This window comes from Drosophila kikkawai, chromosome 3R (genome assembly GCF_030179895.1).
Source record: "Drosophila kikkawai strain 14028-0561.14 chromosome 3R, DkikHiC1v2, whole genome shotgun sequence".
NCBI lineage: Eukaryota > Metazoa > Arthropoda > Insecta > Diptera > Drosophilidae > Drosophila > Drosophila kikkawai.
In genome coordinates, this window is record NC_091731.1 from 24,685,502 (window position 1) to 24,801,518 (window position 116,017).

A 116,017-nucleotide genomic window follows, 5' to 3' on the forward strand; every position below is an offset into this window, starting at 1 on the left:
TCAGTTTGCTCTTAAAAAACGGAGCAGCGAAGTCGGTTAGGCTAAGTGAGGCAGTGGCTGCCGCGGAGGCGGAGGCGGAGGCCGAGGACGGAGGGCGGGAAGAAACTGGCCAACTACTATATAAACTGGTTTATCTCCAGTCGCAGTCGCTGGCGCCGTCGACGCCGCTGTCAACGCCATTGTCGCTGGGTTGAGTTGGGACCTGGATGGTTATATAATCGGCAATGGTTACGTTTTGCTTAAGCCAATTAAACGATTTGTTTTCGTTCCTCAAATTCACTTGGCCGGTGCCACACACATTCATCCCTCCTCGGCCAGTGTGAAAAATGTGTTTCGGCCCCGCTGGCCATTTGTCGTTTGCTTTATGTCTCCTTTTTTTTTGCACTGCACCAAATTCTAACACCTCGCTGTCAGCCTGCTGAACACTTCCGCATCCCGGGCTCATTTTTTCACTTCGATGTGCCCACCTGCCACACACACATGCACACGGGTGCAGGAGCTGAAAAATAAAACAGTTTGTTTTTGTTTACTGCTTTTTAGGTGTCACGCTCCGGCAGCCCCCGAAAATAAATTAAATAAATTATTCAATTGAATTTATTTATTACCAACCAATTTGGTCGCTCAACGGACTTTTGCATTTGTGTAATTAACGACAGTTGGTGGAATATCGTTGAATATTGCCCAGATTGCAAAGGGTCCTCTGGCCAGACCAGGTCGGAATGTCGCCCACTCTTCCCCATAATGTCCCGGTCCGTGGCCCTCGGCGGTGTCCGTTTTGTTTGGCTTTTACTTTCGCGGAATGTCAACGACATTGGTGTGGGTTCTTGAACCCATCCAGGCTCCGAGAGGGTCACCCTGGCCAGCAGGCTGCACTCGAAACGATGGCCGAACTTTGTTTGATTTTATATACTGGAAAAATATCAGTATTAGTATAATAATATTTTATAAACCTTACATTAAATTTATTTATTTTCTTAAGTACTTTCTACCAGTGTAAGTTTTCCAGTGCATTGACTGAATTAAAGCAAAAGTAAAGGGCTCCTGAGGGCTTGGCCTTGGCCCTCGTGTATACTTGAGATTATCGCAAGTGTAAACTGATATTTCCAATATGTGAAAGCAATCTGGCAACTTAATCAAATAATTGCTAAAATCCAGCCGTAGCCTGAGGACAACTCTGTCTGTGTATAAATTATAAATTAAATTTAGACGCATAAAAAGGTCCATCCTGATTAACGAAAGAACTTGAAAGGTAGCTGATGCAATTTTAGCCTTAGATTCATGCAGCGAACTCCCGCTTACATAATAAAGGAACCCCAGGACCAGTTTTTGGAGAATAAAAACACCAAGAATGTTACAAAAATATTTGAATTTTTCGAAATGTCGACACACGCCAATTTTATGCGGCCTGCCATTCCCAGTCAACGTTTTTCGCCACGTCTAACGTGAGCTCCATTTTTTGGCGTGGCTTTCGTTTTAACTTTTGCTGCCATAAATTCAACCGAAGAGCAGTTGCCCGACGGCATGTATTTATTTAAAAGTGCTAAAATATTTGCAAAACGCTTCACAATTAAAATACCAGGCAGGGCATAATTGATTTTTCAGTTCGACTGTCGACAAAAAATCGCCAACCACACGAGCTGGCCAGTTCGGTAATGGAAACCAACTACTAAATGTGCAGCTTATAGCAAAAAACCAACGCAAACAAAATCAGAGCTGCGGTGTGTTTTGTGTGTAGGATTTACGCAGATTATAATTAGGTCAGTTCCTGATTGAATTTCCCCGATTCAATCGGAAGACAGGAGCTGGCCTTAAAGCCTGCCCGGGTTCCGCCTCGCTGGCCGGCGAGTAAACATCATAGAATTTTATTATTGTTATCCCAGGGTGTCCTCGAGAGCACAAAACAAGTTCCAGCTCAATTAAAAAAGGGCCAAAAACAACAGAGGAACGAAAACAAATGCCAAAAAGTTGCAAGCAAAAAGCGCACGAGGTCCTGAGTGTTTTTGTGTGCGTTTTTTTTTTCGGGTGCGAGTGTAGAACAACCAAATGTAAATTCAATTGCAGGCCGTGTGCCACAGGATATCCGGCTGGCAGCCATTTTTAGGCATATCGCACGCCTTGACCGGCCAGCAAACTAAACAATAAAATTTCATGGCCTTTGGCCCGAAATGCAGCACAAAGGACAACACTTGCAAGCCAATACGCTCCTTCAATAACCGAAATGGGGGCTTCCCTTATACCAGAGGCAATGTCCATAAATCACAAATTGAGCTGCGGTGTCCACTCACTTTGGTTGGGGTTCCCCTTACAGCCCCGCCCAGTCTGTGGCTCGTATATTATGAGCTCATATTAAAACATTTTACACACAATTTCGCCTGCAGTCGCCTGGTGAGCAATGGCAGGCGCTACTCCAGGCATGAATTATTATGCACCTAGGCGTATACGCAATGTTTAATTTTCAACTCGAGCAGCGCGCTCTCTGCTCACATAAATTCCTAGGGCGGCCGACAAACGACTTGTTCAATTTCTCCTTTCATATATATACGTATATAGAGTGTCTCCACACGTACTAGACACGGAAGGAACTGGGATATACTCGAAAAAAATGGGAGTTACAAGGAAGTACACATGAAGAGTATTTCCAAATACAAATATTTTATAAAATTTATACAGAATGTTAAATAGATAATTGAATTTATCTTTAAGCTTTATAAATTAATAGATTATGAAGCATAAAGTTATCAGCTTTTCCGTTTTTCCCAGTGCTTGCTGCAACAGTGTGATGGCAGCCTTGGAAGCCACGGGCTGCTTTTTGCATCGGCCAGACTACTGCTGATGGCGGGCCACGTACACATGTCGAAAACTAACTGCAGCCAGCGCTGTCCTTGCTGCCCAATGCCCTCGATCCTACCCTAGCCCTTCGGACCTCGTCATCATCAGGAGCTGCAAAAATTTCAGCCATTTGTCCTGCATGCTTGCGGCATAAAAATATGCCAGGGCCAGCATTTTCATGCGGGTCATCTACTTGGAGCCCAGGCTTCCCAGGTTCCCGGCTCCATCTCCATCTCCATCTCCAGCCTCGGCTCCAGCGCCGGTGTTTGAAAGTCAGGCGGCTACGTGTGTGTCTGTGCCCTCCGAGAGTTTTCAGCTTTTTTCGTGGCCAGCTTCTCTGCTGCAACTTTTCGGGGCATGGCAAAAATCACACAGCAACGGGGCAAAAAAAAAAAAAAAGAACTACTCTTAGTTGGCTGGAAAATAACAAAGGGGCGAGCGGGGCGAGCGGGGCGTGGCGTTTAGCAAATGGACTCTGGCTAAAAATGCTGCTGGCACTTTCGCAAAACATTCGAAATACAAATAAAAATCCAAAGCATGCATGGCGGGGGCTTGAACGGACGGAACGGAGGACCGTCACAGAAATCATTTCCAATGCAAAATAAAATTTCATTTTGTTTTACTTTTCAGCAGCGCCCAGTTTGTCCGCCGCCTGTCTCCAAGTTGGACATGTTTGTTTACGCTTCATCATGTCGTCGTTAGTTGTCCGGACTCTGGTCTCCGGACTTTGGTCTCCGGTCCTTGGTCTCGTGGCCAGTCTGTCACTGAGAGAATAACTATTCAAGCGAATAATTGTAGGGTCTGAATGGTGGATCTGAATGCTCTTTTAAAGTCTAATACGAATTCAAAGGCTATTTTCAAATAATTTAATAATTATTTGTTTATTATTAACTTGTTTTATGTTATGATAATAGCGTTTCTTTCTGTGTTCTAGTGCCCTGAACCAATGACACGATGACATTTTAATATGGCCGTAACTTTTGTTTAGCCCGAGACTTCTCATCGTCATCGCAATTTGGCCAGAGATTTCCAGCTGACGTCGCCAGATGATTTGTGCGATATGCACACGGCTAATTCAATTTTATTAAATATTATTCACGCAGCTCGCACTCGCATTCATTTCCATTTCTCCATTTATTATTTCGCCTCTTTTAGGTAAATTGCTGCCTGATTTGTTGTGAATCGAAATCAAAAGGTAATGTAGCGCATAAAATCAGAGTCATACAGACACGAAACACATATCGCTGGCCGTGCCGAACCCCTCACCTTTCGCCTGTCTGCGTCTGTTGCACGTTCAATTTTTCATTACTCATGCCTCAATCAATCACAAAAAATGCGATTGTATTTCGTTTTGATGCGTATTATAAGCGCTGATCTGCTGGGAGCCGGTGTGTGTGTGTGTGTGTGAGTTTTTTCTTTGAGTTTCGAGCGTTTCTTTCACGGTTCGCGTGTTTCAAACGCTGCTCTGAGGAGGCGTTGCTGTGGGACCACGTGTGGTATGCGCATTATATTTTGCATCCACAAAAACCCAGCAGAGTGTGTGTGTGTACGAATAAATTGAAATTTATATTAATTTAAATGGGCAATTAAGCGGCAGATATTTGAAAAGGTTTAGCGCAAAGCTCCCATAATACACACAAAATCGCAACCGACAAACACTCGATTCGATTATATCGCCGGGCTATTAACTGCGAGCCAGCGATTTCTGCCCTGTCATGCCATCGAAAGTCAATGAAAATGCGAAATGTTGCATAAGTAAAATCGGTTTTTATTTTTGGCAGAGGGAATTACAATCGCAAGTACTTTGCTCTTAGCGGGTGTACACATATAAAGTATAAATTCTGAGAACAACCTTTGGGTACTTGGCTTTCATCTGGCAACAATCAGATTTTATCTTCGGCATGTTCATCATGGGAAACTATTTATATGTAGAGGCGCGGGTCTTCAGGAACGGCTGTTTATTTAGGTTTTTTTTTTGCTGATGCTTATCTGTTTATACATGGAGAGAAACTAGGATTTATAATTCTTATTATTTGTTTTGGGTTTCTAGAACTAAATTCTTTCAAAGCAAGAACTAAATTGTTACTTAAATGGGAAAATCACTACTTATATTTCGAAATCTAGAAGTAAGATTTATAATAGGTAAGTTAATTGAATTACAAAACATTTCTCTTCGTGTATCTGTGGGCCTGGCATTATCTAATGGCGGCAGGGAACAGAAGTACTCCTCCAAAGCTTCCTTCCCGGTACGCAGAGTGACGTGTCGATCGTCTTTGGGCTTCTTGGCACTAGCGGCTCCTACACTCCGTGTCAGAAACTGTTGGCCCAGAGGACTGGCAACAACTTCTGGCGTTGCTGTTGTCGCCGCTTTGACAACGCCCTTTGTGATTGGAATACAAAATAAGACCCCGCACAATGGAGCCGCAAAATCTGTGGAAGACTGGCAGAGGCGTTGGCTTGGATTTGGCTCTGGGAAGCGAGTACGCGAACAGCGGGACAGAAGACACAAATCAAACGCATCTGCAGCCGGCAGACAGCTGCTGCGAACTTGGAAAGAAGTCCGCTGTGTATCTAACAACTGTCAATGTATCTTCTCGTCGGCGGGAGTGTGTGACTCTGGCTGCCTGGTAATTACGTGACGTTTTCGGATAAATTGAGATTCGCGGCGTGATTTGCAGGCGGCCATTACTTGGGACTAATGTGCGGCATGCTCTCAGAATTGGAACAAACGCCAAAACGTTTCGATTTTAATGCATTTCTATTAACGGTTTCGGTCTCCGTTCTCTGGTTTTTGGTCTATCCAACACCCGCTCCGCCAGCCGGCGGCTTGCCCAATAAGGCCCAAATGCCGCCAGCTCAGCGGCCACATGGTGACCCAGTTCGTCACTGGAATCGACAAATACTCGTACGAGAGAGACGAATGGCGGCAGGGGAGTGGCAGCAGAGGTTATCAACCCAAAGAGCTGCGTTCAATGCATTGACACGATTTTTGGCTCCGGCCCTGCATAATAACCAACTGCACATTTAACAGTTAACACCCGCGCACTCCCACACACACTGCGCAAAAAAGTAAGGCATTAAAAATACCGCAAGAGCAAATAAAATAGGTTGGGGAAGTTGAACTTCTTAAGGCATATGCAAGTCTCACCCTAATATAATGTTTAAGTTCGATTTTGTGATTAAGCATGTGTAAAACCAGATTATTACAACTTAAAAGTAGAAGGGGAATATACATATTTGCCTAGCCTGCTTTAAACTTTTTAAAATAGATAAAAATTTTCATACGTCAAGTAACAGAATATGCAACTTTATATCCAAGTTGAATATATTGAGTGTTGTCAAGTAGATACCATAAAAAGTTACTTATTTTTCGCCAGAAATTCCCCTTAAAAAGCTGTTGCCACTTGCAAATTTCTCTAATTGGCTTAAAAGAAATCTTCCATAAGACCTTGCCGCAGGCTGTCTGTTTCTTAAAAATAAAAATAAATACAATGTGCGGATTAAAAAATGTTTAGCTCTCCTTGCCGTGTAGGCACTGTAGACACCGAGTGGACTGGGTAACCCTTGCCAAATAGGCGTGCAGCGGGATGCCAAATGCGACGCTTCCTGCCATCCTGCGGCCGTTGTGCCATTCTGAAATCATTTGCGGATGCCATTGCCCCGGCAATGCCTGTGCTTTGTTTATTATATTGTCACTATGCTAATTTTGTTTGGCAGCCCCGGCTGATTGGAGAGTGCGAGTGCGAGTGCGAGTGCATGTGGAATGGATAGTGAACGGCAGCGGAATACATACTATGTATACAGATGTATTGGCCGACGTCGTCGCCGTGACGTTAATGTCGATGTCATGTACCTGCATTTGACATTTTGCACATGGCTTTCCTTGTGATTACAGCCACTGCTCTTGTTGTGCGCCCGTTTGCCTTTCAATAAAAGTGGTTGAATAATCGGCGGCAGTGGCAGAAAGCATCACAAGCAGGAGAAGTAGCAGTAGCAGCGGCATGATACGCGCATTGAAAGGTTCATTTCAATTCGTGTGATTTCATTTCACTTGATTTCGGTTCATTTCGGTTCAGTACAACTGAGCTGAGAGCTCAGAGCTCAGAGCCCAGAGCCCAGAGCTCACAGCTCAGAAGAAAGCGTATTGCGAATTTTGCCCGCTTTTGACTTGATTTGCGTGATGTGCATGCGGAGCAGCGGCGGCGACAGGTTTGATTATATAATCCCGCAAATGTTATGGTATTTTAAGCACTAAATAAATAACAGGCGTGCTTGCACTTAGCCATGCTTCGAAATGCCTTCCAAAAGTTCAGGCCCCGCCAACGAAAGGGAAGGGCGAAAGGCGAAGGCAAACAAGGCTCGGCCAGAAGGCGGCATCTTGAGTCAATCGTGAGAAGAAAGAATTCGCTGGAATGCAGATACACTTGTATCTGATATAGTACAGCTCCAAGTACTGATTGGTTTTGCTCTGCAAATGAAAATTACTACGACTACATCTTGCCTGCCAGAGTAAATGTCATCTGAAAGCATTTTATTCACTCGACAGGGCGTGGTTGTATCAGGAATTCGAAGTTTTTGAACAAGATTTTAGTTAGCTATGTAAAAGCTTTTCGAATTAACACCTCTAATATTTTATTTAGAAATTGATTAAAGACAATGTCAATAACCCATGCGTGTCACAAACATGTAAGGTAAAAGAGAAAATTAGAACCCGAGCCAAGAACTCCCCGAACTCGAAATCAAAATTACAATTTTCAACTAACCGAATCGGGAAAATAGGCAAAACGTGCTAGGCATAAGTGAAAAATTTTTTGGCCGCAGCCCCACTAAATGCTGCCATGACCATATTTAAGAAGCCGGGCCGGGCCAGCAAAAGTCATAGGAAACTTTGTTGTCTGTCGTTCCCGATGTTGCTGTTGCCGCTCTGCCAGTGTGTTGCCTGATGTTGCCAATAGTCAATAAACTAAAACCGGTAGCACGGAAGGCCGGTTGTGAGTTCGAGACTGGCCAACTCACTGGATCCCGATGGCTCCGGCATTAGCAATCGCAATGTGTGGAAAAAGGTCAGCGGGCCAAAGCGCCGATTGCCTGGCTGGTTGGCTGGGATGGGATTTCGATTGGGTTTGAGATTGGCTACGGGTTCGGCTTTTGACTTCCAGTTCCAGTATGACAGTAAAGACTATGCTGGACTATATGGCTGCAATTTTCGGTGCATGTAGGAGAGTGTGCAATGACAGTTTTTCCACTAAGCCATAAGTTCAATGCACCGACAGAGAGAGCCATCATACACTTGGAAAATAAGCAGGAAAAGAGATGGTTTATTCTGAAATGTGGTTAGTCTTTAAACCTCTCATATTTTTATAAAAATATCTCCCAAAAAAAGAGTAATTTTACCTTAAAAATAATACGGTTTTTGTAGTCCCTTTTAAAGGCAATAAATTACCTAAGAAATTGAATAATCATAGGTTTTTCTCTCCGTGCCACTGTGTCTGCGCTGCTGCTGTCGCTGCTCCAACTGTCAATTAATGGCAAATGTCAGGGGCTGGCTTTGAAGCATTAATCATAATTAGTTATGCCACACGCCGGCAACAACAACGATGGCCATTGATATGTAAACTGTAAACTGTAAACAATTAGAGCTGATTTGAAAAATGTTAACTGGAGTCGAGAGCCGTGTTGTGTGTCGGGTTCAAGTGGCAGCTGGCTTTTGGGCTATTTGGGATTTTGACTCTTTGGCTCTTTGGCGCGGTCTGTCGAAAGTCGTGCTCGGCAATTAGCCGCATTTAGGCTTAGGGATTGCCTTTGCCTACGTAACGCAAATGAGTTAACAGACGGCTTGGTGCACATAACCGGCTCCCTGGGATCTCGGCCGGGAGATCTGGAGCGATTCACTTGACGGGGACGGGGAGACAATGGCCACAAAGGTGATCTGTGCGTCAAGTCAAGTTCGTGGGCGGAGTTTCGCTTTCGGTTCGGTTTCGTTTGCTAAGCCCTTTGGGGAGTTATCTAATCCAATTAGGAGCCGACGCAGTGTGAACAGGCTTACGTAAACGGTGCTTAAAGGGAGTTTCGGGTGGTTTCAGGTGGGCTGTGGGTCTGGCTTGACACACAAAACCATTGTTTTCGATTAAGTTTTGAGCGGCAACTGACAAAAATTCGTTATAAATTGCACTGCAGTGGACAGTGGCAGCAGGATCAGCAGCAGAAAGCAGAAAACTGAAACAGCTGCACAGCAAACATTTTAAACAATTATAAAACTTGTTTTACGCTCGACAAAACTACAAACAGCGAAGTGCAGCCAGCGATTTGCCATCAAATGCGGCGTAGCTGTCAAGTGCAGATTTCCCCTTTTCCATTTCAGTTCCTGCTCTCATTTTTCGAAATCCATTTCACTCGGACAATTGTTTTGTCATCGGAAGCTCTTGTGCATTAGTTACTGTATTCACTTTATTCATATTTCCATTTGGTTTATCTAGTGTGGGTAAAAGCCAGTTATGCTGGCTTCCATTCTCAGTACTTACTGTCAGTGGACTTTCGTCTGTTAATATTTATTAATACTAATCTTTGATCTCTAAAAATGAATAATGCAATTAGTGTGTCGTCCCTAGAAACGGAGGATGTGGAGAAACTGTTGGCTGTGATCGGGGATGAGGTGGGTGTCCTTATATTAGTGATTGAAGCTTGAGTTAATGTCCCGAAGGACACTTGCGTGGGCTTCATGCTGGCCGGAATAGGGGAAGTCGACGAGAATCGGGAGGCCAACTTCATGGTGGTTGATAAGCGTAATTTTAATCAGGAATTAGTTTAATTTAGAGTGTTAACACAACTTTTGCTAGGCACAACCCCTGCCCAAATCGAAGCCTCTTTCAAGAAGTTCCTGGCTCGCCCCGACATCGCCATCATTCTGATCAGTCAGGAGAACGCGGACTTGATTCGGCCCATTGTCGATGCCCATCTATTGGCCGTACCCTCTGTGATTGAGATTCCCTCGAAGCAGCATCCCTACGATGCCTCCAAGGACTCGATTCTGAAGCGGGCCCGCGTGAGTATCATGTTGCAGGGGACTCTGTCCAGTCTGTACTTAGACCACGGACCCACAGGGCATTATGAGTCCGCCCAAGAGGCGCAACTAGCTAACTCAACTTTCGCAATCAGTTCTGGGAACGCTGTGAGGGGCTAATGAAGGATTTGCATACATAGTTCTTGCATGCATACCAAATGCCGATGCTACAAAGTCGATTGAAGAGAAAATAAAGTTCACACACATCGATACACACCCAATAAAATGAGAAAATAAAGCTTATATGGGTGCGGGAAACTTTTCAGCTTTTGCGTTTTGAGGAAATTGCCAAAAAAAAAAAGAAGAGTAAAAATAGTGCAGCAGAGAGAAAGAACACAAAACAAAACAAAACACAAAAAATGCGTTGCGATTGCAACAAAATTGAAAACAGCAACCGCACAACAACAACAACAACAACAACAGCAGAGTTGGCAACAAAAGAAAGAAAAGGCCATAACGAAAGTAACAACAAAGTGAACGAAAACGATACAAATAAGCACTGAAATGCCAATACATGGCAGAAATGCAAGAAGCACCCCGACTAAAGCGATATAAAACAAAAACAGCGAACCGAAAAAGGCACAACACAACAGACCAAACAAAATAAAAACTCTCAAAAAGACAGCACAATTTACGTTGTCTGGATGGATATGCTCCGAGCTGCGGGTAAGTTCGGGGAAAGCAGGGAAAAGTCGGGGAAAAACGACTTCTTATGGGCTGCAACAAAAGCATGCGAAAACAATATTCGAGCAAAGTATTTTACGCCAACTTTTCGCAGCGAGAAGTTAGCGCCGAGAATGCATTCAGAAACTTCTGCTCCGGTGACAAGTTGGCTGGAACCGGAGCGGAGGTTGAATGGAGCCGTGTAGCCCTGGTGGCTCTCCAAAAAGGCAGCCTACAAGCAGGCAATGCGCCGCAAGTCCAACAATCGAAAAGCGCCCCAAGCTGAGCCATAAAATGTTTAAGACAATTGTTACCAAGCTGTTCAAAAATCTATTTATCTTAAGCTTAGAATATCCTACACAAACTACTGCTTGCATTAAATTATTTCAAAATTTTCAGAATGATTTTCAGCCATTTTCAAATACTGATAATTACGCTACCTTTCCACAGTTTAGCCGCTTTGCCAACATCAAAGCATTGTGAATTAATGAGCCGTGATTTTGGTGAACACCGTTCTGGCTGGCTATCAAGTATCTGCCATTGTTGAACACGAATTATTTAGACTATTCCATTGTCAGGATTTGTGGGCCTAATTAGCTGAACACGCCAGTCACCGCGGCGTATGCGTTATATTTCTGTTAATGCTGCTGCAATTCAGCTGTCACCTGCCAAAAAGCATTTAGCTGCAGGCACTCCCACTTTCCCTGGGCCTTTTTGCAGATGAAATCCATACTATCGGGAAACTACAAAAGGTAAATGGTACAGAAGCCTGACTACCTATATCTAGGTAGGTACCTGTCACACCTCTTGCACTCAAGCCTAATTAATAGAAGTTGATTTACATTTTCGTCAGCAGAATGAAATCAATTGGCAGCGGAGTAATGCAGCTGCGACGAGACCCCTTAAGGCTCGAGGAAGAACTTTTGACACACAGCGGCAAGTTTTGCGCCTTTTTGTCAGTTTACGGAGAAGAAAGAAAGCTAAATAAATAAGCGACTAACTGACTGACTGCAGACAGCGGAGAAACGGAGCAACTGCAGCAAAACTTTTGCGCCGAGCAATGGGCAACATAAATAAATGAAATTATTCAAAAGTAGTTTGGAATTCTCGTGACAGCGCATAAAAACAAACAGCTGAATGCAATTTGGCTCATTCTAAGCCATGCGAGAGGCAAAAGTGAGAATAAAACAGCATCAGCAGCAGTCTCAGCTCCAGTTCCAGCTCCGGCTTCACCGCCAGACGATGACGGAGATAGTCAGATTCAGCATCGGACAGATGGGGAGCCAACGGGGAGTTCCTCAGTCAGTGAAAATGAAATGCATAGACCCAAAAACGCATCGAGCAGCAGCAGACCGAAGCCTCGGACCCACAGAGACTGGCGTAATTATAATTGGAACTGGGAACTCTGAGCCCTGAGAACACTGAGAACTGAGCACTGAGAGCAGCACTGAACCCTGAGATCCAAGAACCGAGCTGACTGACAACTGACGGAGAATGAAGGACGGAGAACGGCAAGGAGACTCTCGGCTGAGTGCGGAAACTGATGCTACATTTTTGGCAATTCAATTTCGGAAATGAAATCGAGACACATGGACACAGAGCCTCCGACAAACGGGGCTCCTTCATCTGTTTGCCAAATTGAGCAAAAGATGCCGGATCCGGAATTAACAAATGGAATTGTTGCTCGGCAAATTAACAGACAACTGAGGGTACTCGACAAGCCCACCAACTTCCCCCGGCAATCGCAAAATTATTGCGTTCGAGAACTTGTTAGTTCAATCAGCATATCAGTATATCACGAGCAGCTTTTCCTTTCCTTTCCCCCTCCATCTATGTGCATATATACTGGTAGGGAGGGGACCACGCCCACACAGACAGCACTTGACATCCGCAGTGGAAGCGACGTGCTCGAAAACAAAGTTAATTAAATGATCTGATCTCCATTATTCCCAAAGAGCTAATCTCAATTACAAAATTGAAATGAGCAGAGCGACACTTGGAGAAAAGGAGCAGGGCTTTGTAATATTAGATTCTATAATACAATCCTACTAAGAAACATATCTTTTATTAAAAAACAAAGTCTAGCTTAAAATAAAACAACATATTGCTAATATTTTCCTTTTCTCACAGTGTACAATAAAGGAGAGCAATAAACCGAAGCCACAGAAACCGATGAAACTTGGCCAAAATGTAACTCGAATGTCAAAGAAAGCTGGGAGAGTAAACCGGACAATCGAACGGAGCCGATTAAAGTGCAGCAGCTCTGGTCGGAGCCGTAGCCGGAGATTAGCTGCAGGGAATCGGTCACTATATGCTGCTGGCTAACTGGATTAGTTGGCTAGTAGCAATCGACACCGCACAAAGCGTTTCATTAACCATTGCAAATTGGCAGCAATTCATTGAGAGGCATTCAAATCCTGTGCGTCGCCGTGTGTGTGTGCACTGCCAATTTGCTTCTAGCACGTAGCAGATGGATATTATGTACATACACACATATACATATGTCTGTGAGTGGTGTGTGTGCAGCCGAACTCAATTCTCCGAATCACTGAGCTAAACAAAATCATTGAAATTACCATTGTCTGGGCACCGAGTGGATAAGCACACACGGCACGGGCAGAGGCAGCGCCATTGATATATGGCATATTCCCGAATTGTTAGAGCACATATGGAGGCACAGCCTTTGGTCACTTTGCGGGTCTGGGTCTGCCTTCAAGGCACCGAGACGGTACGTGTGATTGGCCCTGCCCCTTGGCCTTTGGTCGAGATTGGATTACTTGATTTGCCAGCCAAGTGTCTAATTAATTACTTTGCATTTAAATTAACTCCCGTTTTAATACGACGAAGCCAGCATCAATGGCAGAGTCCCAGGTTGAAGTCCGTGCAATTCACTGAGAAAAGTAAAAGGAGTTTACAGTGTACAAGTAAGATAAAGTATAAAGTTAAGTCCTGGCTAAATGCATGTAATTACTTAAACAAATTGAGATTTAAGGGGTTATACTTATAGTATTTTTTAATCGATTTAACCTGAAACTATATACTGAAGTTAGGAGAAACCATTTAAGCTTGACATACCAATTACCAATTACGTATTTCCTTTTTCCGAGTGTGCGCCTGCTTGATTGGAGGCGTGGCAGCTGCATGTTGCGGGGCGGCCATCACTTTGGCTAATTTGTATTCAAAACACAGAAAGCAGTGTCAGTGTTTCAATTGATTGAATGAGTCTGCCGGCCGGCCCCCCAAACCGAATTCTAGAGACTGGAGACATTAGACAACGGACAGGATGTCGATGTCGGGAGATTAGCAGCCGGGCCAGAGTTCACCTGACTCGCTTTGACTCGGCCTAATTGGAAGTGACAAATGAAAGCTCGCCTTTGCCCTGCAGTGTTTGCACTTCGTCCCGGACTTTAACAGGTTGGCGAGGACTCGGAGTGTCCTTATTTTAAAGCAGGAATTCGCTATTAATTTTCCATTGTAATCGCAACGGAAGCCGCACTCAGGCGCTCCACTAATTTGCCGAGCATTGCAACTTCGCCGCTGCCATTTCTAACTGGCGAAACGAGTCCTTTGTTGTTTTCCAGCCATAAAATGACTGTGGAAATGGCTGCAATAAACCACAGGACTATTTTGGATCCACTTCATATGCATAACAAATGAATAACTTTCGTATTATCCCAGAAAATGTAAAGAAAAAATTGCACGTAAACACAGATAAACAATTGAAATGCGATGAAAAAATAATAATGGCAAATGAAAACAAGGGGTCCATGGTGCTGGGTGCATGGTGCACAAAGGATAAAGGATGGGAAGTATGGTTTATTCAAATAACAATTGCCAAATACTTATTTAACCAAAATAAAAGGCGGCATAGCAACTTTCTGGCTTTCTGCTTTTGGGCTTTGTCGGTGTCGGTGTCGGTGTCGGCGTTCGCCGCAAAATGTGCAAAAATTTGTATAAAAATGCCCGGGTAAAGTGTGCCACACACATATACCGAATACACCCACACAAGCGCAAGTGCAACAATAAAATACCAGCGAGCCGCTAAACTTAAGGGTGTTGGCTTTTCTGTGTGTGGGCCGGGTTCTCACCATCATTTTGGGGTAATGCAAAATTACGTTATAACGGCATAAATTTAAATAAATGCCGGTCTCAGGATTTTTATGCATTTTTACCGCATAACAAATACTTTTGTTGCCCCCAGCCACCAACATTCTGCTCTAATGTGGCTTCGCCACGCCCTCCGCCCCCATACATACTTTCCAAACACAAACAGTTGGGGTCAAAATAATAGCATTGGAAATGTTGTATATCTATTAATATATTCTAATAACCTTTTGACGGATTTTAAAGCTCCATCATAGTTTTTAATAAAAATAGAGAAAACGTAGCTTAGAGAGAACTACAAGACCTTGTAGGAGAACATCTTTTGTTACGATAATAATATTGAAGAATTTGGCTTAAAATATTTAAAGAATAAACAAATCTCAAGATCCCAGCACTATTACCTTCGGCCCAACTGTAGAATCTAACAATTCGTAGGCGGCAGTAACTGCGGCTGCTGCAGTCAGCTAGTGAAATTTCCTTCCGTTTGGGCCAGGACGCGAAACGCTTTCATTGGCATGCCAGCAGCTCCCGCTCTTTGTGTGTGTGCGTGTGCAGGCGGTGTGTGTGCGGTGGTGAGTCCCTGGGCTGTTATTTGTATGCCCCTAAAATTATGCAAAGTAATCCTGTCTCGCCAGCTCGCGAAATCCGCGCCGATATTTGCAATTGTTAACGTAATAAGCGGTTTTAAGTGCGAGCTGCACCTGTCCTGCCACCAGCTGAGCCTGATCCTGAGCCCGAGTCTCTTCCCTTGCCTTGCCTTGCCCGCCTGCCGCTGACTCTTCATCGTTTCGCGTCTGGCCCGTGTTGCCAGAGCAAATATTTGGCCACCTTAAGCGGCGCTCGGCTGCAAAAAGCTGCCCAATTAAACGGGCAACTGCAATTCGTGGCAGTGTAGCTTTTTCGGTGTTGCTTTCTGTCCCCCTTACTCGCTCACTCCTCCTAGCCGGCACCCGCTCACTCCGGCACCCGGATGTGGCTGCGCCATGCTTTTCGGTTTACGTAGTAAATTAACTTCCGTTTTATTTGTAAGATTTCCTTTCGCTCTGCTCGTCGTTCGTTTGCCTTTTTTGCTGGCTGTCCTTGCCTCACCACGCCCTGCCCCCCGCCGGCCCCCTTGCCGCGCCGCAACGTATCCTTTCCAGGTTCCGTGTGCTTTTGTTCCACTATTTGGGTTATGCTCGGTCTGGCTGCTCGGTCTGCTTTTGTATATTTTTAAGCGCTTTTTCATTCAATTTACAAAATTGAAGTGGGAATTGAGAAATAAATTCCGTTTTCGTTTCGGGCTCCTGGCTCCCGGCTCCTGGCTCCTGGCTCCTGGCTCTTGGCTCCTGGCTTCCAACTTTCAGCTCCCAGTTGCACTTTGCGTGCAGCGGATGTGACCGAAAGCCCCAGACCTCCAGCCGAAATTAGGTGAAATGCAAACGTTTAACTTAATGAACTAATTGAGGCGGCGACTGAAGGTCGGCAGCCCACCGGAAACGAGGGCATTTAAATGCTGCATAAAGCGCATTTCCGGCCCTGTCTGCATATCTTGGCCCTTGCATCTGCCGGCTGCAAAAAGATAAATTGCCGCAGTCGCAGTAAATCTCATGCAAATTTTTCTCTGCTCCCCCCTGACATTTATGCATGAGCCGGCGGCAGAGGGTGTCAGTGGGGAACATCAGCGGAAGGCCATAAGGACCTGACCAGGTACTAAGCTTGCTACTCGCGTCGTCCTGGCAATGTGATTGGCTTATCTAAGACGAGACTCTGAATCCGAGACTCTGAGTCCGGCAACAGCAACAATCTTCTTTGCCATTCAACCGGACAATCGTGAAGTCCACTCATTTGGCCAGTCATCTGTGTATTTATATGCACTAGGAAAAATTGTTCAAAATATTTGAGAATGCGTTATCGTATTTCCACAATTAGTTGAAGTTCATTATTTTCGAGAGACAGAATTGTCGATAACTCATTAGATTTTCTTAGTTACATTTCAAGAGAAGCCCAAGTTCCCAAAGAATTATTGTTAATTCCAAAAGACATGACTTTTGAATAATAAATCCCATTTTTGCCAAGTGTGACTTGTTGGCAGCTCAAGTTCCCCGAGCTACCGTTCCACTTATCACAAGTGCTGGATGTTTGTTCTTTTTGTGCTCCGAGTATTTTCAATTTGTATTAAAAGGTTTTCGTAGGCGAAGGAGCTTTACATATGCGTTAAAGCTAAAGCACACAAAAAAGAAAAGCAAAAAAATAGACGAAAAAACTGGCAAAAACGAATCTGCTCCTCGTTCTCGACATCATCGTCCAATTTGTGTTGATAATTTCACGGTTTGTTGACAACTCAGGTGGACAAAACGCTGGCTGTGTGTCCCTTTGGAAATGTTTTCGAGTTTTCCCCATTTCACCGGCTTCTGCCCCCCGATGCCCCTGCATTGTCATGGCATTTACATGCACTGCTGATTGCCACTAAGCCAAAACTATAGAGGAGTAGGGAGATGAGGGGGGCCCAGGTGAGGAGAGGAGAGGAGACCAGAGACTTCACTTTGATTCAAACATTTGAGTTTTGTATCAAATGATTGCCCTGTCAATTGGTTTATGGTTCAGTGTGCTGGCAAATGTATTTAGGCGGCTTTTACCAGGCAATATCCAGCATCGATTGGATTCGTATGAGTATGAAAAGAGCTTAGATTTTAGCTCAGGTGGGAGACCGGACCCCAGAGATTACTGCCCAGGGCGCAGTCTCCCAGGGCAGACCCTGGGAATTACCCAATTTATGGAGTGTGATTTTTAGGCAAACGGTACGAAGTCGAACCCCATCGAATTACACTTGTCTGCATATCTCATTACAAACCAATTGAGTGCTTCATCGTAATTTATTTCATTTAAATCGTTTGTTTGACACGAGCTCAGAGAGTTAAAAAACGAAGAACGAAAGGGGAAGAGCCCCATAGCCAGCCCGCAAAAAATCGTGAATTTAACAATACATTTTTCAGCTGCCAATGGAATGGACACACATACGCACCGTTGCCGACGGCCAGGAGCTAGTCCTGGCAGATCGGATCGGACTGGGGCATTTAAATGCTGGAAAGCGAAATACGAAAAACACAGACCTGCATTCAACGTCAACTTCAACGCTGACGGGCCGTTGATCTGTTTGCCACTAGCCACCACAGTGCTAGGGGCATATGGGGCGTATGCGTGATATGGAAATGCAACTGAAGTAAAAAAGGCAAAATCTTGTTAAGTCTGAAATTTGTTTTGTTGCATGTAATTATTATTTCCAGATTATAAATCCATTAATATGTTGTATCCATTGAACTATAAATGAAGTCTTGAAGATTTGGCTTTGACCAATTGCTGAGTACCTTTTGGTCGGCAGTCACCTTTGAGACTTTACTTGCCCACACGATGCGTTCTCCGCTGGCCTGCTCTGGCGTGTATTGACTTCATTTTAAATTGGCGGTTAAATCTGTTTGAAATTGTCACGCAATCACATCAACGCACTTACAACCGGACAGGCAGACATCAGCAGAGACACGGATGCAGACACTCACGCAGACAGACAACTGGCAGGCAGTGGGCTCTGCATACATGCCGGGCCGGGATGCTACAGATATACATACATAGCTATGGCTACAGCAGTAGGCCGCAGTCTGTAGTCTGTAGTCTGCAGGACGCAGGAGCCAGGATGCAGTCTCAGGCTGGAAATGTTTTTAGTGATTTCACTTGTGCGTTCATTTTGCATTGCATACTTTCGCGCGCACTCTCGACGGCGGTGGCAGTGGCGGTGGCGGCGGCGACGCAATCAACGCAACGAGGCATTAATTTGTTGTACGCCGGGTGACATAATTGGGTGACAGTGCGGCAGAATAAAAAATAAATAAGAAAACAAAAACGGGAACGAAAAACGAAAAACACTGGGCTGCTGCTGGCCTGCACTTCTATTCCCCCTGCTTTCTCGATGGCAGGTGTCAGCCCGGGAACGCTCTGCTTTCTTTTTTTCGGTGCCGAGTGGCATTCAAGTTTATTAGCCTATGAAAAATTTGTCGGATTTGCGCTTTCCTTTGAGCTCGCATTCAAATTTTAATTAATGCAGCTTTCCTCCAGCCTTCTCCCCTTTTTCGTTCTCTCCTTTGGCTGCCTGCAGCTGTGTGCAACTGTTGAAAGTTCTGGGGTGGAAATTCGATTTTCACATGCTCTGACCCCAACGAGATTCTTATGTACGGACGCCCTTGGTCTGCGGTTTTCGAATTTTGTTTCGTTTCGCCACGAAAAACGGATAAAGGGGAAAAATGAAAATGGACAAACTGTAGACGCAGGGCTTTTTTCACTTCATCTTTTTTAATTTTCACCCTCCACGTTTTCCTTCCTTCCGGAAATGAGCAAAGTTGGCTCGTACACTTTGGCAAGGTAATTACGGTCTCCCAGCATCAACGTCTGATTTATCTCATTTGTGAAGCAGCAAGTGCAGATGCAAATGCAAATGTGCCAATGTGTGTTGCACTAATTTGAACAATTTACGGAGCCTTAGAGACGATCCCCGCCCTGGAGTCATTGAAACTCAATTTAAAATTTTATTGCACGTCACCGGAAGGCGTCTCCATTGCACACAATTAATTCAATGCTGCAAAGGCGCTCTGTAGTGGCTCAAACAATTTTTTCTTAAGCCGCACTTAATGAAAAGTATAGCCATTCAATAAGGATTAAGTGAGAAGGCTTTTCAAATCAACTGAGGCGCTCAAAAGTGAGCAAAGGAATGCATAAATTCTCATTAAGACTTGCAGCTGGGCAGCAAGCTTTCAATTGCACTGAAAATAAACGAATAAATGAATACCTGAATACTTGATTTTAAATTTAAAGCTGGACTTACTAGTTACTACTTAAGGAGATGGTAAAAAAGAGTTTCCAGGTGTTCCATGTAGTCCATGTACAATTGCATTATTCCTGTAAATACACAAACACTTTACCCAATGTGTGTGAGTGAATATCCCCATTTGTTTATTATTGCAGTTGCAAATTCAACAAAAGAACGACTGGGCCGTTCGGAGGTACTTAGCGTCGAAACAATAGCCAATAAACTGCATCGCCAACTAATTGAAAATGTTGTAAAACAAAATTCTGGGCCCACACAACGTTGGCCAATAAATGGCTATTCAAATGCATTTCCCACCAACAACTGCATTTTATGCACTCGCCGTTTCAGAGCTTGGGTGAGAGGTCGATTTCGGGACGTGAGAGTGAGTGCATGCCTTTAAGTGCCATAAAGAGCACAAAAATAAAGCTGAAAAAAATGGTAGAGCATCAAACAATGAATGCGTGCAATCACAAAAGCAACATTGAGGAGAAAATTAAAAATTAATAACTTGCCTCTGCATTTTATTTACACATAATAAATAAATTATTGAAATTCCGCAATTACACAAGATAAAGCAAATACGACAGGCAAGGCAAGAAGAAACGCACTTTTCGTGCCCAGTAAATGTAGGGAAAATATATACTAAAGTATTTGCAAAATTAAGAAATATATCAAACATAAAAGTCAACTGCATTTCTTATGAAAAGCTTTAACAATGGATATACCTTCTCATTCTTTAACATACTATTTAGCTTTATCGTGCAAGTCCAGCATACCCTAATTGCAGGCTGAAAAATGTAACCAGCAAAATTTCGGTCGTTGGTTAAACGGAAACAGGCAGAATATTTTAATTGTTGCCACGTTCATTGATTTAACGCGGTGCGCACGGAAAATGACAAAAAGCGGTGGGCAGAATTCTTTTTATTAATTTCCATGGCATTGCAATGCTAAGCAGCGGCAGCAGCGCTGGCGGAAACGGAAGTGGCGAACGCCATTCGTGATGACCGCTCGGCCCATCCGGACACGTGTACGGACGGACAACCCTTATCGCAGGCTCTTCCCCCGAAAGGGCCGGCTCTTGTAATTGTTTAACCACACACTTGCGCTTTCGCCATGCAACAGCGACAGGACAGCAACAGCAATAAAAACAGGCGTGGCCGATACTACATAACATTGTAATGATGATAACAATAATTACAACAATTACAACGGCCAGCAACAACTGCCCGGATGCCAGCGCAACAATTGAAAATTCAATTAAAAGTCTTTATTAAAATAAAATGCAACATGAACTGGCCACGGCAACGGCAAAGGCCCTTGTCTGGAACTCCTGCCGCACGGTCCGCGGTCCACCTGCCCGTTCTTCCCCCCTTTTGAATCTGTGGTCGCGCCTTTTGTATCTGTCGGTCGCCACCTGCTGGGTCCGCAATCCAATCCCAATCCCAATCCCAATCCCCTTCGATTTAAGCGGCCCCAGCTGCAGCTTTTTGTACCCAGTCCGGCTGGGAGTCCAAGGGGTATATAGAGCTTACCTGCGTATTTGAAATGCCCTTTGTTTAAATAGCAAATTAATTTTAATCCTTATATGGTACAGTTTACCTTGTCATTTTGATATTTACAGAGTCACTTATGTTATTTTAATTACAATAGCTCAGTTATTATTAATTGTTATTAATACTATTAATGTCGTCATTTTAGATCTCATTAAGTAGGACCAGGACTATTTAATCAGGGTATTTAATGGTCTATCCGCTTGTTCCTTCTGGTTTTCGATTCTGTATTCTGTATTGCTGCAAAGTTAATTTGGGGTTTTCCCTCGCTGCCGGCTTCGTTGTTTGTTGTTGAGGCATTGTTGTTGTTGTTGTTGCTTTTGTCTCGGTCTGGTTGCAAGTAATTTTAATTAATTTAAATGCGAATTAAAGCGGTTCAAGCGATTAAAAATTCAAAAATTGCCCCGCCATTGGAAACACAATTAAATTTGAAAAACCATTTTTTCGGTCCTTCAGCAACAGTTTCGTCCCACCTCTATTGTTGTCTGTGTAAATAATACGAAAATGCAAATTAATCGAGCAATCTTAATCTTTGATAATAAAACAATATAATTTTACAATTTCAAACAAATAGTTCACTTAATTGTTACTGGAGAGTATTGAAATGTAAGTAAAGATCCCTGAAAACGCTTCCTATTCGGCTCGGCTCCTCTGGCGATCGTAAACCCCAGACACTCTCCATCATCTTTGCTTTATCTCTTAGCTGTGGCTTAGCACATATGCCGGGCAAGCACCGGCACTGTGACAAACTTGTTAAACCCAACTTGCCGGGTATATCGAGACAATGCATTTAATGGATTTGCACACTGGCTGCGCCAAATCTTCGGCTAAGTCGTTGTTATTGCGTTCGGAAGATAAATGAGGCGCCTTTGCCGTAAACGTGGCCGTAACTCCGGTTGGACGGACCCGTACTTCCGTTGCCCGGCCAGAGCGCCAAGGTAAACAAACATCACGGATTAACGGCGGACGCTGGTCAGTGGGCCACAGCGTGGCTGGGGAGGCTGCAAACGGCAAGATGTAAGCTACGGGCTTGGGCGTGGAACGTGATGCTCTGTTGGGGGATGTGTGTGTGTGTGTGTGCACTGAACTACACACTGCACTGTACACCTTGCACTTGGCTGAGCGCCCAAAGTTGTTTACACATTTCGGAGCAGGACATAAGAGGCATGACAAAACACACGAGGCAAACAAAGCACGCCGAAAAGCAGAAAACTAAAGCTGTAAATAGTGGACCAGCAGCTCCGAGCCGGAGTTGCATTTCTTTTTTCCAGCGAAGCAGCAGAAAACTTCAAAGACGATGGTGCACTGAAGAAAAGAGGGACGTCTTTAAAATACAGGAAACGTAGTTCTAATTTAAAAACAATCTTCAAAAGTATATAACCGTGAAAAGTATCAGTCGTAACTCATTTTGAGCTGACGCTAACGCTCAGGTCTCTTTCTCAAATTGTCTCTGATTTTTCTCCTAGTGCCTTTGTCCTGCATTAGCAGCTGGAACTGAGCAAAGTAACTAAAGTTGACTAAAAGCAGTTTATCGCGAGGCGGACTAAGGAAAGGGTCAAGGGGGTGTGGCATTGGTATGACGGCGTACGTGCAAGCTGCACGTGTATTTGGCACTTGGCCACGGCTGCAGTTTCGGTTACGGTTACTTTTGCTTTGTCTCAGGCTCAGCTCCTTGTTCTTTTCCACTGGCGACTTTAAGACTGGCTAAGCAAGCTTTTGCGGTTGCCGAGAGTGTATCCTGGCTGCAGCAGGAGCAGCAGGGCCCTAGAACAGCTCCGTGGCTGCAGAGCGGCAGGAGCCGTGCCAGGTGTCAAGTGGTCGAGGTGGCAGCCAACTCGTTTTCCACTTCCACTTCAGCATTTCCACCGTTTCCACTGCCGTGGCAGAGTGGCAGAACAAAGGCCACGGCTGGCATAATGAGCTGCCGTAGTAGCGTTTTGGCTGCTCGCGTTGCCCTGGCAATTTGCATTTCCAGTGAATTGAAATGCCTATGCAAGGGGATCGCTGTCGGATTGCCTCTGGATTTCTGCGTAGCCATTAGACAGCTCCTGGCAGCGTTTCCGCCTCGCTGCCGTAGGACTTTAGACAAGTTTTCACGGCTGGCTAGAGGCCCGGGCGCGAGGCCCGAGTGAGAGCTGCAAGGTTCCAGGTTCGAGTCTCGGTGTTGGCGGCTTCTATCGGCCAGACAAATGCCAAACGCCTTGCGAAGGGGTAATAGAAATGTTCTTTTCGTTGTTTTATGCCTATTTACGCTTCCAACAGGACATCCGGCAAAACAGGGCCGCAGCTTAAGCGACTTTTGCCCGAGATACACGGAAAAAGTAGCAGAAATCCAAGTACATCAACATTTTAAAGCTAATTATATCTTAAAGAACAAATATACTCTTAACAATTTATATTTACCAACACTACATTCTGAAGAAGGTACCTTAAATGATGTCGATGGCTCTACGATTCGTAATATTTTTTCTATGATCCTTGTAATTGTTAGGGGTACCAGGAAAGTATATTTAAATACAGGGACTAAGTGGTATATAATTAAGCCAATGATTCGGGGAATACGACTTTGTTGCAGTGTAAACAGCTTTAGCTTTGACTTGTGCCGTCGCTTGATATTTCTCACACGTTCCAATTACATAGGACTACGGCTCTACGGCGGTATCCCGGAAAATAATAGCGTGCAAAAGAGCTACTTCATCGTTCAGCGGAAGTGATTGAAGGTGTGCCAGTGTGTGTGAGTCTAAGGGTATGCGGCTCTGACCCCGGAGACCTCGTGTGTACATGTGTCCGGGTATTTTCGCATACAATAAGAGGAAGCCAAGCCCGACGACCCAGGGACTGGCCCTGCTACAGGCGAACTTTGAGTGCAGGTCGTATACATTAGCAGCGACGGCAGGGGCGGAAGGCTTGCGAGAAGCTTTGATTTCTTGGGCAATAGCGGAGCAAAGTGCTAAACTATGTTGCCCGGCCTTTGAGTGCTACGATGGCACCTTTTGACCTTTTTTTACCCAGAACCCCCCCCCCCCTCCTCTTCTACGCACCACTAAGTCCGGGATCTCCGCATGTGGGGAGTGGGAGTGTGGCGGGAGCGCTGGGGCACGACAAACGTTTTCAATTAGCAGCTCATGCATTTTTAAAATGTTAATGAAATATGCAAAGGCATTTTAAATACGGAACTCGCATGCAGGAAGGCACAGAAATCCGGACAAAAGTGAAAGTCAAAGGAGCCGGCTAGAGGCGAAGCCGCAGGACGGCAGAGAGCCCGCAAAACTCCAGGAAGCGGCTTCGATTGCCAACGACTTCCGCTTGTGTATGTGTACTATATGTGGCTACCCCAGAAACGATCGAGCCAAGATTTTATAGTTTAAATTATTTTAAGTGAACTTACTTTACTTTATTAATTTTAAATTTAACAAACCTATCCTTTATGGCTTGAACTGGTAATACATTGAGGTTGGCTTCGTCAACTCCCGCCAAAATGCTCTCCGAAAGTGAAATCCGGAATGGTCATGGTAATTAGGGCTCCACCCCAGTGGCAACTGCAACTCCGCCTGACAGCAATTACAAATGTAATAAATGTAGCGCCAAAGTGCAAGGGCCCCACCGCTCCCTCGCCCGAGAAGAGGGACTTCAGAAGTCAACGAACTACAAGCAAAAGCCAGCCGCACAGACATTTGCACCTCGCCTAGTGGCAAGTTGCGAGTTGCCAGTTGCCAGTTGCTAGTTGCTAGTTGCTGGGATGTTGTAGATGTTGCTGCTGCTGCAGAGGTTGCAGCGCACCCACCATATGCGGGTGCACGAACGGGTGTGTTGTGTATGTGTGCGCCGAGTCGCACAATTTCATTTACATATTTGCACGAATTCCTGGCCCAGACGACGACTCGACTTTTTCCCTGTGTGTAGCACTTCTGTTTGGCTTGGTGGGCTGCGGTCTGTTTTGTTGTACTTCCCTTGGTTTTCTCTGTTGTGGCTATCCTGCACACTACAGCCGCACACACTCCGGCCTTCATTTCATTCAAATTTTAATTTTAATTGTCGAAAAAATGCCATGAAGCCTTTTCAGAACTTGGCCAACTTCGGTTGGCCCATTCGGTTCGCTGGCTTTCAAAGCCTCAGCTTCTGGCCCAAAAAAGACAAGTATATATATACCATTCGATTATGAGTTTCCAGAATGGAATTCAATTAAGGTACAAGACTAGTTTGTGGTTGACTACATCTATTTGTGGCGATGAAAGGAAGTTTGTATTTAAATTAAATTTAGGCACCCCTTGGAGGTTACTATATTTTAGATGGATGTTTGCAACGCATAGAACCATCACAAACAAGCTTTCCGAATTGAAATTGATTTATTTTTGACTTATTTGTGATCGATTTCCAAATCGATCCTTTAGATCCCACTACACAATTCAAGGGTATACATATTCTTTTATTAGTAAATTTGTAAGTTAAATTCACTTCACTGCAATCTCTTAGCTTTCATTTAATTTAATAATCCTATTTTGTGTTTAGCTTGATTTTCCTAATTGCTTTTATTAGCCTATTTAATTTTTTTATGGTAAGTAACCTCATAACTTCCATAACTATATAGATAAACTTGACTCTCAATAATTCATAGCATCATTTGTACAGTCCTTGGGGATACTCTTCAGCATTCAAGCATAACTAATTGCCTTGTGGGAACCGCAATCAGTTGAAAACCTAATTTTACAAGTTACATTTCCAGGAACAACTTTGCTTTGGCCATAATTAGTGTAGTTTCTGTTTTAAGTGAATTTACTTGGCACACGTACCACTTGACGTATGCGTAACGTAGCCAGCTTCGTAGCCACTTTAATCATCCTTAAACAGAGTTTCTCACACAGTCACACCCGCATGCACATACACACATAGGATCGGCGGCAGCCGCAACAAAGTAAAGCCGAAATGTAACTAACTGACAGGCAGACAATCGGACGGACAGACAATGTGCAAAAAATAATGAATATTACATTCAAATTTTACGAGTGCCACTTAGGCACGCGCCTCGCCCCTCTCTCCGGCACTTTCCGGCGCCGCTATCCCGCATTTTCCCCTCCCTCCGCTGCTTGGGAGTGGGCCGGCAGCATCACACATGCTCCTGTGTTGCAAAAGTCAGGCCACTCGCATAATGCCTCTTCTAGCCATGTTTATGCCACTTTATGCAAAAATAATTGCACAATTAGTTTGAAGCTGGTTGCCGTTGCTGTTGCCTTCTGAGAATGACCTCTGCCACCCGCTTGCATGCACAGCGGGAAAAGCCCTCAGTTTGGAAGTTTCTTATATGTAGAGTCATTGTTTAAGCTCCCAAAAGAGGAATCGGGGAAGAGAGTCACAGCTCAAGGGAATAACTTCTAAGGGCTATTAGTGATACAGTAGTATGGCGATTTTATTGTCTTCTTAAATAAAAAGTTTTAAAATTGATTGGTGATTTTTACCTTTATAAGCCATACATAAAGACTTTTCTATTTGAAATTTTATTAAATTTTGAAAACAGTTTTTTACCCTTTTGTTTGTCTCTGTGCATCGGCGCTCTCGTTCCTTCTGCGAGGTACAATGTAAAATTGGTTCAAGCATTGCTGGCAACGCGCTTGGGGCAACAACACATCACCTGCCCGGAAAAGCTTGCCCCGCTTTTCCAGCCAGCTCCTCGCCGCGTGGCGACCCGCTTTCTCTTTCGCTCCTTGTGCGCTTTGCCTGCTCATTAGTAAGAGTTTTGAATGCTATTACAGCGTCATCTACTCAACTCCTGCCGCCTGCTGCCCCCCGCCTGCCTCATCCTTGCCCCACCTGTCTGTTTGCACACATGTGCATAAGTGCAACGCAAACAGACACAGACACAGCCACAGCGACACCAATACTCAGGTAGAGGCAGACACACATCGACAAGGGGCCGCTGGCACTTTTTGCTTTTTGCTCACACGTACGTACACTGAGTTTTTTATCCTTGCCACGCCCCTTAACATCAGCCCCTGGTCAGAAAGGGAGAGATAGAGAGCAGAAGCAGGAACACGGACAAAAGGCGTAACTAGCCCGCAGAAGTTGGCAAGACAATGCGCTTAGAATTGGTAAGATTAGTTTGGGCATTCCTCAGCACCGCCCTCTCCCCCGGCCACGCCCATTGCTCAGCTAATCTCTTTGACATTTCCAGATTTACCAGGGCCCGAGGTGCTCAGCTGTAAGCCCGAAACTCGTACATCTCGTGCTCAGTGCAACATAACAAAGTTTTTAAGTCGACGCTTTCGGGCTGACATTTAATTAGCACACAAAACATGCATTTATGTAGCTTAAACATTCCCAGCGATTGCACTCCACACGCTAAAAAATCTAGAAATATAACTCATTTATTATGAGTCGAAATCTTTAAGGAAACTTTCTGAACATTATAAACTATTTGATTTGTGATATAAAGATCAAGTACATTGCAAATAACTACTTAGAAAGCACATATCCATTTAATATTTACTTTCTACTAAAAAGTAAATAAGCCTTTGAGGAATAAAAATAAACTTTGACAACTGGATAAACAAACTCAATAGGCTCTTATATTAAACAATTGGGTTTTTAAGCCAAAGAAAAATAATACATTTCCAATTTCAATTATTTTCCGGATGCCTGGGCAATTGTAATCAGAGGACACAAAGGTGCTGTCATGCAGGATGTTTGCAACTCCTAATCAGTTGATTGACATTAATCAACACCCACAAGAAAATCGTTGGCCACTCTTGTCGAACTGAATCAATAATCATATTAATGGCAAAACGCAACTTCTAGGCAACCCAAACTGCCGCAGCTGCAACCATTGTCTATGTAGTTTGGCACTTGAAATGCCTGCGATTCGATCTACTCCAGGATTCAGCTCCGGTGAAAGGAGTTTGCAGAGCGTGGCTACAATCTATTTCTCAACCAGCTGCTAGCATACCTTCGAGTGACATCAGGAGACTTGCAGATTCTGCCTCTGTTTGTGGCTGCTTGTAATTACTTTAAATTGATATAAACACTTTCGGAATGAAATCGATCTAAGCTCCTTGTTAACAGATTAACATGGGGCACCCACACACTCGGGTTGCCTGGCAATCTTGTCTGCAGTTTACAATTATTATTTATATCCTCACAATGTAGCCCTGTGTATACAAATATCCCTGGATGTGTGCTGGTGTTTGTGTGCGGTTTGATAAGCTCTCACTGAATGTGTGTGCCTGTGTGGGAGTGCGTGTTTGTGTGGCACACAAGTAATCCTTGAAACATGTTTTTGATTTGCAATTTAATCAAGATAATCAAGTTTTATGTGTTTTCCGAAAATTGAAAGTGTGCCTAGTGACTTGCCACATTGTTTGCCTTGCCTTCGGAGCGAAACAAAGCCGGGCAAAATTGCTGTAATCTTTAAATCGGCCATTAAAGGTTTTTATTAACTGTAATTTAATAACGCAGTCGTGAAAGCGATTCCCCCATATTGATGGGCCACCTAATAAGCCCAAATTTTATGGCCTTTTAGGGCAATTAGTACGGATCAAAAAGTTTGTCAATTTTCACACACGCCTAGCAGGCAGCCGCTGATAACACGAGCGCATATGGTCCTCTACTTGGCCTATATGCAGAGCGTCTATACATACACAGTGTCTATTGGGTTGGGCAAGCAATTTACAAGACTGCCTTTTGCATAGAAATGTAAAACTTTTTCATATTTTTCCACTTGACAAAGTCTTTATGCATCTTGCGTAATAGTTTTATGGCCGTGAGGGAAGCGCAAAAGTTTTATTTTCGGGGAGGAGTACGGGTATCCCTACCGAGCACTTCCAATAACCATTCAATCCGCCTTTCCTCAGTTTTTCTTCTCTCCTCCGGCTCCTCCGCTGCCGCAATTGCAGTTGATGGCTTTGATTTTATTCGTGGATGCACTTTTCTTGTTGGCTGCCCAGATTCTGTCCAGCTCGCATCCATTGTCCTGTCCCTTTATGCGCACTGCTGTTGTGTGCTTTTATTATTAATATTTCTCCTCCTCGCCACGATTCTTCGTTCTCCGTTCCCCTCTCTGCTCTCCGTCCTCCGTTCTGCGTTATTATTTATTGCTGCTGAAAAATGTTTATCCGCCCCAGCTCGCCGGCAAACTTGACTGCAACTTGTTGGGAAGACAAATTTTTCTTCTCCTCGAGTATTGCATTGTGGGGTTTCCCCTCCTCTTCGCCTCTTCCGACGTCCAAGGAGTTGTGTTGGTCAGGTCATTATGTGGGCTGACGTTGATGGAATTCAGAGTGCCAGCGCTGCACTTAGCGGGCAAGCGGCGAAGCTCTTAGTCCTTGGGATAACGCGGCGTATGCGTAATGCGTATACGTGATGCCCATTCCAAGTGGCAAGTGGGAGCCGGAAGCCCAACAAAAGCGTATGTAAATAGAAAAATTTATCAAACAAGATTGAAATCGTCGTATTCCCCCAAGCACTGAACAAAAGGTTCGGTCCCAAGTCTATTAATGCCACGCCCTCCACCGCCCAGATGCAATCTGCCATTCGCCCATTGGCAGCTAATTTCGTTTAATGCGCCGCCCACACACAGGAAGCGGAAAACGGCCCTCAGCTGACCAGCACTGAAGTACAGTCGAGTCAGTCCTCCAGTTTCGGGGCCAAGATTATTTCGGGCCTAGCAAATCTCTGGGCACACATCATCAGGAGTGCGGAGTGTGTGCTCTGGGGGACGGCACACACACTTTTTGCATAAATCAAACAAGCAAATCGACATGTAAACAACAATTTTTGCAAATTCAATTGAATTTCGAACTTGTGGAAATGAAACGGAGACCATAACCCAAGGAGACCCAGGACCGGGATCCGCTGGGACTCGAATCCCAGCAATTTTGCCAATCGCACGATACACGTGCAAACAACAACAACAACAACAGCAGAATCAGAGTCCTGAATCCGAATCAGAATCGGAATCGGAATACAACAACCACAATAGCAACAAAGGCACGCACACTCAATTATTTGCTAAAAGCTTATGTAAACGCCTCCGTGTCAGGGGATTTTATTAACTGCTTCTTTTTCGGCCTGGCCTATTGAGCCGGGCGGACAGGCTAAGCCGAAATTTAAAACTAACACAGTCAGGCACACACTGGGACAGTGGGAAATTTGCACACAGATCGCTTGACTTGGAGCAAAGCGCCCTAGATAAGAATCGTAGAAAACATCTAGGTGGAAAATGTATTTTCCAAATGCCCTTTCACAAAAAAAAAAAATCAAAAAAAATAGACAACAATGGGAGGCGAACAGGAAAATTGACCCAGCTAATGGGCATCCACAAACCCTCCGCCATGCAGAGTGAAGCACAATTTCAACTTAACATCAACTGGTTTGTATTGTTATGTATTTTTGGTAATCACAAACTGTTCCTATGGTTTTGATGCTAAAAGGCTTAGAAGACGTCTAATTTTCTGGGCTCTCGGCTATATTTCCACAGCTAAGTCCACCTGCAGAGTCTTCTATTTTAGTGCCCAGTTAATGCTCTTCTTCGTGAGGGTATGCCACCGACACACACACACAAAGGAATTGAAAAATGCTCAGGAATGAATCAAAGTGAAAAGAAATACAGAGCAACAGACATGAGGGACTCAGCTCCCGATGTGTGTGCTGCGTCCGCCTAACGAGCGAATCGTGTTCAATAAATATTTACCAGTCAGTCGGAGCGGCCCTGAACCATCGGAGGAGTACGGAATCTATCCCAAAATGCGGGCAGAGGAGTGGGAAAAGGAGCGCCACAGAGGAGTCTCTGCTGAGACGGTCTATGCGGGTGGGTTCCCAAAATGGGGACTAGAGTACGGTCAGACACTCGGAAAAAGAGAGTTGCCTCCAAATGAAGTGTGAAAATCTCTGGCTTGTGCTGATTTTCAAATTTAACCGGAACTTAAGTGACTCTTACTTGACTTTCTACAAGGTTTATAAGATGTTTGGAGCTTAATTTTCCTAATGTATAAGCACGCTTACTGGTAACAAGCTGCCTTCCTTCCAATTTTTCTACCAGTGTAGTTAGTCTAGCGAATCCGTGGCGAATCCCGAGCCGTCCATCAGCTGCTTGCTTAGCTAATACCGCGATGGCAGCGCCTTTGCATCTGTGCATCTATCCGGATTCGCGTCTATGAAATATTCATTCATTTGCAGCTCACTCTGGAGAATTGGTTCATGATGTTCTCTGCTGGTACTTCAGCTCCTTCCGACTGCGTCTCCTACTCCGTATCCGCCTCCTACTCCGCCTCCGACTCTGGCTCGAACTCATGCCTCAATTTATGAGCGCCCAGTGTGTGCTTTAATAGTTCGCAGCTGAATTAATTGGCTGCTGCGTCAGTGGCGCAAGATGAGGCGGCGATAGATGCGGCGCATATATTTACCATATATCTCGCACTTGCCATTAAAATAATTTAATCAAAATGTTGTTTAAGCCAACGCAGTTCGGAGATTTCGATAAGAGCGGATGGCTGTCTGAGAGATATATCTTTATGGAGCACATGTGCTCTGCCTGCCCCGGGATGTGCAAGTGTGCGAGTGTGAGCAGGGAGCATAAATTTTAATCAATTCTATGCTTACTTTTGCTATCTCTTGGCCACACTTTGCCTTTTTATTTTATTTACTGCTCTAGATACGCTGCTCCCGAACTGTTATGCACTTTTCTTTTCGTTTTTTTAGGGAAACTATAGGAAGTGAATACTCACTTTGTGACGGATTTCCCTACATTTAAATAGAAAATTCTTGTTAACCTTTTCTAATACTTGTAGAGACCGGATGTGGAATCTTTAGTTTTTGGGTCTATTGTCCTTATATTTTTTTATTAAGTTAGAATGTCCTTTTTCAAGTAAGTGTATTCCATCTTCACTCTACCCAAAGCCCTTATTATGTACTTTTTTACTGGCAGCAACTGCAGAAACCAGCTGATTGTAACGAAGGCAGATTAAAACTTATGCACACTCTCAGCTAGGGGCGCGGAGCTACTCCCTTTCAGGGCCCGAATCCGTATCTGGATCCAAGGACTGAGACTTAGACTGGACCGTAATGTGAGCTATGCTAGTTTTATGGCAGACAGCCGGCAAATGGGTTACGGCAAACACCCGACGCCCGACACCCGAGCCCAGTGACAATAAAAAATGTAACTAACCGTCGCTGGTCGCCTCGGTCGAGGCATTGTAAATGCTTTATGAGCCTTTGGAGTGCCATAATTTTCACTTAATAATCCGTTGAGTAGCTGCCCGTGATTTGTAGCCATCCCGATTCGAACAGAACGGACCAGGGTAGAGCGGAATATAGAGCAACGAAGCGGAGCGGCCCGGAGCGGAACAAGAGTGTAATGAGCTGCGGGAGCGGTGGCCAAAACAATTTGAAAGTTTTTGCCAAAAACATATTGTGTGGCTAATTTTATTTGTCGCCAATTGGGAGCGATGCCGCCGTCCGCCTGACACACTAATTTATAGTGAGCCAGAGCTCCGCAGCACCTGCGCCCGCCACAGTGTATCGCTTTTAGATACTCCTATTTCTGGGCCACAGCCAGCTCGGAATATGGCAAAATATGGCAAAATAATAATGCGCGATGCCCCCGCCCGGGCCAGGGCCAGGCACAAAAAATATTTAATGGCCAAATTGCACATGAAATTGCGCGCATAAACTAATTACCGCGGATAAAGTTTAACAAAGGCGGAGGCAACCAGGAGCGGGTGCTGTTTGGTAGGTGGTTTACATGCACTCAAAGAAAATATATGGTTAATATAGTAAATTTATAGTGTAACTAAAATATGTAATAGACATGGGAATAAATTTAAAATTAAGTTAATTGGGCTCCCAAATGTATGACATATATTACGGTGTTTTATAATTATTTATATGTAAATAATTATATTTTTAAACGATAATAAAAGAGGTTCTTAAAGGAAATACAAAGTTAATATTATTTTTAATTATATTTAAAAAATTCCATTACTCTTTTTAATGTATAAAAATCGTTTCCTGTTGCGAAGAAATTGGTGGAGCTTCCAGCTGACTCGATTTTTTCAAGTGTCTTATTCGGTCCTGACTTCAGCCGGAGCGACCAGCTGCCACTCTGCGGCACACCGGATCCTGACTCCGGAGCAGAGTCCTGCAACTCGACTGCCATCCCGCTGCTTCTGGGCCACCAGTCGGCACTCACATGGCGTCGCTCCCGTTTGTCAGCATTACCGGTATTTACAATATATATATATTTTAATATTTTCGGGGTCCCCGCGCTCCCAGGCAGGCCGACTCCAATCCCTGAATATTGGTATGTTACTGTGCCAAATTGTTTATGAAAAATTGCGTATGACGACGCCGTCGTTGGCCCATAAATCAAGCCGCCTTGGCCGAGGATTTGGGCCGGGAACTCGACGGGTCGCATGGTGGTTCGGTGCCTCAATGGCCCGGCCCCGCTCGGTAATTACAATGTAGCCGCCTGTGAATTTAACGATCTGGGGGTCATCGGGCGGCGGAAACACAATAGTCCACAACAGCCAGGCGCCACTCCCCCGAAGGAAAAGGGTTTCCTTTGGTCAGTTCGGTTGGTCAGTGGATTGCGGGCTCTGTGCGTTCGGGGGCGGCATGTTAACAAAAGTGTGAGCCAAGTGGAAAATAACATTAAAAAGGGCCATAACAATAACTAACAAAGACACCAAAAGCAAATGGCAACGCCGAATGGCTGGCTAACTGGCAGAAAGGCAAGAGAGCAGCCGCTCCTTGCCGCATTCCCTGCTCGACAGGAGCAGGCCGACAAAAATTAAATGGCGCGAGAAAATTGCATGGCCGGTGTGGTGCAAAGAGAGAAAAGCCGGTTTACATAATTGCCCCGAGCCAGCGGCGACACTGAGAGAAATGGCTTAGTTTTAGGGCGTTAGAGGAACACTGTGTCAAGCAAGAGGAGCTTTATTAAACAATATAGAACAGGTCAAGTTGTGAGGTAAAAAATCATTTTAAATTCCAATAATATATTGAAGATTTACAGATTTTCGGGAGTAAAAGGAATCTTTTCCAGTGCAGATCCAGCAGAATAGATGCATGAGACGGGCTGGATCCCAGAAGCGGGCGAGGAGTTCGGGTAGAAAGCAATCATTGCTCGCAAGCAGGCGAGAGTGTGTACCAGTACTGAGTCTGTGGCCATGTATGCCCTTGCCCCTCCATAACATTTAACTATTTCCTGAAATATATACTCTTTGTCTTGCCCAGCTTTGCGGTGGCATAGTTTCGGCTTGCTTTAGTTGGGCAGTAAGTCACAGCTCCAGACTCCAGAAAACCGAAGAGCAATGGTCCGGGCAATGCTGTAATAAAAGGTTGATCATAACAGAGTAATGTGTTAACCCTTTGAAGCGAACTGGCATCACAAAGCCGAAAAGTATGCAGCACAATCAACAAATATCTAAATTAATTTTAAGCCCCGCTAAGCATTCAAGGGGCGGGCAACATTTAATTGAACGCTAAATCGGTTTAAGCTTTGCATACTTTGCGGTTCCATTGCAAATTAATGAAAAATTAAAGCGCTAAACTAGCTAAATTGCATTCAAAATATATGCTTTGCGCTCTCGGCTGTTTATTTGCCGGCAAATATTAGTTTGCTCATGATAAAATGTTTCATTATTCGACCAAATCTGTTCTGTAGAGAAATTAATTACCGGTATTGTCATACAAGAGCCTACGACGATTTAAAACCACCCGAAAGAAAACACAGAGGCTTGCATTTATTAACTATTTACTACTTAGACCTAGAGTATCTCAATTAATCTTTATGGATAGACTTATATTAAGTTCACTTACACTTACAACTGGGATTTTATTTAAGTAATTCATTCAGTTTTCAGTGCTCCGATAAAAATTAATGACCCAAAGCGATTACAAACTTTTGTTACTTTTCCTTGAAATATCAACCCCATACTCCCATTCTCCAGAAAGAAACGCAGAGACCACGTACTGTTTTGCTATTTACTACTTAGACCTAGAGTAATGCGATTGTTAGTTGGTGTGACTAATATTAACTGGGCTTACAACTACGGTGATCTACGGCGGAGCGGAAATGCAGACACAATTGGCAGCTAGCAGCTTGCAGCTCAGCAGCTGTGGCACTTGACCAGGCCCACCTCGTCGCAGTTCATGCATTTGAGCGCCACGAACTCGGCGGTGAAGTGGTTGCGGTGCACGGACTTCTTGGAGCCGTTGCAGGAGGGGCAGGGCAGCAGGCGGTAGCCGCCGCAGGTCTGGCAGGTGAAGGTGCTGGCCATGGACTTGTAGGGCTTGAGCAGCTGCCTCAGCTCGCCGGACTCATTCAGGCGCTCCACAGTCTCGGCGTCGCCGATGTGCTGGCCCTCGACGTACAGCTGGGGGACTCGCACCTGGCCCGCCTGCATCCGCTGGCGCATCTCCGCCTGGTACTCCACGCTCATGAAGACGTCCCGCTCCTCGAACTTGACCAGCAGGGTGCGCAGTATCTGCTTGACATTGGCGCACTTCGTGTACGTGTCCCGGATGATGCCCATGCTGGTGGTGTACAGTACCACCTTGCCCAGGTCTTTCTCCTTGAAGTTCTGCGGATGGGATGAGGAGAAGAGCGGAGATTAGTTTGAGTTCTGGTTTGGCGGCGGAAAGCAGGCCACCGAAAACTGGAAACTGGAAATCGGCGCAGCATTCGCCACAGAGCGCGGATTTCGAAGTTTGTCATGGTCAGGCAAGAATGGCAATGCCAAATTGGGTCTCCACCAGCTGAGGATGAAGGCCACCGCAGACAAAGGCTAGGCGGAAGCCACTCGACAGGCGTATCGCGGAATCGGTCGAGATTTCAGCTGTCAAACCACTATCTAATGGACCTTTATGCGCTTTATAATACAAAAGATCGATGCATGCGAATTTATTTATTTATATATCAGGTTTTATAATGCTTGTGTCTTTGTTACTTGTCCAATGTTAAAAGAAATCGGTGTGGGTTTTGTTTAACTAAATTCAACAACATAATTATTAAGGATTCGTTGCAATGCCCTTAGATATCTATTCATCCTATTAATCCTCTCCAAATTTATTTTGCATATTAAAGAAATTTTCTCCAGGTGCAGTTGTTGAAAATTGACATTGAAAGCATTTGAGCTAGAATCGGGTCTCAGCCAAAAAGCCACAAGTGAAATTGGGATTCGGGTGCCGAAAACTGGTTGGAAACTTCAACTTGATCTGCGGCTGGTTTGTGGAAAACCTCAGCCCCTCGTTGCTGCCAGAGCTGCGGGTTCATTAGCTTGGAGTCACGTAACCGGGCAACTCTGCATGTCACTCAAAATCCTATTAATCAATACAATTAAGCAATAATAGGAAAACTGCTAGGCAATCGACAACGCAAGCAGCTAAAGACAGATACAGAGACATGGAGAGACAGCGACGACGGGCGGCACAATGGAACCTGGAATGTTTTCCCGACAATTTATGATGTCTTATTTTGTAAGCCCGAACCTGTTTCGTTTGACAATTAACATTTCCGTTAGTTGGCCAACTTTGGTGGCGTCTGCTTTGGCTAATGAACCAAGCCGAGACGACGCGAGTCGCTCCGATCCGATCCGATCCCAATCCCGATCCCGATACCAATACCAATTCCCCCACCTGCTAATGCCCACATACACCACAGGTATCAATGAACCGTGGAGATGGACTTACAGCACAGGGCAAAGCCGATGCAATATAATAAAATAATTTCATTTAAATATTTTTATTTAAAATTGAATGATTTCAATAGTTACTTTTGGTGAAGATCACAAAAGTAACACAAAATATATTGTAAAAACAAACCAAGAAGGCTTACATAAAGGAATCTCATACTTGGAATTGCGTATGTATTACCCATAAGAGAATAACTAGTTTTCGAAATAAATAATCTGAAAGAAGATTTCTTTATTCGATATTACTATCCTGTATACTGGATCGAAGAATCTCGAAACCGGTGCGATGAGAATTTGCATTGCGTTGGCAGGACAAAAAATTAATAAGCTGGAGAAGCCCGAGGGGTTATGGGAATGGGAAGTGAAGGAAAATGCAGACAGCATCAGGCATTCCGGGAGAGATGCAGCTGCATGTGCCGTTGTCAACGATAAACGATATAGACAAAAGCGAGAGAAATATTTCACGACAAGCTGAAGCTGTAGAAAAAGTTCAAAGCCACGCAGCACGAACCAAAGCGACAATAAACAAGCTGGCTGGCAAGCAAACAGACAACAAACGAGCTGCGGTCAAATGGAAAGTCAGCTCGGCTCCAAGCCAGCTCTAAGTGAACGTTGCCGTTGCCGAGCTGTTTTTCCAATTCAACTCTGTGGATTGCCTTTAGCGAAAAGAAAAGCCCGATCTCGAGTCCGCTGAGTGGCAAGTCATCTGTCAGTGGTTCAATGTCAGCGACGGCTGGCGATTAGCATTGCCGAAAACCCAGCACACTGGCAATTAACAATTGCCACACGTGATTTGCACGCTTGACCTTTGGCTCGTCAACTCGGCGGAGGTGCAACTTGGCAGCAGCAGAAGCAGTCGCAGCAGCAGTAACAGCAGCAGAAATATCGGCGGCGCAGCAGCAATGCTACCAATAAGCGGACAAAAGAGAAAGCAGGTCACTTGTATGGCCAAGAGCCAGCGGTGGAGTGATTGGCAATCGAAGAGTTGGGCAACAGCCACATCGAGATGGAGGCTAATGCCGCAGAGCACAGCGTTGCTCCGCATCGCATCGCACCGCCGCTGTAGCTGTGGCTGAGACTGAGGCTTCTCGAAGGTGACAAAATGAGTTGTGAATGTTGTGTTTTCAGCACCTCCAATTTGTTGGCCGGCCATCGAAGATTCGGCGGTGAGCGGTCTAATTATGGCTCCCAGCAATGCGGCGAGCATTGAGCTTGGATCAAAAGAGCTGGAAAAAGGCCAAAGCAAAGGCAGACCGACAGACCCGCCGCCTTTTCACTTTCGATTTTTACTGCTCTGCATACTGGGGCTGCACCATAATTAACAGCATCTCACTTTCCTCATTGTGGCCAGAGTGCCCCGTACCCCTAATTTGCATGCGAGCCGCTATAAGGCCATAAAACATTTCTATTCAGTTAGCATCCACTTAAGTTATGCTGATCCGCTGGCTGTTGTGTTCCTGGTCTGCTATCATTCCATCAATTCATCAAGTTCGGCTCTGTGGCTCGGAAAGTGAAATGCAAAAGCAAAAGCAAAGCCCGGACTCGACGGCAGTCAGAGACTAACTCGGAGAAACAATTAAAGTGATCTGAAATCTGCTCATTAAATTAGGCAAAGGGAAATTTCTGAGCGGCAGCGAAATGGGAGCGCGGGGCAGCTAATAAAAATTAAAAAGCATAAAAAAACAATACCCCGCCAGTAAGGTATTTATGGACCAGAAAAGATTTCTACTCCAGCTCCAGTCACGGCTGACAGAGGTAAAGCGGGGAAAAGTGCTCAAATGGGCGGAAAAACGTTGGGGCGATAATCCATCAAATGGGGACAGGTTTCCAATCCTAAACGGTGTTCAATGTGGATAGACCCGAAATCGATCACAACTATTTCGAAACCCTAATATGAGCCAGCTGTCACTTGCGATGGGGAATTCCTAATGGCAGCAATCCAGATAATTTCCGATATTAAGATGCGAAATTTTAAGAGTTTGTATAAGATAATTTACCCAATCGCAATAGTAGAAAGCTCTTCAATATAATAAAATGAATAGGTTTATCACAGGTATAGGAAAGGGAAACAATTATAGTCAATGAAGATTGATCGTTAAATCGAATCACTAAAACTTATGCAATCCAAAAGCTATCTTTGCAGACTTCAAAGAATAATTGCAGCATCGAAATGCAAGCATGAATCAAAATGCGGTACATTGATATTTGTTTTCGAAGACATCGCTATAAATTAACCCATCAAATGTCTTGTGTTCAAAAGACTTTAAATCAAAACCTAGAAAGCTCTCTACGGCAATGAACATAAATCAACGGAGATATTGATTTATCAAATGAATTAATTTGCCTCACAATCTCGGATCACTTTATGCAAAACTAGTTCCGAGAACACGCCTCGGAAAAAGAAACTGTGTCCAAGAGCGCGTTTACGATGGCAATTCCATACGGAATTAGCTGAATTAGCTGTTCTTTTATTTGTTTTCCAGCTGCCCCAACTGCCCGACATTAACTGCGATTAGTCGCGTCAATCCGGCGCACCAAGCCACCACCAATCTCTGGGAACGAAAAGCGGAAAACAAAGCCGAATTCGGCCAAGATATCTGGTCTGGCATGAGCCGAGTTAAGCCATCCGCGCTATCTGGGCAAGTTGTAAACGAGCGCTAAGCGCATACAAAGCGACATCGGCGGAGACAAAATAAGCCACTTAACGGTTTCCATTATAATTGAAGAAGTCGAGAAACCTCGCGAAGACGCTGAAAGCGCAGCTTACTTATATTCATTAGATTACGGGCCAACTGCGCTGGCCCCCAATACAAAATACAGATACGGAATACGGGAGATATTGAAAGACCAGCACTTTCTCCCAGACAATTGGCAGAGTGCTCGCTCGCAACGCGCAAATTGCATAATTTCTGGGCGGCCGAAAAGCAGGTGACTCAACGCCCAGCGGCGTGGGAACCGAGTAACCGCCAATAACTGAATATTCATATCGGAATCCATATTTACAGCGGCAGTCGAAACTGTAGCGAAGATATATTGAGTCAGCTGGCATCAGGTTTTAATTCAAATAACTTTAAATCGTTACATTTAAGACGCACTGAAGCTATCAGCAGTGAAACTACTTAAGCCACGCAGTATATGATGATGAGTTTCTTTTAAATATGTAAATTTTAAAAATTTTTTAAACAAATTCCAAATGAATTAAAGCAACTATCAAGCCAGAGAAATATACTTTAACGTTTTAGTGCATTGCAAGTTTCGATAGAAAATAAATCCATTATTAAGCACGATAATTGCCTCTGCCCTCGCCTGACCCCTAGCGTATTCTAATATTCCTCTTCCATCCCCATCTTAGTCCCGATCCCTCGACTCACCTTGGCATTGGGCTGCTGGTGAAGCTGCAAGAACGTGGCTATTCCATTGCGCACACGGTTCCTGACGCCCCGCACCGTTCCCTTGGCCGATCTGATGGTGGACTGCGTTGAACCGGCCCCGCAGCGCACATCCCGATAGCCGGCGAAGAGGTCTTGCTGCTCCGTTAGGATCCCGCTCTGCGCCTCTGCTCCCGCACCTGCTCCGCGGGAATGGTCCACCTCGTCGCCGTTGCCCGGGAAGCTGGGGAAGTTCTCGTGCTCGTTGATGTGAAAGCTGTAGTATTGGTCGTCCGCATACTTGTAGTTGATGTTGCTGCTGCTTGCAGGCAGCGATTGCGGGGCGGCCTCAATGCTGTCCAGCGTCTCCTCACCGGTTTGCACAAAGTTGGCTCGCTCCACGGCCGCCCGCAGCTCCTCGATCTTCTCCTCGCTCAGCGACTCGCGGGCCAGACGTAACGGGCTGCTCTGCTGCTCCGGGGCCTTGGCCTGGATCTTTTTCTCCTCGGGCTTGCTGGACAACTGCACCACGAATTCGGACCCGCGTCGATCTCGAATGTCACGGAGCAGGCTATCTGGTAGCAGGGCGCCCAAGGCCCTTAGCGACTTTTGGCGCTGCCGCTGTCCACTTGGCTGGGAGGCGGCCTGGCGGACGTACTCCGTGCTGCTGCCGTGCATGGAGTCGCTGCCCAGGGAGGAGGGTCCGCTCTCCTCACTGTCGTCCGGCTTGGCCGGGATGCCGTTGCTCTCGAGGTCGCTGCCATTGCCGCTGTCCGCGGCCTCACAGTGGGCGGAGTACTGCTGATACTGCTCCATGAAGCTTCCTCCCTTGCCGACGGGGGGCGTGGCCAGCACCATACTTACTGATTTAAGCACTATTTAGTTCAAGCTCGTGTTTATTATTTTAGTGTAGACCGATTGTCCGCGGGCACTGTCTCGGCGTGTGATGATCTGCGTTTGGGCCAGGAAAATGCAAGCGTTCAATGACTCTGACGGCCGTTGCTCCCGAGACGTCGCATGTCTTTATGCTTCAGCTCTCGTCGTTAGACTGGCCCGACTTTTTCTGGCCACCGCTCCAAGCAGCTCTACGATCGCTCCGCTCTCCACTCGCTGGCTCTCAGCGGCTCCACTCGACTCTCTAGGCCGCATTCAGCGACTCCGCTGACTCAGCTCCGCGACAACTCCGCGGCTTTCTTTCGGGCAGATTGCACCTTCGCTGCGCGTTATTAGATTTTGTAATTTAGCACCCGTTCCTGCACTCAAAAAAAGCCGTTTTAGAAAAATATAAACATACACCTTAATTGAAAATAATGCAATTTTTTCTTACGTATTATCGACTGTCAATTCGAACCCTGATCCAATTGCAAACTGTAAGGCCTCCCGAAGTTATCTTTCATAATGGCTTATAAACCTATAAGACGATTTTTCTTACTTCTACTGTGCCTTTTTTTCCGGGTGCTCTGCTCAAATCATTTGTCATTAGCCCCAGGAGAAGTTAGAATTAGCAATTGGCCTACACCGCGATGAGCAGCAGCTGCCAAAGTTGGCATGACGCCTGCGCGTGACTGTGACGCGATACCAACTGGTAAGTAAGCCCCGATCTCTTGGCCAGATAATGCGCCGCCGAGAACCGTAAGAACACAAATTAGCGGTGACTCCAGCAGCGCCTACTGGAAATGCCAGCTATTATTAAATAACACACAGGTGATGGTCGCAGATCTGCGGAAACTTGACCCACATGCAGCTTTGGCTAGCGGTTATTGGCTAATACTTGTACCTTTTGACACCACGACTGGGTCTTTAAAAACACCAATTAACGTCTTGGTGAATATTTGTGATGAATAATTTGAAAGTCAGTGTCAAGGTGTACGAACGTTGCTCTATTTTTGTTTCTGATAATTATGACCCCTTAAAGACGTTTTTAAAATGTTAAAATATATTTGTAAATAACAAATAAAAAAATAAACACATTTGCAAGTTATTTAAAATTATTTAAATTACGACCAGTATATTTTATAAATTTTTCTTTGACGTTTCAGACTGTATACTAAGTGTTAAAATGTATTATCAGCCCTGACCTTACCAAGAATTGTGATATGTGTAGTTTAAGTATCGTATAGTTTAGGTATATGTAGGCTGTCCAATTACCAATTTACATGAGCTTAACATGAACATCGAACAGCATCTTGCGTGAACATAATGACCACGATTAAAGGCGTTTAAGATAATCAGAACTTGATGAATAATCTTCAGGTGAATAATTGCCACAGATAATTTGAGGCGTGCGTGAGAATTTTCGGAATTTTTTATTGAATGAGTAGCGACATTGACGGCTTATAATTATTTCCTGTACAGATATAGTAAGCCACTTTGGCCCATTCATTCGGTGGCGAAAATGAGGTGGCAGCCAGAAAAAAGAATTTCTGTTGCACCCTCTCTGCAAGCCACATCGGAATTATATTGACTGAAGAGTTAGATATCGCATAACTGACAGGGAATGTACCCATTATCAGCATAGAGAGCAGCGGAAAAGATACTAACTATGAAGTCGTCGCCAAATTGTTCGAAACCACAATCTATGCTTATCTGGTAGCCTCTCAAAAAATCGACCGAATATCACGTAGAAGATGCGGCCGGCTGGCGCAGACTCTTCTATGGATCGGAGCATCAATAGAGCGGGTCCGGACAATCGAAGCTTCTATCGGATGGTGACAAATTTCGGAGAATGCTGATGTCAGGCGTGTTTATCGCGCAATGTGATGTCTGCAGAATTTTGGCTCCGATAATACCAAGATCTTGGGTGAGTGTATCAGACTTCGACGCGTGCCGCCGCTGTCAAGTGTCATATAAAAGGCCCGGTCGCATCTCGAATTGCATTGAGTTTCGGTGTCTCAGAACTGCAAGAACATGGCCGAACAGCGAATGATGCTCCTCTGCATTGGATTACTTTCCCACCTGCTGGTGGCCTCCGCTGCCGGTGTGCCCTGCTCCGATGACGATGTTCCGGTATGCGCCCAAAGCCGGCAAAGTGGAATGCACTTCCTGTTTGGCAACGAGTGTGATCTGAGGAAGGCTCAAAGAGGTAGCCTCATGGATGGCCCTCTGTGTGAGTATTTCATTACTTTAATATAGAATTCTCATTATAAACAAGATTTGTTACAAGTGCAAGTAATTTAAGAGGCCTCATGTTTATAATTTGCTTCTAATTTTTTTGTTAGATGACGTTCCCCTCCGCTTTTGTCTTCCCAACTGCGATTTCGAGTGCAATGCAAGATACCAGCCCGTGTGCGGAATCAGCTCCCGGAGAGGTGAACGCAGGACTTTCAGTAGCCGCTGTGAAATGTTGCGAGCCTCGTGTCTCTCCGGATCCGACTGGTTGCTCCAGCACTGGGGAGCGTGTCCCAGGCTCAACACAGTGCCTCTGGTTAGCCAGAAGTCTCAGCCCAAGCCCCGTTCTCAGCCTGAGGCACAGCCTCTGCCTAAGCCCGTTCCTTGCACCAAGGTCTATCGTCCAGTGTGTGCCATGTATGCGGGTGTGAAGTCCACCTTTTCCAACGAGTGCCTGGTGAATGCGGAGAACATTAAGACCCAGAGAAGTATGTGTTGGATATGGAACTGTTATCCAGTTTAATAGCTATATCACGGCAGTGAAACTGCCTTTCCTATGAAATAACATTGAATTGCGAGTAATTTCATAATTTTCTTTCCGCGCACAGATTGGCGCATCGTTTCCGAGGGACTTTGTGGCGAGGACAGCACCAAGATGAAGCACAGCCGCAAGTTCAAGCCAAAAGCCAAACCTAAGCTGGATGCAGACCGCACGAAGAGGAGTCACGGAAAGTCCACTCAAGCGGAAGACTTCCAGATACCCGAGGATGCCGTGGAAATCTACGCACCCTCCACCTTCCACACGGAGTTCATCAGCAACACGGGCGCCATGGTGAAGAGCTATTCCCTGCCCGCCCGCAAGCCATATGTGGTAGCTCCTCCAAAGAAAAAGTCAAAGATGCAACGGGGGCACGACACAGGTAAGACCTGTGTCTTTGGAAACGAGCCCGTCTGCGGGACCTTTAAGGCCGAAAGCCGCACCTTTGCCAGTGTCTGCGAGCTGATGGAGTACAGTCAGAAGGTCGGAAATGGTGAGTTAATCACGAAATTTTGTAGGAACAAGTGTTAAGAACTGAGTTTAATATTTTTCGTGTAGCTTGGACCATTTCTCACGAAGGAGCTTGTCGGCGATGCGACAAGCCGTGTCCCACGGTGTATCAACCCATTTGTGCAAGTCGAAACGGCGTCCACCACACGATCATCAATGAGTGCTACCTGGAGCGGGCACGATGCAAGGACCCCATCAGCGGTAAGTAGCACCTGATCTCTATAAAATGCAAGAGAGGATTTAATTTAATTCTCCTGGCAGCCTGGAAGTTCTCCTACAAGGGTGAGTGCCAAAAGTCAGCCGGTGCGGCATCCAAGTCAGCATCCGTTTACAAGAGTCGCACCTCGCCGCTGGTGCCACGCATTCTATACGGGATTCAAAGGACAACAACTACCACAGCACCACAGTTGCACATTAGGAAAGCTGGGATAAAGCCCACAACAAAGGCTCCAAAGGCTCATCAGCTCCCGATGAAAGCCTTCGAGACCACACATACGCCATCATTGGAAGCTAATAACCGAAAGATACGTAAGATAGACATGGCAGCAGCGGGATTTAATGATGTCAAGGGGTCAAGCGGAGCCAGCGGAATGGAATATGTGCCGGCTAGCGGAGAAGCCTCTTGGTCCACCAACGATAACTGGCTCGTGCAAAAAACCCTTGATAATGTCAAGGGCATTTTCAGCAAGAAGCCAACGTCCTTCAAGAAGGCTTCGCAGTACCAATGGATCAACAGCCCAAAGATCACCGGGGATTCCACCAGCACCACAGCTTCTCCTGTACCTCTCAAAGTACCAGCTAATCAGGCTCTCGACTCAGCGGAGCTGTTAAACTTGAACATTGGAAACGCTCCCAATGCCCATAAAGACACTGAGCCCAAACTGCTTTTCATGCTGAGCACCAAAACCACCACTCCTGTGTCCAGCTCTAAACCACTGCCAAACGAGTCCGCCAACACGAGAATTTCTACCAAAGAAACCATGGTGCCAAAGATCTTGAGCCTTGCCTCTACGGAGCTGCTGAACTTGGACATTGGAAATTCTGCCAATGCCTATGATGATGCTGCGCCCGAACTGCTTTTTATGCTAAGCACAAAAGAGGTTGCCAACATGAGCTCCACCACACCTGTGCCCAGCACCACAACACCACCCAGCAGCACCCAGCCCTCGACTGCTGAGCTGCCCACAAGCTGGGAAGCCTCTTCCCCCTTGGAGGAATCAGCCAGCAAAGGCTCCACCACGGACCCTGACGAGACTACAGATTATCCGACCAGCGAATCCACCGACTCATCCACCAGTAGCACCGCCCTGTACTCCACAACTGAGGCCGAGGAGCTGCATAGCCAAACCACCGGCAGCGAGTCGCCGACAACGTTGGCCTCCGATGAACTGCCAACAACCACTCAGAACGCTGACTACACGGCGGATGAGTCTTTCTCGGAGTCCAGTGGCCAGACCTCCATCTACGGACTGGACAAGAACTCGCTGATAATGCGTTTGCTCCGAGCCAGAAGTAACAAAAACGTTCTTATTTAGATAGTTTCGTTGTACAAGCCTAGGCCTAAGCTGTTGAATTTGTTTACTAAGAATAAATATTTAATATAAATTAATAAGTACTTTATTTAGTCTATTATTAAAACAACTTTTTAAGAAGTTCCATTTGGTGGCTTATATTGGAACTAAATTAGTATTTCTACACGCTTTTACACAGTCCACACGAAATTTACAGTTGTCAAATTATATGAAATATACAATTTCCATGAAATGTCAAAAGTATTGTGTAAAATTTATTTTACTGTAAACTTATGACGCACAACAATGGATGTAAAATCGGTGTTATTTCCAATTTTTCCAATCAAAAACGTATCGGCGGCGCCAGCGATTGTGTCCGAAAAATATATAATTTATACCAGTTACTAAAAGTTTTAAATGCAAGAAAATGCTATAAAAATGTTTAGTTACTTTAAATTTTAAAGTTTAAAATAATGCACTTTTATACTAGTGTTTAAAATTAGCTCAAAACACATTTTCGGACTCTCTATTGGCTGAATAAAATTGTGTTTTAATAAATATTTTAGTTAGAACAAGATAGGAAACTAACCGAAATTTGTATACCCTTGCAGTTTGCCAAAGGATCATGTCATTGAATCAAAAATCGCTCACAACTAAGCCAAAAAAGCCACAAATTAAATTCGGAAAGACTTCCTCTGTTAGTTTTCTCTAGGTTAACTAATCTGCATACTGAATGTAAGTATTTCTTTACGAACTTCTGACTAAGATTATAATACCCTGAAAGGGTATAAGAAGCAACCGTTAAGTCAAATGTCAATTACAGGGTGTGACCGTGTTATGGCCCTAATTTCTGTGGTCCGTGCTACGCTTCTGGTCCCTGTGGTGGATTATACTGTGGTTATCCTTGCTGCTAGCCTACAAGACCTAGCCAAAATGAACCACAATAAGTAATTTATGATAACTCATCCATAATAAACTATTAAATCGTATAAGCAAAACATCTTTTTTCCCATTGAATTCAGAGAACTATTTGATCGTTGCATTGTTTATTAAAGCAAGAGGGATACAGTCAATAGGCATATAGTTAGACCTGGCCAACAAAACAAGTCCATATACTCATCACAATGAACGTATAGGATACAGCATGAATAAACATTTTGTAGAGCAACGAGACTAAAATAAAGGATTTGACGCCAGCGTTAATGAGTGAAATTTGATTCAGGTTTCATATAATAAAAAAATTTCCAAACTTATTGGTGTCAATCTAATTCAGAAAAAAATGTAATTTAAACTTGGAAATTAAATCTTTGTTTGTAAAGCAAATTGCATTTATCACCCAGACTTAGTCTGAACTCTCCGCATCGAATCAGGCTATTGGCAGATGTGCGCACCTGAACGGAAATTTCACTATCACTATCAAACGAGTCAAGGCCACAACCGCATCTTTACAACCACCCAGAGGCAGTCTGGAGGCGGCGGTGGCCTGTGGCCATTCTCCTTGACAATCGTCAGCCCATCCGGTCGTCGGCGGTAATGGCCAAATGGCCCAGAAATCTCGGCTCTATCCCCTCAAATTGGATTTGGTTAATTGCCTAGCCAAGTCGTTGGCAATTCAGTTTTGGCATCAATTTCGATTTCAGCCACTCTCCGCCTCTGTTAATTTCTCGTAAAAGTCGTTTCGGGGCGGTCTGTGGTACAAAAATCCGTACCGAAATCCTCCAAATACTCGCACGTTTGCGTGCGACTTGTGATTTAATATGTAGCCATCAAATCGGCATGGAAGTGGGGTGGTCAGCGTCATTATTATTCGCCGCTCAGGAGGCAAATACAAGACACTCCTCTATGGTTTTGCGGCTGGCAAAAGACAATGTTTACCAAGAAACCGAAACTTTCTATCCCAGGTGCTGCGGCCGGTGGCGGCGGAGCTGGAGCAATTGGATTCTGGCGGCCAGTGGCATCTGATTACCTCATTCTCATTAAGTGCGAACACAGACGACCGCTGGCCGCCGTCCAAGCCAATCAATTGCAATGCGAGCGGTGTCAGTCACTCGAGCGCCTTGCGGCTCAAGAATGCCTCGCAAAAAGTGGACAAGCTGCGCCAATTGTTACTTTCACTGGTCAATAATGCAACGCAGGCAACAGTAGCACTAGTGGCAACAGCTTCTGCAACAACAGCTTTCGCATCTGGCGTCTGCGGCTTGGTAATTAAGACGGTCACAGCAGCGGCGGAGGTGCCTCTACTCAGTCATTCCCAGCGCAAAAATATGCAAATTGTACGCTGCTTTGAACCACACACTGCAAACGGTGCCCCGTTTAAACTCGCATAAATGCACATTTGCACTTATTCTGATTGGCATCGTTCGCCAGTGGCGCCAGGCCATGGGAGAGGTAGTCGTACCGACATCCACATCCACATCCACATCCACGATTCACTTTCGTTCGCCCGGCTTTCGTTAGGAGTCACACGCAGCTGGGAAGGCGGTCAATTGGCGGTTGCCCGCTGCTCGATATTGGCTTCATAATCCCGACGACAATGCGATTCAATTTGTTGTCGATCGAGCGCTGATCGCAGATCGCAGATCGCTGATCGCTAAGCAGTCTCCAGTCTCCCCCCCAGCGACTCTGACCCAGAAACTTTCGGTGGCATTGGCATTGGCATTGGAAGTGGCAGTCGCTGCAGGAATCGAGATTCCGGTGCAAGTTGCATGCTGCACTCTGTATGCTGCATGTACATGAGCATTAGTTTGAAAACCAGCTCGGTGTTAGCCTGCGGTTGCGAGTGCGCGATAAAAGGAGTCGCCAGCACCGCTCGGTTGCCATTTGTGACTCGTCCACTCAGCCGTGCGGCAGTACTCCGGATCGTCTCGCGGTGTTCCTACCAAAGTTCGCAATCACCAATTATGCTGCTGTGTCGCGTTGTGCTGGCCCTGCTGCTGCTGGTGCTGCTTCACTACTGCCATGCAGAGGAGGAACCACCTCCAGTGCCCTTAACGGAAACCCTGAGCAGGGCAGCGGAATCAGAATCGGGATCAGCGCGAGCCATCTCCAGCGACGCCTACATCGCCCGCAATCAGAGGCAGTGCTTCGAGACCCGCAGCCTGGTGTCCTGCATCAAGTACAAGGCCAGCAAGCTTATATGGAAGCTGGCCACCAACAGCCTGGGCTTCTTCCCCAATGAATTCGGACGCGACAGAGGCCGCTGGCTGAGAATGGTCCAGCTGGGAGAGCCGGCCAACGAGGTGGTGGTGTTCAACGACGCCAAGAGCTTAGAAGGTGGGGTCGCCGCTGCCGCAATCGAAAGTTGTTTTGGGGAAATCCGCTGCTCGGGAGCGGGATAGCAATCAGTGGCCGGAATCTGTCGGTGTGGCAAGCTCTAATTGATCACCTGCGCCTGGACAGTGTCCAAGGCACTCGTTGCTCTCTCCGCAGATAACCCACTGCGGATGTTTACGATCCCCTGCGGCTGTAAATTCATCTGAAGAATTATTGCCGCTGGCTGGCCACTTAATGTGAATATTTCTCTGTTTGCTTTGCAGGTGACAGCGAGCTGACGCTGATGTTCAAGTTCCTCAAGAGAGCCCTGGAGACCTTTGGACGCAACCACGGACTGCAGCTCTCGCTCTCCAGCGAAACTGGAGCGCGCGTAATGGACGAGTCTGGTGGGTATCACAAAAAATTGCAAATCGAACGTTGCCTAATCAAATCAAAATTTGCCCTAACTAGAGGCCCGCCTGAAGCGCAAGAAGAAGAAGTGGCTCATCATCCTTCCATTGGTCATCCTGATGAAGATTGCCCATTTGAAGATGACACTGGTGAGCATGCTGTTGACCGTACTGGGCATGAACGTGCTGCTGGTAGGCGGCGTGGGCTGGCTGATCCACTATCTGAAGTTCAAGACCATGTGCAAGATCCACCCGCACCTGGTGCAGACGCACTCGCACGTCTACGACTCGGATCCCGGAGACTACTCCCAGTTCGTGGGCAGCAGCAGCTACTCAAACTCGTACTCCCCCTACAGCTCGGGTTCGGGGGCTCCCCACGAGCTGGGCGGCAGCAGCTACAGCAAGGACTGGGCCACGAGTAAGGCCTACAACGGCTACAACTATCTGGACACGATCAGCAAGCGGATACAGTAGGGGCTCCGTGGAGCCCAACGGACTCGTGCCAGCAATAATGGAACCTAGCCAATTGATTTCCTGTCGTCGTCGTGCTTTAGTCGTAATTAGTATAGGTAATTTATTTGTATTCTAATAAAGCCGCCCATTTATTATCTTTTTTTATAATGTGCAAAATATAAAACTATCTACAATTCTTTAACCTCTAACCGGCATATGGGTTTTGCCATCTTGAAATTTCAACTCAACTAGGATCATAATAATCCTTATTTTTGGTTATTGCCAAAGGAAACCCATTAATGATGTCACACACTTAACAGATCTGCCCCGAGATATTTGCCCCACTCGCCTCTGGGTTTTAATAAGACAAACAATAACTCGTATATGCATAAAACAATTTGTTTATGGCGAAAGCAAACAAGCACTTCCCCCACAGACACCGCTGGCCAAATAGAAATATAAATAAAAAAAGCAACAAACGTGAGCTGACGGCGGACTCTCGTGTTTACCAGCGGTCTTATCAGTGCCATTGGTTTTGTTTACCAAACAATGTGGATTGGCCTTCCGAGAAGGGATTTCGGCTCGGGCGAATAACCATCAATATGTGAACCAGTCAATTTGAAAAAAAAATATAATTGGGACTAGACAAAGTTGACAAACAAATATTTATATTTATGTTTATTGGCAACTGAGCTATTAAATAGATTGCAATAAATTTATAGATAAAAACAAGGAGTGTCTGCTTGCTTAGTCTGAATGTCAGATAGTCGTCTGAGATAATTAATTTCACCATGAATTGTAGTCCAGTAATTTCTGTAGCTTCTCGTCTAAGACTCTAATTCCAAGCTGTAAACGAAACAAACACTTCCTTCTGTTGAGAACGTGAGGCGTGACTGTATGGAAAATTCACTAAGAACTCATGTTTGGTGGGTTGAGATGGAAATTACTTTTATTTTATCTCTCAATCTTTTTCTCTAGAATATTAAAAGTTCAGTAAATATGACACAGTTTTGCCTTGAGAGTTTGCTTTTCGATTAAACCTAATTAATTTCAAAAATGTTGCAAGGAGACACAAGGAACTTTGATACGGGTGACGTCTTCCTTTCTAGTTTTATCGATTCATAAGTTAAATAGAGAATTCCACGAATAGAATTTTTATTACTGCAAATACAACGAAATACATTGGCTTCCGATGGAGATTTATTTGTTATTTTTGCATTTTGTTTACGCCGAAAGCGCCCAGCCCTGCCCCTCTCTGGCCCAGCTGGCCCATCCAAATGTGTCCGAACTGCTTCGGCACTTTTTGGCCAATGTTTATCCAGTTCCTTATCAGAGGCCTGCCTTTGTTTGCGCTACAATTTGGATCGAACTCCACCAAGGAGGCAGGCAAACTATTTAACCAGCCAACTACGCAGGACCCCTGTAATCAATGGGTTTATGCCACCGCGCTACATGACCACCTAATGCCACAAAAGCCCAGTGTTTTCCGACTAACTGCCTGCTATCTCCAGCTACACATGTTAATGATTTAGTCTCGCAAATATCTGTTTGCTCTCATTTATGGCATGGAGAAGAGACAAAACAAAAGAGTGCACTTAAGTGCCGTTCAGCCAACAGCCAGATATCACATGTACACATATGTGTATAAATATTTTATAAAAATATATGTAGGTATCCAGGGATTTATGAATTTTGCAGATATGCAGGACATCCGAAGAAAGTATTGAAAAATAGCAAAGTACTAGATAGATAGATATATTATTTAAATATTAAATATTTCGTGGATTTTGAAGATCAAAAATTTTTTAACTAAATAGAATTGACAAGATATATATATATATATTGTTGGAGGGGGGCGGCTTTAAGCTGAAATGCACTCGAAATAAGAACACGGAGACTTGTCGGGGTTTTACGCGACGTGCGTCGATGTTTATTAGATTAGAAGTAAATTGGTACTGAATACAAAAGAACAAAAACTAAAGCTAGGGAGAGCGGATTAGAAGCTCTAGGACTGGAAGTCCGGAGGAAGAGGGAGAGAAAAGGAGAGCGTTCGGGATCACACTGCCTCCCGAAATTGAGCGCCTTTCTGGCGTGAACATATATTATATATAATATTCTGCTGACTACGCAAATCTGGACAGGTACCTGGGTGACTGGGAAAAATGAAATCTGACAAGTTGTGATGATAACTGCAGATGAACAGACACTTTTTATAGAATTTACCTTGGTGTTATTACATATGTAGATTATCTCGAACCTAATAAAGTTGTACTGATAAAGATCTTTATATAAACTTTATATAAACGACTTAGCATGACAAATTTTTTAGTTTCGTCAAAGTTCCTAGTATCCGTCAATGGAAAACTGAAGAAATAATACCTATTATTGATGTCAAGGGTCTTTTGGATAAACATTAAAACAAGTCTTGTTTAAAAATGTAAAAATGAAACAAATAAATTAAATCATCGCCATCTTCGGGAATGTGAAATTAATTTATCTGCTCTTTTAGCAAAATCACTCTCAAATATATATAGTACATATACATCACCCTTAAGTCCAACACTGCAATATATTCTTAAAAGAAAGTGACGTTGCGAGAATTTGATATCACTTAAATCCCAAACCCGTGACGACATATAAACAGGCATCTGGAGGAATATCACGATTTCTGGCTATGACAGCTTCACTCGTCTGTCTAGAAAGATAGAAGGCAATATAGTAATTAACCCCGCTATGTTTGAAATCTTATAAAGTTTAGTAGCTCTTCATTGCCTTTATATACTCGACAGATAAGCCAAATGTTTCGTCACAATATAAACGCTTGTCCAGATGCTGCGAGCACAGTTTCCTCGGAGATCTCAGTACCCAAGCATCAGTTACAATGCTGCCGAATTGGCTAACGGAGGAATATATCCAGAAAGCCCTTCGGTCCTTCTACAAGGACGAACAGCTTCGGGTCCTTAAACTCTGGGCCAAGCCAGCAACCGAAAAAGGCGAAAACTTTATTGGCGTAATGACTCGCATCTACGTGGAATTTGAGCCAAGAGATGGATCTGTGGAGAAGAAGTCTTACATTCTAAAGCAAGCCGTTCCGTCGGACGCTCCCCAGGCTAGGATCTTTGCAGAATACGATGTGTATAACAGGGAACTGGAAATGTATGATGTTGTCCTGCCCAAGATGTCGCAGATTCTAGAAGAGGCTGGCTTCACAGATAAGTTGATGGCAAAGGCCATTATCGTAGATCACTCACGAACCATTATGATCCTGGAGGATCTGGCTCCGCTTCGCTACACGAATGCGGACAGAGTGAAGCAGCTGGACCTGACTCACACCAAGCTCGTACTGGATATGCTGGCCAAGTTCCACGCCGCCGCCATAATCTTGAATCAACGAGAGCCAGATCTCCTGAGTCACAACTACGCGTCGCATTTCTTTTCGAGGGAAAAAGAGGGTTACGAGGAGGTCTTCATCGGCTTGTTCCGGGCTTTTATCCGGTATGTGAAGACCAAACCGAATCTGAGCAGTCGCTATGCCGCAAAGTTGGAGGACATCGTCACCAATTTAATGGATTATGCTGGCCGCTCAGTGGATGTCGAAGAGAAGGACCTGCAGACACTGGTCCACGGTGATTGCTGGACCACCAACGTCATGTACCAGTACGACGACGAGGGCAACCCCACCACTGTCCTGCCCATCGATTTTCAGTTCAGCACCTGGACATCTCCGGCCGTGGACTTGCACTACTTCTTTAGTACTTCTCTGAAGACAGACGTCAAGGAGCTGGAAACGGAACTCGTCCAGTATCATTACTACGCTTTGAAGCGGACCTTGGAAGCTCTGAATTTTAAGGGCGTGTTTCCCAGCCTGTTTGAGTACCAGCTTCAGTTTGAGAGGCGTCGATTCCTCAGTAAGTTTAATTGAATTGTGTTCTGTTTTAAATTGTTCTGAATTGTTTTCTCTTTCTTAGGTGTTGTCATAGCCAACACATTCCAACCGATAATGGTGTACGAGGGCTGCGAGGACCCAGAGTTCGTTAATCTGTACCAGGATACACCTGAGGGTGTCAAGTTCCAGGACTCCATGTATGAAAACGAGGAAATCCAGCGTAGAATCGATACCATTTTACCCATCCTTGATGCCAAGGGTTTTTTAGATGCCCATTAAGACAAGACTGCTAAGAATTAATTGAATTATTTTAATAATAATTGGGTTTTAATGCAAAGCTACTACTATTTAATGAAGATTTTTCGACTAGCTCCTCCCGAGTTCACGAGAACTTGAAACTGAGTTCTATTTCACGGGGTCGTTCATGTTTTAATACTAGATTAGATAAGATTCGCTTAATTTTAATGGCTTCTGATTTATTCTTATCAACCTTAAAGTTATTATTTAGGGGACGTTATTACTTTTATTTGTCGACAAACATTTTGTGTAGTGTAGACAAGTATCCATAACAATTATTGACAATGACTAGAGGATTTGCAATTTCACAATTGGCTTTTATAACGCCAATTCATTCGAGAACTGAGATAGACACAATTTTCCACTACAGAGCTTATCACGGCTGCACTTTAAGTTTGCCCGATAAGGTCTCAGTTTTAACAATATATAAACGTGAGTTCTGCCATCGAAGTTTTCAAAACTGTGGAACCCTGCAACGAGTGAACAATGCTGCCAAACTGGTTAACCGAGGAGTACCTGCAGCCTAGGCTAAGGACGTACTACAATGACGATCGGCTAAAGGTACTCAAAATCTGGTCCAAGGCAGCGACTGGCAAGGGAGAAAACTTCGTCGGCATCATGACTCGCATATATGTGAACTATCAGCTGGGCGATGGATCGGTTCAGGAAAAATCCTACATCGTAAAGCAGGCTCTTCCGGAGGATGTGCCGCAGGCCGAGGTTTTCTTCGAGTACGAACTCTACACCAGGGAGATGGATATGTACGAGTTTGTCCTGCCCAAAATGCAGAAACTGCTGCATGAAGCTGGAATAAGTGGAAGACTAACTGCTGACGCCATTACTGTGGATCGGGAGCACAGCACCATGATATTGGAGGACCTGGCGCCCCTTAAGTACGTCAACGCGGATCGAGTCAAGCTGTTGGATCTGCCTCACACCAAGCTGACTTTGGAAATGTTGGCAAAGTTCCATGCCGCAGGCGCGGTTCTAAAGCAGCGCCATCCAGAACTCCTAACCAAGTGCTTCTACACGCACTTTTTCTCGCGGGACAAAAAGGGCTACACGGAGGTCTATACAGGTATGTTTCGGGCTTTTTTAAGGTTCGTAAATGGTCAGCCGAATTTAAAAAAGAGCTACGGCGACAAGCTGGCGAAATTAAGCAGCCACATTATGGAGTATGGAGCTCGCGTCTTTGACGTGGAAGAAAATGAATTACAGACGCTGATCCATGGAGATTGCTGGACCACCAACGTCATGTTCCATTATGACGCAGAGGGATCTCCCCAGTCAGTTGTTGCCATAGACTTTCAGCTAGGCAGCTGCACTTCGCCGGCCGTAGACTTGCATTACTTCTTGACCACTTCGCTGAGGGAGGAGTTTAAGGATCGGGAATCCGAGCTCGTGGTGTACCATTACAATGCTCTGAAGAGAAATCTTGAGAAGTTATCCTACACGGGATTGATACCCAGCCTTCAGGAGTACCAGGTTCAGTTTGAACGCCGTCGTTTTATGAGTAAGTCAATAGCTTTTAAGAGAGTATATATCGATTTTGTAACAACGTTTTCATTTTAAGGTCTCCTTGCGAATCTCTTCAAGCCCATCATGATTTACAATGGCAGTGAGGAAACCTCGGACTTCTCAAGCCTTTACAAGGAAACTCCAGAGGGCATTCGGTACCAAAACGCGGTCTACGATAGTGACGTTGTTCTCAGAAATACCACAAATTTGTTAGCTCTACTCGATTCCAAGAAGCTTTTAGATATTCAAAAGTAGATCAATTCCCTAATTAAGTAATTATTAGTACAAGAAAAATTAATTGTTTTTACATATTACTTAAAATACAAATGCTGTGTTTTGAAAACAAACTTAGATACTATTTCCTTAAGTATTGAAGGTTGCCTGATTGCAAACAATAAAGATTATTTCCTAGATATTTATATAAGTTTAGTTTATATCTGAAGAGCCCCTACGAGATACGCTATCAGCAGGTACCGGGTAATTTCAAAACAATACTATCTTTTATAACGCGATTAATTTTGTTTCGTCACTTCGGAAGAGGTGACTAGGGAATGTTGATGAGTTCTACCCTCGATAACAGACAATTCAATTCCCAGTGACTCAAGAGCCAAGGCAGACTGAATAGAAGCTCACTGCGATTTTTCGGTAATTCCTGGCCCAATGTGCGAAGCTTTTCCACCCCCAGCTTCAGTGATAAGAAAGCTCGCACAGCTGATGGCCCAAAACAAAGTCGCAGGCGAAGGTCCATGGCCTGCGGACGAAGTGCGGTGCCGTCAGTCGCGATTTGGGTGCCACGCGGCGTATACGCAACGCGCAACGTGCCACAGGCAACACCAGGTACGAGCGGCGCGGTTTAAAGACAAGGCTATATAAGCAGGGGATGCGCACCAAAAGCCAACAGATGGTCGCTGACTGTGCACGCGTGTGGTTATCGGAGATCAGTAAACAGCCAAACCAAACACTCGAACTTATTGTAATAAAAAGGCGTGAATAAGCGAAACAATCAAAATGCGGCCGCATATTTATTCAGAATTTTGAAGCGGCAAAACGCTAATGCCAAAAAACCGTGGGATCTACACGGAATTCGGATTTCTGAGAGGTATGCTGCCCTCGACATAGTGCCTTGTGTTTGTTTTTCCAACGATGTGCCGCCATTAAATTGTTGAAGGCGTGAAATTTTCGCACGGGCCGCCGGAGTCTCGACATTTACGAGTATTCGTGCTCTGTGCCGTAAGTGGTCCGCGGAAATTCGCTAATAGCTTGCCGGACGCCTCCTCGCTGTGTGTATTTATTATGATTATTTCCCCGCTACCGCGCTCCAATGAGTTGCAAATGCAAGTTGCGAATTAATCGAAAGAAAATATTATTTCGCCGCGAGTCTCCCGGGAAAACGGATCTTTCGAGTCCGTAATGCCAAGTGACGTGAGCGGTCAGAGAGCAAAAATTATAATAATATTCCGAAACTACTGAGGCAACTCGGTGTGTTTCAGTGGTAGTAAATACAAAATTAATACCGAATCTGCAACGCGCGTAATGAGATGTGAACGTGTTGCAGTTAAACCCAACCGAACTGCAATTATCTTAATGGGAATATTAATGGACTCTGAATAATAGAGCAAAAGCTATGTGTACTGTATGGACGGACGGACGAGCATTAATGATAAAATATTGACAAGAATATTGTGGCAATTATAACTATCATTGTGTGAATGATTAACAATGTCCAGTCAATATGTAAACACAAATTAAAGGATACTAAGGCGTAGCTTGAACTCGATTACTTTGGATATTTAAAAATTAATTAATGGACTAAACTAAAGCTGCTAATGGCCTTAAATGATTTGTTTTGGTGTTCTTTATCAGTGTTTTAAAATTAAATTTTTAATATTGAATAAAAAAAATAATTTTAAAAATGTATTAAAATAAAAAAAATCCAAAATCCTAAAGTTTTCCAATTGCTTAAATCTAGTTTAGTAAATTCCTGCTTCAAGTTTGTGAATTGTATATTTTTAAAAATTAATATAAATACAATACACAAACCTTAATAAGTTTCTTCATTCTTTAATATTTTTTCCACAATAATATTTAGTAACTAATGAAACGGAGACTTGTTTAATATTTAATTACCTTAAAATCTTTAAAAACCGATACTTTTTGTAATATTTAAAATCAAGTATATTAAATTCCAAGGATATCCGATAAAGATAGATACTTAAGCATTACTTTAAAGGCAAACATTTGTTATAATATAAAATAATCACTTTTAGTAAATCCTTGAAATTACTGCTGTGCCAAGTTTTTCCGTTTATCCCTTCAATCTCAATATAAGGACACACTTTAATAAAGCTCAAGTAAGCTTCATAAGGCCTTGAGAGTTGACTCTTTGGGTGGCTCAGACAATTCATAAGAACAAGAGCAACAGGGTTAACTGATGTATAAGCACATCCATGCAATCAGCTCTGGAATATTTTGGCAAGTCATGCAAAACTGCAGTCACCCGAAGGCGCTTGCGAAGTACAACAATGTTGTGCAAACTTTTCTCGCTCGAGGCTTGTGTTCTTGCTGCATCAAGGATTAAGCTGTGCCCCAGCTTCGGAGAATCTTGAGCATTATAATTAAGTTGAGTCAACTGACAGCCAATTTTGCAGTTGTTAGCTGAAAATGGAAAGCTGCAATACAAAGAAATATTGTCAGCTCTTGTCATTAGCTAGCGAAGCCGAAGCGTATCCTTTAAATTGCAGAACAAAACATTGCATTAGCAAACTATGTTTTTATGATTTCAAGGCGGACGGAACAACAAGGACAATCCCATGAGTGCAATCCAATTCGGAAGCTAAATGAGCAACTGTAGCGTCCGAAGAACTGAAAGTCACTCGCAGACGCACGAACAACAACCAACGGCCAGGAAGACAATACAATATATACTATAGGCGCAGATCCAGAGGCAGAGGAGAGTGCCGGAACGATGGTGAGTGTAATTGCAATATAAATACTTAAAATGCGCCGTCCCACGAAGCCATTTCGGAGTAGATGTCAAACGGAACGAAATTACTTTGTTCATAAAATGAAAAAGTTTGTTCTTGAGTTTGTGCTTGAGGAAATCTGTCTGGCTTTGCCATATGGCCAAGGAAACCCCCATTTATTTGACATTTGCAGAGCCAGATTGGTGGCGGAGGATGCACAATACGTTCACAAATTACAAAATAAGGCTCATTGCTGGTTTGGCAATTTAAGAAATTCGGAGAAGGCTTGAAAGTCGTGCGAAAAAACATATCAATTTACATATTAATTGCTATCCTGGTTACGCAATCGTATTGCAATTTTGTGAGCCACAGATTTGTATTTTTAGCCAAAACGACACCCAAGCACTCGGTGGCTTTCCTTTGACACCCAAGAAGTGTTAAGCTGTAGTCAGAACATGATTAAATGGCAAAGGACTCGTGTCAGCGGATTGTGTTCGCCCCTTAAGGAGCTTAGTTGATTAATTCACTAGGAAACAAGTTGTGCCGCTCCGACAGATGTTTCAGCTTAAGGCATATGAATAAATTTGAGTTGACCAATGGAACAGATGAGCCAATCCTAGCAACCGACTCGCAGCTTCTTTTTGTCCATTCGAAATTGCCTACAATTAATAAAGTAAATGTCCTGCGTGCAGGAATAAAGGGTGCCAGGGACAGCCAATTACAAATTGATAAATTCGTTAGCCGGCAGGGGCCACAAAGAGTGTGTTTGCGAGTGGCAAACAAATCGCACAAACGGCAATCAAATTCGTCTTGTTGTGGGCGAAACGGGAAACCATCGAGCAAATAAATCACAAAAATAGCTGAGTCAAAATGCCAGCAGGCAACTGCCGTTCGAGTTTTCCGAGCCTGTTCGGAAAATGGCCTGGCATTTAAAATCTTTGTCATGTTCCGCTTATCCAGTGAGGCGAAAACTCGGTTGGAGAAAACACGCTGGAAGCACTGGCACATTCCACAAAATTATACGAAATCTGTGACAACTGCCGATAACTTGAGGCTACTTTACATAATTCCCTTGTCACTTACTTTTTTCTTCTGTCTCAATTGAACCGAGAAAGCAGCATTTCAATGGGTTTCCATAGCTTGGCGGAAAACGACAAGGAAATTCAATTTCCACCTTGGCAAGTCAATTCCTCCCCAGTCGTGTACGGACTGTGATTGAAACTTCTGCGACAAATTGATGATCAGCCCTGGGGCTTCCACTTGCTAGGAGTTTCATTGCTCAAACTTTTTTATTATGTGCGTAGGTGGAAGGAGTCCAGTCCTTAACTGATTTTAGTTGATACAAACTGTCCTGGCCACTGGCCACTGTGCTGTCTGCAGAGTTTTCGTTTGAAGCAGGCCAACTTCTTGGGGCTCCCATGTTTGAGTTGGCCGAGCAAATATTAGTCAATTAACTGCCGGGCAACTTGAAATTAAATTTCCATGGCAACTTTGTCTTCGGTTTATTTAGGTCCCGGCGCCTCTAGCTCCCTGCTTGCCCGCCCTTTCCCCTGTGGAGTTAATCCCCTGATTGGCGAGATTTATTAGCGCCTCATTTATCGCAGCTGTCAGTGGTAATGCATACCTTTAGGCGCCCCAATAAGTCTGAATCGCCCACCTTCGTCTCGTGCCATCCGCTTTTATCGATACTGACAAGTGCGCAGCCATTCGGCGCATAAAATTACACAATTATTTTTAGCAAATGTCGTCATTTATAACCCGACTTTGTATTGGTATCTGTATCCGATGGCCGTCCCTCGACGGCAGCCAGTTCAGGAGATATGCCAGCCCATCAAGCACACATTACACTTACACCCTGGGAACGGAAATCGGCATTTTTGACTTTTTTCCAATTAAGTGCATGTCTCTCCCTGATGTTCTGCATAAATCATAGCCATGATGCATGAATATTTATGTGATTTAGGGTGCAAAGGGAAGCACCTGCAAACTTGGATCAAGCACTGAAGCAAATGAGATATCACATGGTAAACGTAATCGAAAATGAAAGGACTGGCCAACCTTTTAAAGTCAAAACAATATGAAAGATTGAACCTTTGTAGGAGCCACTAGCAAGGCAGATAACTTGTCCTTTGAGCCACCGCCATTGTCTGTGGCCAGCAAGGCATTAAAAAGCGAATACTAGGGGCATATATTTCGAACTTTTTATCCACCTATAAGATCTCAGTTAAATTATTAAAATACAACACTGGAAAAATAGTTTACTATTTTACACATCAAGCATTTTAGATTTCTTAAAGCACTATTTAACATAATAACATATTTAAATATCAATAGAAGCAATCTACTATAAGATCCCATCTTTTATTAATATCTATAAAGTGGAATTGCATTGCCGACTTTCAATTCCATTTCCCGCAGTGCAGACTAGAAACAGAAGACAGAGCAACTTTCATTCATGTCGAATACCCATAGAATCCTTTGGTGCAGGGCCACCTACTGGCACCGAGAAAACTTTTGCGTACGATTATTGCCCCGTATTTTTAGGAGGCCCCATAAACCACTAGAATGGCCTTTCACAGCCAGCTGAAATGTGTGTGGCGTGTGCGGCAAGCCAATCTCATAAATCATACGTGATGTGGCACGCGAAGTTTCTCCCATTCTAGTGTTCGGTTCCCCTGACAATGGGGTGTTTGCGCTAAGGATTTCCAAAATAATGAGCCACTCTTCTTTGCTCCCTCTGTTTTGGCAGATAATCAGCTTGAATCAGACGGAATCCGTGCCCCTGGCTGCTGGGGACAGGCTGAGTGGATTTGCCGGCGGCGGCGACAACAGTGTCCGCTATCTCGACGACCGACATCCCCTGGATTACCTGGACTTGGGCTCAGTGGTGGGCACCGTCCACGCCGTCATCAACGCCACCGCCACCAACATGTCGGAGCTAAATGAGACAGGGAGCCGGCCGCTGGATCCGGTCCTCATCGATAGATACCTGAGCAACCGGGCTGTGGACAGTCCCTGGTACCACATGCTCATCACCATGTACGGCGTGCTAATCCTGTTCGGGGCCCTGGGCAATACTCTGGTGGTCATTGCCGTGGTCCGCAAGCCCATAATGCGCACCGCCCGCAACCTTTTCATCCTGAACCTGGCCATCTCGGGTGAGTGCTCCGCGGACCTCGAGGGCCCAAAAGGAAATCTGTGCCTCATCCGCGTGGCTTTTCAGATTTACTCCTCTGCCTGGTTACCATGCCGCTGACCCTAATGGAGATCCTATCCAAATACTGGCCCTATGGGTCCTGCTCCATCCTGTGCAAAACGATTGCCATGCTGCAGGCACTTTGCATTTTCGTGTCGACAATATCCATAACGGCCATCGCCTTCGACCGGTATCAGGTTAGTCCTTTTACGATTTTTCGGGCCTTGTTTCGGGCCCATATTAGCATGTAAATGGGGCCAATCGAATGGGGCAAGTCATGTCCCAGTATTAATGAGGTAAATGGCTTCAATTTGTAACCATTAAATTGGACGTTGAGGGAAAATCGATGGGCTCTGAATAAATATTTGGCAATTCCCGGAATGCTTAACCCACTATTAAAGTCATAATTAGGGCGAGTGATAAGCATCAAATTACTCAAATAATAATAATAAAAATGGTATTAAAGACATTTCTATGAAATACTTTAATTAGTGGGTCAACATTAAAATTAAGAGTTACTCCAGCAAGAATACAGTTTGCCTGAAGCTTTTAATATAACTTTTGATATAATCAAGTGAAAGTCCATTAATTATTTTGGTTTCTAGAGAAGTAAAAAGTTTGTAGATCCAAAGATAAATAAGATAATTGAGGGACTATGTCATTTTTATTAAGACTTAAGAAAGTAAGTTTACCAGAAATATTTTGTGTGTTCTATAGAAGAAATAAAATACAATACGAACTAGTAAATTTAACTTTTAATACTGTTTTAGTAGTTTAGAGAATAAATATCTCTCTTTTCCCCACCAACCAAGTTTCTCTCCAACTTCTTTCTACGATTCCTTGCAGGTGATCGTGTATCCCACACGGGACAGCCTGCAGTTCGTGGGAGCAGTGACAATCCTGGCCTGCATCTGGGCACTGGCCCTCCTGCTGGCCTCGCCGCTGTTCATCTACAAGGAGATGATCAACACAGAGACACCGCAGCTGCTACAACAGATCGGGCTGCAGGACAGGATCCCCTACTGCATCGAGGACTGGCCGAGCAGCAACGGGCGCTTCTACTACTCGATTTTCTCGCTGTGCGTGCAGTATCTGGTGCCGATTCTGATCGTCTCCGTCGCCTATTTTGGGATTTACAACAAGCTGAAGAGCCGCATCACCGTGGTGGCTGTGCAGGCCTCCTCCGCGCAGCGCAAGGTGGAACGCGGCCGGCGGATGAAGCGCACCAACTGCCTGCTCATCAGCATCGCCATCATCTTCGGCGTCTCCTGGCTGCCGCTGAACTTTTTCAACCTGTACGCAGACATGCAGCGGCCGGTGATGACGCAGAAAATGCTGGTGGCCTACGCCGTCTGCCACATGATCGGCATGAGCTCGGCCTGCTCCAACCCGCTGCTCTACGGCTGGCTCAACGACAACTTCCGTAAAGAATTTCAAGAACTGCTCTGCCGTTGCTCAGAACCCACTAATGTTGCTCTTAACGGTCACACGACAGGCTGCAACGTCCAGGCGGCGGCGGCCCGTCGACGTCGCAAGTTGGGCACCGATCTCTCCAAAGGCGAGCTCAAGCTGCTCGGCCAAAGCGGCGCCCAGTCCGGGGCCCCCGGCGGCGCTGGCGGCGGTAGTATGGCGGCCACCGACTTCATGACCGGCCACCAGGAGTGCGGACTGCGCAGCGCCATAACCGAGTCGATGGCGCTCACGGAAAATCCCATGCCCTCGGAGGTCACCCAGCTGATGCCGCGGTAAAGAACGAAGAGAACGTAGCCCTAAGCTCCAGGTCCAGGGTCCTGCATGTCGCCTCTCCAAAGGCTCGGATCCTTTGTGTACCGCAGGGAAACACGTCCTCTGTGCACGCTCGTCGGGCTGATTGGATTTGCATGCTCCAAGCATCGATGCGCCGCTACTGTCCTTCTTTCTATTTCAATTGTTCCAACTGCGACTGCAATTTCAAGTGCACACTGAGGGAAAAGCCCACTAGTAAACTAGATTGATTTGGGGTTATTCCAACAATTTACAAATAACTTTTTCTTACTGATTCCTTAAGCTATCTTCCCTATATTCTTTATTCACTCTTAATGAAGGAATGTAATGTAATAGAAGAACTTCTCTATTTGTTGGGCTTTTCCTTTTGGGTGCTTGAAACATTGTTCGCCTTGTTTGGCTATGATTTAAGAACACAATTTTCTCAGTGTATGCATGCGCCTCACAGTTCCCTTTGTCGTCGCCTGACAGGTTGTAGCTCTTGTCGTTGCCGTGTTGTGACATAATTTGCGCCGAGCATCGCCCATCGATTATGACCCTGCATTTTGTCGCACATTTTCAGTTTGGAACAGTACTAAGTCGGCCAGGAACCCTGGAGCAGCGGGCGGCGGGAGCGGCGTTCGAGTGATGCGACCTGCGACTCGTTCTTAGAATTTACATTAAACACATATTGTCCAGTGATCCAAAGCCAAGCTGAGTTACACTTAAATTAAGACGCGCCCCGAGGAACAGAAATATGTATCTCATCTCATCGCCCATCATCCATTACCGGACTAAGTCTAATGCCTTTTTTAGTTTGCTCACTTCAGTATCGAATGCCGGAAAGTAATTGATTGAGCCCCCAATTGAATTTCGGGTATTTGATAAGTCGAGTACAGTGAAGACTTTGATTAGTTCCCCGTGAACAGTTCCTAGGAAATGCTTTCGTTTCGCTTTCTCACATAGCTCTTTTTTTCCTGTTATCGTATGTATAAGCTGAGGATTAGCCGTAATTGATGTTCTGTTTGCTCTTCTCTTAAACTAGGTTAGTCCATAACTATGTATAAGCCGAAACTTGAAAATAAATCTCAGTCCAAACTGCTATAAATAAATTAGAAAAGTTTTAGTGCTCGCCAGTGGCAAGCTCTACACAAAGCTAAATAATATTTTAATAAATGTTGTTTACAAAATCCTACAAAATTAAAGTGATTTAATTGGAGACTGCTCAGAGTTTCATTAATACCAAATGAGAGTTCACTTAGAGTGTCAGCTATGGAAGTCTAATGGAAGTACTGCTTAAACTCAATTGCTGAAGGACATCTACACGGATATATTCAGCTTCAAACTAAATAAATAATTGACAACCAAAGTTTATTAGCAAAGAAGGTAAATTAATTGCTGTAAACATAGAAATAGAGTGGCAATCAATCAATATGTTTGAATTTAATCAACGCTTAACTAAACAAACGTAAGTACGGCTACTTCTGAGTGTTTCTGTGCTGATTTTATGTCTGCAAAAAACAGAATTGTGCTTATTCTTTAGAATGTGTGCCAGATAGAAGGACATTGCTTTTACGGGTTTAACAACCGCAACCATAAAAAGCTGCTGACCTGCCCAACACTTAACCCTTGACACTTTTGTGGGTCCGAGACACTCAAGCAGCCGCATCATAAAAGCCTACGACCCATAAAAATAGCGTATACGCCACCGAACTGTGAATATGCCGTCTATATATAGACGCACGCATACGGAAGTGTACAGAATATCACAGATAATTTAGCTCAAAATGGAACAAAATAAAGACACCAGGCCTCGGAAACTTTATTTTGGACCCCAGACTGGGCACTTTCGAGTCATCTAATAACAAACTCATTATTTCTTTGCAGATGGGCGTCAGGCGAGGAAAATTAGTATATGATTTCAATTCAATTAGTGCCTACGCCACACCTCAGGCGAAAGGTCAGCCAGTGTGCCATCTTGCCGTATATATTCGCAGCTCAGTTCACAGTTCGCCGACGTGCGGCTGACCGCAGCGGACTGTGAATTATGTATGTGTCACACAGAAAGTGAAATGTTCCCACCAGGCAGCACGGAAAATGAAACAAAAAATAAAATAAACTAATTAAAAATTTCTTTGAGGAATGCGTGATGCGATAGGTGAGGCGGCTTACCAGCTCTTGGCTGCTGGACAGCTGGACTGCTGGCCTGCTGTAAAACTGTCAACGGTCGGGGCATTTGGCGGTTTGTTTTGACGGCCAGTAACGGTCTTATGCACTTGCGGCTTGTGAAAGTGTTGTTTGCCTTACTTTTTGTCACTGCCGCACCTTCCGCTCCCCGCATCATCATCAGCGCCATCAGCACTAGCATCATAGGGTGCTGATTACGAAAGCCCATTTCACTTTCTTCTCGGCCAGATTGCGCAATGCTAACAAAAGCATTCTGGGAGCGAGTGTGCCATTCAAAATCGATGGAGTCGCCGGCTAAAAACATTTTACGGAACCGGCGTGAGCTGGCAATTAGCATATTTATGAGTAAAAGTGAAATTAATGACTGGAATAAAATGCAAAGCAAAGGTTCGCAAATATTGACAGCAGCAGCCGAGGCATTTTTGTGGCAAACCGAAGGCCCTCTCTTGTGGAAGCGTCGACGCATACCAATCAGATTCGAATTGTGCACCAAAAGAAAAATCTTTCTCAAGCTGAATGGTCTATAATGAAAAATATAACTGATTAAATATATTTTTATTGTCTGCCTTTAAGGCCAAATACCCAATAAGTAAACAAATAAAAATGTTAAAATACCAAAGCTGAAGAGGCATAAATATTCTTGTTAACAAATCATTTTCTCTGTGTAGTTAAAGCCCAAGATTTAACATAATAGTTTGCAAGGTTCAGGGCACTTATCTCTCCCTGGCTGCTGTTGGACATATGTCAGTTGCCAATGATGGAGGATTTCAGACATATATTTGAGGGCTTTCTTTGACATCTTTCGCAGCTTTTTTTAATAGGCGCTAAATGAATTCGCTTCGAGCACTTTCTCGTGGCCAATAGACAGATTGGGGCTTGGGTGTTCGCCAATAATTCAGCCATTGTCTACGCAAAGAAGCTGGCCCCGATTTGCGCTGGGCTTTTAGAAAACATTACTGGTTGCCATTGTTGCCGGAGGTTGGTTGCATTGAGAGCGGTTATCGATTTTGCGGTCTCATAAACTGGCTTTCGTTTCGTTTTGGCTTTTGAGCTTCTCAGTGGCTCACTGGTTCAGTGGTTCGGGGGTTTGGTGGCCTGAAGTTTGCTGCCTCGGTGGGGTGGGGCGTTTCCGCTTGTTAGCCACAAGTCAATGGCAAAGTTTGTCACCAGAAATTAATAACAATGTGACGCTCAGTTGGCCAATTCTTAACGACGACTTTCTCATGCGTAAACCGGCCAACAAAACCCGTTCGTCGATCGAAATAAGTAAGTGAAAATCTGCTCACACTTAACGCAGCCGAACTAGTCCGGCTTAAATATTTATAGAAATCGAAAATGCTCCGCAGATGTGTGCAAATGCCTGATGCATGTTGCATGTAGCCTCGGTGCACTGCATCCCTAATCTTGTAATCCCCGGCGACAATGCCGCTAACAACATGTGTGCTGTATACAAAAGCTCTTATTGGTTGTACAAAAAGGCCAAAGTGGGTGGACACCAACCAGAAAGATGGGAGGATGTCCTGCTTTATTCATGAGAAAATTTAGAGCTTGTCCATGGAGAGTTAGTGCTTTACACGAACACTTTAATTTATACATAGTAGTTTATTTTAAACAATATGAGATTTACTATGGTCCTCAAATGCAATTATTTTTATTATTTTGAAACTCCACTTAGTTTAGCAATTGGCCATATTTGTTAGTTTTAATGGAGCACAAATTATGTAGGTGACCATGGATTTTCAAAAACTTTAACTGACGCCTCTGGCGCGCAAAAACTTCAAACAAAAACTAAAGTAAAACAAATTAAATAAAGTTTTGTGGCAACTGTTGGCCAAGTTTTTGCAACAGAGTTCCCCGCAGCTTCCCACTTGGGGCAAACAAAATCGAAAGTCCGACTAAATCACCGACTGGCTGAGTGACTAAGTGACCGCTTTCCGTTAGTATTCGATTTCGTCCCATGACATGGCGTATATCCAGCGATTCATAATATTTATATACATATATATTCATATACGAAATGGCCAAGCAATTTCACGGGGACAGGGTTATTTTTATTACATTTTCTTTGCTGCCCGGAGAGCCACCGTTTTCATTAGCGACTAATTTTCCGATTGGCTAGAGAAAATTACACTGAAACGAGCTGTCAAGAGCTTGATTTTAATAAATAAAATTAAATTTAAAAAAATGTAAAAATGTATTTATTGTAATACAACGTTATTTTCTTAAGTTCAATGGCTCTTTTGTAGATTTAGCACTTAAGCCTTAGCATTAAAATATTATGTGAAATCTATACATTTCATCAGATGGTAAATATTATGGTTATTTTAATGTAATAATTAATAATTTATTTTTTTAAGTATTTGTCGTCTGGTTCACCAGCTGTTCGCCTTTGACTTCAGCCACAAGACTCGGCGCTTGTGGCTCTCTCTTAAGCCACGGCGCTCTTAAGCTTCGCTAGCTGCTCGGCCGGCTTACGTGCCGCTACGTAAGGCCTTACGGAAAGCGAAGCGATCAAACTGGTTGATCGCACCCGCCGAGAGCCGTTCGCTGGCTTTCGCCCGGCAGTCGAAATCATCGCGAGCTACGCGGCAGACGCAAGCGCACGAGAAAGCCGGGACAAGACAGTGGTTAAAGAGCGGTCTCTGGGGCCCCGTGATTAAGATAACTGCCAAAATATATGGGCAATCGGTGGCGTGTGCTGCACTATATTTAATCGGGATCGGGCATTGTGTGTGGCGTCCAGTGGACTTTGGTGCAGTTAGAGTGAAACGAGCGGCGGCAGTTGCATTGACAAAGGAAGTGAGCAAAGTGAGTGAACGGGTTTCGGCCAGCATTTTCACCTGGCCAAAACGGAGAGCCGTCTCTGCAGCGCGGCGGCAGTGAATGCAGTTCCCGATTTCGAAATACACAGAAACGAAACGAATCGAGGCGAAAGTCTCTGGCGAGGAAAGTTCTTCGGCGAATGCGAAAATCGAGTCGTGTGGAAATCAAATTGAATTAAGCTAAGAAGACACCAACACTCCCGAAGGAATTACGCAGGGGCAGGTAAATTGAGTTGTAATTGATGAGCCCCAGTGAGTGGCATCGTTAATCATCGCAGAGATGCTCAATACAGCTTCTTATTCACGAGCTTTAATTTGGACAATTAATGAGCAAGGGCCAGGCGGCCAGCGACAAGACAAAAAGAAACCGATTGTTAACATTTCACTGTCGACACTGTTGTTGCTGCTTAGGTCCATTCATTTCCCGTTCGTTCGCATTTCTATGTGGTATCTCGGTATCTTTGTGCCTCACACTGTGTGGGCCAACTTAGTGGTTGGCCACTGCCACAGCGCTGCTCCGTAATTAATTGTCGAGAGGTGTTACGTAAGCCAAACGAACAGCTGGCCTACCCCAACTGGCCAAAAGGGAATCGGCAGCGTCTTCCCAGCTCTCGGCCGGCAATCGAAGCGTCGCCAAATGTTTAACGATACTTTCTTTTTTCGGCTCACAGCGCGTAAAAATGCGTCGAAGAAAGCCCTCCTCGTCTCAGTCGATCAACTGCAAAATTATGAAAATGATACATGCGGAGGAGTGGAGTACACAGACAGAAATGATACCTTTTAAAGCGCTGTTTACAGTTGCCAAATGAAAGCAAGAAAAATCGGAAAAATCTACGATTTTCTTTCATTCCATACTGTGATTGTGTCTGCCAAGAATCCAGAGAAAGAAATGAATTCTGGAAATTAAGATATAAATTCTCTTAAATTCATAAATAATTCAGATTCTGTTTTTGAATCTCTTAACGAGTCCGATCCGCTCTTTTCCTGTGCAAATATCATTGCCTTTTATTGTGCTCTGCACACATATTAATTTCAAGTGAGCCGTGGAATTGTGGTTAGTGGTGCAGTTGAGATGCGTGTAGATCTGTGGGGAGTGGGGCCACATCCTTGTGAGTCATGTGTGTTTCCGAGTTGCTCTCCACTTCCCAGACTCGCACTTTCATTTTGCCAGCTTTTAAATCCCGTTGGCCACAGAGATGCTGAAGAAGCAACTTTCTTGTCGAGAGCACTCGCCCCATCATCCAGCCGACAGCTGCAGATGCAGGCCGCTCTTGGGGTTAGTTTCCATATGGTAGTGCTGTCGCCCCGACCGACATCCTCGCAAGTTGTTAGATGGTTTCACGGCCACTTGGGCCCCGAATTGATGTGTTTGTGAATTAAATGTCATTTGAGGAAATTTACTGAGGGCAGCGATTGCATCACTGCGACTGTGAGCGATTTTAATTTGGGTTTACGGCACCGACTTAATGACACGAATGCCAGCAGACTTTCTAAAGCCCAGCGAATCAGCTGGGCCAAAAGCAAACAGCTCAGGTGCTAGGCACGCATGTAAATCACTCAATTCAAGTGAGCGCAAGTCGGGGAGTGACAACAACGCCCCGTAAAACAATCAGCGCCTAATGGGCCGCTAACATTCCGGCCAAATTGGTGGCTAATTGGCGAAAACAACATTCCATTTGACGCAATCCGGAGAGATTCGATTGCACTGCCCGCCGTTCGAGGGTTCGGCAGAAACCGAAAGTCCTACGCGGGAATCGATTAAAGCCATTCCAATCCAAAAAGGTCGTGACCAAGCCAAGTTACTCACGTAGCAGCCATTATTCCGGGTGGAGTGAGAGCAGTTAAGTCGACATAACAGCTCGTTGAAGCCGCGAGAACGTGGCTGAATGTTTGACTTGAAGCTCTCTCACACATTAAAGTGCTTAGAACGGAAAATGTGCTTGCAATCAATATGGTTAGGAAGATTCTATGAGCTTTACGACATCGATGATGCTTGGTTGGGGTGTTTGGGGGAATGGTTGCTTTCACAGGCCCCAAACTGTCTGTACATTGACAGACTTGTCTTGAAAGTTTGGTAGTAAAGTTTGAAAGGTGTTTGACTTCTTAGACAGTCTTTGGCTTTGTAAACAGAATTTTGTGTGAATTTTTGAACATGAAATGTATACCTGACTCTAACACCTTTTAGTTTTCTTTTAAACAAACTAAAACAAAGCAGATAAGCAACGGTTCAAATGAAAATAATATTTACTTACCAATTCCTTTTGTCTGCACACTTACTTAAAGCCTTTTCTACTAACTTTTTCAACTATCTTGAACCCAGCCAGACTTTAAGCGGAAGCTGACCTTTGCTGCCATGATAATCCATTTATTAGGCAGCGGAGCAGGGTATCTGTGGGTCAGTGCACCTGTGTTCACGCCACTACAGATGCCCAAATGGCTCTCGGCCAACTTGTTCTTGGCCTCTTTGGTGCTGGAGTCGCAGTTAACAGTTATGTCACATACTTACTGTTACGATGCAGCCAGCATGGCGCGTTTACGAGCGTTTTCGACCGTTAGTGAACGCCGTTTGTCAACCAGCCTCACTCCCAAACTGGTTGGCATTGTCTAACTTTAGTACTTGGTGGCTTCGCAGGTCTTTCGGCGTGTCGCAAACGATGATGGCCAGCTTATTAGCCCCGTGACCCCCGGATCCCCAATGTGGAGCATGTGCGTCTGGGACATCGGCTTGCATTAGATCAAAGGGGCGTGGATGTCAGAACTCGGCAAACTTTTGTGACTTAATTGGTAAACTTCGTTTCGGATGGGCGCCGCTGCACGGCAAGCGGAGAATAGAAAATGGAAAACAGAAAAGACGGGCTGAGAGCGAGCTTGATAGGAGGCGGGGGGCAGAAATCTGATTAAATGCTGCTTTGGCGAAAAGTTTGCCTCAACTATATCAGAGCGGAATATTAGAGCATGAAGGTAGACCGAGCACAAACTATAACTAAGCGCAGTCGAGAACGGGTGTGCGGTGTGGTGCAAAGGGCTGTGATAGAGGTTCTAATTGTAATGTTGGAAACTAATTTGCATGACGCCATTGCCATGACCCCGAATAATTAATGCCGGGAGTGCGTAAAGCTTAAATCGCCTGATGAAATATTTAGACAGCCCCCCAGCAGCTGCACAAAGGAATGTTCCCCGAGCCGATGATAAATGAAGTTCCCTAATGGCTTGGCAACGATCTTTATGTTTCCATTAGAGGGTGGAGTTATTAGCTTACTGTCAGCTCAAATCCCCAGATGCATCTGAAGGCACAAACAAAGCGAGCTAAGCGGTTTTGTGGATCAAAACAACAGAAAACGCAGCCTGTCATGGGAAATTTTCCCATTTCCCCAGCACTTGAGTAAAAGCAGCCATCTTCAGTCAGTCAGTCAGTCAGACGTTGTGAGCTTGACTAGTTGCCTTCATTCAGTTTCTTATAAAGTTCTTTGAAGTGCGAGCTATTATTCAGAGTGAATAGGTATTTATGGGAGTCCATAAATTGTAATTATTTTTCTGAAAAACTTAATTACCAACGGAATATATCCCTGTGCAGGACAGCTAGTCTTGCTTTAATGTGCGCTTCCTTTTATATGGTGAGAGCGATGCCAGTGCATTTTCTTAATTACTTAATTTACTCTCCTGCTTTTCTTTGCCTTTAAAATTACCTGCGAGTGAAGGCTTCAATGCATTTTGATTGGCAGCAAAGGAGCTGAGTAATCTGGTGTTCCGTGATGGTTCCTGCGACCCCCGATTCTTCAGTACCGGATAATTACTTCGGAAAATTCTTAATAGCTGCCAACATGTGTTTTTCAATTAAGTTTACAGTCGACTGCAGTCGACTCATTAGGTTTGCTGGAGGCAAACAAGAATTTCTCCAATTCGCCTTCTGCAGTCCAATTGTTAAGAGCAATTTATGGCTTGCTGCTGCCAACAAACTCAGTTCTGTAATAGTTTTACCGCGGCATACCTCTCGTTCGTCTGTGGAAAAACGAAAGTGAAAATGCAACACGAAAATAACGTGATCTGGGCTGAAGTTGGGAGTCTTGAGGGTAGCGCCAACGCATCTGAAACGCCTGCGATGTGTAAACACAAACAAAACTGTGTACATTTTCACTTTTACCCGGCGGAGCTTTCCGCAGCCTCAAAGCGCTCAGCGGGCGTGGACGGAATATAACGTATACGTACTGTGTACAGCTTATGGCGTCCGGTGTAGGGGGAACGGTATAGCATATAGCGTGCGGCGTGTCACAAAACGAATGCGACGAATGGCGAAGGCAAATAAAAAGTTGGCGACGTGCTTTGTGTGCCGAAAAGAGGCTGTTTCAAAAGGGGAGATGGCAGCGGCATGGGGGCGGTTGTCGGGGGGTTTGCCGGGCACGAGCCCCTCAAATTGAGATACCCATCAAATGGGTAACAGCAAATCATTCGCCTTGCTCCGGCTGATTAGCAACGGGCCTGAAAGCAAACAACTTGGTTTTAAGTGCACTTTGAGAAATTATCCGAAATCAGATAGCTGACTTGAGTGTGCCAATTGTTTCGGTATTTTTTAACAAGAAAATGATATAGCCATGTTAATGGATCCAATAGGGGGAATACATCCAAATTGGTAGTTAGCTGAGGATATATTTAATCTATAAAAAATCGTAAAATAACTTACAACTTAAAAGTGGCAAGTGCAGTAGAAAGAAATTATCCTAAACTAATTTAGCAAATGTAAAAATAATTGTTATCATTTCAAAGGGAGAGTAATCATTATAATTTTTATCTGGTTGGCGCACATAAAACATGAAAACAACATGAAACATGTAATTGAACGTTATGAAGTTTATGTAAGCTGTAATTAACTCATTAGGCAAGTGTTACACACTTACCTTTAATGACTCTCTGTAATGGTCGCCTTAGTTGCAAGAATGTTTTCTTTCCTATACGAACGTTGGGAAAGAAAAGTTTTGTATTTTGACTTAGATTTTTAAAATCCCGTCATATCCCGCCATAGTAGGACCCACTATTCACCTTTTTTGACAACTACCTGTGAATGACAAAAAAGTGATTAATCTGAATGCACCCCTTCGTCGGCTTGAGAACTGATAAAAAGCTCGTAAGCCCAGAAATTGGTCTTTCCGTTTTAAGTCGTGCCTACGAGCAGTTGAAATCGCTCTTATCTCAATTTATAGTTTTTGCACGCTGCCAAAAAAATTGGACTTTAAAGTTCAAAGTCCAGGCATTCAAATCTGATCGCATCTCGCGATACGGAAAGTGCTCCGCTATTCAGTCAGCATTATTTTACCTTTCGGCTGCTGATTAAACCTGTACGGTAAATATTTTGTGCAAATTTTAGAAAACATAAATTCTAACCTTTGCCCCTCTAATAGCCACTGGATCAACCAATACCAACAATTCTCCTGATCGTGGCCGTAGCCAAATTCTTTTTGCCAACCTGTGTTGCAAACCCTTGTTTTTGGGCAGATCCGAAAAATCGACTTACGTAAGTCCTACCATAACCTGTCGCTTATACTCTTTTCACTGAGAAAAATTCTTTAGTTCCTCGCAACAACGTTCTTGCCATCGAAAAAGGAAAAGCCTGTAGGGATCCAGGAGAGAAAAGCAACAAAAGCAAAAATGTAGCAGAAAAACTGGCCACGTGGGATTGTTAAAAAAATTACAACGATACAAAAAACACCTTAAAATAATAAAATCCTTAATTACCTATATATAATAAAAAAAAAAAAAAAAAATTATAATAATGAGGCAAAACAGATTAAAATTTAAAACTAAATTCTAAAAAAACAAAAAAAAAAAAAAACAATAATTATGAAATACTAAAATTAATTAATTTAAATCCGCCATCACAACACGCCGATCAACCTTTCTCTAAGTGTACCTCTTATGGAGAACCCTAATCATATAATTTGAAAGCTTCTAAGCCCACAGCTTTTTAACCATCTCCTCTGGAGCAACATGAAGGCCTTCATCAAGCAACAAGAGTGGGTGAGTTTTTATTCGGCAACATATTAAAAAGTGGAAGTGATCGAGCAAACCAATGAACATGCAAATTAAACAACTAAAATTTTGTGCAAAGTGATAATCCAAATCAATTTAATTGTGACCGTTTAAGTCGTGAAAAAAAAAACATATATAAGATTTTAAATGCAGCCGTAAGCGCAGCTTTTGTTTTGATTATCCAGTTTCGTTGAGAGATAATGGAAGCTCGTGTACATTGGTTTGGCCGATAGCAAATATATATGATTGACTGTTCTCGTATAGTTTGAAATTAATTATGAATTAAATAAAACACGGCCTGTTGATGTGATTGTGAGAAAAAAAAAAAAAAGGTTCAAATAGAGTAAAAAGAAAAACAATGAAGATAAACGACATACACTGAAACAACAAAGATGTACAATTAATTCATACAATTTAAAACTTAGATCTTAATTTTTATTTTAATTAGTTAAAAGCCAACATGTAGAGATAAAAATATTATTTGAAAATTTAAAATTTAATTCTTAATTTTTATGATAATTAATTAAAAGCCAACATGTAGATATAACCATATTATTTGACAATTTAAAACTTAAATAAGACATATTAATTTGGAAATGATTAGAACCTATGAATAGAAACAGAATGCTTGAATTGTAATAATGGATGTTTAGAAAAAAATGAATTGAAAAAAAATAGGATGAAAATGAATATAACAAACATTTATAGTATGAAATTACGATGAATTTCTAAGTTTTATTTTAGACATGGGGGTATAAATTAAATAAAAGAAGGGACATTAACATTTGGGTTTCCCCAGTTAGGGAGAGACATGGTTGGGAGGGTTAAGAATACATGTGGCATCCACCATCAACGCCACCGCCTTACAGTTCGTTGAAGACCCTACACATACATTCATAGAATAAATTTGATTTTGATTCCACCTTTTTCGCCTATGAGTAGGCTTATTGTTTTGTTGAGGGACTCTTAAATTTAAAGTTCGTAGTGTCAAGTTTAGACGTCAGCAAGAACCTACCCCACCCGGAATGAGCTACCGTTTTATGGGTCCCGCCACCGCTGATCAGTCGAAAACTAACAATATGTTGTCGTATAACACAGACCATGCAACACGCTACAAATTTTTGGCGCCCAAAGTATGGGGCATGTAGACGAAAAAACACTCATCCATTTGGTGATGTTTTGGTTTACAAATCCCGCCATTAAGAGTTGTTGTAATTTTGGTTTTTATTTGAGGATTTGACCGACTCGTCTTAGCGTTTCAAGTTAACCCAAAGAAATAATAAACTGCAACAATAATTAATGAATCCAGCTCTTTTATTTCTGATAAGGCAAGCTTTTATTTAGTGGAGAGGACAAGATAGAGTCGCAGTTCGGATACGTTTTTTGGAATTCGAAGATTTAGGCATTTGAATCTTTTCGACCTTAACATCGGTGCACGATCGAAGGCCTATGTGTTACTCTTGCAAATAAATCACCTGGCTTTATTAAATTGATTGTTAGTACGATGTAATTCCATCAAAGAAAATTGTTAAGACGTATTTAACTGGAATTATGTAGCATATCAGCAAAGGTATGTGCATCCGTTAACATACATTTTTCAAATTTCAGGTAATCGATTAACATCAAATTCACTTTAAAATCAATAGCCCATTATATACAGATGTCTTCAAATGAATTGTTTGGAAGAAATAGGAAACCCTTCTTAATTTAGTTTTGCCCCAAAAATGTCTAAGAAAGTTTATACAATTTAAAATGGTTTTACAACATAGTTTTGGAAATCAACCCTCTAATGAAGAGGATAATATTTGTCTAGTTTGCAGTGAAGTAATGTCGGACACACAAACTTGTTCAATAACATTATGTAAACATATATACCACAAGTCTTGCATTGAAAACCGATTACTATCACATGCTGATTGCCCATCTTGTTTTGCTGTAGTGCACACGCAAGATTTAAAAGTAGTGATTGGAAATTGTTCTCCAAATGCAAAAGCACAAGCTCCAGAACCGGTAAGAGTTGTCACTCGATCAGTTACCAGAGATTTGAATAGGGGAAAAGCAGCAAGTTCCAATCCACCGACAAACTTAAGCATAGAAAATTTACCACCATTAGATACCAGTCATAGTACTAATAGAGCCGAACATCCTCCTAGAGGTGGCGCTCGAAATAACCCCCCGGGAAGACCTAGAAAAGGCAACAACCGCTCACACACACAAAGAAATATGAATCCAACGAGTCATAGTTTAGACTTTGGCCAATTAGAGATGTGGATACAACAAGCTGTAGCACGAGCATTACAGTCACCTAATCCACCAGTTTATCAAAACTTTCCTCAGCAACCTAGTCTGAATAGAGGTCAAGCTAGTGGAAATTGTCAAGTCAATGCAGAGCAATTGTCACAACATAATTCTCGGCAGGATAGTCATGAAGAGGATCACCGATCGTTTCAAAATACTGCTCATACTATTTCGGCAGCTAAGGTTGCTGATATCATGCAAAAGTGGGGTATTCATTTCGATGGATCTGCTTTAGGATTACCAGTAGAAGAATTTCTTTACCGAATTAAAACTCTTACTGCTCAGAATCTTAATAATAATTTTCAAGCAGTAAATCAAAACATTCATTCTTTGCTTGTTGGAAAAGCCAAAGATTGGTACTGGCGATACCACAAAGCCACAACAGAGAATAACTGGAACGATTTTTGCAAAGCTATACGGTTCCAGTATAAAGAAAGTAGGTCGAATAACGAGATACGAGAACAAATTCGTGCTCGAAAACAAAAGGTAGGCGAATCCTTTGAGTCCTATTACGAAGCTATTTGTAAATTAAGGGATCGGATGACTGTGAATCTAGATGAACGAGAAGAAGTGGAGATAGTGCAAGGAAACTTACTATCAGATATTAAAGATCGATTATTGTTTGAAGATGTATCTTCAATAGCACAACTTCGAAAGTTAGTTCAGAAAAGGGAAAACTTTATTAGGGAAATAGGAAAATCTCGAGTCATACCCTCTAAGGGCAGAGAACCAGCTTCTTATAAAGTTTATACAGTTGAAGAAACTCTGAGTGAGGAGGAAAATAATGTAGACGAATGCACCGGAGATATCGCTGCTATGCAAAAACCAATATCTCGAAACAGATGCTGGAATTGTGATAAGGAAGGGCATTTATGGGAAAATTGTCTTGGCGAAAGGCGCATCTTTTGTTACGGATGTGGTCTTCCAAATGTCTACAAACCACAATGTCAAAATTGTTTCCGTAAGTCGGAAAACCGCCAGAAAGGAGCATCTCAGCAGAACAACAAGGTGCTCCAGAACCAATAGTTCCCTTAAACACCAACATAAAAAACATTCTTCGTCGATCAGAAAGCATAGAAAAAATTCATCCGCCAACAATTCTTAAGAACCATTGCTTAGCTTATCACGAGCGTTTAAAAAACTATTTAGATGTAAAGAAAAGAATATTTGGTGAACAGAAAAGAATATCAAAAAGAAATACACGTAGAATGCGAAACTACTATAGGAATGTGAAATTAAGAAAAAAATTAGTCGTAGCTACCATAATTCACAATAACGATGATATGCGAAGTTACGCAAAAGTAAAATTATTGAAGTTTGAAGAACACGGATTACTAGATACAGGTGCCAACATTTCCTGTATAGGTTCCACATTAGCTAAAGAAAATTTTAGTCAGTATCCAGAATTTAAAAACATTAAATCTTACGTGAAAACGGCTGATGGAAAAGCTCACGATGTCGTAGGAATGCTAAACGTAAAAATGGCTTATAAAGATATGGAAAGGAATATGCAAATTTATATTATTCCTTCTATAAATCAAAGGCTTATTTTAGGCATAGACTTTTGGAGAATTTTTAAGCTAGCACCTGGAGTTATTAGCTCCCTAAGTACTGAGTCTAGCGAGTCAGAAAATTACCCTCTGTCAGAATTGGAATTAAACCAACTTGAGGCAGTAAAAAAATTATTTCCGGATTTTCAAAAGCAAGGTCTAGGTCGTACGTCGCTTATTCAACATGATATAGATATTGGGGAAGCTAAAGCTGTAAAACAACGATATTATCCCGTAAGCCCCGCGGTAGAAAAGTTAATGTTCGATGAAGTAGACCGTATGTTAAGTTTAGGAGTTATAGAACCCGCAGAAAGTGACTGGAGTTCACCCATGAGATTGGTTGTGAAGCCCAACAAAGTTCGACTCTGTCTGGACGCACGCAGATTAAACTGTGTCACTAAAAAGGATGCTTATCCTTTACAGAGTATTGAAGGAATTTTTGCTCGACTCCCAAAAGCGAATATAATATCCAAATTAGACCTAAAGGACGCTTATTGGCAAATCGCGTTAACACAGGAAGCTAAACCGTTAACTGCCTTTACCGTTCCTGGCAGACCACTATACCAGTTTACGGTTATGCCATTTGGTCTTTGCAATGCCCCGTCAACAATGTGTAGGCTAATGGATTCTCTTATTCCACCAGATTTACGCAATTGTGTTTTTGGTTATTTGGACGACATGTGTATAGTCTCCGAAAACTTTTCTGAGCATTTGGCCATCCTCGTTCGCATTGCGGAACAGTTCAGGAAAGCAAATTTAACTCTGAATATCGACAAAAGCAATTTCTGCGTAACTCGAATTAATTACTTAGGATATATTATTGGAAGCGGAGGTATATCAACCGATCCGTCGAAAATATCGTGTATCTTAAACTGGCCCAGTCCCAAAAACCTAAAGCAAGTTCGAGGTTTCTTAGGAGTCTGTGGATGGTATCGTAGATTTATACATAACTTTGCAGAGATCAGTTACCCTATAACTGAAACCTTGAAATCTAAAAAGACCTTCAAGTGGACTGAAGAGGCTCAACAAGCCATGGAGTCTTTGAAAAAACTTTTGACAACTGCACCGGTTTTGCAAAATCCCGACTTTAGTCAAAAATTTTTCTTACACTGCGATGCAAGCGATTATGGTGTAGGAGCAGTTCTCGTGCAATTATCGGAATCTATGGAAGAAAGGCCAATAGCTTATTTTTCTAAGAAACTCAGCAAAAGCCAACAAAATTATAGCGTTACCGAGCGAGAATGCTTAGCAGTAATATTGGCAGTAGAAAAATTTCGATGTTATTTAGAGATGCAGGAATTCGAAGTCATAACCGATCATTCTAGCCTGTTATGGCTAATGCGGCAACAAAATGTTTGTGGTCGTTTGGCAAGGTGGATTTTTCGTCTACAATCCTTTAAGTTCTCTATCTCGCACAGAAAGGGAAAAGATCATATAGTCCCTGACGCCCTTTCTCGCATTTGCGAAGGACATTTGGATGCAGTAACATCAGGCGGTCCGGAAATTGATTTAGATTCGATTGAATTTTTAAGCGATGAATATGTAAGTCTCAAAAACAAAGTTTTGGGAAAGGCAGATTCATTTCCAGACTTACAAGTCGTCGATAAGTTTGTATATATTCGAACAGAACATTCGACAGGAGATCATTTAAATGATGAAAATAACTGGCGATTATGGGTTCCGGAAAAGTTAAGACCCAACGTTATTAGTCAGGCCCATGATAATGTTTTGTCAGCTCATGGAGGAATGCATAAAACCATTGAAGCAGTACGCAGACATTTCTTTTGGCCAGGTCTCTCCAAGGATATTCGTGATTACATTCGTGAGTGCAGTACTTGTAAAGAAACCAAAGCACCCAATGCAATCCTAAGACCACCAATGGGTCAACAGAGTGTATCCGTTAGACCCTTTCAAAAATTATACATTGATATACTAGGTCCTTACCCTAGAAGTAAATCTGGTTATATCGGTCTTCTAATCGTGTTAGATCATTTTAGCAGATATCATTGGCTATGCCCCCTAAAACAATTTACTTCTAAAAAAATACAGGAATTTTTAGAGCACAGTATTTTCCATTGCTTTGGAGTTCCTGAGATAGTAGTTAGTGACAACGGAAGCCAATTTAAAGCTAAAGAGTTTGAGGTTTTTCTAACCAAGTTTGGTATACGACATGTGTTTACCGCACTTTATTCTCCCCAGAGTAATGCGGCTGAGCGTGTAAACAGATCTTTGCTATCTGCTGTCCGTGCTTACATCAAACAAGACCAAAGAGAATGGGATCAGTATCTGACTCATATATCCTGTGCTCTTCGATCTGCAATACATCAAGGTATTGGATGTTCACCATATAAGGCGTTATTTGGCCTTAATATGATTAAGCATGGTGCTGACTATCGTTTGCTGAAAGACTTAAACTTGCTAGAGGATTCTATTCCATTAGATCGCCCTGATAGTCTAACTTTGATTAGAAAGGATATACAGAGAAACAGCAAGTTAGCATATGAAAGAAATGTAGAACAGTATAACTTGAGATCAAAACCAGTGAATTACAAAGAGGGCCAAGAAGTCTTCAGAAGAAATTTTAGCCTTAGCAATTTCAGTCAAAACTATAACAAGAAGCTTGCTCCACAATTTACTAAATGTAGAATAAAACGTAAGCTAGGAAACTCGTTTTATCTATTGGAAACTCTTCAAGGACGAGAGATTGGAACCTTTCACGCAAAAGATATTCGCGTATAATTCCAGCTAATCTTCCTCCTGCGAGTCGTCAGAATTATCTGTGGTTGTAATGGTCGCCTTAGTTGCAAGAATGTTTTCTTTCCTATACGAACGTTGGGAAAGAAAAGTTTTGTATTTTGACTTAGATTTTTAAAATCCCGTCATATCCCGCCATAGTAGGACCCACTATTCACCTTTTTTGACAACTACCTGTGAATGACAAAAAAGTGATTAATCTGAATGCACCCCTTCGTCGGCTTGAGAACTGATAAAAAGCTCGTAAGCCCAGAAATTGGTCTTTCCGTTTTAAGTCGTGCCTACGAGCAGTTGAAATCGCTCTTATCTCAATTTATAGTTTTTGCACGCTGCCAAAAAAATTGGACTTTAAAGTTCAAAGTCCAGGCATTCAAATCTGATCGCATCTCGCGATACGGAAAGTGCTCCGCTATTCAGTCAGCATTATTTTACCTTTCGGCTGCTGATTAAACCTGTACGGTAAATATTTTGTGCAAATTTTAGAAAACATAAATTCTAACCTTTGCCCCTCTAATAGCCACTGGATCAACCAATACCAACAATTCTCCTGATCGTGGCCGTAGCCAAATTCTTTTTGCCAACCTGTGTTGCAAACCCTTGTTTTTGGGCAGATCCGAAAAATCGACTTACGTAAGTCCTACCATAACCTGTCGCTTATACTCTTTTCACTGAGAAAAATTCTTTAGTTCCTCGCAACAACGTTCTTGCCATCGAAAAAGGAAAAGCCTGTAGGGATCCAGGAGAGAAAAGCAACAAAAGCAAAAATGTAGCAGAAAAACTGGCCACGTGGGATTGTTAAAAAAATTACAACGATACAAAAAACACCTTAAAATAATAAAATCCTTAATTACCTATATATAATAAAAAAAAAAAAAAAAAAATTATAATAATGAGGCAAAACAGATTAAAATTTAAAACTAAATTCTAAAAAAACAAAAAAAAAAAAAAACAATAATTATGAAATACTAAAATTAATTAATTTAAATCCGCCATCACAACACGCCGATCAACCTTTCTCTAAGTGTACCTCTTATGGAGAACCCTAATCATATAATTTGAAAGCTTCTAAGCCCACAGCTTTTTAACCATCTCCTCTGGAGCAACATGAAGGCCTTCATCAAGCAACAAGAGTGGGTGAGTTTTTATTCGGCAACATATTAAAAAGTGGAAGTGATCGAGCAAACCAATGAACATGCAAATTAAACAACTAAAATTTTGTGCAAAGTGATAATCCAAATCAATTTAATTGTGACCGTTTAAGTCGTGAAAAAAAAAACATATATAAGATTTTAAATGCAGCCGTAAGCGCAGCTTTTGTTTTGATTATCCAGTTTCGTTGAGAGATAATGGAAGCTCGTGTACATTGGTTTGGCCGATAGCAAATATATATGATTGACTGTTCTCGTATAGTTTGAAATTAATTATGAATTAAATAAAACACGGCCTGTTGATGTGATTGTGAGAAAAAAAAAAAAAAGGTTCAAATAGAGTAAAAAGAAAAACAATGAAGATAAACGACATACACTGAAACAACAAAGATGTACAATTAATTCATACAATTTAAAACTTAGATCTTAATTTTTATTTTAATTAGTTAAAAGCCAACATGTAGAGATAAAAATATTATTTGAAAATTTAAAATTTAATTCTTAATTTTTATGATAATTAATTAAAAGCCAACATGTAGATATAACCATATTATTTGACAATTTAAAACTTAAATAAGACATATTAATTTGGAAATGATTAGAACCTATGAATAGAAACAGAATGCTTGAATTGTAATAATGGATGTTTAGAAAAAAATGAATTGAAAAAAAATAGGATGAAAATGAATATAACAAACATTTATAGTATGAAATTACGATGAATTTCTAAGTTTTATTTTAGACATGGGGGTATAAATTAAATAAAAGAAGGGACATTAACATTTGGGTTTCCCCAGTTAGGGAGAGACATGGTTGGGAGGGTTAAGAATACATGTGGCATCCACCATCAACGCCACCGCCTTACAGTTCGTTGAAGACCCTACACATACATTCATAGAATAAATTTGATTTTGATTCCACCTTTTTCGCCTATGAGTAGGCTTATTGTTTTGTTGAGGGACTCTTAAATTTAAAGTTCGTAGTGTCAAGTTTAGACGTCAGCAAGAACCTACCCCACCCGGAATGAGCTACCGTTTTATGGGTCCCGCCACCGCTGATCAGTCGAAAACTAACAATATGTTGTCGTATAACACAGACCATGCAACCCGCTACATCTCGAAACATATTTATGCCCTATGATTTTCAGCAGGCTAAATATAAAAATAAATAATATAAGCCACTTTAATGTGCACAATTTTAACACAGCATTATTAAATAAACGTAAAAATGTGTGGGTATTTGTGTGCTCTTTATTTTTTCGAAAATTTTTATATGGGTAAACAAGATTTATTTATTGTGTGAACTTACTTTGCATTATGCATGACTACACGATAAAAGTGAAAAACTGTCTTTTATTTGTACCCACACATTGATTATTCCCAGAATTTCTTCTGCACTCTTTTGCGACTGTATCTATACATACCTTTATCCCTGCAAGGACGCACGTAATGCGCTTATCAGGTTGCGAATTTTTTTCGGTGGCCAGTCACGTTCTGTAAAGTTATTTATTCGTGTGTCAACGGCGCTGAGTTTCGGGGAACGTTGGCCACGAGGAGAGAACCCCCCTTTCACTGACCCAATTATTCATTATGTTACAGCAAACTGAACTGAATCGAGGAGCGAACCTTGGCATGCAAGTGCAGTTGCCTGGAGGAGTATAATGAAAATGCGGAGCCAGGACATCGTCGGAGCGAAATTAAAAGCAAATAGCCACAGAAAGCGGCGATGCAGCACGCTGCTCTGTGGCATTATCCTGCTTTGTGAAGTGGGCGTGATGGCCTCGCAGGCCCCCTACAGTCAGCCCCTCACCACGATGGCGGGTCAGCCGCGAAACGACGACACTTTCCGTCCCATCCTACCCATCGACATCAGTCCGGAGTTCATATCGCGCAACGTCTTCACCAAGTCAGGGCAGTATCGGGTCTTTCAGCCAGCGGAAAGTGAGAGTGATCTCCGACTGACGGTGGCCATGCGGCGCAGGAACTTCAAGCATCCATCGGATGCACCCAGAAAGGAGCAGCCCAAAAGTACAACAACCGAGAGCCTCAACACCACTGCCTCGATCGAGGCCGAACTGAAGGGCCTGGAAGATCTTCTAGTGGACTATGTGGAGCAGTTCTTCAGTCAGGGCAAGTTCGAGCCCACTCCTGGTCTGGTCTTGGCCCTGCAGCAGAACCACTCGCACCCACAAACGGAGCAAGGAAAGCGCACTGCTCGCAGCATCTTGGAGGACACCAATGTCGAACTCAACGTTCCTAGGGCCTTCGAAAGCGCCAGGCTGCTGTTCTTCAGTGGTAAGTAAATGCCGTAAAATATTAGATTATTAATTTAAAACTCATAAAGTTCCTGAAAAAAATAATGATTCTATGCATTTTCTCCCGCAGGCCTGAAGAAGGTGATGTGGCCTATTTACATGGGCCTACAAGTCCTAAAGAGCGTACTCTTCGCCATGTTCCTGCCAACCATTATCAGCAGCGTCAGCAGGCTGATCGGAAAGGGTAAGGATGTGGCAGCTATTTGTGTTCCTGATTTACCTTAACTTCCGTGGTTTAGGCATCACATCCGGCTCAGCTGGCTCGGTGCCTTTGTTCATTCGCCCCATGGAACCGCCGCAGGAACTGGACTTCCGGGACAACAGCGTAAACTTCGATGACGACAGCAAGTTTTCCCTGGCCGACGAGGGCAAGACACCAGCTGGCTACGAATACAATGCAGGTGGGTCATTGCAAAGAAAGAGCAGCATATGCTTCGAAAATTTAAAATATATATTTATTTTCTTTATCCCGCAGAGGCATCCCAACAGCAGGCGCAATATGCTCAGGTCAATGGAAATGCGCTGAGTCAGGCCACCCTTTCCCGCTACGGAGGCCAGCAGATGATGCAGGATACGTATCTTAGCGCACTGCAAAGCATCGGTGCCGCCTCCTTTAAGAACTCGCAGAGCATGTCGGGCTCCCTGAGCGCCGGCGGTGGCGTCGGAGCTCCCGGTATGACCAAGAAGCCCACGCCGGCGGTGATGAACACGTTCCAGAGCTTCCAGAAGGTGCCTAGCTCATCGCTGCTGCTCTCCAACTACGATCCCTTCTACAGTCCGCTGCTCTCGCGGTTGGACTCCGTGTTCGCCCAGCTCAAGCTCGATCCGGAGAACGAGGCGTGTCGGGAGAAGCTGATCTGCCTGATGTACGCCAACCCCGCAAAGTATGCTCCGTACAGCAACCTGGTCTCCGCCCAACTGAGCAGGTGAGTTTCGCGACCAGCCTATAGGTATGCCAAGATTAATTGGATTTGAACTGGGGAGGTAATTCTTTCAGTGCCAAAGCTTATGGCAATACACTCTCACCTCGACCTCATTCGCTTTGTGCATGAACCCTGCTTTGTGCATCCAATTCTGACCACTCTAATCCATCCACTCTGCTTCCAGGGAGCTAAATGAGTTGCGCAAACCAACCTCCGACAACCCGGACATCCTGCGGTTCTTCAAGTACATGCGGGCGGCCAAGGACGGCCAGGACGGCGTCGACTGCGACCAGTCGTTCGCCAAGTGCAAGGAGCTGAAGGACTTTGAGAACCCGGCCATGCTGTCCACCTACAACGACATCAACAAGCTTGTCCAGGCCCGTAAGCTGGCGTAGACCAAGCGTCGGGATCTGGGCCTGGGCCGGAGCCGTCAAAAGGGACGTCAAAGGTGACGCCAAAGTTCGCTCGAGTCACGTCAAAAGTCCGTGAATAGTAATTATGCAAATCGCACTTTAGATAGCCTAGCCATATAGAAAAGTTCGTTAGACGCTCCACCGCGGCAGCTGTCGGCGCAGGGTGGGTGTGGGTTGTGGGGCGGTTTAGGGCGGGGCTTCATTAATATGCTGTAAATAGAAAAGTTTGTTTCGTAGTTTAATTAGCGCGAGCGCGAATAACTGTATGATGCTGTTATTTTTAGCCATTTAGATGAATTTCTTTAAGTATTTATTTCTAGCCTACGCCTCTATACATTAAATATCTATTTTTAAATATTTATTCTGTTATTGTTATGCGAGTAGTCAACGAGAGAGTTGTTCAACGTCCTGAATAATCAATAAAATTATGTTGTACCACAAGCTTTATTAGAGTTTTCCTTTCAAGGTTTTCGAATTGGCATTGCATTGATGCAGAAGTTCACCTGCAGGGGAATTGCTTCTTGCTCTTTCTCGGTGTGGAAAGAAGGAGGCAAAAGCTTGTTTGACAGGAGCTTAAGTCACTTTCAAGGATTCTCTGCAGATATTGCTAATGTATGGAAACATTCGAAACATAATTAAAGGTAAACACAAGAGTCTTTGCGACTGCTTAGAATACGAGCAGAATTAGCTAGTTTAACACTTTTGTATATTTAAATGTATAGGATTTTACCCCTACAAATTGTTTGGGTAATTTCAATTATGCTGAAATTTTCTAAAATAATAATTTACTACATTGTATTAACCAAATTAATTGCACTTACCTGTTTGATTATCCAAGAGAGCCTCTTTCAAACTATCAGGTCAATTAAAACGGCACCGTAGGCAGCTCAAAGGTTATGTTATTGTTTGTAATCTGGTTAATTAATAGTGTATAGCGTTGGCTTCGATAAATGGGTTATAGTGTTTGCTTTATATCCAATTTGGTCCGCCATCAACAACAGTAATTAACTTATAAAAAAAATCTTCATCAGACATTCAAATGTATTTTTTTAACGAACAACTGTCATTCAGATTAACTTTTCTGTCTATCTCTATTTGCACTCGCGGAATGCCATTTTCGTTTGTTAAAATTCGCGCTGGGCAAAGCCCTGAGGGGACCGTCCAAGTGGATGATTCAATTACGCCGCCCAACCAAACAGAAGCCTCGTGGTCCAACCCCTGACGGAAACAATCCGCGGCCTGAAGGCTTCTGTTTGTGGCGTGGTCAGCAGTTAGTGGATATGGGAAATCGTGCCAGCGAGGCAACGGGAAAAGCCACAGTAATGCCTGGCAGTTGTTTTGATTTTGGTGGCAAGCGGTTTGGGGAAATTCCCCAGTTTGCCCCACTGAAATTTGCAGAAAATGCAAACCCAGATGCATGCGTCTCCGCACGGTTTGTTCACATTTCGCCTCGACTTCAGGCTCGTGGGCGTCGCCAAAAACCAGTTCGCAGTAAAAGTAATAATGGTCTGTGAGGCAAGAGGCCACACATTACATAATCCTCTGCCGGGCTGTGACGTACGTTTTCCCGGAATGAGTCACTTCACTCCGTTGACTCTTTAAATCAAACTCGAATTAAAGCCAAGGCCCCGACGTGCGCCACCATAATTTTGGGATTTTCTCAAGGCGCACGACCGAACGCACAGCCGGACACACAGGTCGTTGTCTCTCACCCACGGAACGGGGGATCGATCGTATCCACAACCTACCGCAAGTGCGAGCGCGTTGAGATCTCTGCCTCTTAGCCATCATCGTTGTGGGCCAAGCCAGCGACGACAGCGTCTGGGCCATTGTCTCCATGTTGACTTTGCTCGAGCGCCGACTTCAGCGCTCCACGCTCGCCACTTCTCGCATTTCATATAAAATCTTAGCCGGCCAGCAGCCAGGGCACAGTCGCTTTCAAGCAGGCAGCAGCACAGTCGCTTGGGAAGAGCGGAAAGGATACACAAACCCAAAAACCACCTCAGGCCTTTATAGGAAACAGCAAAAGGTAAACAGCGGAAAATCGAAACAAAAAATAACACGGGCAAGTGAAGTGAAGTGAAATGAGCTGCGAAAAAATTGTGTAATAAGCAAATGAAATGGATGTGGGAAACGTCGATATTACCCATTTTAAACGAGCATACAGAAAGGCTTGAGTTCGATTCAATTTAAACGGATTTAAGAAAATTTAAATGCAATTTAAGTTAATTGAATAAGTATATCATCAAATTGCCCAGAGCAGTGCCTTACTAATTATTTGAACTGAACCGTATTAACTTCCTCTTCAAAAAATATTTAAATAAATTGTTCAAAGTAGTATAGCATTTAAAGCATTCAAACTTCGACAAGGACCATCTGATCCATTAAATAATTCCGCAAATAGTTTTGAATATTTTCATGGAATAGTCATAATTTATTTGAATGTTTTCCGCTAAATTTAATCCAAGCCAACGAGCGGTTCAAGGGTGTACATTTACGTATCTTCCCCTCTGGTAGAGCTAACATTTCCATATATCGCCACGATGTTTTGTAATATCGACCATCGCCCGTCCACATTTCATTGACCTTCAATGGCGAATGCAAATTGGAAAGCAAAACAAAAAGCCAAACAAACACGACACAGTGGCCAGCAAGTCGGTTTCGCTTGCGACATCCCGTCCAGCGACCATTGACTGCGCAAAATATTCGCCATGAATCATTAATTGATTCAGTGATCCATAAATCTTCAGCGACCATCCAGTCCCACTTTCAATATTCGGGTAAAGCATAAATTTCTGACCCTCATTGTCTGCTTTCGGGCGCGAGACTTTTAGTTGCCATAAAATTTCTACACTGCCGCCATAAAGCATTTCTCGCTGCATACACTTTGGCGCACGGAAAACTTTAAGAGGCGTCTTTTCCCTGGGCATTGAACTTCCAACAAGTTTGGTCTCTTCGAACTTGGCCCAAACCACAAGCGGATTGCCAAACAATCGCGCTGCTGATGAGTCCGAATCCGACTTTGGCCGAAATAGGAGCGAAACGAAAGTAAGAGGGACCTGGTCGAAGAGTCCCTCGAGCATAACGAACTGATTCGTGTGCGAATTCAGTGGCCGCTATATACATATAGCTATATACAGTGGTCACAGAAGAAATTTCAACACGAGGGATCCGCCTCGAGCAGAGCCACACTTTTAGTAATGCCTTTTGTTGCTTACAAAATACTATTAACGAATTCAAAATAGTTTTGAATAGTATCTGCCTTTGGTTAATGCCAAATAAGGCATTAGATCTCCCATTTACTGATCCAACTTTTGGTTGGCCAACCACTAACCGCGGCCCACAGTCCACGCAGAGTGGCATTAAGCACGCTTTATTGCACTTCTGGCTAAACCGGACTCCGGACCGACCTTTTTCAAGCACTTTAGGCTCGCTGTTTATGCGCCTCGGCACGGGATTCAATTACGCGCATTTGCCGCCCCATTGCCGCCCAAGGGTTAATGCCGGCAAACCGGTCCGGCCCGCCTGCATTTCACTTCACAAGCCAGCTTCTTTTGTGGCCTTTATCTGTACTTTTCGGCTGCAGAAAGCTCGCCCCGAGAAATTTGAAGAAACTTAAGTTAACAGTAAACAATGAGGAGCAAGCAGAGGCAGGCAGCGGCTCCGGCTGGCCAGAAAGCGAGAGTTATTATTACGTGTGAGCGGCTAATTGACTGCGCGCCATCTGCAAAGTGTGTCAGTGGTGAGCGGAGAGCCAATCCGTTAAGCCGTTAAGCCAATGAGCAGTTGCCAAAAGTCGTTTATAAATACGCAGTCAGACATCGCGTGTCGGAGCCGAAGGGGCTGGAACAATCGGGTGATTGGGAGAAAACCATCAGACTTGTTTTTTAAGCCATTTCTTCTTCTCCCGCTTGCAGCCATGGCAATAAGAGCGCTCGTCCTCCTAGCCATTCTCGGCCTGGTCGCCGGTGAAGGTCTCCGGCTGCCCGACCAGCAGTCCTCCAGTCACGTCCAGCAGGTGTATGCGCCGCAGCCGCAGATCCAGCAGATACCACAGCAGCCCCAGCAGATCCCACAGCAACAGCCACTGCAGCCCGGAGCTGGCGAGGAGCGCGGCCGGTCCTCTCTCCTGAGCATCTTCGGTTTGGGCAACGATAACGATCCCTACTTGTCGAAGACCAACGGAAACTGTCTGGGCGGTGACCTCTCCGAGTGCTTCAAGACCCAGGCCCTGAACACCTTCGACGAGATCTTCTACAAGGATCAGTACAGGTAAGCACAAGGAATTCTAAATCAGTACTCGAGTAATTTAGAAAAGGATAAAACACAATTCTGTGACAAGTAAATTAAAAAAGATAAAACACTCCAAATGGTCACATTATTTATAGAATCCCATTGTTCCGCATCATTAATATTCCACTTAAGCAAAGTATTAATAAAGCCCTCCCCTTATTACTCAGGCTCTCTGACTTTGCACGCGTGGTCCGGCTGCCGGAGACCCAGCAGCGCTCCCTGCTCCAGGAACCCTTCGAGTACTCCGAGGAGCCGCGCGGCGATGACGACGACTGGAATCAGCTGGTGAAATATGCCCTGCGCAGGGCCGAACGGTAAGTAAGCTGTCACAATTAGCCAAATGACTGCGGCTCGTGCCGGATGCAAATTAATTTGGGTCCGCGAAGTTGGCCGAGCTTATGCATAAAATATGAGATTTTTATGAAAATGTAAATGCTCATTCTTTGACACGTTTTCCGCTCTTCCTTGCAGCTTCATCAAGTCCACGGCTCTGGAGCTGGAGTGGCCCGAGGAGCTGACTGAGGCCGGTCGTTACGAAGCCCGTTTCATCGGAAATGACATTGACGGTGAACTGGACCTCATTGACGACGGCCAGCGTGCTGGACATTTCTGTAAGTCCCTTAAAACAATATTGATTTGTTCTAGAAAAACAAAACAGTGTTCCCTGAAATATTTTCTCAAACTCGATTACTAATTCCCATTTCTCCTTGCAGCCCGCAAGAAGCTAAAGAAGATGATCATTCCCCTGCTGTTGGTGCTGAAGATCTTCAAGCTGAAGCTGCTGCTCTTCCTGCCCTTCATCCTGGGCATCGCTGGTCTGAAGAAGATCCTGGGCTTGGCCGCCATTATCCTGCCCGGTCTGTTCGCCTACTTCAAGCTCTGCCGTCCACCAGGCGGCGTGGGAGGAGCCTTTGGCGGCGGACTGTCTGGCCTCTTCGGCAGCAAGAACACCTTCCCCGAGTACAATCCCCAGGGAGTGGGTGCGGCCACCTACTACCACCATCACGAGCACTTCGAGGGCGGCCACGGTGGCGCCCCGGGTCCCTACTACCGCCAGGAGCCCAGCTTCGCCAAGCCCTACACCGATTACTATAGCAAGAGCTACCAGGGCCAGCAGGTGCAGCAGCAGCAGGTGGCCGGCAACTCCGTGAGCTTCGGGGATCCACAGGAGGCGGCCTACAACGGCTACTACGGACGCAACTCCGGCAAGGACATCGCCGCCGAGCCCCAGCAGCAGGCGCCTCAGAAGAGTTAACTTCGGCGGGCCGCCACCGCGTTGTTATTTATTTGGCCCCTCGGCCTTGTTTCATTCCTATAAGAATATTTATTCCGCTACTTGTAAATAAAAATCCAGATAAAAAATGAAAGGCAATTACATTTTTACTGGGGAAGGAAGGAAGCTGGTGCTTGCCGCCGGGCGAGGTGGCAGCGCAATTTCCAATTAATGGCAACAATTTCACTTTGAATCGTTTTTCCAAATTCTGCACTTGCTCTGCTTTTACTCGCACTGAAGCTCCTACAAATAAAATGCAGCTTTTAATTAAGGCAATGAAATGCCAAGGCGAGAAACTGAGGAAAAGTGGACTGACATGTTTTTTTGGTTTCTGCTTTTTCCAGGCGAGGGTTGCCGGAGCGCTCAGGAAAATTGGTAATCAATCAAAGTGAGAATAATTAAATTGAGCACCTTAGTGCCATAGTTACTTGCAAAGAAATTGATTGAATAGAATCTAGAGTTATTAAAAAATTTATCTTTGATATAGTTTCTTACAAAGGAATTGATTGAATCTTGAGTTATAAAAGAATTTAAATTAAATTTGATGGCAAGGAGAATGAGCATTGAGAAAGGAGGAAGGCCTTGAACAAATATTAAAACGTGCTTTTAGCTGAAATGACTTCTTAATAATGGCAAAGCTGTGCTGCAAAGAATAAACTAAAGAATAGGTGATATTGTGAGAATATATTGACATTAATGACACTCAAAAAAGCTGTGGTTGCTTAACAATCAAATTACTACTCTTCACTTGGGTAATTAAATAAATGCTGGGGGAAAAAATATAAAATAAATTCTTTTAATACAAAAATTATATATAAAACCATTCAAAATTTACCTCACAAGTCTTCTAAAACTAATAGAACTTCCTCCGATTTGCCTAGCCAACTTCAAAGTCAATGCCAGCGCCAAAACAGTGATATTGGTAGCTGGGGAGTTGGGGAGCTGAGTAGCCTGCGTCTGGTGTTGTCAACGCCGTCGGAGGAGTCGACTAGCCTGGACCACATTTTCCAAAAGAAAGCGCTCCGGCCGCCACTGCTGGGCTGCCAGGCGGCTTGCTTCAGATTGAGAAATTGTTATGACTCTGACGGGAGACCAGTTAGGCAGTCAAGAAGCTGCACAAGGAAAAACAAATGCAATATTAATATGTAATTTAAACATAGTCTGCATATAGTTTAAAATACATTCGAAGCGATAGTTTCTCTCAGTGCAGTAGCTGCCTCAAGTGGCCTGGACGGACACAATTTGATTTTGGTGTGGCTTGATTTGGGAGCTGCGATCGGAGGAGCAGGAGACTTACGGACAGATCGGCTAGCGGTTTCTGCGACCACATGAGCACACGGCACTTTCGTGGCCTCGCTTGGCGTCCCACTTTTGCTACTCACTGTCCAGCCAGCAAGCCGGCTAGCCTACTTCCAGTTCCGTGGAAATTCGAACAGCTTTTTGCGGCTGGCCGCCAATTTTCGGCGCGAGCAATAACTTTTGGTCTTGTCGTGGGGAAATTGATTGAATTTCCTTGGTAAATGGCCAGTGGGCCACTGCGCAACCTGTTGGGCCGTCACGCCCTCGGGACACATCGGGAGCCGTAATAAATGCAATAAATTACGCCTGCTTGTAATCGGTTCCGGCTGAAGGCAAAAGACCCGGCCCGGCGGAATGCAGCTCGCGTGCGGCGCTTGCAAATTGACTGGGACGTAGGGCGGTCCCTCGGCGGTGGAAAAAGAACACGAGTTTTCACCGCAACACCGCAATTGATGGCAGCAGCGTTGCCTACGGGGGCTCGGAAAATGTATAATAAAAAGGGAAAATTAAGCGGTTGTGGGAAGATCTGAAAAGTAATTGGAAGAGTAAATAGAGTATGAAATCTGTTGGGAATATATTCTGACAAGTTGATTTCACGGCTTAGAAAATAGAAAATAGTGGTGTTTTTGTAATTAATTGGTAATACTTATACTTATCACCTCTTAATATTATTTTAACAAAGAACAATTGCTGGCCAAATTAATATATTTATCTATTTTATCGCCATTACTTCCCCTTTAACAACGCCCCTGCGTGAGAGTGCTGCCTGGGGGAATGAAGAGCCTTTGACTAATTAGAGCGGCTGAAAAGTTTTCAGGTTTGCATGCGTGCTGTCAATAGCAGGCTGATTTTCCCCGCTAATTCTCTGCCCACTTTTCCAAAGCAGATGCTGCTTGTTGTGTGGGAAAATCGGGCCCCTTGTTGTTGGGAATTAGGTCTGTTGTTTACTTTCGGCTGGCTTTGTTTTCTTTTTGTCTTTCTGTTTTTGTTGACAACAACCCACGCGGGCAATGGAAACAAAGTCAGCGCAAAGGCAACCTAGACAAAGTCACGGGCGGTGGCAAGTTGGGGGACAAGGCCGCGGAAGCTGGTAGAATCCACCGAAACTGGCCAAGCGAGTGGCTTCGTGCGAGGACCGGAGCCAGTCTTTTTGGCGACCAGTTTCTTGTTCCAGGTTGCGGAATCAACTTCAAGTGCCCGCAAAGACAAACGCCGGCGTCGACGGCGGCAGAGACCTGCATTGCGTTTGCGGTGCTTTCGGTCGCTTTTCATATAAAATCGAAATCACTGGCGGAAAATTCGCATTAGGTTTTCTTTCTATCAAGGCGACGATGTCAACTGCAAGAGCGTAGCATTCTAGCAGAGCGAAGACGCGGCCGTTTGTGAGAGTGTGTGTGTTCGAGTGCCGAAAGGATAAGGCCAGGATATAGTGAAATACTAAGTGATACTAAGCATAAAAACAACATTAAATTCTGTGACGCGAGAGTGTAAACTGAGTGAATATATAAGCGAAACCCGAAAATGCAAGCATTTAAGGTCTGCACGCTGCTGGCGTTCTTCTGCGTCCTCGTTTCTGCCCGGGGCAGCAAGCGACGGGATGGCACTGTCACGGTAAGCCAAGGTCCTCGGAAGTTCCGGCCGAAGATGCAGGACTCGGCGATAACTTGGACATTAATTGTCACTGACAAGGATAAAGTGTTGGCCCCAGGCGTGGAGCGCAGGAAAAGCCAGCGACCCTCTGTTTTTGGCTGTCCGAATTTATTGCCTTATCTCAAAGTTCATCGCTAGGGTTGCCTTCGGGAATATTAGGGGATAAGATACCTGTTAGGGGTATTAAGGATTGTGCTATTGTGCACCTTCTTCTTAAAGCTCTTAGCTGGGGCCAAAATACATTTCAAAAGTACTCAGACAGTTTGCTCCTTAACTTCCACAAAAAAATGTATACTTCTTTTTATATAATTCTAAAGACATGAATGGCTGGGTAATGCAAGGAAAGGTCAACAATAGGAATATAACATTATTTGCTTTACTTTAAAATGTTTCTTTAGAAGACTAGCCTTTCCTAAACTATTATTCATTAATGAACATTTATGCAATTATCCTTTATTAAAGTCCCTATAATTCATTATTATGATTTAATTTGCTTTAAAACTTGTATTAAATAATTGAAACTATCTAAATTTATAACATAAACATTATCAACTTTCAGATAACGGACGACGAGCGTCGGAATATCGAGGACTTTTTGCTGGCCAAGTTGAAACAGAATTGCAGGCAGGAGGACGATAGAGCCTGCAGAATGATCAAGATGTCAATTGTTATGAATCACCTGTACCTGAACACTAGACTAGACCTCGGTGATCGCGTGAAAGTCACTGAAAACTGGTGAGTGAAGAATATGCATGGGCAATTTAAAATATTTAACTCAAAATAGTAACTCAAAAGGTATCTTTGTACTACTTTCTAATCTGATTAACTAACAATATATAATGGTAAAATAAATTTAACTTAACGTCAAGATCTAAAGATCAATAAAAGGCAACTCAATATTATTATGACCCGTTCTCTTGTTACCCCACCTCATCCACAGGAACATTTCGATGGTGCCGGATGATCCGGAGGTGAACCAGCTGCTGGCTCGCTCCATGGGCTCCGACGAGGAGACGTTCGCTTTGCTGATGGCCAACAAGCTGTGGAAGTTCATCCGATCCCGCTCCCTACGCTACAGCTTCTCGGAGAACGCTGACTTCGTGATGAGCAGCGATCCGGCGGGCAGCCTTAACGTGGGTGTGTCTGTGCGTCCGCTGGAGGCTCTGCAGGAGGGGCGTGGTAAGATGAAGAACATGGGACCGCTGCTCATGATGATGGCCGCAAAGACGGGTATGGTGGGGGCGCTGCTGCTCAAGGGTCTCTTCCTATTGGCCGGCAAGGCTTTGATCGTATCAAAGATCGCCCTGCTATTGGCGGTAATCATTTCCCTGAAGAAGCTGCTGTCCAGCAAGAAGACTATCGTGGAGGTGCCGTCGCACCACGACAGCTACAGCTCCGGCTGGTCGAGGGCCTTCGATGGGTTCGTGGAGGGCCTGGTGGACGTGCCCGCCGATATCCTGGCTAAGGAGGTGCAGCACCAGCAGGAGCAAGCCCAGAACCTGGCTTACAGCGGCCAGCAGCCGGGAAAAGTGGTGCAATAAAGTCGGTTCTAGAGCACGAGTAACTTGTTATGTATGTCATTAGATCAGGAATGAACTAAATTGGGTTTTCCTCTAACACTGGCTTGGGGAAACTTCTCTCACGTTCACGCTCTCACTCTGTCTCTCTATTTCTCTCTGGATCTCTTGAAAGCGATGCTTTCTCTACTTTCCTTTAGAATTACGATATTTCTCTCTCACTGTCACCGCAACTGTCTTACTCTGTCGCAGCTGTAGCTATTCTCACACTCACTTTCACTTTTCCATTTTCTCAATGACGCTCATTCTCTCAATTGTAATTTATTTATACGTACTCTTAATTTATTTACTTATTAATATTTATTGCATAAATAAACGGCAAGCGATTATAATTTCTGAACAACTTTGTGCTCAATTCTTTATTGTTGTTTTTTTTTTCAGTTTATGTAGCTTTTCAACTGCTAATTACAGAGACATTGAACTAGACTAAATGTGTGCGCAAGGTTTCACTAAGTTAAGAACGATTCAATAAATAATATCGACACGTAAGCTCCTCGGGCTGAGGGCAGCCCGGAGCACGTTCGATGCCCTTTCCGATGTCCGATATTCGGTGTCTTTATGGCAGCATAGCCGCCCTCCAACCATCTAATCTTCCGACCTCCCACCTTCCGCTACCCCCGCGGTCTTTGGTAGCTGCTAATTGGCTAATTTTCGCCTCAGGAGCGGTAGTAAGGCATCTGCGGCTGCACGTAGTTGTAGATCAGCGGTCGCCGGGCGGGAGTGGCTGCAATGGGAGGGAGTTTTCTCATTAATCAATCGAGTAATTGGCACCTCCCAGGGCTTCCGGAACTTGAAGCCGATGTGGTGAGTGCTGGTAGCTAGTGGAGGGTGCACTCACGTGGATAGGATACAGGTGAAGGGTTTTAGGGTGAAAGAACGGTTCACATCCCTGACAGATATTAATTATGCTGTTCATTGAATTTACAGCATCTCTTGTGTTTGTGCAACATCTAATAAATAATGAACGTGCAACTGGAAACATTGTGAGCTTGAAAATGCTCTACAGTAGAAAAGTATGCAAGTAGTTTTTTGGGGTGCTTAACTTCACACCGAGTTTGATATGGACTAAAACCAGATTCTCAGTAGAAAAACCATACAGTGTAGACAAATCTCCATATTAACATTATTTGATTGATTGACACATATTTTCAAGCTATACAAAGCAATGCGCTCGCCGTGATTTACCCAATGTGTACTATAACCAAGATTTGTACTATTTCGTGTTTTGTATCGCCAAACCAAGGCTGCCTAAAAATATGCCATATTTTCCATTGTGTGAGCCCCAAGCAAAACCCATACCCAATGTGTCTTCGTCCTCATAGTCCTCCTCTACTGCACCGTCGGCTGCAGCAGCAGCAACAGCCACGGCATGCGCATTCAGGGAGTTCACTCCGGCCATGGAGTCACGGAAAAATTGGGAATCTTTGGGACGACTAGGTTCTCTACCCCTTCCCCGACTGCCTGAAATATGGAGAACACTGGATAAACTTACACTTACTCTTCGCCAACCACGAGTCCTCACGCTTGATCTTGTGGGCCAGGGCGCTGAGCCCGCCCAGAGAGGCCAGCACTTGCGTGTTGTTACTGCCATCGCTGGACACCTGAGCGGAGTGCAGGTGGCTCTCGGCACTCAGGCTCTCCAGGCCCGGATGGCCGGGATGCCCGGGCAGCTGGCCGCCGCCTGCCATCGCCAGGTGATGCAGCGACGCGGGGTACATTTCCGGCGCGATCTCAGCGCCGTGCAGCGGGTAGTCAATGCCGTAGGGCATCATGTAGGGCGTCTGTTCCGGGAACGGATACACCCTGTTAAGTAATTAAATTATTTAATATGTTTGCATAATTAAAATACTTAAAAACTGTTTTCCTATATTTTATTAATAATAATAGAGTAAGTTTCACTTGCCTTTCGTTGGCGTTGTCCATGAGTCTCCTGATCAGCAGAATGGCAGCCACGACGAAGGCGATCTTGGACAGGATCAGAGCCTTCAGGGTAAGCAGGCCCACAGACTTGGCCACCACCATCGTCCAGCCAAAAGTGGTGGCCGCCAGGTACATAGGTATGTACATCTGGAACTGTTTCTTGTCCTGCTGCTGTTTACGTCTTCGGTTGCCCAGAAGTCCGCCACCTCCGTTGTCACCGCCTCCGCCGCCCAAGAAACCACTGCCGCCGCCATTTCCGCCACCGAGGATTCCGTTGCCTTGCAGGCGTCCTGTTGTTTATTTTAGGGAAACAAGACACGTTTTAGGCTTTATGGCTGTAATGGCGCTCGTACGTATACGTAATAGTGCGACATGGGAAGGGCTTTGATTGACCCGCCCCTTTCCTGTCAAGGGATGCGGTATGATTGATGCGGTGATGCCTTGTGTATCGAACGTCAGATTAAACGGGGATAAATAATGGGAGTTTGGTCCCGACAAAGTCATTGATATGCATCGGTCAAGGAGTTCAGCTTGGTAGAGATGTATAAACCTTAACAATCTTGACAGAATCTTGGGAGGTTGCTACTTGATCAAATATTTATCACATTTCCAAAAGAAAAAAAGGGAATAAGTTTAACTTGTACTTTTAACTTAATTTGTGAGAAAACTTGGCAACTATTGGAAAACAAGGAGACTGAAAATAGTAAACTAAAGAACAATCTTAGCTAAGTATTAGGGAGTAAGAGGATAATTCTAAGGAGATACCTACAATATTTCAGATTTTACTAATTTTTCTAAAGGGATTTTGTTTATTCACAGCAATAGCTTATAATTTCTTACAGAAAATGTATACTCCTATTTTACTATGTTGATCAAATGACTTCAAGTAAAACCCAGCAAAATTTATGTTCTCTCTCTCCTTTAGTATTTTCCAAGTGTAGGAATTTGTCACGGTCTTGTCAAAGTTTGCAGTCAAGTGTCGTCAAAATGCCAGCCGCATGCCAAGCAGGAGCATCTGGTCAAGCGTGCCCGCCGGGCGCCAATGGCTCCCCCGTGCACGTCGAACACATGCCACCTTGTCTCTTTACCTGTTCCACTGGATGCCTTCTTCAGCAGCGCCACCTCGATATATTCGCTGTCGTCCTCGGCCCGCTGCACACTGAACACCATTGGCCCCACGGGCACCCGGATGGCGTTTCCAGTGACGAAGTCCATGAAGCTGGAGAGACCGCGGCCGGAGCCCCATTTGTGCTTGTGCGAGGCGTCCAGCTCGGGCAGCTTGACCAGGTCAAAGAGGCCCAGCTTGATGGTCTCGCCACGGCGATAGGAGGCCATGATGCCATTGGCCACGCCATAGAGGCAGCTGGCGTTATTTGCGCACTTCCAGCTCAGCTTGTCCAGGAGGTCTGTGTTCTCCACGCTGGCCGCAGGACTCGCCGCAGGCTTGGCCTCCGTCTCCACTCCCAGGGAATTGGCGCCACTTCGCTTGTGTATGGCTGCAAGCGCAGGACGAAGACTCAGGTTCAGGCTGAGGGCCAGCAAAAGGCAGCTGGCAACTAAATGGCTTGGCATTTTCAGGATATTATTCCCTTTTTCGATTTTTCGTTATTAAAGAACACCCCACAACACACGACACTGGAGAAAAGACGGGCGCGGCGTATCCTTCACATGGATGCGAATGCGAAATGCTCGTGATTCGATGGCAGCTGATGCAGCGCCTTGTTGCGACTAATTACCAGCGGTTGCATGCAACTCAGTTTTATTGGAGCAGCGGCAGCAGCATCCGAGCAAGCTGCGTGCAGCCACTGCACCGCCGTCACTATTACCACCAGCAAGCCATCACCATCACCATCCCACCGGCACCACCACCAACAATGCCGCCCGTTTCTGCTACAGTTTTGATTTCAAGTCAACCAGCTGAGTGACGGCCATCGCTCAGCAGGCAGGCTTCACTATTGCAGTATTGGTTGCAAGTGCACAGTGGCTAAAATTATTCTTAGCTCGTTAAATTTATTTTGAGGGAGTCAATAAGTATATTTGGCTATGCTATAGCTGGCATGGAAATTGAAGAAAATATTTTTAATACAAATTTTAGCAGTTTAATAATTTTAAATAAAATACCACAAGGTAAATGGAACTGTTATGAATAATTGTCCCACTGTAAAAACCAGACCGAACGCAGTGCTTAGTAATTTGCTTTGGCTTTTTGCATACGATGCTTCTCAGTTGCATTCCCGAAAGGTTGAAAAGGGTGACTTAATTAGCTACAATTTCATTAACCACATAACATTAGGCCCGAACTTTGGCCTGCATATGAGCAACATGGGAGTGCCTGCCCTCACGTCTCTTGGCCAGAGGGGCTGGCATTGTGGCAGTGGTAGTGGCAATGGCTTTGCTAAAGGCAGTGGCAGTGGCCGTGGCAGAATGGCAGAAAAGCCAGTGGCTTTGACGGCGTCCGCGGCATGTGGCCGCTGTACTAATGCGGCTAATTTACTGCTCATTAATTTGCCCGCAAGTTGCAATTTTCGCAGGCAAAAGTAAAAGCAGTTCGAGTACAGGTACAATTAAGTCGCCACTTGGCGGGAGGTGGTGGGTGGAAAATCAGAGGCTCGGGCTGAGGCTCGAGATGTGGCCACGCCTCGGCGCCTGTTCACAATAAATAAATAAATAATAAAAGAAAAGTGAAACGAACTGATAGCTCTCGTTTTTTCATAAATCGCCGGCTCAGTTACATTCTGCTGAGCAGGGGAAGTCTGGGGCTACGGAGGGGTAATACTTTTCGTCGGTGCATGATGAGCGGGACTAATAAATATTCACTTTTCCAGCCAGCCAGTCAGCCAGGCATTGGCACGCAGGCGAGCTTGGTAATTGTGGCCAATTTTGAGGCAGTGGCAATCAGACCTCGACCGTTCGTTCTTTCACAGTGGCACCATTTCAGCACTCTTCAGGGGCCGTCCAGCTGCTTTATCTAGCCAAGGATCCACTGTGAGTGTAATGACTGTAATCTGAATGGCCGCGGCATTCGCAACTTGACACCATCGTTCGTCGGCCAATGCCGCAAAAGTGCAAGTAATGCGAGGCGGTTCGCCAAGAAAGCCTACCACCAAACATACAGAAAAAAATACAATGTTACAACATAGATGTGATCATTTTACGTCTATATTTTTATTAAGTACTTTAGTCAAACATTAAAAACATAAATATACTAATTTTAATATAACTATTTAACGTAGCATTTCCCTTTGATCTTTTCAAAAGTGTCACTTCTACTATAATAAATATACTATGTTTTTAGCCATAAAAGCTGACACAATTTGATCAAAGTTTCTTCAAGTGCACCCGTAACCGTGGCAACATTGTCCAAACGCAGCCACAATGTACAAGGCCGAGGCCAAAAGCCGTGATGGACATCGAAAGGAAAGCGGTGACGCAGCCCGAAAGAGGTAATCCAATCCAAGCCAATCCACCCATCTAGCCATCTAACCATCCAGCTTGCTATCTGCTCCAGTTTTGTGTGTGTCTTTGGGTTTACGTGTGCCACCGAAGTTTAATGATCCTTGACTGCAACCGGATCCGCTGGGTGGAGTCGGAGTCGCAGTCGGAGTCCCGATTCCAAAAGGCAGCCAGCGGCTTCTTCGCCTTAATTGGCTCTGATTTCAATATTTTCAATTTCAATACTTTTAAGTGAAACTAAAAGTAGCCAGAGTAAATTTTTTCTCCGGCCAAAGGCTTTTCACTTTTCACTGGCCTTACATTTTAATCGAATTGTAACCAGTCGAGGGCTCACAGCGAGCGCAGTTGAAATGTGGACAAGGCATTGCTTTCAATATAAATATAATCAAGAAGTTCGACAAGTGCAGATTGAAAGTTTTCGGCCCAAAAAGTTCCCCTCCCTTTGCGGCCCTCCCATAATTGTTTGGACACTGGTTTGCACCCCAAAAACTTTGTCTTTCAAAGGAAATCACAATGTTCTTTAGTGCCTGGCGAGGGATAAGACAAAGCCGCACAGAGAGAAAATCATACAAAAAATTCACAGCGACATGGGGTTTTCTAAGAACTTTGAAAAGCTTTCAACTATAAAGGAATTATGTATATTTCCCAAAAGTTTTATTACAAAAATAGCATCACCATTTAAAATACTTAATAGTGATGATGAGATTTTTTCATCTGTGTTAGAACTGCATAGGTAGGTTTATTTCAAGCTTTCATTTAAAGAACAATTTAAGAGAGGAAGAGCAAGTGATTCTATTCAAAATTGATTGCATTCCAAATTACATGTTCATTCCAACTGAAGCTAAATTTGTAAGCGACAATGCTCCCTCTTGACTCTCAAGTCCTGGTCTCAACTCTCTAGAGCCAGAACCCTCGGGAAGTAATCCGTCCCCATCCTAAGCTCCCTCTCCACTCCTGGGTATGGCAGGTGACTTGTCTACGGACTTAAGCCTGTCATCGCACCATGACCACCGGATCTGTCAGGGCTGACGTACAAATTGACTCTTTGGCAGTCAATCAAAGCGAAATTGTCACGAGTCATGTGAGAAATGCAGGCGACTTTGAAATAAGCGCAATTAAAGCCATTCCAAAATGTTTGTATATATGGCACTGAAAATAACAATAACAATAACTATAATAATAATATAGTTTATTTCGCCAGCAATTACAGGCGCAGTTGAACTGCTCCGGTTGCTTTGGTTTATCTGCTGTGTTGATGTTGATTTTCTGCGGTTTGCCGTTGCTTTATTTTCACCGGCACGAATTTCCCTTGCGTTTTAATGGCTCTGCATCTTGTTTATTTTCCTCGGTTGTTTTTTCTTCACTTGGCTAATCGATTGCCTGAGCCCAGCGATACGTTTAATTTATTTTAATCTAATTGTTTTATAATTAAAAACATATTTATGTTTGATTTCACCTGTGCGTGTCATAAGAAAAGCAAATTTGTGGTTTGTTTTTCCAGTTGCCGTGGCAAAAGCTCTTGGGCTCCTTAATTAGCTGCCACTGATTTTCAGCCGCAGATTAGATTTTTTGGCACCACATTTGCCGCTGAAAAGCCGCAGGATGTTTACTCGGTTTTCCTATTTATTGCGATGCAGTTGGCAGCAACTTGAGGCCTTCAACTTTGATGCATACTTTGCGGTGTGTCAGGGATGCCGCCAAGTGTGGTCGACTTTTGGGAGGAGGGCCAAACAGTGGAACCTCGAAGAAAGGGTTCGATGAAATCAGTCTGATAATAATATAGGTAAATTAATTGGTTTTTATAATTGCTACATTTATATATATGTTCTTTCTTATTTACTTACTATTAATGAAAGCAATTTAATGTTGGAAGCCGAAGTACGAATACACCTAAAGTTTGGAATTGGATTAGGAGTCCGAAGAGATCATAATAAAATCATGATAATATAGTTTTTCGTTGCAATAATATATGCATACGGTACTGTTTTCATTGACCTTCTTCTATGTCTTACTATGTTTTTATTATGCTTCATATTTTTCTGGTAAATAACACATAATAATATTAATGCTAAAATCTGACAGAGAAAAATATATATAACAAGAAAGGAAGCTAACTTCGGCACGCCGAAGTTTGTATACTCTTGCAGATTTGGTTTTAATATTATAGATTTAAATGCTGAAAACACTCACAAAACAGAGTTTCATTAAATTTTACCTATTTTTAATATGTTTACAGTTTGACAGTTTCAGTTTTACATTCCCGGCTTTACGTATTTTATACATTTACGGATCGCTTCTATGGCAGCTATATGATATAGTTGTCCGATTTTTATAAAATTTATACCACAATTCTAGAATTTTAAACATTTAAAATTTTTAAAAAACTGTTCTAAATTTTTAAAATTTTTCTGAATTTTAAATTTTTTTTTCTGAATTTTCCACATTTTTTAGATTTTTATACCCTTGCAGGGTATTATAATTTCAGTCAGAAGTTTGCAACGCAGTGAAGGAGACGTTTCCGACCCTATAAAGTATATATATTCTTGATCAGCATCAACAGCCGAGTTGATCTAGCCATGTCCGTCTGTCCGTCTGTCCGTCTGTCCGTCCGTCTGTCCGTCTGTCCGTCTGTCCGTTTCTACGCAAACTAGTCCCTCAGTTTTAAAGCTATCTGAATGAAACTTTGCATATAGTCTTCTATATACTCTCACTGCTATATATGTCGGAACGGGCCGGATCGGACGACTATATCATATAGCTGCCATACAAATGTTCGAAAAATTTTTAGAAAAAAAATTATAACTTGGCCGTTTTTCAATATTATTGCATCATTTTTGGGATATAGCCTTTTTTTATTATTCCAGAATTTTGGTAAAAATTTTATGAAAATCGGACCACTATATCTTATAGCTGCCATAGGAACGATCGGGAAATTAATCGAAAAATATTATAACTTCGTTGTTTTTCAACGTATTTTAATCTACTTTGGTACATAAGCTTCTGGTATTATTTCAGAATTTTGGTATAAATTTCATGAAAGTCGGATGACTATATCTTATAGCTGCCATAGGAAAGATAGGGAAAGTAATAGAAAAAATTATAACTTCGTTGTTTTCAACGTATTTTCATCTACTCTGAGATATGAGCTTCACTTATTATTATAGAATTTTGGTATAAATTTCATAAAAATCGGACAACTATATCTTATAGCTGCCATAGAAGCGATCGGTAAATGTATAAAATATATAAAGCTGGGAATGTAAAACTGTAACTGTCAAACTGTAAACATAATAGGTATAGGTAAAATGTTATCAAACTCTGTTTAGTGTCTGTTTTCGGCATTATAATTTATGATATAAATATGAAAACCAATCTGCAAGGGTATACAAACTTCGGCGTGCCGAAGTTAGCTTCCTTTCTTGTTTATATTTATTTAAGAAATTTTTTTAGAATTAAACAAAATTTTTTTAAATATTTTAACTGCCAAATTTGAATTTGAATTTAACTGCCAAATTCGAATTTGAATTTAACGACGATCAGTTTCAGTGTGCCCAGGTGCAGTTGTTAAATAACTCCTAAATTTGGATTCAAAAGGTTTGAGTCTCCGCTAACTTGCGCCGGCTACTAAATGGTTTGGAACTTGGACAATTTATAACCGTTTATACCAGTTTTCAGCTGCTTGCTGCTGATTTCTGTTCGCCTGTTACCCCAATTTGGGAAACGGGCAATTTGCTTGGAAATGTTCGGAAATTTGGATGGGCTGCTGTAGGGATGTTGTTGTAAAAAGGTTGTTGTTGCCATAAGCTGTTGTTGTCGGCAACAAATAGGTATAAATGCATACAATGAAATATAAAAGTTTATACCAATTATTATTTTTGCCCAAATGTTTTTATAACAGTTTATACCAGTTTTCAGTTGCTTGCTGCTGGTTTCTGTTCGCCTGTTACCCCAGTTTGGGCAACGGCCAAATTGGAGGGAAATTTTTGCTCACTTGCATGAGTGATGCTCATCTGCATCAGTGATGCTCATCTGGCTATATTTCAATATTGGAGGTCAATAAAGTCGGGCTTAATGTCAGTGATGCGCATGTGCATCAGTGATGCTCATCTAGCTATTTTTTTGCATTATTGGTAGAAAATTGCATCTCACTAGCTGCCAGTGATGAACATCACTGATGGAAGTGAGCATCACTGATGGAAGTGAGCATCACTGATGGAAGTGAGCATCACTGATGGAAGTGAGCATCACTGATGGAAGTGAGCATCATTGATGGAAGTGAGCATCACTGATGGAAGTGAGCATCACTGATGGAAGTGAGCATCACTGATGGAAGTGAGCATCACTGATGGAAGTGAGCATCACTGATGGAAATGAGCATCACTGATGGAAGTGAGCATCACTGATGGAAGTGAGCATCACTGATGGAAGTGAGCATCATTGATGGAAGTGAGCATCACTGATGGAAGTGAGCATCACTGATGGAAATGAGCATCACTGATGGAAGTGAGCATCACTGATGGAAGTGAGCATCACTGATGGAAGTGAGCATCACTGATGGAAGTGAGCAAAACTTTTCATTCAAATTGGCCGCTTTCCAAACTGAGGTAACAGGCGAACAGAAACCAGCAGCAAGCAACTGAAAACTGGTATAAACTGTTATAAAAACATTTGGGCAAAAATAATAATTGGTATAAACTTTTATATTTCATTGTATGCATTTATACCTATTTGTTGCCGACAACAACAGCTTATGGCAACAACAACCTTTTTACAACAACATCCCTACAGCAGCCCATCCAAATTTCCGAACATTTCCAAGCAAATTGCCCGTTTCCCAAATTGGGGTAACAGGCGAACAGAAATCAGCAGCAAGCAGCTGAAAACTGGTATAAACTGTTATAAATTGTCCAAGTTCCAAACCATTTAGTAGCCGGCGCAAGTTAGCGGAGACTCAAACCTTTTGAATCCAAATTTAGGAGTTATTTTAAAACTGCACCTGGGCACACTGAAACTGATCGTCGTTAAATTCAAATTCGAATTTGGCAGTTAAATTCAAATTCAAATTTGGCAGTTAAAATATTTAAAAAAATTTTGTTTAATTCTAATTCTAATTTTAAATATAAACAAGAAAGGAAGCTAACTTCGGCACGCCGAAGTTTGTATACCCTTGCAGATATTATTTCATTACATTTTACCTATACTTATTATGTTTACAGTTTGACAGCTACAGTTTTGCATTTCCAGCTTTACATTTTCCCTACATCTTCCGATCGTTTATATGGCAGCTATATGAGATAGTTTTCCGATTTTTTTTTAAATTTATACCAAAATTCTAGAATAATAAAATAAGCTTATATCCCGGAGTAGATGAAAATACGTTGAAAAACAACGAATCTATAATTTTTTTTTCTATTAATTTCCCGATCGTTCCTATGGCAGCTATATGATATAGTCGTCCGATTTTCATAAAAGTTTTACCAAAATTCAGAAATGTTATAAAATGGACATATCTTAAAAATGGTGCAAAAATGTTGAAAAACAGCAAAGTTATAATTTTTTTTCTAAAAATATATCGAACATTTGTATGGCAGCTATATGATATAGTCGTCCGATCCGACCCGTTCCGACATATAGCAGTGAGAGCATATAGAAGACTATATGCAAAGTTTCATTGAGATAGCTTTAAAACTGAGGGACTAGTTTGCGTAGAAACGGACAGACGGACAGACGGACGGACAGACGGACATGGCTAGATCGACTCGGCTGTTGATGCTGATCAAGAATATATATACTTTAAAGGGTCGGAAAGGTCTCCTTCACTGCGTTGCAAACTTCTGACTGAAATTATAATACCCTGCAAGGGTATAAAAATTAAGAATGAGTTGGCAACCAAACCACGTTTGATTTTTCATTGCGACAGCAATTCAATCCGAACTGTCTGCTGAGCCACCACCTCCCATTAGACACCCTCACACCTGCTTACTCCCCGGACAATTTCCACCCACATTTGCTGCCTCATTCAATCAGCTCGATTCCGGGCGGCACAATGCACATTGCACCACACTGGATTGGGGATTCAATTGAATGTGTGGCAAATGAGATTCTTTAATGACGATGACGCCGACCACGATGATGCTGCACAACAATCAATTATATCTTAAGTTGGGGGGCGGCTGGGACTCGGATACAGATTCAGATTCACGCTGGGAACAACAGTGGTCACAAAGACCCCCTCGCAAATGAATCGAATCGAAGCTTGTCTGCTTTCGAGATGCAAGATTCGAGATTCGGATGGAGATGGAGTCGAAGTCGCAGTCGCAGTCCAAGTCGGAGCTGATGATCTGCCAGGGGGAGATACTTTCTTTTTATTGCCGGCACCGACACAAGGCAAACGTAACGAGTTCAGATCAATTTTTGGTTGACTCTCTGCCAGTTCGGCTCAATAACGGACGACTTGTTTTGTTGTTTAATTTTGTACATCGTTCGGGGTTTCCAAATTTTCAGAGATCGTGTGTGTTGTGTGTGTGTGTGTGTGAACGCGTGCGTGTGTTTGTTTTGAACAACAATATGATAAATATAAAAATTAATACATTGAGAGTGAAAGTTATTGCTTTTGGAGTCGAGTCGATCATCATCCTCATCATCATCGCACTCATCGCCAGCAGCTCCGCTCCGGCGAGGGAGAGAAATGGCGATGATGACGACCGAAGCGGGATTTTGATGCCGCCAAGTTGATTTCTTTCGCTCGCCCGATGGACCCCCCAGTATTACAAAATACCCGAAACCCGGGCCATATCTTACGAAATCCCCCAGAAGATTGTTGGCCGTGTCTCTGTCTAATTGAATTATGCCACCACGTTGCAAGCAGGGCGCACGGTTACCTCCTCCAAGGTAGGTTGACCCAGTTTTAGAATAAAGAACGCTAATTATAAATTGTTTAGAGAATAAAAGCTGTGCTGTGAATCTAGGTTAAATGTGGTTCAAACAATAATTATTAAGTGAGTTTAATTATTAGTTTTACTTATGGTTAAAAACGAACTAGGACTTGTTAATCAATATTACATTATACACATTCAGAGCACTTTTAATTTATTAGCTGTATTACGAACCAGTAACCGTACTAATTTTTGATTTATTTTTTACCGCTAATTGAGTTACAACCACATTATACGCACGAGGCACCCCGCTACCCCTTCCACGCTCGGGCGACCCATTTTTATAGCCATTGCATGTGCGCTGGCCAACGCAAATAGCTACTAAACGTTATACTTCGCTCGTCGCTCATCTCTCGGGCGGGGTAACTTTCGCTTTTTCGGCTGACACGCTCGCCAGCCGGCTAATGGAGTTGTCTGGGCCGCCCAAGAACCGTGTGAAGTGGCGCAGCGCAGGAGGCAGGTGTGGAATAGGAACAAACCCGCAGCACTTTAAGCACTTCTAATCTGTATAATTTGGCAGAGAGACGCCGAGTCGGGTGAACCAAATGCCAAGTGGTTGGTAGTGGCTAGTTGGTGGTTGGTGGAAAGGGGGCAGCCAAGCGCATCCCACGGCTGCCGACCAACTGACCGTTGAAAATTGGAAAAATTGCAACGGCCAGTGAAGAAGAAAATTGCACGGCCCAGGAAAGAAAATGGAAGGAGGAGAAACGCGAACTGAAAGCACTTTTCTTTCTTTTCAGAAGCACCATTGTTTTAATTTACAATTGTGACAATTCGGCCGGGGATGCTTGACTGAGTCTAACCCCTCTGCGGTGGCCCCCTGGGAAAGTGCCCCGTGGAAATGGGGGCTATAAAATATGACCAGGCAATTGTCAAGGCTTTTAGTTGAACTTGAAGCGTTTCGGCAACATGTTCCGTGTTTTCCCGCTGCTCAGCCTGCTGCTCTTCTCGGTCGTCCGTGCGGAAATCTGTGACCAGGACCCTAGTGTCACGTTGTACTGCCGCGGTGAACGAGCCTTGCGAAATGTCCTGCGGAATTTGAATCGCAGCGACAAGCCCTTAGTTGTGGTGAAGGGCCTGGAAATAGTTCCCCTCAACGCCTCAATGCCCGAGGAGGAGCCGGAGCAGGGCCTGCTGGACAGTCTGTCCTTCTATCTGAGAACGCACGAGGTTAATGTGAAGCTGGCGGATCTGCTGGAGGATGAGGCGCATGTTTCAGGTTCGTGGAATATGGAATCAGGCGATTTAAAGCACATAAAAAGGAAATGAAAATATGTACGGCTTTCGAAAGTGAACCAAGGGAGCATTAAAGTGGATAAAATTTAATAATTCGGAGAATTTCTTTAGTTAAACGTTGCGTGAATAGAAATCAGTGAATTTCCAGTCTAACACATATTTACCAATTTAAGTATTACAACTGCTAAAGAAATAGAAATTCCTATAGTGAAATTTTTGTATTTACTTTTGCCTGCAAATATTTTCAATGCACAAAGAATACTTGGCCTAAAATTTATAATGTAATCATTCCATTTTTTTTGGCCATCAGACTAGCCAAATTCATTAAGTGGAAATGCTTTGTTTTATCTGTTTGTATTTATTCTGACGAAGATGTAAATCCTCTCCTATTCCTAGTCCAATTATTGAATTTCCATTTAACGTTCAAATTGATATATATATGAATGTTTACATGTATCTGCCGCAGTGCTTTGACATTTAGCCCCAATCGAAACGGCAAATATTTGCATGAAATCAAAAGCCACTTGGCCGGCAAAATGTATCTGCATTGCCTTGAAGGATGTTTCGGAGTCACATGCTCATAAAATGTATTTTTGATTGTTCCAGAGGCACGAAAAAAGGACAAGGGCCAGGGCATGCTGCTGGCCATGGCTCTGATGTTTGGCAAGGCGATGGCCGTAATGGGCCTGGGCGGAATCGCGGCCCTGGCTATGAAGGCCCTGGGCGTCGCCATGGTGGCCCTGATGATGGCCGGAATCCTGGGCCTAAAGACGGCCTCCCAGCATGGTGGAGAGAGCAGCCACAGCATATCCTACGTGACCGGCGAGGGCCATGGCCATCACCACAAGCGAAGACGCCGCGCTGCATCCGCGGCATATCGAGGCTGGATTTAAATCCTTAGTTCTTATGTAGCACTTAAGTAATTCAATAATTTATTAATCATGCAACGGACGCAAGTGGTTTTAATCTAAAGTTCATTGGAGCCGAGTGTGCAGTGCCACTCGAGATGTTGCCGTTGCTGCCAGTGTCGTTCCACGGTCTCTGCCGCTGCTGCTGCTGCTGCTGCTGCCTGGGATGCTGCTCTTCGGTTTATGAAATCGGTGAAAGTTTATTTGTGCCGAGTTCGTATTGTGTAGCCATCAGCATCCGCAGCAGCAAAAAAGCAACAGCGGCAGCAGAAGGAAACCCACACATGGCCATAACGGCTGTATTAGTGGCTTTACCCTGGCAATGGGTAGTATTCGTATATGCAAGTGCTTGAAGCTTATATTTGCAGTTAACTGGGTAAAGAGTTCAGAAGTATTAAAAGCGGCACTTTATTTTCAGAAATTTTGTAAAGAAATTGAGTGATAATTTGCAAGCAATTATGCGAAATTCACAAGGAATATCTCTCAAAATATTTGAGGATACTTAAAGGGAAGTCAACTGGAAAAGGCTTTTAAGGACAGCTTTAAATGGCTCATATAATATTTTGCGAAGTGAAGTCTGACCTCAGCCCTTCTTAGGTTAGTTTCTCCCACACAAAATTCTGCCACAAAAGAGCATTTCCACTTCACTAACTTAATACCAAAATGTAGCATTTCCTTCCACTTTATCGCTGTGTCGTCATTTGTCAGTACGCTTTTGTGCAGTGTTATCGATGGAGCCACCAGATACCGGATATCAGAGTTCAGATACTCTACAGCAAGATTCTCTGCTGATCTGCGCTTCAGATGACGACCAAACTTTTATTTTCTGTGGAATCTGGTACATGAATACTGAATACTGGCGTACGGATTGAATTTGCATAATGCGTGGCCAACTTTCACTGTATTTTGGCAGTGGCAACGGTTCTTTTCGACCACCTAAAGAGCCATGGGCACAACAGTAACAACAAATTACGGCCATGACAGACCCCAAAACAAAAGAGAGAAAAAAAACAAGATGTTCGCTCGTCTTGGCCACGGTGCGTTCTGTTACACAATACCATTAAAAGCCGCAGCACTTGAACGGCCAAAACCCGTTAAGCGGCCGGCAGGGATACCACCACCATTACCTCTACATTTGGCTTTACCTTTGGCCAAGAGCAACTTGCTTTACCTCTTGCCAAGTTTCTTGCCCCCTTATCTCGATGCTGAACCTTGTACCGTCGCCTAATTGCTCCGTCTACTGGTGGCTGCTTCTGCTACACAGTAAAGAAAAATATTTAGCTTTGGTGGAAGGAATTTCATTATTTAATAAAATTAAGAAAACAAAAAGGTACTTTAAAGAAAAATAAGACTTTGAAAAAGTTCTTGAAACTACACATCAAACTACTTCTACTTTACTATTAAATACTTAAAAACCCGTTAAAAATTGCAAATAAAAAAGGAAATAAAATGTGAATTGGTGTTGATATAATGAATATACATATAATTTTCCCCTGTGCACTGCTGCTGCTTCTTTTGTTGGTTCGCTCTTCTGTTAACTTTCCCTTTTCAACGGCATTTTATGAGCCCGACTTGTGTTGAGCTGACCAAACCGCGGCGCGTCTGCCGGCTGTAATTAAATTATAAAATAAGTTCATAAAAGCAAATTTGTTGTTTTACAATTCGTATATGATCTGGGCAACTGGTGTTTTATATAAGACCGCAGCAGTTGCTCCGGAATTGATTTTCTAAACGGTGCGCTTTGATTTTAACCGGACGACCGACCACGGAGTTGACAATAAAAGCTCCGTGAGTTTATGAGCACGTTGATGATGGCGAGATGATGATGAGATGGCTGCCAAGACGTGTGTGAATGCCGGTGGAGCTCCGCCACAGTCCAGTCCAGTCCACACTGCATAAATGAAAGTTCATAAAGAAATTAGCTGATTAATCGTCGTTCGATGAGCTTGGAAAATGACCAAGCCGAGACGAGCCCGGCTGAATGACTGACTGAAAGTGTCACGCAGCCTACATTTTAGCCGCTGCCTCGAAAATTTCACTTTTCAATGATGCTGCGCGGTCGCCCGCCCGTTTCACATGTAAATTAATATTTAACCCAAATACCGCAAATTCTTTATTTGAAATGCTGGCCGTATCGGTTACTGGTCTCGCATCTCGCCGGAGTCTGCAGACATAATCCCCTTTCCGGTATTATTATGCAAATTTCGTATTAATTCAAATGACCGTAAAAGGGAAAATGTGTTCTATTAACTTGACATTTTTATGGTTTTGTGAAATCTCCGGCCGGCGCTGCCTTACTTTTAGGGAGTGTCTTACCCGTGGGTTTCTTCTGAACTTTACTTTTACTTATTAAATTATGCAGCAGCGATGCTTATCTGAATGGGAGTCAAGGAAAGTAATTAACGTTTACAGCCCAGAGGTAAAAATGGGATACATTTCAGCTTTTCCTATATATATTTGCCGAGGTTAAATTACATTTAGATATCCGAATATCGGAGCTATAAAGTATTCTCCTGCCACTGGCTGTTGGTATAACCTTTGATTGCATTTGCTGGCCCCTTAAGCCGCTGAGCGATTTTCCGGTTTTGCAAACTTAATTGCATCATCCATTTTCACTTTCCTTGATCCCTTGGCAGCATTCAGCTATTGGAATGCAAATATTTCCTATAAATACTATGTATGTATATCTGTATTTATCTGTTGCCATGGCTGCTGTGTATAAATGGTTTACTTCTGACCACGACTTTCACCGAAACATTTTTGTTATTTATTCATTAAATTTTTGCCGCTGATGTTGCCCTGCGATGCCTCCGCCGATGCTTCTGTTGTTGTCCATTCTGGTTTTCGTTGCCGTTCAATAAAACCCGTACACATGCACACACACACCTACATGGAGTACACGGAATTCTTTTTGCATGACCATCGCAAAAAGATGGAAAAAGGCAACAAAAAAAATGGGCAAAATTAAATGTAAAATCAACAATAATTTTATTTTTTTTGCCCTCGCCAAGGCAAACACACCCACAAAGTGGCAATTGATTGGCAAAATACGAGTGCGAGCCGCGGGCCAAAAAAGATGTCAGCAAACAATGTGAAATTGTGCTACCAATTGGGCAGCGTTGTCGAAACTTTTTAGTGGATTCGATACGGTACATTAACTGCACCGTTAAGATATCAAAAGTCCGGCGATCGTATCCAGAATTCCGTAATGCACGCCCTCGATGCTTTCGTCGCTTATGCAAATTAGCCAGAAAATAAAAGGAAAAAAACTTTCACGGCTAAGCGATTTGGCTTTAATTTAATTCAAATGGCTAGAAGAAAAAAGGGCCTCTGCTGATAAATAATACAGTAAAATGGTCTCTGTGTGGGACACAACGGTCATCATCATCGTCGTCGTAGTCGTCGTTCGCTTGGCTAATGAGTCTCGGGCCCAAATTGATGTCAAGCAAAATGAAAGTGAGAACACGATGATATCTCCGGCGGGCCCAAAATAATCATCCGTTCGAACGAGCGCTCGCATCTTCGATCTGCCGATTGAAGCCCACTCGGACACTGGTCTAATAAGTACTGTAATTATTTAGATTTTCTACTTGAGGCTCGTGGAGCCGCCAACTTTCTTAAAACATAAAGATTTTTGTGGGCAAATACGTAATTTGACGAGGTGAAAATGCAAGTGTGTGTCAGGGTAGTTTCTAATTTTTGCTTAAAAGTCCATGCTACAGCCGAGGATTATGCTTATGAAAAGTATTTAAAACTTGTAAATAAATTGTGAATTATAGAAGGGAGACTTACTATATCAAGCTTAGAGCATATTTTTTAAAGATACATTCTTTAACAACGGTCTAATCGGCGAAAAGGACTTTAAATCCAAATAATACTCATTTTATAGAATACCTTGGCAAAAACTAAATGATTTGCTAAACAATAGAATATATTTAGAGTTGAAAAAGGCCACGGATTAATGAAGAACTCACTCCGTTCATATTATAATCCCATTACACTCCACATCCATTCTAGCAACGCTTTTCAGTCTGACCTTAATGTTTGACAACCTTAAAAATAAACAAAAATATTTGGGAAATTATAACAAGGACGAAAAGGACAAAGGATATTCAAATTGCCCTTTTTGCTCTTGGAAAACCCTTGGCAACTAGCGGCCCGTCAACATACTGCTCATCCTAACTTCAGTTGCTAAGCTAACCTTTGTTTTTTTGGGAAATGAAAAGTAAATATGGTGAAAACAACAACATCTGTGTATTTTTATGGCCAAAACTGTTCGTTTCCATTGGGTCAGTTGCTGACGTAATATGCCATCAGCACAAGTGCTACATTGTTTTTCTTTTTTCCCGAGAGTTTCGAGACACTTGGCGATTTGTTTACACTGCTCTGTGCCAGCCATAAACAATAACAGCAAGAGCAACACCCAAACACGGCGGCAGCAACATCAACAACTCGGCGGCAACGGCAACTACACCAGGGTCCAACTACGAGCGAAATTCATTCATGAAAAGCACAGACATTGGACACTTGGACGTGGACGTGGACGTGAACGGGGATGTGGATGTGGACGATTGCTTTTCGCATGAATGGCCATGCCTGTTGGCCATGCTCTTGGCCGCTCGGACGACGGTCGTCCGCTTGTTAGTTTGGCAGCTGGCACATGGCAACTTGCAACTGGCAAATGGAGGCGTTCACACTCGGCGCGTGAACGGACATAAGTTCGGCTGTTAAAACGGATGTGTGCAGCGCCATTCGATTTGCATGTTTCTGCAGCTCTGAACCCATTTGTTGGCCGGCGCACGGTGGCCGGTGAAAATCGACAACGGAATTCCAAACCCGAAGATTGCATCGCATGTTTTGATTTTCTCCCTGTAGGATGCTGCACCCATTTTCGTTGATGTGGCGTTACGAAATGCCTTACACTTTTACCGCTCCGCGCGCCTATATAGATTGACGTCACACGGCCAACTGAAAGCTGATTTAATTGTGGTAGCAAATTACACATACGCCCCATAGACCATCGACAATTTGGCACCCATTATGCGGATGATTCAGGGGTTTCGTAAGCCCCACCGCAGCAGATCCGTGTGATAGTGTCGGATGTCGTCAGTCACAAACATTCACCTTGAAACGGGAGCTCGTATCTTTCCAAGAAACCATCCATCCATCCATCCGAGCACAGAGAAAGAAAATACTAGCCTACATTTTTTGCAGTTCAAATATAAAATAAAAAAAAATTTAACAAATCCTCAAGATGAACTTTGTTTGTTTTTTTTTTATGGCCTTCTTAACTCGCAGTCCAGTATGAAAAATGACATAAGGGATGTAGCTTGAGTGTTCGAGCTAAACTTTATTAATTTACCTTACTTACATTATAAGAAGTCGCTGCAACACTAGTTTAAAAGTAAAGAATATATGAAAATAGCTTGAAAATAGGATTGATCTTAAACTGTCGAAGACTGGCAAAGAATTTATTGAAAATTTGTATGGTAAGCGCTTCCTTCCTTATAGATTTTAATAATCTTGACATCCAAGTAAATTAAACCAAAGAATAGAAATCGCTATTA

At 43.6% G+C, this 116,017-nt stretch overlaps 12 protein-coding genes across 22 annotated transcripts; 10 read left to right on the forward strand and 2 right to left on the reverse strand.

Annotated features, from left to right (window-relative positions):
* The first annotated feature begins 9,323 nt into the window (after positions 1-9,323).
* Vha14-2 (Vacuolar H[+] ATPase 14kD subunit 2) lies at positions 9,324-10,125 on the forward strand. Of its 2 annotated transcripts, XM_017161241.3 has the most exons (4): positions 9,324-9,481; positions 9,530-9,611; positions 9,666-9,871; positions 9,930-10,113. In XM_017161241.3, exons 1-4 carry the CDS (start codon positions 9,407-9,409, stop codon positions 9,960-9,962), a joined length of 396 nt encoding a protein of 131 aa, XP_017016730.1. In that variant the 5' UTR covers positions 9,324-9,406; the 3' UTR covers positions 9,963-10,113. The 2 variants fall into 2 exon arrangements, with proteins under 2 accessions (XP_017016730.1, XP_017016729.1); XM_017161240.3 differs by having other exon boundaries at positions 9,666-10,125.
* Positions 10,126-34,966: 24,841 nt separating this feature from the next.
* Positions 34,967-41,244, reverse strand: LOC108070657 (glutaredoxin domain-containing cysteine-rich protein CG31559). Its single transcript, XM_017161225.3, has 2 exons — positions 40,095-41,244; positions 34,967-35,613 (listed from the first exon to the last, which is right to left on the reverse strand). The coding sequence occupies exons 1-2, from the start codon at positions 40,947-40,949 to the stop codon at positions 35,140-35,142; spliced, it is 1,329 nt and encodes a 442-aa protein (XP_017016714.1). The 5' UTR covers positions 40,950-41,244; the 3' UTR covers positions 34,967-35,139.
* Positions 41,245-42,886: 1,642 nt separating this feature from the next.
* Positions 42,887-45,782, forward strand: LOC108070676 (uncharacterized). 2 transcript variants are annotated; one of them, XM_070286949.1, is made up of 6 exons: positions 42,887-42,891; positions 42,973-43,197; positions 43,310-43,687; positions 43,808-44,230; positions 44,296-44,448; positions 44,509-45,782. In XM_070286949.1, exons 2-6 carry the CDS (start codon positions 42,999-43,001, stop codon positions 45,780-45,782), a joined length of 2,427 nt encoding a protein of 808 aa, XP_070143050.1. In that variant the 5' UTR covers positions 42,887-42,891; positions 42,973-42,998. The 2 variants fall into 2 exon arrangements, with proteins under 2 accessions (XP_070143050.1, XP_070143049.1); XM_070286948.1 differs by having other exon boundaries at positions 42,887-43,197.
* A 2,582-nt stretch (positions 45,783-48,364) lies between these two features.
* On the forward strand, positions 48,365-50,040 carry Osi1 (Osiris 1). The gene is made up of 3 exons (XM_017161246.2): positions 48,365-49,031; positions 49,295-49,417; positions 49,482-50,040. The coding sequence occupies exons 1-3, from the start codon at positions 48,464-48,466 to the stop codon at positions 49,892-49,894; spliced, it is 1,104 nt and encodes a 367-aa protein (XP_017016735.2). The 5' UTR covers positions 48,365-48,463; the 3' UTR covers positions 49,895-50,040.
* Positions 50,041-52,705: 2,665 nt separating this feature from the next.
* Positions 52,706-54,096, forward strand: LOC138928929 (uncharacterized). Its single transcript, XM_070287245.1, has 2 exons — positions 52,706-53,781; positions 53,842-54,096. The coding sequence occupies exons 1-2, from the start codon at positions 52,755-52,757 to the stop codon at positions 54,036-54,038; spliced, it is 1,224 nt and encodes a 407-aa protein (XP_070143346.1). The 5' UTR covers positions 52,706-52,754; the 3' UTR covers positions 54,039-54,096.
* Positions 54,097-54,217: 121 nt separating this feature from the next.
* On the forward strand, positions 54,218-55,989 carry LOC108070629 (uncharacterized). Its single transcript, XM_017161197.3, has 2 exons — positions 54,218-55,569; positions 55,630-55,989. Exons 1-2 carry the CDS (start codon positions 54,543-54,545, stop codon positions 55,827-55,829), a joined length of 1,227 nt encoding a protein of 408 aa, XP_017016686.2. The 5' UTR covers positions 54,218-54,542; the 3' UTR covers positions 55,830-55,989.
* Positions 55,990-56,290: 301 nt separating this feature from the next.
* On the forward strand, positions 56,291-64,623 carry NPFR (Neuropeptide F receptor). 5 transcript variants are annotated; one of them, XM_070286798.1, is made up of 7 exons: positions 56,294-56,673; positions 58,359-58,542; positions 61,287-61,695; positions 61,761-61,930; positions 62,580-63,156; positions 63,229-63,478; positions 64,060-64,621. In XM_070286798.1, exons 2-7 carry the CDS (start codon positions 58,540-58,542, stop codon positions 64,073-64,075), a joined length of 1,425 nt encoding a protein of 474 aa, XP_070142899.1. In that variant the 5' UTR covers positions 56,294-56,673; positions 58,359-58,539; the 3' UTR covers positions 64,076-64,621. The 5 variants fall into 5 exon arrangements, with proteins under 5 accessions (XP_070142898.1, XP_070142896.1, XP_070142899.1 ...); XM_070286797.1 differs by having other exon boundaries at positions 56,291-56,673; positions 62,580-63,478; positions 63,969-64,623; XM_070286795.1 differs by having other exon boundaries at positions 56,293-56,673; positions 62,580-63,478.
* A 3,626-nt stretch (positions 64,624-68,249) lies between these two features.
* Osi24 (Protein) lies at positions 68,250-86,329 on the forward strand. 2 transcript variants are annotated; one of them, XM_041775722.2, is made up of 9 exons: positions 80,666-81,351; positions 81,428-81,567; positions 81,626-81,738; positions 81,795-82,242; positions 83,855-84,550; positions 84,641-84,754; positions 84,810-84,971; positions 85,046-85,496; positions 85,678-86,329. In XM_041775722.2, exons 5-9 carry the CDS (start codon positions 83,917-83,919, stop codon positions 85,886-85,888), a joined length of 1,572 nt encoding a protein of 523 aa, XP_041631656.1. In that variant the 5' UTR covers positions 80,666-81,351; positions 81,428-81,567; positions 81,626-81,738; positions 81,795-82,242; positions 83,855-83,916; the 3' UTR covers positions 85,889-86,329. The 2 variants fall into 2 exon arrangements, with proteins under 2 accessions (XP_041631654.1, XP_041631656.1); XM_041775720.2 differs by lacking the exons at positions 80,666-81,351; positions 81,428-81,567; positions 81,626-81,738; positions 81,795-82,242 and adding an exon at positions 68,250-68,708.
* A 1,471-nt stretch (positions 86,330-87,800) lies between these two features.
* Osi2 (DUF1676 domain-containing protein Osi2) lies at positions 87,801-91,547 on the forward strand. Of its 2 annotated transcripts, XM_017182274.3 has the most exons (5): positions 87,801-87,935; positions 89,824-90,178; positions 90,367-90,513; positions 90,671-90,810; positions 90,913-91,547. In XM_017182274.3, the coding sequence occupies exons 2-5, from the start codon at positions 89,826-89,828 to the stop codon at positions 91,452-91,454; spliced, it is 1,182 nt and encodes a 393-aa protein (XP_017037763.1). In that variant the 5' UTR covers positions 87,801-87,935; positions 89,824-89,825; the 3' UTR covers positions 91,455-91,547. The 2 variants fall into 2 exon arrangements, with proteins under 2 accessions (XP_017037763.1, XP_017037761.2); XM_017182272.3 differs by lacking the exon at positions 87,801-87,935 and having other exon boundaries at positions 89,704-90,178.
* A 2,549-nt stretch (positions 91,548-94,096) lies between these two features.
* On the forward strand, positions 94,097-96,235 carry Osi3 (Osiris 3). The gene is made up of 3 exons (XM_017182253.3): positions 94,097-94,382; positions 94,981-95,156; positions 95,362-96,235. The coding sequence occupies exons 1-3, from the start codon at positions 94,293-94,295 to the stop codon at positions 95,960-95,962; spliced, it is 867 nt and encodes a 288-aa protein (XP_017037742.1). The 5' UTR covers positions 94,097-94,292; the 3' UTR covers positions 95,963-96,235.
* Positions 96,236-96,374: 139 nt separating this feature from the next.
* On the reverse strand, positions 96,375-99,753 carry Osi4 (Osiris 4). Of its 3 annotated transcripts, none has more exons than XM_017182290.2 (4): positions 99,007-99,753; positions 97,902-98,208; positions 97,497-97,801; positions 96,375-96,722 (listed from the first exon to the last, which is right to left on the reverse strand). In XM_017182290.2, exons 1-4 carry the CDS (start codon positions 99,488-99,490, stop codon positions 96,655-96,657), a joined length of 1,164 nt encoding a protein of 387 aa, XP_017037779.1. In that variant the 5' UTR covers positions 99,491-99,753; the 3' UTR covers positions 96,375-96,654. The 3 variants fall into 3 exon arrangements, with proteins under 3 accessions (XP_017037779.1, XP_017037778.1, XP_070142980.1); XM_017182289.2 differs by having other exon boundaries at positions 97,491-97,801; positions 99,007-99,751; XM_070286879.1 differs by lacking the exon at positions 99,007-99,753 and adding an exon at positions 98,278-98,508 and having other exon boundaries at positions 96,376-96,722; positions 97,491-97,801.
* A 1,475-nt stretch (positions 99,754-101,228) lies between these two features.
* Positions 101,229-110,435, forward strand: Osi5 (Osiris 5). Its single transcript, XM_017182288.2, has 3 exons — positions 101,229-101,361; positions 109,047-109,525; positions 110,149-110,435. Exons 2-3 carry the CDS (start codon positions 109,216-109,218, stop codon positions 110,433-110,435), a joined length of 597 nt encoding a protein of 198 aa, XP_017037777.1. The 5' UTR covers positions 101,229-101,361; positions 109,047-109,215.
* The last annotated feature ends 5,582 nt before the right edge of the window (positions 110,436-116,017 follow it).

Excerpts from the sequence above, each read along its gene's own strand:
- Vha14-2 (XM_017161240.3), top strand. The coding sequence starts at position 9,407 with ATGAATAATGCAATTAGTGTGTCGTCCCTAGAAACGGAGGATGTGGAG. Across the intron at positions 9,482-9,529 it reads TGGCTGTGATCGGGGATGAG|GACACTTGCGTGGGCTTCAT; the intron begins GTGGGTGTCCTT and ends AATGTCCCGAAG. Across the intron at positions 9,612-9,665 it reads CTTCATGGTGGTTGATAAGC|GCACAACCCCTGCCCAAATC; the intron begins GTAATTTTAATC and ends AACTTTTGCTAG.
- Osi4 (XM_017182289.2), bottom strand. The coding sequence starts at position 99,490 with ATGCCAAGCCATTTAGTTGCCAGCTGCCTTTTGCTGGCCCTCAGCCTG. Across the intron at positions 98,209-99,006 it reads GAAGGCATCCAGTGGAACAG|GACGCCTGCAAGGCAACGGA; the intron begins GTAAAGAGACAA and ends AATAAACAACAG. Across the intron at positions 97,802-97,901 it reads ATGGACAACGCCAACGAAAG|GGTGTATCCGTTCCCGGAAC; the intron begins GCAAGTGAAACT and ends ATTACTTAACAG.
- Osi2 (XM_017182274.3), top strand. The coding sequence starts at position 89,826 with ATGGCAATAAGAGCGCTCGTCCTCCTAGCCATTCTCGGCCTGGTCGCC. Across the intron at positions 90,179-90,366 it reads TTCTACAAGGATCAGTACAG|GCTCTCTGACTTTGCACGCG; the intron begins GTAAGCACAAGG and ends CTTATTACTCAG. Across the intron at positions 90,514-90,670 it reads GCCCTGCGCAGGGCCGAACG|CTTCATCAAGTCCACGGCTC; the intron begins GTAAGTAAGCTG and ends TCTTCCTTGCAG.
- Osi1 (XM_017161246.2), top strand. The coding sequence starts at position 48,464 with ATGCTGCACTCTGTATGCTGCATGTACATGAGCATTAGTTTGAAAACC. Across the intron at positions 49,032-49,294 it reads CGACGCCAAGAGCTTAGAAG|GTGACAGCGAGCTGACGCTG; the intron begins GTGGGGTCGCCG and ends TTTGCTTTGCAG. Across the intron at positions 49,418-49,481 it reads GCGCGTAATGGACGAGTCTG|AGGCCCGCCTGAAGCGCAAG; the intron begins GTGGGTATCACA and ends TGCCCTAACTAG.
- Osi5 (XM_017182288.2), top strand. The coding sequence starts at position 109,216 with ATGTTCCGTGTTTTCCCGCTGCTCAGCCTGCTGCTCTTCTCGGTCGTC. Across the intron at positions 109,526-110,148 it reads GGATGAGGCGCATGTTTCAG|AGGCACGAAAAAAGGACAAG; the intron begins GTTCGTGGAATA and ends TGATTGTTCCAG.
- LOC108070676 (XM_070286948.1), top strand. The coding sequence starts at position 42,999 with ATGGCCGAACAGCGAATGATGCTCCTCTGCATTGGATTACTTTCCCAC. Across the intron at positions 43,198-43,309 it reads CCTCATGGATGGCCCTCTGT|ATGACGTTCCCCTCCGCTTT; the intron begins GTGAGTATTTCA and ends TTTTTTTGTTAG. Across the intron at positions 44,231-44,295 it reads CAGTCAGAAGGTCGGAAATG|CTTGGACCATTTCTCACGAA; the intron begins GTGAGTTAATCA and ends TTTTTCGTGTAG.
- Osi3 (XM_017182253.3), top strand. The coding sequence starts at position 94,293 with ATGCAAGCATTTAAGGTCTGCACGCTGCTGGCGTTCTTCTGCGTCCTC. Across the intron at positions 94,383-94,980 it reads GACGGGATGGCACTGTCACG|ATAACGGACGACGAGCGTCG; the intron begins GTAAGCCAAGGT and ends ATCAACTTTCAG. Across the intron at positions 95,157-95,361 it reads GTGAAAGTCACTGAAAACTG|GAACATTTCGATGGTGCCGG; the intron begins GTGAGTGAAGAA and ends CCTCATCCACAG.
- NPFR (XM_070286795.1), top strand. Across the intron at positions 61,696-61,760 it reads CCTGAACCTGGCCATCTCGG|ATTTACTCCTCTGCCTGGTT; the intron begins GTGAGTGCTCCG and ends GTGGCTTTTCAG. Across the intron at positions 61,931-62,579 it reads TCGCCTTCGACCGGTATCAG|GTGATCGTGTATCCCACACG; the intron begins GTTAGTCCTTTT and ends GATTCCTTGCAG.
- LOC108070629 (XM_017161197.3), top strand. The coding sequence starts at position 54,543 with ATGCTGCCAAACTGGTTAACCGAGGAGTACCTGCAGCCTAGGCTAAGG. Across the intron at positions 55,570-55,629 it reads TGAACGCCGTCGTTTTATGA|GTCTCCTTGCGAATCTCTTC; the intron begins GTAAGTCAATAG and ends TTTCATTTTAAG.
- Osi24 (XM_041775720.2), top strand. The coding sequence starts at position 83,917 with ATGAAAATGCGGAGCCAGGACATCGTCGGAGCGAAATTAAAAGCAAAT. Across the intron at positions 84,551-84,640 it reads CAGGCTGCTGTTCTTCAGTG|GCCTGAAGAAGGTGATGTGG; the intron begins GTAAGTAAATGC and ends TTTCTCCCGCAG. Across the intron at positions 85,497-85,677 it reads GTCTCCGCCCAACTGAGCAG|GGAGCTAAATGAGTTGCGCA; the intron begins GTGAGTTTCGCG and ends CTCTGCTTCCAG.
- LOC138928929 (XM_070287245.1), top strand. The coding sequence starts at position 52,755 with ATGCTGCCGAATTGGCTAACGGAGGAATATATCCAGAAAGCCCTTCGG. Across the intron at positions 53,782-53,841 it reads TGAGAGGCGTCGATTCCTCA|GTGTTGTCATAGCCAACACA; the intron begins GTAAGTTTAATT and ends TCTCTTTCTTAG.
- LOC108070657 (XM_017161225.3), bottom strand. The coding sequence starts at position 40,949 with ATGGTGCTGGCCACGCCCCCCGTCGGCAAGGGAGGAAGCTTCATGGAG. Across the intron at positions 35,614-40,094 it reads ACCAGCAGCCCAATGCCAAG|AACTTCAAGGAGAAAGACCT; the intron begins GTGAGTCGAGGG and ends TCCCATCCGCAG.